Genomic DNA, 144,179 nt, shown 5'->3' with positions numbered 1-144,179 from the left:
AACTGAGTAAGGGCAGAAGGGTTTTTTTTCAGGTTAGTTAGGGTTTGATGATCAGGACAGGCTTGAATATTCATAGGGCCAGTAGTGAGAAATTCTTCTAGGTGGCCTGATTAATTTAAAGACTTAATCTTGTCATGAAACATTTCATTTCACAAAGGCAAAAAAAAATTCAATAAAATTCTTCAATTAAACTAATTTTTATAAAACATTGAGATGTTTTAATCTAAACCATTAAAAATTAGAAATATTCAGACAAACATGCAATTAGGACGAGACACATATCTTTTGGCTGAAAGGAAGATCTATAAGGCATTCTCAAAAGTCCTCAGATTTCATGCCAGGAGCTGAATGGTTAACCTTTTTATTATCAGATTATTCAGCCCAATCGTAATTAACAACATTTTCATTAATTCTCTGTTCTGTCAATCTAAGTATAGCATGTCATAGAAACCCTACAGTGCAGAAAGAGGCCATTCGGTCCATTGAGTCTGCACAATCCCACCCAGGCTCTATCCCCATAACCCTACATATTTACCCACTAATCCCTCCAACCTAAACATCCCTGGACACTAAGGGGCAATTTTAGCATGGCCAATCAACCTAACCCGCACATCTTTGGACTGTGGGAGGAAACCGGAGCACCCGGAGGAAACCGACGCAGACATAGGGGGAATGTGCAAACTCCACACAGACAGTGATCCGAGCTGGGATTCGAAGCCAAGTCCCTGGAGTTGTGAAGCAGCAGTGCTAACCACTGTGGTACCGCGCCGCCCCGTTTGATATTGTCAAATATTGATCTGCCATCCGTCTGTTTTTTTTTCTGGAAGTGCCCACCCCCCCCCCCCCCCAAAAAAAATGGCTTCTTATGATTCCACATTTCTTTAACCAGTTTAAACCGGTACTAGTAGCAAATAAAGGTGCCTTTACCTTCTGGAATTATCCCCCGAATCGGATATGCATGGGTAATTTGTTCCATAATTTCTGTCTGATTGTTGCTGGTGTCTTTCATGAATACGTCTTTCATTTCCTGGCATGTCACAAATTAATTTCTTAGATACGTTATTAATATGCTACTTTAATCTTTTGTACTATTCTCAAACCATATATTTAAACACCAACTGCTAATTATCCTCATGTTGGGTATTTAGAATTAATCAGAATTCTCAACTGCAGATCCTGTTCCTGTGGTCTGATTCTCTTTGTTCTTTGTATTTAGCATTATTGGTGATTAAAGTTGGGGGGATGGACATTGCATTGCACAGAATCTAAACACTAGAGCCCAATCATGGATGGATTCAGATGCTGGGTTTATTACATAATTGTATCATCTTAATCCTATTAATCATCATCTTAATAGGATACTTTACCGCACTCTGGAATTGATTTCTGAATCTGGATTGTGTAACGCCATAAATAAATGTGTTTGTGCAGCAACTTAAGTTAATGAGTATATATCCAACTTGTTGAAGCGTGTATTCAGAATGACTGTAGTCTCTATGATCTGTTCCTGTAATGTTGTAGTACACAAATTCTACTACATATGTCAGCCACAGGAGTAGGAAGCTACCAGATATAGTAAATAATAAGATTGCAGACTTCCTTCTGCTCTCCATCTCTGGGTCACCCTCACATTCTCCCTTATTCTGACCTCTCAGTCTCTTCCGGACTCGACTGGCCACGAAAATGTGTCTGACTGTCAGAATGTTGAGTAGTAAAATTAGAACGAATGGCAGTAGTGGAGTGAAAGCTGTAACAAACCAATCAAATACCATCCATCCTATCTCTGTGTAATAATTTTGCTTCTCTATACAAAATGTCGGGACATCGTTGATTATAACTCCTGGCTCAACGGCAAAGTAGTGCGGGATATTTTTTATACAGACAAAAATGCATGTTGTTGCTAGGACCACAGATGCAGTTTTCTCGGTGCAATATTTTGTTCTCAACTTCTGACAAGAAATGGCCACAAAACGATCAAAGGTGAAAGTGACGGTGAACCAAACAGAACCTTCTATTGCTATACGACTCAGGACAAGATTGACACCACAGGATGCGGGGAAAATGAGGAAATGTCCTGGAAAATAATAATAACTGATCCGCCAAATAATGACATATGTGACAATGACAAGGAGATCCGCTATCGCCATGGCCAGCAAGTAGCGAGTGGTGCAAATGGAGAGTCCGCACTTTCCTCGGGACAAGATCGCAATCGCCACTAAATTCACTGTAAGAGAGGGGACGAGAAAGAGTGTGTCAATTTATCATCTAAAGCTATGTGCTTACGAGTCCGGCCTGAAAATTGAAGATTTAAGAAAGCAAGACAGAATGTTTGTTGACTGGTCAGATGTTTATCATTTAAAACATCTCCCATACCCGCTTCCTGTTATACTGCGGCAGGCTGTTGACAAATGTTGTGTCACATTCACACGGTGACAAATGGACAAATACGGTGTTGACAAATGTTGTGTCACCTTCACACAGCTCCCAGGATGTTGATTGATATGTTAAATGTTGTGGAGTATTTAATCCTATGATTTCTATAGTTTCACATTTTCAGAATGGCCATCCCACTTTTCAAAAGCATCTAACAGCCGACAGGAGACATTGACAGTTTGTGGGTGAGTGGAATACATTTACAGAACTGCCTGTGGAGAAAGGAAAGATGATTTTATCTACTGCACTGTACAATCTGACACCGGTTAGGTTATCAGTCACCTCCAAGCAAAATCTGCCACATCTTGGTTTTAGGCACATTGATTAAGAACATTACACCGAGGCTAATTGACAGAACCAATCAGTATCCCTTCCAAAACAGTCAATCCAGCAACACAACACAATTCATGGAGAAACAGAAACACCGACTTTCTGGGAAAATAAGCAATCACTCAAACTGCGGTGTCGGAACGAAAAATAAATCTGTTGGAATTGTGATAAAATAGGAAAATGCTAAAAGATGGTGGAATATCTCCCAGCCAGTCCGCCACTGAAGTTATAGCGGGCGGTTTGCAGAGAATGTGAAACGCCATTGACTGTCGGGTGGGGATTTTCGGCTTTTAGACTCGGGCGGCCAGAGAAGTCCACCCATCATCTTACAAGATACAGCGTGCCTGGCATTGAAACTCAGCTACCGTGAAGTACTCTGGCCTCTCCCCAGAGCTTCAATATTTTTAATACTCATGTCAATGCTAAATCCAAGGAACAGTGAGATCCTGGTTTAAATAAAAACCAGGATAAATGCATGTGAAGATGGGAATGCGTAGGGGGCATTGAATAACAAACTGGATGAGGTTGCAGGAAGGGCACAACCAAATGCAAAGGACAGGAATCAGTGCTCTTGGTTAAGGTGACAGTAGAATATCAAATTGAGAAGGAAGTCTGGTTATCTGTAATAGAGTGTGATGATGGAGAATTGTGGGTACATCCCTCCAGTGTGACCCAGAATTTCAGCCGTTCCCCATTTGGGTTCTCCTCCCGTGAATACCAGTGAACATCTCGTGTGTGACATGCTGACCCAATGATTAGCACTGCTGTCTCACAGCGACAGGGACCCAAATTCAATTTAAGGTGTAGGTGACTGTGTGTGTGTGTGGAGTCTGGACATTCTCCAGGTGTCTGCATGGGCTTCCTCCGGATGCTGCTTTTCCCTCACACAGTGCCAGGGTCTGCAGTGCAGGTGGATTGGCCATGCTGAAATATTGCCGCAAAATGTCTCATGATGTGTGAGTTAGCGGGGTAAATGCAGGGACATTATGGGAGTAGTGTGTAGACTGGGCCTGGGTGGGATGCTCTGCGCAGATTCGATCGGTAGCTTGGGCCCCTTCTGCACTGTTGCCTATGGTCAATATCGCCTTGTTCCTACTTGACATACAAATGGTGGTTGAGGGGTCAGAACAGATTGCATAAATATCTCAAATGACATTTTATCCATTTCAAACAGCCTATTTCAAATTAAAGGAAAAATAGTTCCAAATCAATTGTCTGCATCTGTTGCTCCCCACATCCCCTCCCCACCCCACTTATTCAAGAGACTCCATGGTAAACAGTGAGTAAAGTTATTGTATTGGGAGGTGGAGAAACTCAACACTGAGGCTCTTCCAACGATCAACTGGGGATACCTACTTTTGGGGGGGATGTAAGTAACAGAGAGTATTTAAAATCTCCTGTACTTTCAGTGTAGGAAGTCTGACTGTGTTTACCCCAGTCCAACGCCGGCATCCCCACATCATGACTTTCAGTGCGGTGTCAGCGGACTTTCAGTTTAATTGGTATCTGTCATGATCGCTGGCAGCGAAAATCATTAGAAAGGCAGGTTTTAAGGCGGTTTCCGGGATGTAGAATCACAGGATCCCTACAGTGCAGAAGGAGGCCGTTCGGCCCATGGAGTCTGCACTCACAACAATCCCATCCAAAACATATCCTCAGAACCGCACGGACTTCTGCTGCTGGTCACCCTGACATGAACAGAAACTTTTGCATGTTCAAATCACCTAACCTGCACACCTTTGGAATGTGGGAGGAACCCGGAGTACCTGCAGGAAATCCACGCAGACACGGGAAGGATGTACAAACTCTACACAGATAATCGCCCGAGGCCGGAATTGAACCCGGCTCCCTGGCGCTGTGAAGCAGCAGTGTTAAATACTGCATCACCATGGCGCGCAAATGAGGAGTTCAGTTTGGCGGCGGGATGGTTGATGGTGAAGGCAAGGTGATCATTATGACAATGTCACATTTGTCGACTCTGGAAATGAAATGGATCTCAAAATACAATCTTAGCACGGACGTGGTACCCTCTGTGGAAGGGAACCTTCTGCTGAGATGGCAATATTATTGTTTAAGAGCGTGTACATTGACAATTAGAACACAGCTGGAAAACTCAAAAAGTGGGCAGTGCCTTTCCGTCACTGAACTGGATGTTGGATCAAATGTCTCCCGGCAATCGGGCGGCTGAGGAAATCTATGGTGAGCAGCCAATCCCTGGAATAGAGGCAAATAAGTGGTTGGAAGCGTCAATGAGAGATCTTTATAAGACCCTTGTCAGGCCTCATTTGGAGTACTGTGCGCAGTTCTGGTCGCCTCACTATAGGAAAGACGTAGAAGCTATTGAAAGGGTACAGAGGAGATTTACAAGGATGTTGCCTGGATTGGGAGGCATGCCTTATGAAGTTAGGTTGAGGGAGCTGGGACTCTTCTCCCTGGAGAGACGAAGGTTGAGAGGCGACCTGATAGAAGTTTACAAAATGTTGAGAGGAATAGATAGGGTGGATTCTCAGAGGCTATTTCCCCGGGTTGAAATGGTTGCTACGAGAGGACACAGATTTAAGGTGCGGGGAGGAAAGTACAGAAGTGATGTTAGGGGTAAGTTTTTCACTCAGAGGGTGGTGAGTGAATGGAATCGGCTGCCATCAGTGGTGGTGGAGGTGAACTCGCTGGGGTCTTTTAAAAGACTTCTGGATGAGTATATGGGGTTTAATGGGATTGGGGGTTATAGATAGGTCTGTAGGTTGGTAGGTGTAGATGTGATCGGCGCAACTCGTGGGCCGAAGGGCCTGTTTGTGCTGTAGTGTTCTATATTCTATCTGGTGAAGGGGAAGGAAGGGCGAAACCTGGAACAAAAATGACAAAATACTCCAGTTCACGGAGAAAACAGACACATCACTGACACATCATCATAATATAGTGTAACAGCTATGAACAGCTCCCAAACGGGTGAGAGCCAATAATTATATAAATATCCGACTCAACGGCCGCACAACTCATGCACGGAATGTCTCCCTTGATTACAGAACCATAGCCCTGAATTTCAATGTTTACAGTGGATTGTGAATGTATATTCTATAGGTCAGCATCTGCGCGCAAACAAAATAAGCACAAGGCACTGTTGTCAATCCAAGGGTCTATTATAAAAAAAAACTCGAGCTACAGCGGGAGTAATGTGACATTTCCTGATCCACCCTCAGTAAGTTTCTACCGTTATTGAATCTACTGTTAAGCATTACAACTAGAATGAGATATTCCCCTCCAATATAGTGACTCACCCTCATTGCAATACCGCAGTGATTGGGATAGGCAGAAATATCGGGTTGCTGCAGGTAGGTGTACCACACTGGTTCAGATCTCATCCCATCAGTTATTCGTTGTCTGATATCTACAGTAATACATTGTTACTGGGATTAGACACTGCACGGTTATTACCGTGGGTCTCAGTATTTCATTGTCCTGGGGTCTATTGCTCTGCATTCCGGGTCCTGGGCAGCTCTCTCACCATAAAGCAGTGACAGTTACTCAAGGTCTAAATTTCTACAGCAGACACCAGCCCTGCGTTATGTTCAATCTTCCAGACGTCGCAATAACGTTGATCATAAAACTTGGTGATGCAATTCATATTCAACTAAGGATAGGACAATTTGTAAATGGCAGCGTTCGTTATTTTAACATATATACCGGCTGAGATACCTGCAGGAAAATGATCAGCATATAAATCTGCCAGTAACATATTAGGAACAGATCCCATGTCACCTGCACAACTTCCAGAGTTATTATCACTTACCGGGAACACCAATGATAGCCATAATCGTGAAACATATTTTCATGATACTGTCCACAATGTCATGCATTTTCTTTGTTGCAGTGAGCGCTGTCGCTTGTCCTGTTCACAATCTTTCCGAACTCCGATCTCTATCACTGTATTCAGAGAGACTTTGATTTATAATCAGTGGGGGCAGCTCGGGAGAGAGAAGAGGTTGTCACGTCATTCTATTTGTTTTTTGTTTGTTTTAGATAATGAGCATGTTTCAGAAAGAGTGTCAAATCCCTCGAGTGAAATCCCATAACTAGCAGTGGGACTTCTCACTTTGTGTTAAGTAAATTGTGTTAAAGATTAACTTTATTTTTTGTGCCCTTCATTGAAATATTGTCAACCCCGATTCTGAGATTTTGTATTTATTTTTATATTGGTCATCACACAAAAAATACACATCGTACCAATCCTCTATATTCGAAATGTTAACGTGACTCTCGGTGGTGTTTCTGTTCCACTTCTCGATGTGACTGCCTTTTATAGCAGTGGGCATTCAATTCAGTAACGAGAGGGGACTATTTGTGATAGATGATTCAATAACGTCACATCAGGTTCTCCTCTGCTACACGTTGCATCGCTCTCCTCTCTCGATGGTTTGTGTGGACTCAGCAAGAATGTGACTGGTCTATAAAGCACCTGCTGAACCAAGTGAACGCTATCTGCAGCGTTAAGCCCCAAACTCGACAGTGAGTTTGGAGTATTCCAGTTTCGAGGCACACAAACTACTGAATGAGCCGCAAGGTGTAACAAAAGCCTCAATAACATATCAGAAAGAAAAATTTTAAAAAGTCAGAAAAGGACAGAGCATTTCAACTTAGCATTTCAATTGAAAATAATACATGCAATAGACAGTTCAAGTTTAAAAGAACACCCGTCCAACTGATTAAGAACGGAGAACATTTTGAAAACCTCAAAACAGTACAGGGCCTCCAACCGATAAAAATCCGCCAGATGAAGGGAATATTGCTTCCACTGGCTTCAGCCGCCCTTAAACAATACAGATCTGTTCACAACGCCTAGCATTTCATGATAAAATCCCTATTATCTATAAAGATTGCATTATCTGTGGAAAGGACAATTGTTACAACTACTGCAACCCGTGTAGGATATTCGAGAAGTACAAGACCCTGTTATTGCTCCCCACTGTCTGATCGATACAGCACTTTTAACACAGTACACAGCTCTGAGTGATACATACCATGGCAGACCCTGCAACGAAGTTCGGACTGAGACAGTTCGCTGAGGTTTAAGGCCAACGGGTATTTTCCCCAAATTCACAGGGTCTACCTGTGGAATACTACTTGTAATGTCTGACTCATCACTGAATCAAGGATCATCCTGTTCGCTGGAGGTGAAGGATTGGCCGAATATTAGATGCACATACATTTGTGTTAATAATGTCTGGAGTTTAGGAGTTTGAACGACGAATGGAATGAAAACTGAATAACTCTGAACGTGTTATACAATTAGGGCCGAAAAGCAATTTCTGTTGGTTGCTGAATGTAAAACCGTCTTAGTATAAGGAGATGCTCATTCCAAACGGAAATAGAAAACAAGATACTAATTTGCTTGATTTTAATCATTGTATTTCTCAACCCAGATGAATATGAATGATGAATTAGTCTGGTGCATTGAAGGTTGTGCTCCCCGTTCCCACTCCCCCTCCCACCGCCCCGACGTCATTTTGTTTTCTTCCTCAATGTTTGCTCCCTCCAACTATCAGACTGTGTCCTACAAGAATTCTACTGTTCGTACTGCTGATTTCTTCTTTTTGCCATTCAAGAGCTATAATGAACGGATCTGTTGAGTCCTCTCAACAATGTTCCAATGGCTTCCGAAAACCTCCTGCTCTCTATCATATTGTCTAAACATTTCACCAGTTTGTCTCTGTCCTTCCAAATCCTGCAGCCATGGTAATGAATGTTACAATATTTGACCTATCCATCATTATCTGCTGTTATTCTCACTCTTTGTACATCTCAACAATTGCCCACGTCTCCCAGAACCTGTTTCTATTCGTATATGTAACTTAACGATGCCTGTCTGCCTGCGTGCTGGCAAATGCTGTAGAAAACATCCTCACTTTTCGAACAATTCACCATCCATTTCTTGTCCACGCAGATCCTATTGTTAACCTCACTCTACCGTGTTTCATAATTTAACATGTGCCACACCAATCCAGGTTTTACTTTCACTGTTTGCTTTACTTCACAAATTTTGTATGTCTCCTCCAAATTATTGTTGTTCCCCTCACTGCCTCCTGCAAAATATTATTTTCACTGTCTACAACATTTCACTAATCTCCCTGTTCCCACGTTAAAGCTGCTGAAAAATTGCCCACATTTGACTCAATTTTTGACCTCACATCAACTGCCAGTTTCTTCATTGTTTTTTCTCCAAGGCCTCCTGCTGTCCGTACTCCATATACAATTTCACCAATATCTCTGTGTCCCACCAGAGACATACTTGCTGTCATTACATTTTCCAAAGTATCTGTATCTTTCCAATTAATGCTGCAATCTTCACTCTATAAATTTCACTTATCTGCCTTCCACCTACAAAATACGACTGGTTTCCCTATTACTCACGAAATTTCAGAATGCTTTCTATGGAACAGTAAATCCATGTAGCGTCATACATTTGTAGCGACCTGGAAGTACTGTGAAATAATCAGTGTCTGTATTGTTGGGTGCTAGAAAGACGATTTTTTAAGTGTGTTTAATTTAGAATTAAGGAGTGTAAGAAAGAATAAAATTCTATGTGGACTCAATTTGAACACAATGTTAGGTAGTTAGAATGAGAAAGAATTGATAAATTTGAAACAAACTGAAGACATTTCACAGCGCAAGACTTTGCAGTTGCAGCTTCGGCTAGTACAAAGATGAAAGCTGCACCCTCTACGCACAGTGGCCTTTCTGCAGTCAAGTAACCTAACGTTAGGCCACTTCCCGTGTGACAATAGTTTTCTACCCGAGGAATCTAGCAGATGTGCAGAAAGCAGAATAAAAGGTTTGTGTTCCATCCCACCAGCTCTGAGCTGAGCTCTCTCCTAGAGTAACGTTGTGCAGAAAGCGGAAGAAAGCTCTGTGTGTTAGACCCCGACATTTCTACTCTCATTTAAAAGAACACGTTTCCAGAAAAGGTCGCAGTTCCTTTATGGAGACTCCTTCCTAGATTTGGCATCTAAGAAGACCTCAAGATCGTTATTTAGGACAACGTGTACTCTTGGAATTTGAGAAAGTGGATGTCTGTTTCCACAAATACTGCTACCCTGCTGTTTATTATATTTGACCAGTGCCTCTCTGTGTTAACAAATCAGCTATGGCTTGTCTATTTTATTGCACTCCACCAATCATCCTCTGACCTATGATTCGGGTTTTCCACTCCCCACTCTTTAACGAATTTCAGGGAACAGTCTATGTTTTGCCCTTTCCTGCACTGATCCTCAATGTTTGCTATATTTGAAACATCTGCCTTTGTCTTCTCCAAAACTCTCCTCATTTCAACCATGTGATGTATTTCACAAATTAAGTAGCGTCATCATGAATGCTGCTGTTGTGTAAACTGATGACTCCAATTCAACTCGCTGCCATTGCCTTCTCAACCTCACTAGATGTTATCTTTTGCCAACTCACCAATTACTATTTTTCAGTAACCTGTTGATGTCCTCACAAATCTTGCATTACAGAACCATAGGATCCCAACAGCATAGGGGGGAGGACATTCTAACCATGGAGTCTACACTGACTCTGGGAACCTTGCTGTTTGTGATTTTTATAAATGACCTGGATGAGGAAGTGGAGGGATGGGTTAGTAAGTTCGCTGACGATACGAAGGTTGGTGGTGTTGTGGATAGTCTGGAGGGATGTCAGAAGTTGCAGCGAGACATAGATAGGATGCAAGACTGGGCGGAGAAGTGGCAGATGGACTTCAATGCGGATAAATGTTTGGTGGTTCATTTTGGCAGGTCCAATGGGATGAAGGAATACTAAGGGTCAGACTCTTAGCAGTGTGGAAGAGCAGAAGGATCGTGGGGTCTGTGTTCATAGGACTCTCAAATCGGCTTCGCAGGTAGAGGATGTGGTCAAGAAGGTGTGTGGTGTACTGGCCCTCATTAATCGAGGGATTGAGTTTAGGAGTCGGGAGGTAATGCTGCAACTTTATAAGACCCTTGTCAGACCCCACTTGGAGTACTGTGCGCAGTTCTGGTCGCCTCACTACAGGAAGGACGGAGAAGCTATTGAGAGGGTGCAGAGGAGATTTACAAGGATGTTGCCTGGATTGGGAGGCATGCCTTATGAAGATAGGTTGAGGGAGCTCAGTTTTTTCTCCTTGGAGAGACGAAGGATGAGAGGGGGCCTGATAGAGGCGTATAAGATGTTCAGAGGTATAGATAGGGTGGATTCTCGGAGGGTATTTCCCAGGGCTGAAATGGCTGCCACAAGAGGACACAGGTTTAAGGTGCTGGGAAGTAGATACAGAGGAGATGTCAGGGGTAAGATTTTCACTCAGAGGGTGGTGGGTGAGTGGAATCGGATGCCGTCGGTGGTGGTGGAGGGTCTTTTAAGAGACTTCTGGATGAGTACATGGAACTTAATAGGATTGAGGATTATAGGGTAAACATAATAGCTACAGATATGATCGGTGCAACTTGTGGGCCAAAGGGCCTGTTTGTGTTCTAGTTTTTCTATGTTCTATGAATCTCTGAAAGAGCATCTTACTGGCCCATTTGCCACCCCGCCACTCCCCCCCCCCCACACCTTTTCCCGTGACCACACACATTGACCATGGCTAATCCACCCGATATGCACATAGTTGGGCTAATATGCAATGGGCAATCCACCAAAGCTACTCATCTTTAGATCCTCACAAACTATTGCATTTCAACAATCTGTTTGTTCCCAAATCCTGCCGTTTTCCACCTCACATTTTTAGTCAATAATGCGTTGGGTAGGCAGTGTTGCAGCGATATTTTTAGTGGAATAATAACCCAGAGACCCCGGGAATGACTTGAGCTTCCAGGTTCAAAGTCAATAAAAAATTGGCATCAGTGGTTTAATGGTAACCATATAAAAACGTCCATTCTCGCTGAAACCCATCTGTTTCACTAAAGTCCTTCTGGGAAGAAAGAATCCTTACCGTGCCGAGGGAGGCCATTCGATCCATCGAGTGTTCACCAACCACAATCCAATTCACGCCCTATTCCGGTAAACACACTTATTTGCCCTGTTCATCGCCCTAACAATGAAGTCAATTTAGCATGGCCAATCAATCTTACCCACTCCACTTTGAACAATAGCCGGAAACAGGAACACCGGGAGGGAGCCCATGCAGACCTGGAAAGGACGTGCACACTCCACACAGACAGTGACCCAAGCAGGGAATCGAACCCAGGCCCCTGTTGCTGCAATGCAGGAGTGCTAATCATTGTGTATTGTGCCTACCACGTCTGTGGTACTTACAAGGTTTCGGCTACGTGGGAATCCAAAATCACTGCGACCTAATGAATAAAAGAAAATGCGTGTATCAAAAAAAATCATGTTGTTATACTCACTGTTCGCTACTTTCCCCCAAACTGTCGGTGCTCTGATACATCCCACTGTTCTGTTCATTGTATACAGTGCTACAACAACCTGTGTTTGCTACCAAATTTTGCACCTCTCCTCCTCACAATTTACACTCTTCCTTGAATATTACTCTGTTCTTCCAAATTATGTTGTCAGCTCACGTTTTATGAAATCAGAAAAGAAAGAGTTCAGCACCATTCGTGATTCTTCTGATGATGAAGCAACCCATAAAATAATATAGAAGTGCCAAAACATATAGAGACTTGGACTGGCAAGTTAACAGAGACAGTTGTGCCACACACGCCACATGCAACACACGTATAAAATTCGATCATCCAACCAGATCCTTTGATATTTAGTTCTGTTAGCAGCGATGAACCACTGGTTTCAACATCCGAGCAGTTGCTATTGACCAATGAATAAACTGGACTGGCCATACAAAGGTTTTGGATGCAGCAGCAGATGAAGAGCTGGTAATCCGAGTCATGGCGAGTAAATAATCTCCTGCACACAGGAAACTTGCACATCATTTATCAGGCACGCTGCATGGGACTGATCAAAATGTATCCCTTTGATTGGAAAACTATTAATGAACAATATTACAGGAGGTTAAAATGGCCAACGAGACATCAACCTAGACTCTTCCTGTATCTGCATGAGTTTCCTCCTGTTTCTCTGGCTTCATCCAACAGTCATACAGCTATGGGAGTCAGGAGGAGTAACTTCGAACATTCGTTGGTCAATGTGGATTGGGTGGGAGTGTGAAAGGGCAGACACGATGGAGCAAGCACCTCCTTCTGCCCTCATGGGATTCTATGAAAGAATTTGCTCTGTTGCGATCGATGTGGATGATGGTCCATATGTGCTCTGATGTAGCATCTCAAAGCTTTGATGAAATGGCACAGGAGAGTTCAATGATGGAAAGTTTACCAGGATGAAAGTTAGTGATTTTTGCAGATTAAGGAGGAGAATGCATGCGTCTGATGGGCGCTACTGAAATGAAACAATACTGTGCCGACAGAGGGAACTTCATTGAACGAACAAACAGCCAGGATGGCACAGGAACAGGCAGTTACATTTGGCTAACATGGAGATGCAACCTATGAGCTTGAGGGTTATTAGCTCCACGCTCTAACCATCTGAGCAAACAGGCCATCAGAATTCCAATCCTTAAGGTGAACCAGCACTCTCATATTCAATGCAGCATTAAGTGGATATTTCTACATTTTTGTTCGCTGACTGTTCCATTACTTCCAATCTCTGGGATTTACAAATTCAATGCTTCAGCTTTTTAGCCAGCTGTGAGAACAAATTACCAACAGAGCTGTCTAGTTGTTTACGTCTTCAGAAACCTGCTCAGCAACAGCTGTCTTTTCTTTTAGAGAACAGAAGGCCAGAAGACACAGGAGCAGAATTAGGCCAACTCAGCCCATCAAGTCTTCCCCGCCATTCAATAATGGCTGATATTGCTCTCATCCCCACTCTTCTGCCTTTTCCCCATAACCACTGATCCCCTTATTAATCAAGAACCCATCTATCTCTGTCTCCATGATGCTCAATGACTTGGCATCCAGAACAAAGAACAAAGAACAACACAGCACGGGAAACAGGCCCTTCGGCCCAACGAGCCCGCGCCGCCGTCCCATTGTCTCAGTGACCTATTCATGATTTTGGTCTACGACTAATGTGCGAGGATCAGGAAGGTCCAATATAGGGACAATTTGTTACCCAATCAATCAGCCTAAAAGCACATTTTTGGGATGTGGGAGGAAACCGGAGCACCCGGAGGAAACCCACGCAATCACAGGGAGAACGCGCAAACTCCCACAGACACAGGCCCAAATCCATGTGTCCGCACAGCAACAGAGATAGTCTCTGAGCTGTCATGTTGCCCTCGAGATGGTCCAGTGTAAGCACTCTAACGACATGAAGCAATAGGCAACTCCCGAAGCAACATCCAAGAGCAGCCCACTACAACCTGCCGCATGCATGCCCCTTGCTGGTCAACAAGGTGGACCTAAATCCCTGTGGAAACAAAAATTTCATTATTATACAGGCAAAGACTGTAACATCCCTAAGGTAATAAAAGAATCCCAAGCCTACAATGCTTAGTAAGGCCTGCTATATCCCCCTATATGTAGACCACTCATGTGGCTGTCTAAGCGACTCTTAAACAACCCTAGCGTGCCTGCTTCTACCACCTTACTCGGCAGTGCATTCCACACCCCCACTACCCTTTGCGTGAAAAACTGCCCTCTAATATTTGTCTTATACCTAGCCCCCCTCACCCTGAGCCCGTTTACAACGTGGAGTTGGGTGGGTTTTCTTTGTAACAATCAAAACAAACTAATTAGAACCTTCTGTGACAAAGAGTTCCACAGATTCACCACTCTCTGGCTGAAGAAATGCCACCTCATCTCTGTTTAAAAAGATCGTCCTTTTAGCCTGAGGTTGTGTCGTCTGGTTCTATTTTTCCCCCTACTAGTGGAAGCATTCTCTCCTCTGCCACAAAGTTGAAAAAGCAATCTCAAACTGCTAGATTTCTCATCATCGAAAATCTGAGGCAATCACCTTTAAAATACATTTCATGGGATTTGGGTAGATTTCATCTGAACTGTATGATTTGCTCACCCACAATTCTGTTGAAAATATTTTTCAGCTAAAAAAAGCAAGATTTGTCCAGACATTTCAGGCACAATATTTTAAAATGTCTCTGTTTCCCAGGATTGATGTTTTCAAGCTTGTGGGACACGTTCGCAATTTGGAAATCAGGTGCTCAGTATTCAAAATTCATGGTCAGTGTTTCAACACAAAATTACCCAGAGACTGCTGAATATTAAATTTGGGACTTTTTCTGTGAACTGAAATTTATTCTCAAGTTCTGTCAATCTGCATCGTTTAACGGTTAGATCAGGTCATAAAGTACTGAAAGGCAGAGCAAATTACAGTTGAACTCCCCTCTATGCTGATGCATTATTTCTCTGTGACGATCATATAGTAGCTCCATTTCAAAGGCCGCGGTAATACAATGGCCATCTCACTGGCATATTAGCTTGTGTTTACTCTTTGGGTGAGAGTCTTCAAAACAAGATCGTCTCTGATTTGAAATTCGGTAAGGTTTTCAGTGAACACATTGTCTTCGTATGTTGCCTCCCAGTAGCTGTTCCTTCCGGAGCTTTGTTTCCTTTGTAGCCAAACAGGCCATCTAAAATGGCATTTTGTAAAGCACTCTGGGACAACTGGGCAAGAGACTAAACCAACAGGCTGCAGTTTAAAGACAGACAAACAGGCTGCAACCCTGATGAGTGAATACACAGGATATGGGCCATCTCCAGGATGAAAGAGACTTTCTGATCACACTGGGTTGTGTGCCAGACGTAAAGGCACCGTGAATCCTTATTTAGGAGGAAGGTATGTGACCTATGTGCCTACAACACCTACAGACATGGCCGCTGGGGACACACCCAGAGATCGGTGTTGTAGCACCTGATTGGACTCTTATCGATCAGGGTGATCAAGTCCTGATTGATTATTGGCAATGGCCAAAAAGGGGCTTGAAACCAAACGGGGTATAAAGAGTCTTGCACAACCAGGAATCGCTCTCTCTCTCGGACCCCCACGAGCGAGCTACAACGACGGAGAGCCACCACACCTGAGAAGGGAGGAAAGAAAGAAGATCAGAGCCAGGGTACCACACCAGACTAAACTTCTGATTCTCTTTCCAATTTCATTACAAGAATGTCGTATGACTCCCCCCCCCCCAACTTTTTCCAAAAAAAACCAAAGAAATAAGTAAATGAATAATAAAGGCCCAATAGTGTCATACGAAGGGTTGGTTGGCAATCAGTGTTTAATGGGGTTGAGTGGGGTGAGGAATTTGCAGAACGTGAAAATAAAATGTCAATTGGGTGATGCGTGGAGTGGACAGATAAAGCTATTTACAATCTGGACTGTGATGTCCTGATTCTTCCTTAGTGAAGAGAACTTATGTGGGCAGGCTTTGGCTGCCAGGTACCATCCCTGGTAGTGAGCGCTGGGTCAAACGGTTCTGGGAGTCCTGGTACCAGGGGTGCCGTAGGGGGTAAGGTTTGCGGGTTCCCCATCCTCTTCGTCGGGGTGCCCGGGCCATGGTTTTATTCCTGAAGCTCTGTAAATTGGAGCGGGGACCGTGGGTGTATCTGTTGGTCCTGGGGATACTGGGTGGGGGTTGTAGCTGCTTGTCGGGCCGGTCCTGCGAGGGACATGGGTTGGGGTCCATCGTCAGAACCTCTGAGATGGTGGTGTGGGGTAGTTGGGTGGTGCCCTACAGTCCCGGGCAAAATGGTTGGGTTGCCCACAGGTGTAACACTGTACTTGTGGGCGTGGGCCTCTGGGCTCAGCTCTATATCGTTCTCGGTGTCGGGGGTTGGGCCTATGTTCTGTGTGGCCTTGTGGTCCCCTGTGTCGGCGATCAGCAGGGTTGTATGGGTGTGCAGGGTTTGCTGGTCCTCTGAAATTTGGTGCCCTACAATCTCGGGCAAAGTGTCCCGACTGTCCACAATTAAAACATGTCCCTCTATCTCTCCCTGGGGCTGCTGTGTAAGGTAGACGTGTACCTCTCTGGTATTGGTGATTCCCTCTACCTTTGTTTCTCCATACTGGACCCTGACTAGCCCTCATCGGAAGCATTTTTGCCTCCTTTTCTGACCGTGACGTTGGGGCTCCCAGAACTTCCTGTTCCCAGATTCGAGCTAAGCGTCGGAGAACCCACGCTTCATTGTGTGTGGTTTCTGCAGGGTCAAAATTAGCACAGGCTTTCTTGCCTTCCTCTGTAGCATGCGACACTAATGTCCTAGCCCATTTGGATGAATCAGCTTCATTTAATCTCGTCCGATCTAATTCCCCATATACTCCTGTGAAGTGGATCCACAAACGACTGGCAAAGGCAGTCGGATGTTCCCCTTTCCTCTGTCTGCATTTATTTAACCCATCGACAGGATCCCCTTTATTAAATCCTATCGCAGTCAATATCGCTTCCTTAATTTCGTTTAATGTTCCTTCCCCAACATTTTGAGGGGCTGGCAGGGCAGACCGTACAGACTTGCTTAAGCACATGACTATCAGCTTCACCTCCTCTCTCTCATCCAGCCCATGCATTATCTTTTGCTGCATAACATCCTCAAAGAAACTGTACGGGTCAGCCGATGGCTCAAAAGTTGTGATTTTATTTGCAATCTCAGCCAATTGTGCCACTGTAAATGGAGTCGTGTATGTAACAGCTGGGTCCTGACCCCCTCCTGTCCGACGTTCAGTCGTCACAGGGTACATCGGTACTGGAGGTAAATCTGGGGGTGCAGTGGGTATGACCTCCCCTGGGAAAGATGGTGGTGGACCCCAACCCTCGGTTTGCATAACATAAAGTCTAGCATTCTCCTTTAACTCTCCCCAGTCTGCACTCTCTATCCCCTTTTCCTCTTCTGTCCCGAAGGCACACATAAATCCATTTTGAACTGATAATAGGGATTCCAGCCTTGAGATTTCTCGTTGGCATTTGGAGTGGTCAGCAGTTGCCTGTCTCTGTTCTTTACTGGCTTGATGTAGAGCTTTTATAGCAGCCTGCAGATCAGTGCACTGAGCTTCCAATCGTGCTACCGCCTGCTCAGCTTCGTCTCTGGCCAAGACAGCACGCTGGGCGTCTTGGTAGGCTCTCTCATACTGGGTTTGGAAATTGCCCAGATGTAATAAGTTTGCCTGGTTAGTTCGCCTTAATTCATCTATCTGTCTGTCCTTTTCGGCTTTTATCAGTTCTATCCTCTCCTGCTGCTGTTCCTTTAGTCTCTTGATCTCCTCCTCCTTTTCCACCTGTGCCTGTTTTGGTTCCTCCAGTGCCTTACGTATCTCTCTGTCCTTTTCGGCTTTTATCTCCTCCAATTCCTTACGAACTGTGTTTAACTCCTTTTCTGTACCTAGCAGCTGTCCGAAGCAGCTCACAATAGCAATCTGTTTCTCATATTTGCTTGCCTGTTTTCCCTGAACTTTCCTTAGATCATCCCAATACTTCTGCCCTAGGGATCCCGGTCCCATCTCAGTATTGGCACAAGATTCTGCCCATAGGGGCCACCCTTTCTTCTTAATATATTCCCTGATTTTTTTTTCCCATATGGGACACTTCTCTGCCATTCTATATTTAATGACAAGGGGTAGGGAGGCGATCGGACTGCGGGTACGGCTTTATGCTATGTTCCGGTCCTAATCCCTCTGGGTTCTAATACAAACCTACAGAGTTTACCCTATCCTCCTTGTTAGTAACAATACATGCACAATAAACAATTTCCCGAAAGCAGTTATTTGTCCAATAAGGAGTTCACACCTGTTGGCTCCGAGTTTTAAATAACATTCAATATAAAGTCTGCGGGGTTCGATATCGAAGTAACAAAGTTACTTCTTATTGATGCCCACCCAGGGACGCCAAATGTTGTAAAAATCAAAATCAGCCTGTTTTAACCCTTATACGGTGGACAAATAACTTTGAGTAGACGTCTTATTAGTACAAACAATATTTAATTAAACCCACACAATCAATAATCACCCACCCGACCAACAATAAATTATCTTACAGAAATGCTACAATTCAAGTACAATACAAGACCTTGACTTAACTTTGTGTGAATGACAAATACCCAAACAGATACTGGCCTTTATCTGTGTACTGGTCTTGGTAGTTGTCTGTGTAGTTTGGTCCTTTGCTCTGGTCTGGCATTCTGGCTGTAGTCTTTCTTCCTTCCTTCTCGGGTGTGGTGGCTCTCCTCTTGCTGGCGATGTTCACCATTGTTGTAGCTCGTTCGTGGGATCAGAGAGAGAGAGCGATTCCTGGTTGTGCAAGACTCTTTATACCCCGTTTGGTTTCAAGCCCCTTTTTGGCCATTGCCAATAATCAATCAGGACTTGATCACCCTGATCGATAAGAGTCCAATCAGGTGCTACAACACCGATCTCTGGGTGTGTCCCCAGCAGCCATGTCTGTAGGTGTTGTAGGCACATAGGTCACATACCTTCCTCCTAAATAAGGATTCACGGTGCCTTTACGTCTGGCACACAACCCAGTGTGATCAGAAAGTCTCTTTCATCCTGGAGATGGCCCATATCCTGTGTATTCACTCATCAGGGTTGCAGCCTGTTTGTCTGTCTTTAAACTGCAGCCTGTTGGTTTAGTCTCTTGCCCAGTTGTCCCAGAGTGCTTTACAAAATGCCATTTTAGATGGCCTGTTTGGCTACACCTTCCAGATGTGTTTCACTACTTGGTTGTCTAATAGGAGGCAGAGATTTGGTATCAATGTGTGCTATTCTGATTGGCGGTTGGTGACTAGTGGAGTGTCCCAGGGATCGGTGCTGGGGCCTCAGCTATTTACCATTTATATAGATGATCTGGAGGAGAGGACTGAGTGTAGGGTGATGAAATTTGCTGATGACACAAAGATGAGTGGAAAAGCAAATTGTGCGGAGGGTGTGGAAAGTCTGCAGAGGGATTTGGAGAGGCTGAGCGAATGGGCGAGGACCTGGCAGATGGAGCACAATGTTAGCAAGTGTGAGGTTATCCACTTTGGCAGAAATAATAGTAGGAGAGGTTACTATTTAAAGGGTGAAAAGCTGCAGCTTGCTACGGTGCAGAGGGACGTGGGGGTCCTTGTGCATGAGTCGCAAAAACCCAGTCTGCAGGTGCAGCAGGTGATCAAGAAGGCGAATGGGATGCTGGCCTTTATAGCGAGGGGGATAGAATATATAAATAGATAGAATATATAGAAGATAGAATATATAAATATACAGGTCTTGCTGCAACTGTACAGGGCATTGGTGAGGCCGCAGCTGGAGTACTGTGTGCAGTTTTGGTCGCCACACTTGTGCAAGGATATTTTGGCCTTGGAGGGAGTGCAGAGGAGGTTCACTAGGCTGATAGCAAAGATGAGGGGGTTAGCCTGTGAGGAGAGATTAAATAGACTGGGTCTGTACTCATTGGAGTTTAGAAGGATGGGAGGGATCTTATAGAGTCATATAAGATAATGAAAGGGATGGATAGGGTAGAGGTAGAGAGGTTCTTCCTGCTCAGAAAGGACAGCAGGACTAGAGGGCACAGCCTCAAGATAAGGGGGGGCAGTTTAGATTGGAGTTGAGGAGGAACTTCTTCACTCAAAGGGTGGTGAATCTCTGGAATTCTCTGCCCGTTGAAGTGGTGGAAGCTACCTCGCTAAATATATTTAAGTCACGAGTAGATAGGTTTTTGACAGACAAGGGAATTAAGGGTTATGGGGAGAAAGTGGAAAGTGGAACTGTTCCACTTCAGATCAGCCATGATCTTATGGAATGGTGGGGCAGGCTCGAAGGGCTAGATGGCCTACTCCTGCTCCTATTTCTTATGTTCTTATCTTCACCGTCACCCACATTTTAGCGAGCAGTAGAGCCCGCTGGAGACTACAGCTCACAGCCATGTGAAGGATCAGAAGGACACACAGATGGAGAATGGAAGTAAATCATTATATTACTATTTGCTCTATCAGGGAATTTCATTCTGTTATGGGCAGTGATATTATTCCATATGCAAGCGTATACATTATTTTGAGAAGCAAATCCAAAGATTAGATATATGTCGTTAAAATTGGGATCCACACTGTAGCTCCTGATTTGCTGTACAAACACATGCATTTATACAGTGACACAAAGTTCAGTGAACAGTGGAAACAGCTCCTTTGCGGCAGATCCCTTCTGTAAAATTCTGGAATTCGTTCAACAATCAGTAGAGCAAGTAAACGTGAATTGCTAAAAATTCCCTAACGATTTTCAATTTTAAATTGGGACAGGACATTTTGAAATGGGGTTAGAGAATGGACCAGAGTACTTGGCAACTGTAGCATTGCTGGGACAGGACTGCTGTGGTTTGGGATTACAACGTGGAGTGGGTGGGTTTTCTTTGTAACAATCAAAACAAACTAATTAGCTGTCACTGTGGCGCCATACCACAGGTAGGGCCAAACGGAATTTTGATTGTGTCAATTTGCTGCCAAATGTAGTTATGTAGTTATAATGGAAGGATTTCTGGAACTGTGGCAGAGTTGTGCTGTAAAAATAAACAGGTTGGTGGCATTAGTGAATCAGATGTTTTTTTTCCGGCAATGGTTTCATGGTTAGTAGTAGATTCTTGTTTCCAGATTGTTTTCTACTGCATTCAAATTCCCAAGAAAATTAGCTGAGTTTCAGGCTGGACAGTGTAGCATCTTGACCATTGGGCTATTGCCTCCCTCTGTTCAGATGCTTTGGTATATTTCATCGCTGCTCTGTATATCCACTTACACACGAAAGTGCTTTGTTGTACAACCAGTCGAATTTTCAATTTAATGATTACATTTGTCCCAGGAGTTTTTGTGCTTTCCACAACAAAGGAGAATGTGAAGTTTCAAGAAATTATATCCAAACTAAAGGAGGGATTGAGAGCAATGCAATGTCTTGAACATGCAATGAAATAACTGTCTACAAATTTCATTTTTATGCAGCATGTCCCCAGTTTCTCAGAGCGGTGCTGCTTCCAGCTGTGGGGAGTTGGATTTTCAAAAGCTGGAATGTGTGCTACAACCAATCTCTTCTTCCTGGAATGTGGATTCCAGTTGGCTGCTTTGTGCGTGGTATTTTTTCTCCCTTATCATTACGCAATGAGCTTGCTAATTAAGAAGCAAAAATTGAACTTCTTTCTTTGTATAATTATTGCTTGGATTTTGTCTCCACCTGATTTAACTTCTTCCCAATCTGATAGGGACTATTATAACTTGCTTTGAAGGGATGTCCTACCACTGGCAATAACACAAATACTTCATCCACACGGGCAAACGCCCAAGTTTTATACTTGTTATCACTTGTTTTTTTCATTAGGTGCTGGGCCACCTTCAAATGTTGTGTAGCTGATTCACCCACTCTGTTTAATATTTCTCTTACTGCAGATGTATAATCCAACTGTGTCGCTGACGTCAGACCTGCCAGCTTTTCCTTCATTAATTGCAAAGTATCTCTTACTTCATGTCTGAATATCAACTCAAATGGAGTAAACTGAGTCGATGCATTTTGCAGCATCTCCAATAGCAAATAGAATAAAGAGGATACCTTTATCCCAATCATTTTGGTCATCAGGGCAATAAATCCTCAACATGGTCTTTAAGATCTGATGCTACATTTCAAACTGGGATTCAGGATGGTACACACATGTGGTAGAGTGTCTGATGCCGAACCTATCCATGACCTCCTTAAATAATTTGGCAATAAAATTGGACCCATGGTCTAACTAAATCTGGTAATCCATAACGGATAAATAAAGCAAGCAACTCCTCCACAGTCCTTTGTGCCTTAATATTCTGGAAAGAAATTGCCTCTGAAAACCTTGTGAACACAGCCCTTATTGTTAGCAAATACTGGCTACCACTTTTGGTTTTAGGGAGGGACCTACACAATCAATTATCAACCGAGGGATCTGGCATCAAGGGCATCGCTTGTGTCACTACCTGGGGCTTTGCTACCATCTGACATGAATCAGAACCACATCTTTATGTAATCCAGGCCAATAACAGTGCTTCTGTACCTTAGCCTGAGTCTTCCTAGATGATCTCCTTCAGGTAATTTGTATGCTACCCACAATATTTCCTGTCCATATTCTACAGTCAACACAATCTTGTGAACTTCCTCCTGGTTCTCATCTGCAGTAACCTTCCAAGTTGTCCATTTCCCCCTTTGTATTTTATCCTTAAGGTAACAGCATTCTGGAATGCACTCTAATTCCTTTTCCCTATGGGCTTCATGATATAAATCATTTACGGCCTCATCTTTCTGCTGCACCTCCACTAATCATAAAGAACTAAACACCTTTGTCTGATCCTCTACCTGCTTAGGTTTTTCCTTTACCATCTCATCAAACAGACTGTCAGCTACCTGGGCCTCAACTCCTTCATATTTCTCTCTCGCTCTCCCTTCCCGTTTTAACTAATGGCTTTGGGATCTTGTCACGACAGAATCTGAACAAATTCCAGGGTATATTTCTTTTAACTCATTTCCCTGGTTTTACTCTGGTTTTTCCACTCCCACCTGTGATCCATCTATATCGTTTCCAGGAATAAACTGTATTGTGTAACTAAGTTTTCCATCAGTCCCACTGTCCCTTCACCGGCTTTGATTGGACTTTCTAATCTTATCTTACACAGGGGGACACTACTCCTCTCACCATTTATTCCACACATTACCACACTCTCGGTCAATGTTTCAGAAGGAGCGCAAATATTTTCTCTTACTATTAAAGACATACTAACACCCTTATCTCAATATTTGAACTTCTTTTTTGAACCCTTGCTCGACCCACGTAATATTTACCCACACAGGTGAAATCTTTGAAAAGATCGGGCGCTCCCTTATTCTGCAGCCCAAGCCTAGGTTTGCACTGCTTTTCAGCTCCTCAGCTTTTCTCAAGGCTATCTTCACTATTTTTTTCTCTAAAAATATACTTTATTCATAAAAATCTCAAATAAACTATTGCAAATCTACATGGCTTTGAGTAGCAAACAATGCAGAATCAAAACATTTTTACACATTTATACAAATTACAATCATTACATTTCAATACTTAAAACTACACTTGATCTTAGCCAAAAGGCCGAGAAGCAATAGCCTGTAAACTTCCACCTGGCACCCCGCACCCCCCCCCCCCCCCCCCCCGCCTTCCTCAGCCACTGGCTTTCACGTGCTTCTTGCTGGGCGCAGAAAACCAGTCTGTCTGAGTGCTGCAGTTGCAGTGCAGGGCAGTGTGTGTGTGCCCTGACTCTGTCGTTGACACCTGCTGAGCCAGTGGGCACGTGCTGCCACATGTTCTGTTTCTGATGCTCTTCTTAGTTAGTGCACCGTTCCTGGAGGGAGTGCAAGACCAGGTCGATGAGTGGCATGGGAGGAGCAAGCCCCTTTTCCCACCGCCCTGGGAAATATCAGGTTAATATTTGGCCCCCAGATAGAGGACCTATCAGATATTAAACTGATAGGAACAGATTTTTTTTTTCCAAAAGTATACTTTATTCAGAAAAAAAAATTTCAAATGAACTGTTGCAAATTTACAGGGCTTTGAATTGCAAACAAAACAGAATCAAAACACCTTTACACTTTTGTACAAATTATACCCATTTCATTTCAATACCTAAAACTTTCTACATGCCTCAATAAATTACTGTGTGCCGTTAGTGCTCAGATTGGCACACAGCTCCACAGGTCGAGGGTATTCTGCAGTTCCCGGGCCCTCGGTCTGCCTCCGTTAAAAGGCCTTACAGTGTGGCCTTTCCCCACTGTGCCTTTGTGGCGGCTGCCCCGAGCTTCAGCCCATCCCTCAGCACGTAGTCCTGGACCTTGGAATGTGCCAGTGTGCAACACTCGGTCGAGGACAGTTCTTTCAGCTGGAAGGTCAGCAAGATTCGGGCGGACCAAAGTGCGTCCTTCACCGAGTTGATGACCTTCCAGCAGCAGTTGATATTTGTCTCGGTGTGTGTCCCCGGAAGCAGCCCGTAGAGCACAGAGTCCTGCGTCACCGAGCTGTTCGGGACGAACCTCGACAAACACCACTGCATCTCACTCCAGACCTTCTTTGCAAAGGCACATTCCATAACGAGGTCTGCGACCGTCTCATCAGCCCCGCAGCCGCTTCGAGGGCAGCGTGCAGTGCTGTTGAGACCTCGAGCGTGCATAAAGGATCTGACGGGGAGTGCCCTTCTCACCACCAGCCAAGCCAGATCTTGGTGCTTGTTTGTTAGTTCTGGTGATGAGGCGTTCTGCCAGATGACACTGACAGTCCGCTCAGGGAACCATCCGACAGGATCCGCCATCTCCTTTTCTCTCAGGGCCCCAAGGACCTTACGCGCTGACCACTGCTTGATCGCCGTGTGGTCAAGGGTGTGTTTGCGGAAAAATTTCTCGACGAAGGACAGGTGCTGCGGTATGGTCCAACTACTCGGAGCGTTCCGTGGCAGTGTGGCCAGACCCATCCTCCGCAACACTCGGGACAGGTAGAACCTCAAAAAATAGTGGCACTTGCTGTTGGTGTACCGAGGATCTACGCACAGCTTGATGCAGCCGCTCACAAAGGTGGCCATCAGGATGAGGGCGGCGTTGGGAACGTCTTTCCCTCCGTTCTCTGGAGATTTGTGCATCGCCTTCCTCCGGACGCGATCCATCTTTGATCTCCAGATAAACTTGAAGATGGCCCGCGTCACTGCTGCAGCGCAGGATTTGGGGATAGGCCACACCTGCGCCACGTACAACAACACAGACAGCACCTCGCACCGGATCACCAGGTTTTTCCCTGTTATGGAGAGCGAGCGTTGCTCCCACATGCCGAGTTTCTGCCTGGCTTTGGCGATGCGCTCCTCCCAGTTTTTGGTGCATGCCCCTGCCACTCCGAACCATATCCCCAGCACCTTCAGGTACTCTGCCCTGACGGTGAAGGGGACAAAGGATTTGTCGGCCCAGTTCCCAAAGAACATGGCCTCGCTCTTTCCCTGGTTGACTTTGGCTCCCGAGGCCAGCTCGAATTGCTCGCAGACCTGGAGGAGCCTGCGAACAGACGAGGGGTCCAAGCAGAAGACAGCCACATCATCCATGTACAGGGAGGCTTTGACCTGCGTGCCTCCGCTGCCTGGGATTGTCACCCCTTTGATGCCCGGGTCGCTTCTGAGGGCCTCGGCAAAGGGTTCAATGCAACACACAAAAAGGACGGAGGAGAGAGGGCAGCCCTGTCTGACTCCAGACCTGATTTGGAAGCTATCTGTTTCCCACCCATTGACTGAGACTGCGCTACTGATGTCTGTGTAGAGCAGCCGGATCCAATTGCGGATTCCCCCCCCCAAAACCCATTTTGGAGAGCACATCCATCATGTAGCTGTGCGATATTCTGTCAAATGCCTTCTCCTGGTCGAGGCTGATGAGGCAGGTATCCACCTGCCTGTCCTGCACGTAGGCGATCGTATCCCTGAGTAGCGCGAGGCTGTCAGAGATCTTCCTGCCGGGTACAGCACAGGTTTGATCAGGATGGATTACTGACCCCAGAGCAGACTGGACCCGGTTGGCGATGACTTTGGCCAGAATTTTATAATCCACGTTCAATAATGAAATGGGTCGCCAATTCCGAATTTCTTCCCTCTCCCCCTTCTGCTTGTAGATGAGGGTAATGATGCCTTTCCTCATGGATTCTGACATCCTGCCTTCCAGAAGCATACTCTCGTATATTTCCAGGAGGTCCGGGCCCGTCAAGTCCCACAACGCCGAGTAAAACTCAGCCAGTAAGCCGTCGCTTCCGGGAGTTTTACCCTTCTGCAAGGACTCGACGGCCTTGGTCAGCTCGTCCAGAGATACCGGTCTGTCCAGGCTGTCCCGCTCGCTGTCGTCTAAGACCTGCGTGATAGGCAACAGGAAAGACTGGGAGGCGGTGCTGTCTGTCGGCTTCAGGTCATACAGTCCGGCATAGAAGGATTTGCAGATCCTCAGAATGTCAAAGTAGCACTTGCTGTTAGTGTGCATTGAGCCCAAGGCCGCCAATTGAAGCCGGGGCCTCCCTGACGCTGTGAGAGCGCAGCACCAACCACTGAGCCCCCACCGTGCCGCCTCACAGTGTAACTGACCATCCCCCCGGCTCTGTTAATATTATACAGAGACACGCTGTATTTACACAGTAAATCATCATTTTAATCCTGAAGCTGAATGTTGAAGTTGAACCTTTTTCTCGGCCGTTAATTCCTTACCATTATTCACAAATCCCCGCACTGACAAACACGCACCCTCCTGGAGTGAACTCTGCGCAGGCGCCACTCGGGGTGGCGGCCGCTGCTTCCCTGCTCGCCGATTGGTCAGCTCCCGGTCACGTGCTGTGAGCGGGCCGTCGACCTTAGACCAACGCCCCCTCCCTCTCCAGAGCCGCGCGCAGAAACCGTTTAACGGCCGCGCCACCTGACCGCGAGCCGGTTTCGTTGAGTGGGCGGGACCTCACTGCAGCCTCACTCTGCATTGGTGCATTCTGCTGTCTGTCAAATGAGGACAGCCAATAGGAAGCTGCTCCAGCAGAGTGATTGACAGGCAGTGTGGGTGGAGCCGAGCAGACTGATGTGGATTCGCTGCCATTGGGGAAAATCCCAGACAGCGGGAGGCAGCTCCGTTACAGTTGAGTTTTTTTCCTTCTTGTTTGACTTATTATCGTTATTCAAAAATTCTGTCTCCCTGCCACTGGGAAATTGAGGGCATTGAGCTGCTTGTTCAACATTTTCGGGTGTTTTCCATTCACAGGGCGATATAATTTCACAGGCAGATGATGGTTTTTGCCACTTTCACGCCAATTTCACTGTCTCCTTGGGTTTGACAACAGCTCAGCTCCTCAATTACATCCTATAACCTTGTGTTCAAATTCTCTTCAGTATATTTCTTCATATCGGTATATTCTCTTCAGTATATTTCTTAATGCTCCAAAGAGCAGAACGTGGAATCGTTGTGGGTGGAGATAAGCAACAGTAAGGGGAGGAAGACGCTGGTGGCTGTGGTCTATAGGCCCCCAAATAATAACTTGGCTATAAACAAGCAAATAAATGATGCGTGCAGAAACGGAGCGGCGATAATTACAGGGGATTCCAATCTACATATTGATTGGTTGACCCAAGTCGGACGCGGTGGGCTTGAGGAAGAGTTCTTGGAATGATGTCGGGATAGTTTCCTTGAACAGTGTGTGACGGAGCCGACGAGGGAGCGAGCTATCTTGGACCTGGTGTTGTGTAACGAGGCAGGAAGAATTAGGGATCTTGTTGTGAGGGATCCTCTTGGGACGAGCGGTCATTGTATGTTTGAGTTTTTGATGCAGATGGAGAATGAGAAAGCAGCGTCCCGGACCTGTGTCCTCTGTTTGAACAGAGGGGAGTACGATAGGATGAGAGAGGAATTGGCGAATGTAGATTGGGGGCGCAGATTGGTCGGTAGGACGGCTGAGGAACAGTGGAGGATCTTTAAGGAGATCTTTTTCGGTGCTCAGCAGAAATATATTCTGATGGTAAAGAAGGATCGTAGGAGAAGGGATAACCAGCTGTGGTTAGCAAAGGAAATAAAAGAGAGTATTAAATTAAAAGCTGATGCGTTTAGAGTGGCTAAAAGTAATGGGTGAGTAGAAGATTGGGAGAGGTTTAAAAATCAACAAAGAATGACTAAGAAGTTGATAAAGAAAGGACAGACGATGAAGCTAAACTAGCACTAAATATAAAAAAGGACAGCAAGAGTTTTTATAAATATATAAAAAAGAGGAGGCTGGCTAGAATGAATGTTGGACCCTTAGAGGATGAGAGGGGGGATTTAGTGGTGGGGGATGAGGAAATGGCTGAGGCTTTAAATAAGTTTTTTGCCTCGGTCTTCACGGAGGAGGACGCGAATAGTTTGCCGAATATTAAAGATAGAAGGATGGTAGGAGTTGAGGGCCTGAATGCGATTACTGTCACTAGAGAGGTAGTGCTTGATCGACTAGCGGGACTGATGGTGGACAAGTCCCCAGGACCGGATGGAATGCATCCCAGGGTTCTGAAGGAAATGGCAGAGGTGATAGTAGATGCCTTAGTGATTATTTACCAAACTTCGCTGGATTCCGGGGAACTGCCGGAAGATTGGAAAATGGCTAATGTTACACCGCTGTTTAAAAAAGGTAGCAGGCAAAAGGCAGGGAGTTATAGGCCGGTTAGTTTAACGTCTGTTGTTGGAAAAATGCTCGAATCCGTTAGCAAAGAAGAAATAGTGAGGCACCTAGAAAAGAATGGTTTGATCGAGCAGACGCAGCACAGATTCATTAAGGGGAAGTCGTGTTTGACGAATTTATTGGATTTCTATGAGGATGTGACTAGTGCGGTGGACAGAGGGGAACCGGTGGATGTAGTGTTTCTAGATTTTCAAAAGGTGTTTGATAAGGTGCCTCACAAAAGGTTGCTTCAGAAGTAAAGGTGCATGGAGTTGGGGGTAAGGTGTTAGCGTGGATAGAGGATTGGTTGTCTAATAGGAGGCAGAGAGTGGGGGTCAATGGGTGCTATTCTGATTGGCAGTCGGTGACTCGTGGAGTGCCGCAGGGATTGGTGCTGGGGCCTCAGCTATTTACCATTTATATAGATGATCTGGAGGAGGGGGATGAGTGTAGGGTGACAAAATTTGCTGATGACACGAAGATGAGTGGAAAAGCAAATTGTGCGGAGGGTGTGGAAAGTCTGCAGAGGGATCTAGATAGGCTGAGCAATTGGGCGAGGACCTGGCAGATGGAGTATAATGTTAGCAAGTGTGAGGTTATCCACTTTGGCAGAAAAAATAGTAGGAGGGGTTACTATTTAAAGGGCGAAAAGCTGCAGCATGCTACGGTGCAGAGGGACCTGGGGTTCCTTGTGCATGAGTCGCAAAAACCCAGTCTGCGGGTGCAGCAGGTGATCAAGAAGGCAAATGGTATGCTGGCCTTTATAGCGAGGGGGACAGAATATAAAAGCAGGGAGGTCTTGCTGGCACTGGTGAGGCTGCAGCTGGAGTACTGTGTGCAGTTTTGGTTGCCACACTTGCGCAAGGATATTTTGGCCTTGGAGGGAGTGCAGAGGAGGTTTACTAGGCTGATACCGGAGATGAGAGGATTGGACTATGAAGAGAGACTAAATAGATTGGGTCTGTACTCGTTGGAGTTTAGAAGGATGAGGGGGGACCTTATAGAGACGTATAAGATAATGAAAGGGATGGAAAGGGTAGAGGTAAAGAGATTCTTCCCGATTAGAAAGGATAGCATGACTAGAGGGCACAGCCTCAAAATAAGGCGGGGGGGGGGCAGTTTAGATCAGAGTTGAGGAGGAACTTCTTCACTCAAAGGGTCGTGAATCTCTGGAATTCTCTGTCCGTTGAAGTGGTGGAGGCTACCTCGCTAAATATATTTAAGTCACGGGTAGATAGGTTTCTGATAGACAAGGGAATTAAGGGTTATGGGGAGAAAGCAGGAAAGTGGAACTGAGCCACGACAGATCAGCCATGATCTTATTGAATGGCGGGGCAGGCTCGAAGGGCTAGATGGCCTACTCCTGCTCCTATTTCTTATGTTTTTATACCACGTCGAAACTGCAGTTACAGAAACATGATTTCAGTACATAGCACATTCGTGTCAAAATAATGGATACACCACAAGTCACTCGACAAAAGAGGAAATTGAGACAATGATAGAGCCAGATCCTGTATTCAATCCAGTCTGACTCTGAGACTTCTGAAGCTGGATTGATTCATGTTTGGGTCGGTAGTGAATGTGCACTCAGATTGAATCGACTTTCCATCAACTTGTTTAAATTTCCCTGACTCTAGAGTAGTTACAGTAAGTTCAATGTACAAGTTCTCTCAATATGTGGGCTATGGTCCTGATCCACTTTGACCCAGACCGCAATTAGTACATTGTTCCATTTAATGCAATAAGGCGGAGCTGCTTTCCAAACCATCTAACTCAGGGTAGAACATTTCAAAGGCCTGTTTACATCTGTGGCCAGGTTGTGGCACCAGATGTTAAGAGGATTCAAAGGTCTGGTTTACAGCTGGACTCCCGTATTTAATTAACAACTTGAACTCATCTCGTGCACAACTGTGTTGCTGGTAGTTGGTGCTGTTTTGATAACATTTTTGGGTGTTGTGTCTGCGAGTGTGCACTGTATTGGAGAGCTGTCAATTATAGATGGTGAACTATTCTTTAAGGTAATAAATCAGTCCAACTTCGGTACAGATTAGCAATGGCATTTCATTCATTAAGGCAGATGAACTGATTTTACAATAGATTAATCCACACGTTGAAGGGAATTTCAGCTACAAAAGACCAAGTAGTATTTCTAATCCACCCCAATGTAGAAAGGTGTATTGAATGAAAAAGACAGCTATGTTTCCTAGTCAAGGGATTTGCTTGATTTAAGTTCCAATGTGGAAGTTTGATAGATTCCCAGTGTTCTTCACTGGATGTTCTCCGCAGCTAATTATCATTAGTTTGGAGTGGGAACAATTGTAACAACCTCAGACCTGCAGTCAGTTATTAGGCTGATAAAACGCTACAATAATTGAGGTAATTGGATATTTTATAGCCTTTTTAAGCTGCTCTCTGAACTTGGATTGTGTCACCACATATATAAATGTGTTTGTGCAGCAACTTAAATTCAACAACAGGTAGCCAGATTGGATGAAGATATGTAACGAATCTTCATCACTGAAGAATGAATCAATGTCAAATAAACAATTAATAGTATATAAAAGCCACAGAGCAAGGAAGCTACTGGATATGCTGAAGAGTAATATTACAGACTTTCTTCTGCTCTCCATCTCAGGGTCACTTTGATTATTTCTCTTGCTATGCCCCCGTAACATCTTATGGACTTGACTCACCGTGAATATATGCCTGACCGTTAAGACATTGAGAAACATGATTATTAGAAATGACAAAAATGGTGTTAAAACTGTATCAAACCAGTTAAACGCCACCCAACCAGGCTCTGTAAAAAGCTTTGATGATACAGAGCAGAACCATTGCACATTGTCGGTGATTTCATCAGGTTCCCGGGTAAAGTACCAGGGAAGGTTTTTTAAACAGAGGAGAATGCCAGTTGATGTTAGAACCACTGCTGCAGTTTGTTCAGTGCAATATCTTGTTTTCAGCTTCTGGCAACAAATGGCCACAAATCAATCAAAAGTGAAGGTGACTGTAAACCAAACAGAACAATCTCTGGATGCAAAACGCAACACATGACATGCACTACAGACTGGGGTGAGGTCCAGAAAACAGAGTGGGAAATAATAATAATTGATCTGGTACAGTATGACCTCAGTGATAATGATGAGTAGATCTGCCGTTGCCATGGCCACAAGGTAGCGGGTGGTCCAGAGAGAGAGGCCACATTTTCCCTGGCACAGGATGACAATCGCTACAAAGTTAACTGTAAGAAAGAGAGAGAGAGAGGAGACCAGGCTCATCATTTCCACTTAAAGTTACACACAATTAGGGTGCCTTGGATTTCACCAAGGCATTGTGAGGAGAACTGAATAGATTTAGGGAAAGTTACAAAAAAAAGCACACACTGGGTTAGTGTCGATACTCCAGAGAGCCTCACATTCCCTCAATGACCTGAGATCAACTTAAAAACTCGAGCAAAGACTTTGTTGTTCCTGCTTCCAGAGGGGACCACATATGATGGAAATCAGTGCGAGCAAGGGGAGGACCAAGGAAATGTCCATTGACCTGGGAGGGCATTTTGTGGATTCGGGATGAATGAGGCTGTAAACTGGTATAGGAAGATATATCCTGCCCAACTAAGAGAGGATAATATTTCTTCGGGTGAAAGTTTTATTAATAACCAAATGTATACAAGAATGGAAATTAAGCAGAGTTCTCTGCATCTCAGAAGCAGTGTATGAATACAGTTGTAGTACCTGTCACAATAGAACATAGAACACTACAGCACAAACAGGCCCTTCGGCCCACTAGTTGCGCCGATCATTTCTATACCTACTAATCCATAGACCTATCTATAACCCCCAATCCCATTAGATCCCATATGCTCACATAAGAACATAAGAAATAGGAGCAGGAGTAGGCCATCTAGCCCCTCGAGCCTGCCCCGCCATTCAGTAAGATCATGGCTGATCTGTCGTGTCTCAGTTCCACATTCCCGCCCTCTCCCCATAACCCTTAATCCCCTTGCCTATCAAAAACCTATCAACCCGCGTCTTAAACATTTTTAGCGAGGCAGCCTCCACCACTTCAACGGGCAGAGAATTCCAGAGATTCACCACCCTTTGAAGAAGTTCCTCCTCAACTCCGTTCTAAACCGCTCCCCCCCCCCCCCTTTATCTTGAGGCTGTGCCCTCTAGTCCTACTGTCTTTTCTGAGCGGGAAAAGCCTCTCCACCTCTATCCTATCCATCCCTTTCATCATCTTATATGTCTCAATGAGATCTCCCCTCATTCTTCTAAACTCTAGCGAGTACAAGCCTAGTTTATTCAGCCTCTCCTCATAGTTCAACCCCCTCAACTCCGGTATCAGCCTAGTAAACCTCCTCTGCACTCCCTCCAAGGCCAAAATATCCTTGCGTAAGTGCGGTGACCAAAACTGCACACACTACTCCAGCTGCGGCCTCACCAGTGCCCTATACAGTTGCAGCAAGACCTCCCTACTTTTATATTCAATCCCCCTCGCTATGAAGGCCAGCATCCCATTAGCCTTCCTGACCACCTGCTGCACCTGTAGGCTGGGTTTTTGCGACTCATGCACAAGGACCCCGAGGTCCCTCTGCACCGTCACACGCTTGCCATGTAAGTAATAGTCCTTCCTACCATTATTCCTACCAAAGTGGACAACTTCACATTTGCCAACATTAAATTCCATATGCCAGTTCCTGGCCCATTCGCCCAGCCTATCTAGATCCTTCTGCGGACTCTCCACACCCTCAGCACAATTTGCCGTTCCACCAATCTTGGTGTCATCAGCAAATTTCGACACCATACACTCGGTTCCCTCCTCCAGATCATCTATATAAATGGTAAATAGCTGAGGCCCCAGCACCGACCCCTGGGGCACTCCACTAGTCACCAACCGCCAATCCGAATAGCACCCATTGACCCCCACTCTCTGCCTCCTATTTGACAACCAATCCCCTACCCACGCTAACACCCGACCCCCAACTCCATGCCCCCTGACCTTCTGTAATAACCTCTTGTAATAACCTCACCCAGAAGTCTTTTAAAAGACCCCAGCGAGTTTGCCTCCACCACCACCGACGGCAGCCAATTCCATTCACTCACCACCCTCTGAGTGAAAAACTTACCCCTAACATCCCCTCTGTACTTGCTTCCCAGCACCTTAAATCTGCGTCCTCTCATAGCGACCATTTCAGCCCTGGGAAATAACCTCTGAGAATCCACCCTATCTATTCCTCTCAACATCTTATAAACCTCTATCAGGTCGCCTCTCAACCTTCGTCTCTCCAGGGAGAAGAGTCCCAGCTCCCTCAACCTATCTTCATAGGGCATGCCTCCCAATCCAGGCAACATCCTTGTAAATCTCCTCTGCACCCTCTCAATAGCTTCCACATCCTTCCTGTAGTGAAGCGACCAGAACTGCGCACAGTACTCCAAGCGGGGTCTGACGAGGGTCTTATAAAGTTGCAGCATTACCTCCCGACTCCTAAACTCAATCCCTCGATTAATGAAGGCCAGTACACCATACGCCATCTTGACCACATCCTCCACCTGCGAGGCCGATTTAAGAGTCCTATGACCCGGACCCCAAGATCCCTCTGCTCTTCAACACAGCTAAGACTCCTACCATTGATATTGTATTCCTTCATCCCGTTGGTCCTGCCAAAATGGACCTCTACACATTTATCCGCGTTGAAGTCCATCTGCCACTTCTCCGCCCAGTCTTGCATCCTATCTATGTCCCGCTGCAACTTCTGACATCCTTCCAGACCATCCACAACACCACCAACCTTCGTATTATCTGCGAACTTACTAACCCATCCCTCCATTTCCTCATCCAGGTCATTGATGAAAATGACAAACAGCAAGGGTCCCAGAACAGATCCCTGGGGCACTCCACTGGTGACCGACCTCCATGCAGAAAAAGACCCATCCACAACCACTCTCTGCCTCCTGCAGGCAAGCCAGTTCTGGATCCACAAGGCCAAAGCCCCCTGGATCCCATGCTCTCTCACCTTCTCAAGAAGTCTAGCATGGGGGACCTTATCAAACGCCTTGCTGAAGTCCATGTAAACCACGTCTACCGCTTTTCCTTCGTCAATGTGCTCAGTCACATTCTCAAAGAACTCAACTAGGCTCGTAAGGCACGACCTGCCCTTGACAAAACCATGTTGACTATTTCTGATCATTGTAAACTTCTCCAAATGCTCATAAATCTTGTCCCTCAGAAACCTCTCCATCAACTTACCAACCACTGAGGTCACACGCGCTGGTCGGTAATTTCCTGGGCTATCCCTGTTCCCTTTCTTGAAAATAGGAACCACATCCGCAATACTCCAATCTTCCGGAACCTCTCCCGTCTCCATTGATGACGCAAAGATCATCGCCAGGGGCTCTGCAATCACTTCTCTCACCTCCCACAGTAACCTGGGGTACATCCCACCCGGTCCCGGTGACTTATCTATCTTGATACAGTTTAAAAGTTCTAACACATTCCCTCCCTTAACATCCACATACTCAATCTTTTCAGACTGCCGCAAACCTGTAGTACAACCTCCCAGATCACTTTCCACCATGAATACCGAGGCAAAGTACTCATTAAGCACCTCTGCCATTTCTTCCGGTTCCACACAGACTTTTCCCCCTTCACCTTTTATAGGTCCTATCCCTTCTCTTCTCATCCTTTTACTTTTCACATATTTGTAGAAGGCCTTGGGATTCTCCTTAATCTTACCTGCCAAGGCCTTCTCATGACCCCTTCTGGCTCTCCTAATTTCCTTTTTAAGCTCCTTTCTACAAGCCTTATACTCCTCTAGATGTGAATGCATTATTACAATATGCTCCCTTCATGTGAGCTATATCTGAATACCCCATGTTAACATGTATCTGACACTAATGTGATTAGTTTGTATTAGTCCACTTGGATTTTGGTGTAGTTGACAGGATAAAATAGTTGGAATTCAAAAATTCCTCTGCAAACGTGGCAAGGCATAGTGTCATACAGGCTTACAACATGGAAACAGGCCCTTCAGCCCAACATGAGCATGCTCCCCAATTTTTTTTATCTCTAATCTGGTTCCAATTGATCAATACCCATCTTACACATGTAACTGTACCGCCTCTACGACTGCACCTGTCAGCTCGTCCCAGACACTGTGTGACACATTGCCCCTCTGAACACTTTTGTATCTCCACTCTCGCTTTAAACTATGCCCCCTACTATTAGACTCCCCTACTTCTGGAAAATATGAAGACAATTTACCTCATCTATCCCCCGTGTTATAAGTAACATACAACACATTGTTCGTACAGAGAACCTGCCCATGGGCAGTCCTTTCCAAGAGGAAACTAAGTTGAAGATATAATTGACAAACTGGACTTGAAGGTACGGCCCCAACCAGCACCATCCCCCTACTCCCACTCGGGTATAATGATGGCAATGTTGTATGGATAGGCAGAGCCTCACTGGCGGGCTACAATCAGTGAAAACAGTATTCAAAGCACCGTGGAATGATTTTAATATTGAGTAATTTTGTTGTGTTTAAGGAGGCTTTAAAAAAAAAAATGAACAGTAACACAATTTCCTGTGAAGTGTCCTCCATCCACCCCTCACTCCAACAGAACTGGCAGCAGAGTTAAAGATTTGTGCTGACAACGTTTCGTTTCAAAATAATCACACACACAAAAGCTGTGCATGTTGGAATCTGAAAGAGAAAAAGCTGGAAAATCTCAGAGGTCTGGCAGCATCTGTAAGGAAAGAAAGGAGCTGACGTTTCGAATCCCGAAGACCCTTTTCCAAAGCTAACAGGCGTTGAAAGTGGAAGATATTTACACTGCAGGGGGATGGAATGAAAGATGTGTCATAGCCATAGAAACCGGGGGATAAAGACTGCTAATAGCTGTCCGTACAGGGAATGAAGGGCGAGACTTACCAAATGGCAGAGAAGCTGTAGGCTGTGACAGATAGAGATGTTGACAGAGAGGGGAGTGGAAATGGGTTAGAGATAAATGTAGAAAAGGGTAAAGGGGAGAGAAAAGAGAAGGGGAATGATGTAGGGGGAAGGAAAGATTGTGGGAAGATGGAAGAGAAGGGAAGGAAAGTGAAGAAAGACGACAAAGAAATGGAGGGTGGAGAGAAGTAAGAAAATAAACTAAACAGAATGAAAACAAAGAGGGCCGAGGTGAGGTAGAACAAATAATCTGAAATCACAGAAGCATCGGTTTGATGATGTGCACTGGATATTATTGATTAAGTTTTCTAAATTTACAGACACATTGGAAGTAACGACATACGTGAGTCTTGTATTGAGTGAAAAAAATACTTTGAGTTTTTAACATGTTATGGTATATTCCACAGTGAAACCACAGTTTTAAGGATAGAAACAAAAAAAATTACATGACTATACATTTCAGAAATGGAATTTATCCAAAGATTTAAAAATGATTTTCAACTGAGTTAAAAAGCCCAACTTGAGCTTGGAACTGATAGACACGTTCACATGAATGGCTACTTCAAGCAAGAGATGGACCCTATCTGTAGAGGGATGTTTACGCATGTAAAAGTTGGAAGCCTGGATTCAAACAGGATTGTTTAATCTGTGTTTCAATAACGGTCCAAAAATATCTTATTCAGCAGTACTGATTCTGCAGAATTCAGGAATGTATTATCAAAGTAATATTGCGTTTAGTTCAATAGAATTTCTAAATTAAAGCACTGATAAACAATATGGTGAAAGGAAGTTACAAATGAAATGAATCAGATATCAGGTTTTTCTTGGAGATATATGTGCCTTTGCCAATGGGGTTTGCAAATAGGAATTAATTTTTTAAGTTTCTGACCACATCTGAGATTTACACTGGGAAGTAGGTAAACATTTTCAGAGGGAAGAGCCCCTTTGGAACCTGGAATAATTATTCAATGGTCCATCACTTATCGGACTGTGGAATCCAGGATGATGATACTGATATGGAAAAATACACAACGCAATTCCTATGGACTTGACAAACCTTGCACAAATGCTCCCCTCCCCCTCAAAAAAATTGATTGTTGAGGGTAAGCAGAGAGATGCAATGTAAATAAAAATAACACTGCTTAAATGGAAAGGTTGGTTAAAAGGAAAAGAAAAGTAGATTACACTGACAGATAGGAAGTTGTGTGAAGATAAGTTGCAAACATGCGTTTCCAACAAATATAACAAACAATTATAGAAACAATTGGAACAGCCATAAGTGGATGAATAAAGAATATACAAGAGCAGACATGTGGGGCTACATCATACAGCTGCGCTGAAGAATGAGTCCTGTTCAGCTACTTGGCAAAGAACATGACATAAAATAGTTAGCATGGGATGAAGAGAAATAAAACATCTACAAATCAGTGATGCACTGACAAGCACTCCATAGTGAAACTTATTTTAAGCAACTAATTTCATTCCCTTGGTGCATTAAGATCATAGAGTCACATTACATTAAAAATAAGAGTAATATTCTACTGCCACAAATGAAGTCTAGAGAGAAATAGTACTTGTTTAGAATTAGTTACAATACAGGCATGTCACAGTGACACAATGGTTAGCACCACTGCCTCACAGCGCCAGGGACTTGGTTCAATTCCAACCTCGGGTGACTTTGTGTGGAGTTTGAACATTCTCCCCGTGTCTGCGTGGGTTTCCTTTGGGTGCTCCAGTTTCCTCCCACACGCCAAAGGTGTGCGGGCTCGGTTGATTGGACATGCTAAATTGACCCTTAGAGGCAGGGAGACTAATGGGATAAATAGATGGAGTTGCAGGGATAGCGCCTGGGTGGGATTGTTGTCGGAGCAGGCTCAATTGGCAGAATGTCCTCTTTCTGCATCGTAGGGATTCTATGATTCTATCTGTGCAGCGAAAGGAGATACAGGGAATCATTTGTATGCTTGTATTATCAAATATTCAATTGTTTGTTATCTAAAAAGTAGTTGTGATGAACTGAGTGTAAAGAAACAGGGCAGTACCAAGGATATTGGCTAATCTGGATTAGGCCAAAGGCCAAAATGGGGACTCTCAAGCAAATAAATAGATGTGAGTAAAATGCTTCTCAAATGACACAGTCACCTCCACAGCATCAAGGGGTGTGGATCAGCAAGAACCATCCGGAAAGTCAACTGTTCTTTCCTGTGAAAAGGCCAGACATTGAGTCAGAGCGAATAGGAAGAGAGAGGTAGTGGCTAAGAGGCGATAACACTTCTTTGCTGGAAAGTTGAAGATATAAATTTATATGAACACAAAATTGGAAATTAAACCATGCTCTGCAAATGTGATTATCAGAGTATACACAGAGTACGCATTTCTGATTGTTGGTGAATGCTGTATTCGAGTTTTCATCCTGCATGCATCCTATCCTTGAATAAATGACCTGAACTTGCAACTGAATGTCCTGGATTTTAGAAGCCTACCAGTACATTAGAGAGAATGAATTGGTGGTGGTAGAGAGAGTAAATGATTTCCAATAAGTTGCAAAAAAAAACATAGTGTCTTCCCATCTAAAGTACGCAGAACAGGAGGCGTCATGGAAACTCATTATATTTGAATGAATATGGGTTAAATTGTTTTCTAATATGAATGCGGTTAATCAGATTCAGTCTTCACAAAACACGACCCGGTATCGATGCTAGGAAGAGGCAAAACTGCACAGCATTTGAAGGAGATGGAAATCAAAATTCTCATCTTTTGCATCACCCAGTCCTTTATGTATTTGCGTAATCTAATTTTTTAATGATATGTCATCTAAAACTTAGTTGTGACTGATAGGAAACAGGGCAGTACCAAGGATTTTTGCTCATTTGGATTAGGCCAGGGACCCAAATGGGGACTCTCACAGAAAGGAATAGCTTTTGTAGACGCTAACCAGTTTATTTACCAAACCAGAGAAACTGATGCTACTTAAAGTGTCCTCATGTTCAGAACATCATGTTCCACTTTCCTACTTCACAGATCATTCTTAATTCGGCTCTATTGTCCACAAGCTAAATGATATTGACAGACGTCTTGAGATTCCATTGCTAAGATCAGAGACGGACTGTGGATCTAAAACTCTAAAGTGTACCGTGAAGCACAGATATCCAGATTTACTCCTGAAATATCCGTGCCTTACCGAGAGAACCGACATTTCTTTATGTTCAGCATAAAAGTACATGCAGAAACATGAAGGGAATCACAGCAATTGTGAAGAGAATTGACAGAAAATGTTGGGAAAAGGAAGCCAAACAAATCAAAAGTCTGAAGAGAGAAACGGAGTTAAAATTGGAAGGAAATAGACTTCATTTCAAAACGGAGATTAAAAGCCTCATGGTGAAAAGCATCATTGTGTCAGAGAACAGAAAATTATAGTGCTCAGAAAGAACCAAAGTGAAGACCTTAAACTGGCAATAAGCAGATTGATATGCCTTATTATTGCTGAGGAGGGGAATGGTAACACAGAAAATTACAATAATTTAAATGGATACTTATTTGAAAACCAATGAGAAAGACAAAATCTTAGAATGCATAGAACGTTTTACAACACATGCGACAATTAATAGCAGAGGACAATTAAGCTGGAATATTTGAAAGCCCCCATGTTTTTTTTTCCAGCAGAACCCGAGGATGTTGAGAACAGGTTTGATCTGGGTGATGTGAAACCTAAAGTGGTGATTAGCAAATCCACATCGTTCAGCTGAAAGACATGTAATTCTTTCCCTTTGTAATGCTTGTAACGGTGATCTTTAAATTTTGGAGTACTTCAGATGACAAAAGGAAACAAATGTACATTTACACAAATAAACAAAGTTGATTATTGTCACATTAAAACACACTCCCAACGTTAAGACAGAGAGGCGCGATTTGAAATTGATCAGCAGCACAATACGTTGAATCTAAGATGCCCGTCTTCTCTGTACTTTATGTACAATTGCATACCTGGGAATTCAGCAGGAGTGTGTCTGCACTGCAGACATTGAGGACCAGATTAAGGTTCTGGGAATGACGTGCTAATATTCACATAAGAAGGCATTTAAGTCCATTGTAGTCGACTTCAGACAAAACTAATAATTATCACACACGCACATATTTCTACGCATCTTGGAGTGGCGGAGATTCTTCTGTTGCATAGAAACATAGAAATATCGGAACAAGAGGCAGGAGTAGGCAATTCGGCGCTTCAACCCTGGTCCACCATTCATCTTGATCATTACTGATCATCGAATTAAAAATCCTGAATCCCACTTCCCCCCCATATCCCTTCTTCCCTTTAGCCCAAGGGCTATACCTAATTTCTTCTTGAAATCAGACAAAGTCGTGGACTCATTGACATTCTGTGGTCGTGACTCCCACTCATTCCCTACCCTCTGGGTGAAGAAGTTTCTCCTCACCTCAGTTCTAAAAGGTTTACCTCTTATCCTCAAACTATGACTCCGAGTTCTACAATCCCAGTCATAGAAATCTACTATGCAATTCAGACTGTGGATGTACTCAAAGCACATGGATTGTAATGATTTAAGTCTCTTCAGCATTGCATTCTCACTGGCAGCTGAGTTTTTTCCTTCAGTGTACCCGAACAGTGGCCAGAGCATGATGACTCAGGGATTTTCACAGTACGTTCATTGCAGTGTGTATTTAAGTTTACATGTGACACTAATAAATAAACCTGGCCATGCTAAGTTTGAGCAAAAGGTAAGTTATAGTGCTAACAACAGATATTACGTAAGATAGAATTCTCATTAAATATGCTGCAGTTTTCTGTTATTGGAGAAATACATAACTAGAAGGCTCAGTTGTTTATGTTTGCAACTGAAATCAGAGACAGTAAGTAACAGTTTATATAAGAGGGAGAGATAGAGTATTTTCTATCGACGTTATTAAGAACATATAACACCCTCTTGTTGCTGGGCCAGTGCTCAACAGGCATTTAGTCATGCTTACACAGAGATAAGATAGTAAGCAAAAAACAAAGTTTAGGTCCACGTACATGTGCAACAGAGCTTTCCAGATGTAAAGAAGAATTCCTTCAATATAACTTCATCATGGGCAAAACCGGTATCAATTTACTGAGCAAAATATTCTTCACACAAAACAGGGAAAGGTTTCACAGGAAACAGAATTACCAAAATAATCTCAACAGGTGCTGTGCAAAATAAATCAATCAACAGCAAAACAAATGCAATGTTGAAATTAAACTGATATTGCATATGAAGAATTCAACTAAATTTTTGGAAGGAGTTGTACTTTTATTCTGCTGTCACCCTGTGAGTAAATATTGTCGCCTGTTTGTATTTAAAAATACTACACTTAATTACAATCACTTTCAATCAAGATGAACATTTTGATATTTTGCTATCAACACACCGATGAAATTGGAAGATATTTACAAGTTTGTTTTTTTTCCCAAATCCAAAACAGCAATATAGAAAAGTAAATAAACTGGAAGGAGGCGTTCTTAGGGAAAAGTACCGAAGGAAGGTGGCAGATATTCAAGGAATGTGTGTCTGGAGCTCTGAATGACAATGTTCCGATGAGACAAGGGGGTTTTGGTAGGTCCGTGGTGAACCTAGTCAGGAGGAAAAGGAAGGTGTACAAGAGGTTCAGGGAATTAGGAGATGTTAAAGATCTTGAGGAGTAGAAGGACTGTAGGAGGGAACTTAAAAGGGAAATTAGGAGAACCAGAAGGGGTCATGAGAAGACCTTGGCGGGTAAGATTAAGGAGAATCCCAAGGCCTTCTATAAATATGTGAAAGTTAAAAGGATAAGAAGAGAAGGGATAGGACCTATAAAAGGTGAGGGGGGAAAGGTTTGTGTGGAACCAGAAGAAATGGCGGAGGTGCTTAACGAGTACTTCGCCTCAGTATTCACAGTGGAAGCCGATCTGGGAGATTTTGTTATGGATTTGCAGCAGATGGAAAAGATTGAGTACGTGAATATTAAGGAGGAGGATGTGTTGGAACTTTTGAATTCTATCAAGGTAGATAAGTCACCGGGACCAGATGGGATGTACCCCAGGATACTGTGGGAGGCGAGGGAAGAGATTGCAGAGCCCCTGGCGATGATCTTTGCGTCGTCAATGGAGACGGGAGAGGTTCCGGAGGATTGGAGGATTGCGGATGTAGTTCCTATTTTCAAGAAAGGGAACAGAGATAGCCCGGGAAATTACCGACCGGTGAGTCTGACCTCAGTGGTTGGTAAGCTGATGGAGAGGCTTCTGAGGGACAAGATTTACGAACATTTGGAGAGGTTTGACATGATCAGGAATAGTCAGCATGGATTTGTCAAGGGCAGGTCGTGCCTTACAAGCCTAGTTGAGTTCTTCGATAATGTGACTGAACACATTGACGAAGGAAGTGCCGTGGACGTAGTGTACATGGACTTCAGCAAGGCGTTTGATAAGGTCCCCCATGCAAGACTTCTTGAGAAGGTGAGAGGGCATGGGATCCAAGGGCCTTTGGCCTTGTGGATCCAGAACTGGCTTGCCTGCAGAAGGCAGAGAGTGGTTGTGGATGGGGCTTTTTCTGAATGGAGGTCAGTCACCAGCGGAGTGCCCCAGGGATCTGTTCTGGGACCCTTGTTGTTTGTCATTTTCATAAATGACCTGGATGAGGAAGTGGAGGGATGGGTAAGTAAGTTCGCTGATGACACGAAGGTCGGTGGTGTTGTGGATGGTCTGGAAGGATGGCAAAAGTTGCAGCAGGACATAGATAGGATGCAGGACTGGGCGGAGAAGTGGCAGATGGACTTCAACGCGGATAAATGTGTAGTCGTCCATTTTGGCAGAACCAACGGGATGAACGAGTACACTATCAAGGGCAGAAGTCTGAGTAGTGTTGAGGAGCAGAAGGATCTTGGGGTCCGGGTCCACAGGACTCTTAAATCGGTCTCGCAGGTGGAGGAGGTGGTCAAGAAGGCGTATGGTGTACTGGCCTTCATTAATCGAGGGATTGAGTTTAAGAGTCGGGAGGTAATGCTGCAACTTTATAAGACCCTTGTCAGGCCTCATTTAGAGTATTGTGCGCAGTTCTGGTCGCCTCACTATAGGAAAGATGTAGAAGCTATTGAAAGGGTACAGAGGAGATTTACAAGGATGTTGCCTGGACTGGGAGGCATGCCTTATGAAGTTAGGTTGAGGGAGCTGGGACTCTTTTCCCTGGAGAGACGAAGGTTGAGAGGCGACCTGATAGAAGTTTACAAAATGTTGAGAGGAATAGATAGGGTGGACTCTCAGAGGCTATTTCCCCGGGTTGAAATGGTTGCTACGAGAGGACACAGATTTAAGGTGCAGGGAGGGAAGTTCAGAAGTGATGTTAGGGGTAAGTTTTTCACTCAGAGGGTGGTGAGTGAATGGAATCGGCTGCCGTCAGTGGTGGTGGAGGCGAACTCGCTGGGGTCTTTTAAAAGACTTCTGGATGAGTATATGGGGTTTAATGAGATTGAGGGTTATAGATAGGTCTGTAGGTTGGTAGGTGATGATGTGATCGGCGCAACTTGTGGGCCGAAGGGCCTGTTTGTGTTGTAATGTTCTATGTTCTTAAATGTTTCAGCATTTAAACAAAATCACTTTAAATATTGTACTTGGAATCAATTGAACAAAATCGCCTTTCTGGGGAAATAAATGACTGGGGACTTCAGTTCTGTGAGTTGCACAGCCTGCAGCATTGTGGGGATCTTAGACCCGCTGTGTGGTCTGGATGACCACATTTGCAGGAGATGCCACATTTTCTCAGCTGGGTTCGGGAGCTTGTGTTTCAGCTGGAGGCACAGGTTTGAAACTGCAGCGTTTAGAGGTTCATGAACAGCAGGATTTTAGATTTCATACCCTGCAATATATGAAATTGCAGTCAGTCAGAGAGGGAATGACTCTGACTACGTGGGAAACTAAGGATTCTCATGTTTATGGATGACAAACTGATTGGCCGAGTGGTTAAAAGTGAAATTGAGTGTCTTCGGCCGCGGGATGATATCGACAGGGGGGTCAAGTAGGCGGATAACTGGCAGATGGAACCTAACCCTGATAATCGTGACGTTATACAGTTTTGAAAATGTAATTTTACAAGGAAGCCTTCAATGAGAAACATGACACTAAGTAGTTCAGAGGAACAGAGCAAATTGTTCTGATTGTCCATAAATGTTAGGAAGCAGAAGTGCATGTTGATGTTGTGGTGAAAAAGACATATGGGACACTTGTTTTTATCAATCCTGGAATAGGTTAAAACTTTAGGGAGATCACGTTGGAATTCTACATAATTTTGGTGAGGTTTGAAAATTTTGTGTCGTTCTTGTCGGCACATTACAGGAAGGATGTAATTGTACTGGATGGGGATGGGGTGGGGTTGTGGAGCAAATTCACCAGGATGCTGCCTGGGTTGGAACATAAAAAATATAAATAACATTTCGATAGCCTTGGGTTATTTTCCTTGCAGCAGAACGGACCGAGTAGCGACCAATTTAGATGTACAAATTTAAGCTGGACATTGAGCAGAGTGAATAGGGAGCAGCTGTTCTTCTTCGCTGGAAAGCCAGTAATGAGGTGACAACTTTTATGATGACAGGTAAGAGATTTATGGGGTGTGGATAAAACATTTTTTAACCCAAAGGTCGTGATGGTCCGAATTACACACACTGGGAGAGGCGAATTATCTCACATATTTAAAAAGTTACTCGATGAGCCTTTTGCGCATCATACATTTCAGGGCCAAGTGCTGGTAAAAGGGATTAGCGAGTTATATCAGGTCTTCACAACTTGTCAGTGCAAACACGATGGTGAATGGCCTCTTTTGTGATTCTTCGATATTCGGATTCCCTGAATGGGTGATCCCCCCGGTCAGAGGAAGTGTGTAAGTGGCAGGGTTGCAGTTGTAGGCAGGTGGGAAGGAATATCCCTGAGTGTTTATCACTCAATAATCATTTTTCCGTGTTGCAAAATGGTGTGAATGAGGGGTCCTCTGGGGAAAGTATCCCATGCCTAATTCACAGCACTGGAGTTGGCTCAGCTGCGAAATGATCATCAAGAATGCATTTGAACTTTTTTTTTCGTTCATATAAAACAGGGCAAATAGAACCCCGCCATATGCCGTCCCATCAGTCTGTTCTCCAGTACCAGACATGTGAGGATTGGGCCTGTGCCATGCAATCGAGTAGCACTTAATCAACGCAGACCTACTCACTGAAGTTCCCTGTGAATATTGCCAAACCCATAACTGCATACTGTTTCTCTGTAGCTGTCAACAGGCACACAAAATTTGTTTAATTTGTTCAGTGAATTATCAGAATAATTTAATATAAATGAGAATATGAGTGATTCAGACCCATCACTAAATTAGGAAAACATGTGATGAGGAACTGTACTAAGCAGACTAAAGTTCAGGTTTATGACTCTCTCTGTGATAACCATGATCAAATTTTAACAAAGCGACATTACAAAATTTTTGACTTTCTGCTGCAGTTGTTATATATTCCTTGCGATTTGAAATCCTTAGTGAATTTGGATGAAGTTTCTGAATCCTGTCACCAACTGTAACAGATCCACTGTAGTTAATGCTCAAAATGTCCGTTAATTTGAACATCAGTTAAATTCAGTGATTGAAAGTAAGTGTGTTTCAAAACAAGACTTTATTGTTTCCTATCATCTGCTGTCTGAGCCCAATAAATGAACATTGTTATTTGAACCTTGTTCTCTCTCGAGTTGCCTCATTAAATAATAGATAAGTTAGATAGTGGGTAATAGCATCTAACGACTGCTGACTATTTATGTGTGGGTCTTAAAGAGCCTGTGGAAAAAATACTTTCTGTTATCAGACACACAGAATGAATGTTTTCCTTTAAATTGATTACGGATTTATTGAAAGAATTCAGTAAAATTGTTTAATTCAGACCCAGCTGGCATTTAAAGAAAGGTGTGGTGAGGAGTTGCACTGATCAGACTGAAGATCATATTTATGACTGTGTGTAACTGATCTTTACCCAAGGTTGAATCCACTGTACTAATTTGTTCAGACTTTCTGGAACCAGGAGCGGGAACGGCTGTTCAAGGTAAGAGCCCAGAATATCCTCACCACCTTTACATTGTTTTAATGTAGGGAATCTGAACAGTCTCGAGTTTTGGTGCAGTAGTTCCAAAGATCCATAGGTTAGAATGTTAAAGGAGGTCAGTGTGTCTGTGTTAGCTCTCCATGAGAACAATCCAGACAGTCCCTCTTTCTCAGAGGAGGTGCAGAGGAGGTTTACCAGGATGTTGCCTGGTATGGAGGGGAGGTCCTATGAGGAGAGACTGAGGGATTTGGGGTTGTTTTTGCTAGAAAGAAGGCGGCTAAAAGGGGATCTTATTGAAACATATAAGATGATTAGAGGTTTAGATAGGGTGGATAGTGATAGCCTTTTTCCTCGGATGGAAAAAGCTAGCACGAGGGGGCATGGCTTTAAATTAAGGGGGGGTAGTTATAGGACGGATGTCAGGGGTAGGTTCTTTACCCAGCGGGTGGTGAGGGATTGGAATGCCCTGCCTGCTGCAGTTGTAAATGCGCCTAGTTTGGGGGCGTTTAAGAGATCTGTGGATAGGTTTATGGACGAAAAGGGATTGGTATAGGCTAGTGGGTCACTGTTTTTGTAACTGGTCGGCGCAACATCGTGGGCCGAAGGGCCTGTTCTGCGCTGTTATGTTCTATGTTCTCCTATTTGTCCATGCAACCCCTCATCCTTTCCTTCAATACTTCTTTGTTTCTGTTTAAACAAGGTGAAATGGGATATAAATGCTCCCCAATCCTTCTAGCAATGATAACGGTTTATCTGCATTTAATATTAAACTGTTCAGTGTTTGTAATATCACATGTAACCTTCTATCGACCTCCCCTTCTACATGTGCTGACAGTAATCATACAACTGAGTTCCTTCATCCATGTACGATTCTCCTATGTTTTCCTTTATTCCCCGTGAACCTTACAGCTTCACTCAAGTGTGTGTCTTTTATTTGAGACAATATTCCTTCTTCAAACAGAAACAAAGTTTCATCATAAACTCCTAGGTCTGAGCAAGTCAAGTCTGACATGCAGTGTGGAGGCGGGGACATCCTAACTGTGAGGTATCCAAAGATGTCCCTACAACAGGCCAGAGGTCCTTTAGTCAGGGTTGCATGACATTTCCGAGAAGTTCAATTCTGAGTGTTCCCACCACCTCTCCTGTGATAATACTGCCACTCCCTCTGGTAGATCTGTTCTCTTATGTGACAGACATTGAGTGATTCCATTCCAAAAAATGAAACCAGCAGACAAAGCCAATTACCAAATATTGAGGCTAATTAGCTTCTATATTTCTGATCACATCTCAGGCTGTGAGCAAAAAAAAGCGCAGATAACCAACTAGAGACTAGTCTGAGACATTCTCCTCATTAATCTACTGTTGCTGGGAGGATAATCGATGATGGAAAATGTACAAGTTCAGGGCAGTAGAATATGATAGAAGCCTGAGTACCAAGATTAATGGATCAACAATATCAATAAATTACATTTACCCGGATAAAATTGTAGCAAATTGGAGTGAAAATCTAGCGGTTGAAAGCAAATATATTTCAACGGTAAAGCTCACTATTTCCTATCCTCTTGTGTCTGATCCCAATAAAGCAATAATGTTTGAATTTTGAACTTTGTTCTCTTTGAAAGTATATAGTCCAATAATAAATGCATTAAACAGTGGGTCATAAAAAGAGGAAAAAAAAAGAATCCCGCAACCAACAAATGTAGACTGTTTCTGTGTGTGTCTAAAAGAGCAGGGGGAAATGTAATCACTATCAACAGGCACAACATCCTTGTCAAAATGTATCAGTGACTAATCAGAATAATTCAATTAAAATGATACACCATTTAATTCAGATCCAGCTCTAAATAAAAGTACAATGTGTTAATGGTTTGTGCTGATCAGGGTCATAACAACTATTACAGTGATTTAAGAAAGGAAACATGAGCCTTTGTAGCATTTTACAGAGTGGTCCAGTAGATCAATTGAATGGTTAACAGCACTGAAGAACGTCAGCGAGTCTGATCAATCTTGCCCAGAAACCTTCTATCCCAAATATCCTGCCTTGCTTGTCGCCCTATTTTCTTTGGAAGACATCGGCGAAATTGAGACAAAGATTTTCATTTTCCCAACAACAGTTACAGGTTCTCTATACTTCAACTACACCGCTCAGTACTTGTCTGCCACCTACAGAAAGTGTAGGCAGCAGACAAGAATAATAACATGATATTGAAGTTAACTAGTTGTAATATTACTGTTCAGAGATAAGGCTTAAAAACAGAAAATTCGCATGTAACTAAATAGGGACCATCTCTAGGACATTCAGTCGTTACTCTACTGTTATTTCGTTAAAAAAGACATGGAGGAAGCTTCACATAGTCAAGGTTGTATAAATGAGGTAACATGATAGAAACCTGACACCGAGATAAATCGAACCAAGTTGCAAATACATTCCATTCACTGAGATAAAATTGTAACAAATTAAAATTAAAGATCTAATGGTTGAAAACAAAGTTTTTTTATTAACACACATTTTAACACATTTCCTTACATCATCATGTAGGAAATGTGCTGATCAGGCTGTAGGTTTTGTTTATGACCCTGATATGTAGTTATTCTTTACCCAGGGTGTGTTCGATAATCTGCTCTAATCTAATCTAATTTATCAGGACTCTCTGGAACCAGAATCAAGAACCACAGAACAAGGTAAGAACCAAGAATATACTAACAACTCTCAACAGGCACACAAAATGACTGACTTTGTTTAACTTGATCAGTGAATTATCGGTGTAAGTTAATAGACTTGAGAATATGAGTGATTCAGACCCAGCACTAAATTAAGAAAACATGTGATGAAGATTTGTACTGAGCAGGCTGAAGTTCATGTTTATGACTCTGCTGTGTGACAACAATTATCAAGTTCTAAAGTTGCAAAATTGTGAAATATTGACTTTTTGGTGCAGTTGTTATCTATCTATCTATCTGTTTATCTATTTATCTGTCTGTCTATAGCACATAGAACACTACAGCACAAACAGGCCCTTCGGCCCACAAGTTGCGCCGATCACATCTATACCTACCAAGCCATAGAACTATCTGTAACTTCAAATGCCATTAGATCCCATATAGAACATAGAACATTACAGCGCAGAACAGGCCCTTCGGCCCACGATGTTGTGCCGACCAGTTAAAAAACAATGACCCACTAACCTAAACCAATCCCTTTTCGTCCATAAACCTATCCACGGATCTCTTAAACGCCCCCAAACTAGGCGCATTTACAACCGCAGCAGGCAGGGCATTCCAATCTCTCACCACCCTCTGGGTAAAGAACCTACCCCTGACATCCGTCCTATAACTTCCCCCCCCCCTTAATTTAAAGCCATGCCCCCTCGTGCTAGCTTTCTCCATCCGAGGAAAAAGGCTATCACTGTCCACCCTATCTAAACCTCTAATCATCTTATATGTTTCAATAAGATCCCCTCTTAGCCGCCTTCTTTCCAGCAAAAACAACCCCAAATCCCTCAGTCTCTCCTCATAGGACCTCCCCTCCATACCAGGCAACATCCTGGTAAACCTCCTCTGCACCCTCTCCAAAGCCTCCACATCCTTCCTGTAATGTGGGGACCAGAACTGCACACAGTACTCCAAGTGCGGCCGCACCAGAGTTGTGTACAGTTGCAACATGACGCTGCGACTCCTAAATTCAATCCCCCTACCAATAAACGCCAAGACACCGTATGCCTTCTTAACAACCCCATCTACTTGATTCCCAACTTTCAGGGATCTATGTACACATACACCTAGATCCCTCTGTTCCTCCACACTATTCAAAGTCCTCCCGTTAGCCCTATACTCAACACATCTGTTATTCCTACCAAAGTGAATTACCTCACACTTCTCCGCATTAAACTCCATCCGCCACCTCTCGGCCCAGCTCTGCAACCTGTCCAAGTCTTCCTGCAAACTATGACACCCTTCCTCACAATCTACCACACCTCCGACTTTGGTGTCATCAGCAAATTTACTAATCCACCCAACTATACCCTCATCCAGATCATTAATAAAGATTACAAACAGCAGTGGCCCCAAAACAGATCCCTGAGGCACACCACTCGTAACCGAACTCCATGACGAATATTTACCATCAACCACCACCCTCTGTCTCCTATCTGCTAGCCAATTCCTGATCCAATTTCCTAGATTACCCTCAATCCCATACATCTGCATTTTCTGCAGAAGCCTACCGTGGTGAACCTTATCAAACGCCTTACTAAAATCCATATATACCACGTCAACTGCCTTACCCCCATCCACCTCTTTGGTCACCTTCTCAAAAAACTCAATAAGGTTAGTAAGGCACGACCTACCTGCTACAAAACCATGCTGACTATCTCCAATCAATATACTCATCCAGAAGTCTTTTAAAAGACCCCAGCGAGTTTGCCTCTACCACCACCGACAGCAGCCGATTCCACTCACTCACCACCCTCTGAGTGAAAAACTTACCCCTAACATCTCCTCTGTACTTGCTTCCCAGCACCTTAAACCTGTGTCCTCTCGTAGCGACCATTTCAGCCCTGGGAAATAGCCTCCAAGAATCCACCCTATCTATTCCTCTCAACGTTTTATAAACCTCTATCAGGTCGTCTCTCAACCTTCGTCTCTCCAGGGAGAAGAGACCGAGCTCCCTCAACCTATCCTCATAAGGCATGCCTCCCAATCCAGGCAACATCCTTGTAAATCTCCTCTGCACCCTTTCAATAGCTTCCACATCCTTCCTGTTAGGTGACCAGAACTGCGCACAGTACACCAAGTGGGGTCTGACAAGGGTCTTATAAAGTTGCAGCATTACCTCCTGACTCCTAATCTCAATCCCTCGATTTAATGAAGGCCAGTACACCATACACCTTCTTGACCACATCCTCCACCTGCGAGGATGATTTACGAGTCCTTTGGACCTGGACCCCAAGATCCTTCTGTTCTTCAACCCAGCTAAGACCCTTGATATTGTACTCCTGCATCCTGTTGGTCCTGCCAAAATGGACCACTACACATTTATCCGCGTTGTATCTATCTATCTATCTATCTCACACACGCATATAAGTCCTCTGTGAAATTGGATAAGAAGTTTCTGAATACTGCCACGCCCTCTGGTAGATCTGTCCTCTCATGTGACAGACATTGAGTGATTCCATTCCAAAAAATGGAACGAGCAGACAAAGCCAATTATCAAATAGAGGCTAATTAGCTTCTATATTTCTGATCACATCTCAGGCTGTAAACAAAAAAACGCAGATAACCAACTAGAGACCATTCTGAGACATTCTCCTCATTAACCTACAGTTGCTGGGAGGATAATCGATGATGGAAAATGTACAAGTTCAGGGCAGTAGAATATGATAGAAGCCTGGGTACCGAGATTAATGGATCAACAATATCAATAAATTGCATTTACACGGATAGAATTGTGGCAAAATTGAGTGAAAATCTAGCGATTGAAAATGAAGGTATTTTAACGGTAAATCTCAGTGTTTCCTATCCTTTGGTGTCTGAACCCAATCAACCGACAATGTTTGAGTTTTGAACTTTGCTCTCTTTGAAAGTTGATAGTCCAATAATAAATACAATACACAGTAGGTAATAAAAAGAGAAAAAAAATCACAGCCAGTAAATGTAGACTGTTTCTGTGTGTGTCTAAAAGTCATGATGTGGGTATGCCGGCGTTGGACTGGCGTAAACACAGTAAAAAGTCTGACAACACCAGGTTTTAGTCCAACTGATTTATTTGATAATAGACTCAGAAGCTTTCGGGGTTAGTCCCTTCGTCAGGTGAATGGAGAGTTCTGGCCTCAGACAGAGCATATAAAGCACAGACAGTTTAGAGATTACTGATTAGAATGCAAATCCTAATTGCATTCTAATCAGTAATCTCTAAACTGACTGTGCTTTATATGCTCTGTCTGAGGCCAGAACTCTCCATTCACCTGACGAAGAGGGAAACCTCGAAAGCTTGTGAGTCTATTATCAAATAAATCGGTTGGACTAAAACCTGGTGTTGTCAGACTTTTTACTGTGTCTAAAAGAGCAGGGGGAAATGTAATCACTATCAACAGGCACACAAAAAGAACACCCTTGTCAAAGTTGATTAGTGAATAATCAGAATTATTCAATTAAAATGATATGCAGTTTAATTCAGATCCAGCTCTAAATAAAAGTACAATGTGTTAATGGTTTGTGCTGATCAGGCTGAAGGTTTTGTTTATGACCCTGATGTGTAGTTATTCTTTACCCAGGGTGTGTTCGATAAACTACTGTAAATGCTACACTAATTTATCAGGACTCTCTGGAACCAGAATCAAGAACCACAGCACAAGGTAAGAACCAAGAATATACTAACAACTATTACAGTGATTTAAAAAGCATGAGCCTTTGTAGTATTTTACAGAGTGGTCCAGTAGATTTACTGAATGGTTAACAGCACTGAAGAACGTCAGCGAGATTGTGCCGGACAGTGCAAGATCAATCCATCGAGCCCAAATATCCCGTCTCCCTTATCACCCTGTTTCCTTCAAATCGGTTTGTTTTGTTTGGAAGAGACCGGTGAAAGTGAGATATGTTCAATTCTTCCAGCAATAGTTACAGTTTCTCTGTACTTCGTCTAAACCACTCAGAATTTTAAACATCTATTAAAAATACTTCTCAATGCTGTCCTCCATCTTGCTAATGTAACTGAATGTTACCAATGTAACTGAAGATTGTCATTTCTGGCACCATTTTTATCATGATGTGGGAATGCTGGTGTTGGACTGGCGTAAACACAGTAAAAAATCTGACAACACCAGGTTTTAGTCCAACCTATTTATTTGATAATAGACTCACAAGCTTTCGAGGGCACTGCCTCTTCGTCAGGTGAATGGAGAGTTTTGGCCTCAGACAGAGCATATAAAGCACAGACAGTTTAGAGATTACTGATTAAAATGCGAATCAGTAATCTCTAAACTGTCTGTGCTTTATATGCTCTGTCTGAGGCCAAAACTCCCCATTCACTTGACGAAGAGGCAGTGCCCTCGAAAGCTTGTGAGTATTATCAAATAAATCGGTTGGACTAAAACCTGGTGGTGTCAGATTTTTTATCATTTTTATCAACATTTTCTTCACCTCTCTGAACAGGTTATGTCCTTTCTTAAGAACATGTCCAATGTTCAACTCATTATTCCTGCTTAAGGTTGAACTAATGTTTTAGGTTATCTTCATTCAATTTGGACTCATACTTTTCACACTCTGAGACATCCTAATTGGGCATACCCAAAAAAGATGCTGGGGACACCACGGCCACGCCCCAGAATTCCCTGGTAAATCTTGTGTGAGAATTGCCCGAGAAGTTTAATCTTTAACTGAGCCATTGCCCTGTAATGGAACCACCAGATATTGTGATGTAAATTACGAACTTCTGATTGTTCAGACTGCCTTACAATAGTCATCACTTAGGCAAATTTAGAAGAATTAAATCCACTTCAAACTTAGATCTCACTAGATTACTGAGGCATCTATCGATAACATGGTGATCGATAGATCCACAGACCACCCACCAGTGGCTAATAATCCAATAGGAACAACAGACTGCCTTCTTGAAACATCCACCCTCCTATCTGACTACCCATTGATAACACATGGCATCCTGTCTTCCCACCACAGCACTCCATGTTATTCCACATCTAACTTCCTAACATCCTGACCGTCCCCTCAATCCCCTCTGGCCAAATCCATAGAACATCAGTTGTCCTCCCCGTGTCCCGACTTCACCATCTCCACATTCCTCTGGATCCCACGGAAAACCATCTGATCTACAGAGGTCTTTTGACTGTGTCTTCCACCTGACTCCACCAGACCACACCTGCCCACCCAGACACTACCACATGAGCTATTATGAGCCTCTTGACAAAACCCCACCTCCCTTCCTCACGACTACAAATTTAATTACCCCCCCGCCAGTCAACTCGTCGCTGACTAAATGCCATTGAGCACCATACACTACTGACCACTATACCCACTGATCATCCAGACCATCTGAACATCCCCCTGCAGCCCACCTCCCCACTGACCACCATCCAAAGACTTGACCATTCTAATGGCTGACCCGGCTGACAATCTGACCAATCTCCACCAAGTAACGAAGTCATTGAAAATATGACACCCCAGAGCAACTTCATTCACCGTCTGACAACACCGCACTGAACACGTCCTATCCAAGCCTTCCACTGACCATCCCCTGGCCACCTGTCCCTCTGGCAACTTCCTTGACAATCCAAAGGCCTAACATTCCCCATAGGTCCCACGCTACACCCCAATCCCAATCCCAATCCCACTACGTGACCTGCCTACTACCCTCCCAGAGATCCATGGGACAAACGTTCTATGTTCTATGTTCTAAAAACAATTTCCCTCTGCCACAAGATTAGCCCCTCCATCCTCAATAGGGCAACATAACTGTCCCCCCACCAGCTGATGAATACAACACCACCTCACTTGCAGCTCAGTGCACCCATCGAGAACCACCCAACATAGCACAGAATTCCAGCCCATCTTCCACAGCCAGGCCAACACCCCACTGACTAATCTGATAATGATTTTCCAATCATCACTAGATATAGAGGAGCTAACTGAGGGCTGCAGAAAGGCAAACTTTTTTCAATTGTTTTAAAAAAAGGTGTCAAGGGAAATGCCAAACAATTATAGACTAGTTAGCCTTAAATTGGTGGTAGGCAAATTAATGGAAATAATCCTGAGCGAGCGGATTAATTGTCAAGTAGAAAGGCACAGATTTATGAGGAATGGTCAATGTGTATTTGTTAAAGGAAGATCTTGCCTCACAAATTTGATTGAATTCTTTGAGGATGTGATAAGAAAGGATGCTGGAGGTAGTGCTGTGTATGTTGTGTACATGGAACTTAGCCAAGCATTTGGCAAGGTCCCATATGGCAGATAGGTGAAAAGTGTAAAAACCCATGGGGCAGAGTGTAATGTGGCAAACTGGATAAAATGTTCCACAGTGCTCGCTTTTGCGGCTCCTTACACTTTGTGTTACAGATTAACAATGTGGAAATGAATGGGGCAGCACGATTTGGAAATTACAGAGTCATAGCCATAGAGGTTTACAGCATGGAAACAGGCCCTTCGGCCCAACTTGTCCATGCTGCCCTTATTTTTTTTAAATCCCTAAGCTAATCCCAATTGCCCGCATTTGGCCCTTATCCCTTTATACCCATCCTACCCACGTAACTATCTAAATGTTTTTCTAAAAGATAAAATTGTACCCGCCTCTACTGCTACCTCTGGCAGCTTGTTCCAGACACTCACCATCCTCTGGGTGAAAAAAGATGCCCCTCTGGACACTTTTGTATCTTGCCCCTCTCACCTTAAACCTCCAGTTTTAGACTCATCTACCTTTGGGTAGGGGAGTCTAAAATTCGCAGATGGAAGAACATTGGCCCAGTAGTGAACAGTGTAGAGGGTAGCTATAATTTTGAAATAATATAAATGGGTTGGTGGAGTAGGTGGTGAAGAGGCAGACGCATTTTAACACAGAGTGTGAAGTCATGCCATTAGGAAGGTAAAGCAGCTGTAGAGATTACGCAATAAATGGAAATATATTAAGAGGAGTAGATGAAGTGAATGATCATGGTGTACAAGTGCACTGGTGCCCAAATGCAGCAGTTCAAGTAGATAAGGTTGTAATGAAGACATAGGGAATGTTCTCCTTCACTGCCAGAGGCATAGAATACAAAACTAGGGATGTAATATTGGAATTGGACAAAATACTGATGAGGCCACAACTGAAATATAGTGTGCAGCTCTTGTCTCTATATCACAGTAAGAACAGAGTTGCTCTGGAATGAATGTAGAGGAGGTTTACAAGAATGGTGCCAGGGCTAGAATACTGTTGCTATGAGGAGAGATTAAATAGATTGTGGTTATTTTCCTGGGAAAATAGTTAACTTAACCCAAAAATTACCTGAGCCTGGGCACACTATTGGAATTTGGAGCTTTTTCCTTCCCAAGTGATGAACGCTGCACTATGATTTTGTGACCTAGATATTCCACACTTTGTGCCTAGAAAATGCACTTGGTACAATTCTGATGCAATGCTGCCTGTGCAGACTCTAACACTTAATTCAGGGTTGCTGAGGTGCTCCTCCTCAGTTTTCCCTATAATTAGATGTCATAAAAATGAACTGCTACATGAGGAAAACCTTGTCACAGATTATCCATTGTTCCCAGCATGGTTTGAAAACAGAAACTCCAGGCCTCCAGGTAATCACGTGTACGCACAGTATCATCATTTTTAACAACAGGGATATTTGATGCTCCCCAACTGAATGGATTCAGCGAGTGGCTGCAAAGACTGGAATCAAACTCCTCCTCCTCCACTTTACCTTTCATGGTGAAGGGCACTGTCCAGCGCTTGAAAAAGCGAGAAGGATAGTCTGTGGATCAACAAACAACTTCATTATGGTGCCACGCAATGTGCCCAGTTCATCTGAATATTTCTGTTTGGAATCCTCTGTCACCTTTGTGTGCTTTATTTCATCCCAGTTCTGCAGAACTTCACTGAGCCAGCCATGCCCTATGGATAAGGCTCCTTCCCTTTTACCACAAGGACATGTGTTCATATTTTCTGTTGTGTTCAATGTCCATTTCTAACTCTGGAAGCATTGGGATGGGCTCTTTGGTGTACACCTGAAGTTTGATCCCTGTCTGAGTAAGGGCTGGTGCCTGGTGAGAGTCCCAAGTTGTCTTGTTGGTCTTTTCATTGATTACAGAGGGAGAGGCTCCCGTGTCCACTACCACCTTGGTTTGTTTTCCACCTACCTCCACTATTGCATAGGTAGGTTTCACATGTCCCTCACTCACATTAAACATGTTGTAAGAATCCTCCTAGAGCAAAGAAAAATACAACACAAGAACACGCCCTTCAGCCCTCAATTAACTGAATTAAAAAGGCCTTCTGTCCTTACTTGGTCTGTATCCCTCTATTCCTTCCTTATCTATATACCCATCCAGATGCCATCTAGGGGTAGCACAGTGGGTTAGCACTGCTGCTTCACAGCTCCAGGGACCTGGGTTTGATTCCCGGCTCGGGTCACTGTCTGTGTGGAGTTTGCACATTCTCCTCTTGTCTGTGTGGGTTTCCTCCGGGTGCTCCGGTTTCCTCCCACAGTCCACAGATGAGCGGGTTAGTTGATTGGCCGTGCTAAAATTGCCCCTTAGTGTTCTGAGATGTGTAGGTTAGAGGGATTAGCGGGTAAATATGAAGGGTTGTGAGGGTAGGGAATGGGTGGATTTGTGGTCACTGCAGACTTGATGGGCCAAATGGCCTCTTTCTGCACATTAGAGTTTCTATGATTCTATGATGCCCTTAAATGTTGCATCAACCACCTCCTCTGGCAGCATGTTCTAGGCATCATCCGTTCTCTGTGTGAAAAACTTCTCCTGCACATCTGTCTCAAACTTGCCCTCTCTCACCTTGAACCCTTTTATTGACACTTGCACCCTGGGGAAAAAGCTTCTGAATTTGCACCATGTCTATGCATCTCATAAGTTTCTAAATCTCTAGCAGGTCTCCACTCAGCTTCTGGCTGTCTGGTGATAACAATCCTCGTTTATTCAACCTCTTACCATAGCCAACAGCCTTTGACCAGGCAACATCCTGGTGAACTTTATTTGTGCTCTGCAAAGCTTCCACATCCTTCTGGTAGTATGGTGACCAGAACTGCATGCAGCACTCCAAATGCTGCAGAACCAAGGTTTTATATAGCTACAACATTATTTGCCAACGCTTGTACTCAGTGCCTTGGCCATATGTCTTCTCAATAACTATGGCCATTTGTGTTGCCACTTTTAGGGAACTGTGGACCCGCATGCCCAGGTTCCTCTGTATCTTAGTGTTCCAAAGGGTTCTTCCATTTAGGGTACAATTCACACATAAACTTGATCCTCCAAAATGCAGCACCTTGGATTTATCCAGATTAAATTAAATTTCATTTGCCATTTCTGTGCCCAAGTCTCCAATCTATCTATATCCTGTTGCAAACTCAGCACTATTACCTTCTCCTCCAATCTTCATGTCACCTGCAAACTTACTAATCAGACCACCCACGTTTTCCTCCAAACAAAATCGGTCCCAGCACTGATCTCTGCAGAACACTACCAGCTATAGGTCACCATTCTGAAAAAAAACCATTCTGGGGCGAATTTTCCTGTTCCACCCACCATGGGAATCGGAAAGCCGTGGGGTGGATTTCATGGTTTTGGGAGGAGTGAAGCCGTAACATCCTGCCCTCTGTCTTCTATCACCGAGCCAGTTCTGTTTCCATCTAGCCAGCCCACCCGATTCCTTGTGATTTCAGTTGTTGTACCAGTCTGCCATGTGTCAAACGCTTTACTACAGTCCATATAAACTACATCCACAGCCCTTCACTCATCAATTATCTTCGTCACTTCACCAAAGACCTCAGTCAAGTTGGTGAGACATGACTCCCCCCTATAAAACCACGCTGCCTGATACAAGCTCATCAATTTCTTCCAAATGTGCACATATCCTCACCAAAAGCTTCTCCACCACAGACATTAGGCTCACCAACCCTTGATTTCCTGTATTATGCCTACTTTCTTTTTTTTATACAAATATAATTTCTGTCCTGTCTGAGAAATAGAAATGTTGATGAGAAATGGAAGAGGGCCAATGATAGCAATAATGGTGTGAGGGAGAAAGCAATGTCATTGATTCTCTGGGTGTAAAGTAATCGATAAGAATTGAACCAAGTGCCTTTGATGCATTTCCACTCAGCTGCACAAAAGGCAGGAGTTGAAGGATGACATGGTCAGCACATTAAAGGTTACAGACGGGTGAATGAAGATACTTCATTGACTTTTGTCAGAGTCGGATAGGATAGTATTTGTGATTTTTAACAGCAGTGGCAGTGTACAAACTTGACTGTATGGAGCTTCTGCAAAAATAGTCCTGGATTTGGGAGGTAACAACATGTTCAGTGACTTTGGAGAGGGAAGTGGAAACTGGGAATGGGACAGGATCGCAAGGGTGAAGGATGGATTTTTCAAGGGGCCTGATGAGGGTGACTGGTATTTTGTGAAACAGCTGCCACTAATATCGCAGTAACATTTGTAATTGTAATATTCTGAAATATATCTTACATCACAGTGAAGATCTTAACGCTCTGCTTCTGATTTTCATATTTACATCTGACCCTGACATTGATATTATCCTTATTACAGAGTCTCAGAATCAGGGAACGTCTGTCAGTATCATGGCTGAAGGTTCAAACAGGGGAGAATGTTCAACATCTCCAAAAGGAATGAGATTGGACACAGGTAGGATCACAAAAAAATACAGATATAATTTCTGTCTTGTCTGCTGCTCACACAGGAAGAGGGAACAGGACAGGGACTGAGTAGAAAGTGGGAGTGAGGCACCATCTAGAGCAGGTTTATCCAAAGTTCAGCCCAGGGGCCGGGTGTGATTTGTGAATCTCCTCTATGTGTCCCCGGAGGCAGTTTTCAAATTGTTGTCAAACAGCTGAGTTTGAATGAGAGATTGTGCTTGGAGCTGCTCCTCTAATCAGAGGCTGTTTCTCTCTGCCGTTGCTGCTGATTGACTGACTAGTGAGTGTGAATGGGAGAAACTATCCATGATTGGTGACACAGTGAACAGCGTGCTGAAGGCTGGTGTGAAAAAGAAGCAAAGGTATCTCTGGGTGGGGAAACTGCAGTGAGGCTGGAGCCTGGTGGGAGGGAACAGGTGTGGCAGGACCAGGGTGGGTGGAGTGTCAGTACGGTAAAATCAAATCGGGGACAAAGACAGAATGTTTGTCATTCTCATGAGACCATGGGTGTAACAGTGACTAAAGGGATGTGTGAATGAATGACAGTGTGTGGGAAGGGGTGTATAGGAGAAAGAGTGACCATATATCTGTGTGGGGTGGTGAGAGAGAGAGAAAATTGAGACTGAGTGTATGTATTCACACTCGTCCCCACTCACTCCACATCATTGTCGAGGACACTTGCTCAGAGGGTAGGAGAGTGTGTGCCATGACTTCCGTGTCTATGTTTGTAAGAGGGAGAAAATCTGTGGTGAGTGTCGGCATCTGTGTCTCATTTGCATTGGGGGGGGGGGGGGGCGCAGTTTGCTCTGTGTCACTGGGGGTGGGGGGCAGCTCTGTCTCTCAGGCAAGGGGTGGTTCTCTGTCTCAGTGTCAGGGAATGGGGCTGCAGTGTCTCAGTGTGGGGAGGGCTCTCTGTGTCTCTGTGGGGTGGGAGTCTGTGGGGTCTTTTTATTTCTTTTGCCATTTTCTTAACATTGGGATGTCAATATTTTGAGAGCTCATTCTCTGGAAGCCAGCTTCCTGTTTTGTTTTGCTAATTGTCAAAAAAAAACGGATATGAACATCCACCAATGCTGCTGGTGGTCTACATCCCAATTTTTCAGTTGAGTTAAAAAAAAAATGACCTTTCACCTGTTATCTCTCCAGGATTCAGCCTCTTGAGTGATTAAAAATGCATATCTGATTCAGAGTGAGATCACATTTACAGGTGGAGGGAGCCCCGACATCCTCAAACTGTCCACTCGACAGCTGGGCATTGTAAGGTTGACAAAGGGTGACTCAAACATTGTGTTCCTGAGTAACTGTGAGACATGGGCCACAGAAATAGGAGTGATAGTGGCTGGAGATTCTGCTGTCAGGGGAATAGACAGATTCTTCTACAGCCCTGGCACATCACAAATGGTAAGTTACCCCCTCGTACCAGAGGAAAGAATATCCTGGAACTGGTGGGATCGTCTTTGAGAAGGAGGAAAGACCAAAAAGATCCATGTTTTGAAGTAGTGACAAGATGGAAAGATGCTCATAGAGGTGCTGTTAAAACTGAAGCACTGGAATGAAAAACAAAGCATGAGTTCGTGATATCGGGATTATTCTGTGCTGGGTCAGGTCAGGAGGGAAATAAGAGGCTGGGTCAATGTGAAACTGTAAGGCTGGAACAGGAGTGGGGTTTCTCATTCTCGGCTTCAGAAGAAAGGGCCCCAGCGTCTGTACCATGAACCCATCAAGGACAATGGAAAGATCAGTGGAAAAGGGAGAACAAACAATTCATACGAACATCTGAAATAGGAGCAGAAGGAGGCCATTCGGCCCCTTCATCACTTCTGCCGTTCAATGGGATTATCACTGATCTATTTGTGTTTTGAAATCAACAGCCCTCCGAAAGAAAAAAAAATCTCATCATCTCTGACCTAAAAAGACAACTTTGTTTTAAATAGTGTCTCTGAGTTCTGGACTTACCCACAAGGGGAAACATCCTTTCCAAGTCCTCAGTGTCAATACCGGATTTTATAGGCTTCAATCAAGTCACTGCTCACTTTTCTGGAATCTGAAGGAAACAAGCCCAGTCTGTCTCACGTTTCCTAAGATAACCCGCTTCTTCTGGGTATCAACCCAGTTAACTTCCTCTCAATAGCATCTAATGCACTAATTGTTAAATAATGAGCTTATTAACTAGGCACAATATTCATAAAGTCATTTAGTCAGAGGTTTACAGCATGGAAACAGGCTCTTCGGCCCAGCTTGTCCATGCCAGCCTTTTTTTTTAAACCAGTAAGCTGGTCCCAGTTGCCTGTGTTTAGTCCATATCCCTCATCGTTGGTCACAGGTATAGTGCCAGAAGATTGGAGGATAGCGAATGTTGTCCCATTGTTTAAGAAGGGGAATAGAGACTTCCCCGGGAATTATAGACCGGTGAGTCTTACTTCTGTTGTGGGCAAGGTTTTAGAAAAAATTATTAGGGATAGGATTTATAGTTATTTGGAGAGTAATGAATTGATTGGAGATAGTCAGCATGGTGGCTACCTCGCTAAATATTTTTAAGACGCGGGTTGATGGGTTTTTGATAAGAGAGGGGATTAAGGGTTATGGGGAGAGGGCAGGAATGTGGAACTGAGTCACGACAGATCAGCCATGATCTTATTGAATGGTGGGGCAGGCTCGAAGGGCTAGTTGGCCTACTCCTGCTCCTATTTCTTATGTTCTTATGTTTTGTAGCGGGTAGGTCGTGCCTTACTAACCTTATGGAGTTTTTTGAGAAAGTGACCAAAGAGGTGGATGGGGGTAAGGCAGTTGACGTGGTATATATGGACTTTAGTAAGGCATTTGATAATGTTCACCATGGAAGGCTTCTGCAGAAAATGCAGATGTATGGGATTGAGGGTGATTTAGTTAATTGGATCAGGAATTGGCTAGCAGATAGGAGACAGAGGGTGGTGGTTGATGGTAAGTATTCGTCATGGAGTTCAGTTACAAGTGGTGTGCTTCAGGGATCTGTTTTGGGCCCACTGCTGTTTGTAATTTTTATAAATGATCTGGATGAGGGTAAAGTTGGGTGGATTAGTAAATTTGCTGATGACACCAAAGTCGGAGGTGTGGTAGATAGTGAGGAAGGGTGTCATAGTTTACAAAGAGACTTGGACAAGTTGCAGAGCTGGGCCGAGAGGTGGCGGATGGAGTTTAATGCGGAAAAGTGTGAGGTAATTCACTTTGGCAGGAATAACAGATATGTAGAGTATAGGGCTAACAGTAAGACTCTGAATAGTGTTGATGAACAGAGGGATCTAGGTGTATGTGTACATAGATCCCTGAAAGTTGGGAATCAGTAGATAAGGTTGTTAGGAAGGCATATGGTGTCTTGGCATTTATTGGTAGGGGGATTGAATTTAGGAGCCGCAGCGTCATGTTGCAACTGTACACAACTCTGGTGCGGCCGCACTTGGAGTATTGTGTGCAGTTCTGGTCCCCACATTATAGGAAGGATGTGGAGGCATTGGAGAGGGTGCAGAGGAGGTTTACCAGGATGTTGTCTGGTATGGAGGGGAGGTCCTATGAGGAGAGACTGAGGGATTTGAGGTTGTTTTCGTTAGAAAGAAGGCAGCTAAGAGGGGATCTTATTGAAACATATAAGATGATTAGAGGTTTAGATAGGGTGGACAGTGATAGCCTTTTTCCTCGGATGGAGAAAGCTAGCACGAGGGGGCATGGCTTTAAATTAAGGGGTGGTTGTTATAGGACGGATGTCAGGGGTAGGTTCTTTACCCAGAGGGTGGTGAGGGATTGGAATGCCCTGCCTGCTGCAGTTGTAAATGCACCTAGTTTGGGGGCGTTTAAGAGGTCCGTGGATAGGTTTATGGATGGAAAGGGATTGGTTTAGGTTAGAGGGTCATTGCTTTTTAATTGGTCGGCACAACATCGTGGGCCGAAGGGCCTGTTCTGCGCTGTAATGTTCTATGTTCTATACCCATCTTTTACATGTAACTTCTAAATGTTTTTTAAAAGACAAAAAATTGTATCTGACTACTACACCTCTGGCAGCTTGTTCCAGACACTCTCCACCCTCTGTGGAAAAAATTGCCCCTCTGGTCCGTTTTGTGTATCTCCCCTCTCACATTAAACTATGCTCTCTAGTTTGAGGCTCCCCTACATTTGGGAAAAATTATTGACTGTCTACCTTACCCATGCCCCTCATTAATTTACAGATCTCTATAAGATGACCCCTAAGTGTCCTCCTCTCCTGGGGAAAAAAGTCCCAGTCTATCCAGTCTCACCTTTTCAATCAAACCATCAAGTCCCAGTTGCATCCTAGTAAATCTTTTCTGCACTCTTTCTAATTCAATAATATCTTTCCAATAATAGGGTGACCAGAACTGTACACAGTATTCCAAGTGTGGCCTCACAAATGTCTTGTACAACTTCAACAAGACGTCCCAACTCCTGTATTCAATGTTCTGACCAGTGTAACCCAACAGGTGGTAAAAGAGATGGAGTAGCGTTGTTAATCAAGGATAGTTTAACGGCTGCTGAAAGGCAGATCAAAGGGGACCTGCCTACTGAGGTAATATGGGCTGAAGTTAGAAATAGGAAAGGAGCTGTCACGTTGTTAGGAGTTTTCTATAGGCCCCCAAATAGTAATAGAGATGTGGAGGAAGAAATTGCAAAGCAGATTATGGATCGGTGTGACGGTCACAGGATAGTTGTCATGGGTGACTTTAACTTTCTGAATATTGATCGGAATCTTTATAGGTCGAATAGATCAGATGGGAAACTTTTTGTACAGTGTGTTCAGGAGGGTTTCCTGACACAATATGTGGATAGGCCGACAAGAGGTGAGGCTACATTGAATTTGGTACTGGGTAATGAACCGGGCCAAGTGTTAGATTTGTTTGTGAGAGAGCACTTTGAAGATAGTGTCTTTGAATAGTGTGGATGAACAGAGGGATCTAGGTGTATGTGTACATAGATCCCTGAAAGTTGGGAATCAAGTAGATAAGGTTGTTAAGAAGGCATACGGTGTCTTGGCGTTTATTGGTAGGGGGATTGAATTTAGGAGTCGCAGCGTCACGTTGCAACTGTACACAACTCTGGTGCGGCCGCACTTGGAGTACTGTGTGCAGTTCTGGTCCCCACATTACAGGAAGGATGTGGAGGCTTTGGAGAGGGTGCAGAGGAGGTTTACCAGGATGTTGCCTGGTATGGAGGGGAGGTCCTATGAGGAGAGACTGAGGGATTTGGGGTTGTTTTCGTTAGAAAGAAGGCGGCTAAGAGGGGATCTTATTGAAACGTATAAGATGATTAGAGGTTTAGATAGGGTGGACAGTGATAGCCTTTTTCCTCAGATGGAGAAAGCTAGCACGAGGGGGCATGGCTTTAAATTAAGGGGGGGTAGTTATAGGAAGGATGTCAGGGGTAGGTTCTTTACCCAGAGGGCGGTGAGGGATTGGAATGCCCTGCCCGCTGCGGTTGTAAATGCGCCTAGTTTGGGGGCGTTTAAGAGATCCGTGGATAGGTTTATGGACGAAAAAGGTTTGGTTTAGGTTAGAGGGTCATTGTTTTTTAACTGGTCGGCGCAACATCGTGGGCCGAAGGGCCTGTTCTGCGCTGTAATGTTCTATGTTCTATGTTGTATGTTCACTATTGTAATGGAGAGGGATTGGGGCCATACGGCAGGGCAAGGTTTATAATTGGGGGAGGGGTAATTATAATGCAATTAGGCAAGAATTAGGGAGCATAAAATGGGAATAGAAACTGTCAGGGAAAGGCACAAATTTAAAGTGGAGCTTGTCCAAGGAACAAATACTGCGTGTCCTTGATAGGTATGTCCCTGTCAGACAGGGAGGAAATGGCCGAGCGAGGAAACCATGGTTCACAAAGGAGGTTGAATGTTTTGTCAAGAAGAGAAAGGAAGCATATGTAAGGGTGGGATAACAAGGTTCAGATGGGTCGCTTGAGGGTTACAAGGTAGCCAGGAATGAGCTTAAAAAAAGGGCTTAGAAGAGCTAGGAGGGGGCATGAGAAGTCCATGGTGGGTTGGATCAAGGAAAACCCCAAGGCTTTTTATTCTTATGTGAGAAATAAAAGAATCACTAGGGTGAGGTTTGGGCCAGTCAAGGACAGTGTTGGGAACTTGTGCATGGAGTCAGAAGAGACAGGAGAGGCAATGAATGAATACTTTTCTTCAGTGTTCACTAAGGAGAGGAGCCATGTTTTTGAGGATGAGAGTGTGATACAGGCTGATGGGATGGAGGAGATCAATGTTCTGAGGGAAGATGTATTAGCAATTTTGAAAAACCTGAGGGTGGATAAGCCCCCTGGGCCAGATGGGATATATCCTAGGATTCTTTGGGAGGCAAGGGAGGAGATTGCAGAGCCTTTGGCTTTGATTTTTTGGGTCCTCACTGTTCATGGGGATAGTGCCAGAAGACTGGAGAGTGGCGAATGTTGTTCCTCTGTTCAAGAAAGGAAATAGGAATGGCTGTGGTAATTATAGACCAGTCAGTATTACTTCAGTGGTCGGTAAGTTAATGGAAAAGGTCCTGAGGGATAGGATTTATGACCATTTGGAAAGATGCAGCTTAATCTGAGATAGTCAACATGGATTCATGAAGGGTAATTCTTGCCTCACAAATTTGATTGAATTCTTTGAGGTAGTAACTAAGTGTGTAGATGAAGATAGAGCAGTTGATGTTGTGTACATGGATTTTAGTAAGGCGTTTGATAAGGTTCCCCATGAAGAAAGTAAGGAGGTGTGGGATAGAGGAAAATTTGGCCAATTGAATAAGTAACAGACTATCTCATAGAAACAAAGGGTGGTGGTGAATGGAAAATTTTCAGACTGGAGACCAGTTACCAGCGGTGCACCACAGGGATCAGTGCTGGGTTCTCTGCTATTTGTGATTTTTATCAGTGACTTGGAGGAGGGGGATGAAGGGTGGATCAGTAAATGTGCTGATGACATCAAGATTGATGGAGTAGTGGATGAGGTGGAGGGCTGTTGAAGGCTGCAAAGAGTCATTGATGGGATGCAGAGCTGGGCTGAAAACTGGCGGATGGAATTTAACCCTGATAAATGCAAGGCAATTCATTTTGGTAGGACAAATTTGAATGCTGATTACAGGTCCCTGGAGCTGTGAAGCAGCAGTGCTAACCACTGTGCTCAGTACCAATCCTTCTCATGATTGCAACTCAAGTTCCTCTCCTACTCGCTGTCCTAGAGCTATTACCGGATGCTTCTGTATCCTCTAGAATGTAGACAGCAACAAATTGTGTTCACTTCATCCGCTAGTTCATTATTATCTGCTAGTCTCTCCCCATTGTCACTCTCCACAGGGCCAGCACCAACCGTACTGACTCTCTTCCTGTTTGAATACTTGTGAAAACTCCTACTATCAACTTTCACCATTTTTTGTACTCTTGCTCTTTATTGCAGTGAACAGTGTCATTCCTCCTCACTATATTCTTTTGGAACAAAGTGTCCGACTGTTTCTGTCTCTGCCTGATGCTGCACAGTGTCTTCAGTTCAGCTTCCAGATCAATAATCCTGATGTGGATTTCCTCCAGCTGCTTATACTTTCTGCAGATGTATTTGGCATGAATAACCTTGGTGTCCAAAAGCTCCCACATTTCCACAGTGTAACACCGCACCAAGGCTGCTATTGGCACTTATGATATTTAGTTAAGTTAAATTGATTGCATATTTCATTAACTCAGAATAATTCCTCTGTATACCACACCTCTCTCCCATGCACTGAAGTCCCACTTGAAGCTAATTTGCTGCTCTCGGTCCCCAACTTACTCCAGCATAGTTATGTGTTCCTCACACCCCTTTTATACAATACAGAATTAATATAGGTACTGTTACCTGGAAAGAACAGTGACGAGTGAAAAATACATATTTCGAGAGCATGGAATGAAACTTGTAAGTGATGTTAAATCAACACAATCTTTTTTTTGGTTACATCTGGGAACAGATGGTGGTCAGTAATAATGTAGACCCTGTGAAAACTGAGAGTGATATTGTCAGTGGAAATATGGAAATGGGGCTATGTCAAATGTCAAATTTGCATCAGAGTTTACAGTAAATTAGAGAACAACATGCCAGACATCTCCAGGGATCTAACGTTGAATCAGAGATAAGGTTCATTCCAGCGTTTTAAACAAAGTAGGTGAGGTATTTTTCTCAGGTTCATTAGAGGTTTGAGCCTTGTGTTGGTAAAACCAGTATTTATTACCCATCTTATCTTCCCTTGAAAGGTGGTGATGAGCTGCCGCTGATTTGAACCTCTGGAGTCCGTGTGGTGCAGTTACACCCACAGTATATTAGGAAGGGAGTCCCGGGATTTTGACAAAAGAAGTGGGATATAATTCCAAGTCAGGATGGGGAGGAGAACTTTCATGTGGTTATGTTCCCATACATATTCCACCCTGCAAGGAGTTAGAGGTCATGGGCTTGGAAGGTGCTTTAGTGGTTGCCAATTAAGCATGCTGTTTTGTCGTTAATAGTGTTGAGCTTATTGCATGTCAATGGAGCTGGTTTCTTCTGGGCAAGAGATGAATATTCCATCACTTTACTGACTTGTGCATTTTAAACAGCGAACAGGCTTTGGGGAATTGGGAAATGAGAAATATCTGCTGCAGAATTCCCAGCCTCTTACCTGCCCTTATAGCCACAGAATTTATATTGTTTGTTAGGTTCAGTTTTGTCTCAATGGTAACCCAGGGAATATGGTCAGCGGAAGATTCAGTGATGGTAATTTTGTTGAATGCCATGGGGAGATGATTGAGCACTGCCAACAGCAGAGAATCTATTGTGTGGCAGTTGTCTGGTGTTAATGTTACCTGCCACTTATCTGCCCATGCCTAGATACAGTCTTGTTCCTGTTGTATAGGGAAAGATAGCCCAACTGAACAGCACCTTACTCCCTTAGCCACCAACGCACAGTGATAGTAATATGCATCATTTACAGGAACTGCAGCAACTCACCAAAGCTCCTTCAACATTTCCCAATCCATGATCTCTGTCACCCTTGAGGGACAAAGGCAGCAGATATATGGGAAGACCACTAACTGCAAGTTTCCCTCCAATGGTAAATTAAAGATAGAAAACAAATTCAGACCTTACCAGCAACACCCACATCCAGTGAACAATTAAAACCATGGTGGTTTTATATTTGGAATTGAGAGCCTCTTAACAATGGATGTTCATGGATTTGGGGCTAAGTTTGTTACAGGGGTAAGGTTAAATATACTTTCACTGAATGTTTCTATGTTCCCAGAAGGTGTTTGATATTACGGTTCACAGGGGGCTTCAGTTGCTTCTTGTAAAGTGAAGTGTAACAACATGGATAGAAACTCATTGACAAGTTTATTTTTCTCCATTTGTGTTCACAGATCCAAACTCCACAATCCCTGAGTTCCTGACAAAATGTGATGAATATCAACTGTTCAAATTGACAAAATTCTACCAGGACAGACTAGAGCAGGCGATGGAAGGAGGAGTGGATGGAGTCAGCTTATCGTTAACATACAAGTGGATTTTCACTGGACAAGAACATCGGGTTAGTGGGAGGAACACAGAATGAATTATTTCAATCAGTGCAAAACTTTCAGGATATATTGATAAATGACGGCAAAAGAACAGGTTCTGTCCAGATAATCTTCTAGCAGACAAGGAATCACAAGCTGCACTGATAATGGAGTTATTGACTAATAATATTACTGTCTGTAAGTCTACACCAGACCCAGGTATGAGGAGAGGGAAACCTCTGAGGTTGGGAACGGGGGCAGCAGCCCGGCCCGCCCTCGCCCGGCCCGGGGGCAGCAGCCCGGCCCGCCCTCGCCCGGCCCGGGGGCAGCAGCCCGGCCCGCCCTCGCCCGGCCCGGGGGCAGCAGCCCGGCCCGCCCTCGCCCCGCTGCTTATTGGGATATTACTGGATGTGCAAACTGGAGATTTGGTCTTAAAATCCAGAAATTTCAGCAAGGCGTTTGATAAGGTCCCCCCTCAAGACTTCTTGAGAAAGTGAGAGGGCATGGGATCCAAGGGCCTTTGGCCTTGTGGATCCAGAACTGGCTAGCCTGCAGAAGGCAGAGAGTGGTTGTGGATGGGTCTTTTTCGGAATGGAGGTCAGTCACCAGTGGAGTGCCTCAGGGATATGTTCTGGGACCCTTGCTGTTTGTCATTTTCATAAATGACCTGGATGAGGAAGTGGAGGGATGGGTAAGTAAGTTCGCCGATGACACGAAGGTCGGTGGTGTTGTGGATGGTCTGGAAGGATGTCAGAAGTTGCAGCAGGACATAGATAGGATGCAGGACTGGGTGGAGAAGTGGCAGATGGACTTCAACGCGGATAAATGTGTAGTCGTCCATTTTAGCAGAACCAACGGGATGAACGAGTACACTATCAAGGGCAGGGGTCTTAGCTGTGTTGAAGAGCAGAAGGATCTTGGGGTCCGGGTCCAGAGGACTCTTAAATCGGCCTCGCAGGTGGAGGAGGTGGTCAAGAAGGCGTATGGTGTACTGGCCTTCATTAATCGAGGGATTGAGTTTAGGAATCGGGAGGTAATGCTGCAACTTTATAAGACCCTTATCAGACCCCACTTGGAGTACTGTGCGCAGTTCTGGTCGCCTCACTATAGGAAAGACGTAGAAGCTATTGAAAGGGTACAGAGGAGATTTACAAGGATGTTGCCTGGATTGGGAGGCATGCCTTATGAAGTTAGGTTGAGGGAGCTGGGACTCTTTTCCCTGGAGAGACGAAGGTTGAGAGGCGACCTGATAGAAGTTTATAAAATGTTGAGAGGAATAGATAGGGTGGATTCTCAGAGGCTATTTCCCCGGGTTGAAATGGTCGCTACGAGAGGATACGGGTTTAAGGTGCTGGGGAGCAAGTACAGAGGAGATGTTAGGGGTAAGTTTTTCACTCAGAGGGTGGTGAGTGAATGGAATCGGCTGCCGTCAGTGGTGGTGGAGGCGAACTCACTGGGGTCTTTTAAAAGACTTCTGGATGAGTATATGGGATTTAATGGGATTGGGGGTTATAGATAGGTCTATGGATTGGTCGGTGTTGATTTGATCGGCGCAACTCGTGGGCCGAAGGGCCTGTTTGTGCTGTAGTGTTCTACGTTCTGTGTTCTAAATTCACTCAGGTGCTTGTGTAAACCAGTGTTAAAGGAGCCTTTGTGAGATCGGAGCTTTAAGACACCATGAAACATGCTTTGATCTCACTGTGGCAGTGTGTACATTAATATTCAATTTTTGTCAAAACCAATTTGTTTCATAAAGACCCTTTTATAGAGTTATAGAAATTTACAGCATGCAAACAGGCCCTTCGGGCCAGCTTGACCATATTGCCCCTTTTTTAAACCTCAAAGCTCGTCACAATTGCCCCTGTTTGTCCCATATCCCTCTATACCCATCTCATGTAACCCCCTGAATGTCTTTTAAAAGACAAAGTTGTTCCCGCCTCTACTGCTACCACCTCTGGCAGCTTGTTCCAGACATGCACCATCCTCTGTGTGAAAAAATTGCCTCTCTGGGCCCTTTTATATCTCTCCCCTCTCACCTTAAACCTATGCATTCTAGTTTAATCTCCTCTACCTTTTGGAAAAAATATTGACTATCTAGCTGATTGGTGCACCTCTATTTTATAGATCTCTATGAGATCACTCCTTAGCCTCCTACGTTCCAGAGAAAAATGTTCCAGTCTATCCAGCCTCTCCTTGCAACTCAAACCATCAAGTCCCGGTAGCATCCTAGTAAATATTTTCTGCACTCTTTCTAGTTTAATAATATATTTTCTATAATTGCGTGACTAAATCTGGACACAGTAATCCAAGTATGGCCTTACTAATGTCTTCTACAACTTGAATACATCCCAACTCCTGTATTCAGTGTTCTAACTAGTGAAACCAAGCATGCTGAATGCCTTCTTCACACTCTGTCCACTTTCAAGGAGCTATGAGCTTGTGCCCCTAGATCTCTTTATTCTGTAACTCTCACCAACGCCCAGGGCTTATTCACTTAATGGTAATTAAGTGAATAAGCCCTGCCCTGGTTCAATCTACCAAAATGCATCGCCTTGTATTTATCTAATTAAACTCTATCTGCCATTCGTCAGCCCATTGGCCCAATTGATCAAGATCCCATTGCAATGCTAGATAACTGTCTTCGCTATCCGTTATGTCACCAATCTTGGTGTCATCTGCAAACTTACTAGCCCTGCCTACTAAATTCTCAACCAAATCATTAATATGAATGACAAATAACTGTAGACACAGCACTGATCCCTGAGGCATACCATTGGTCACAGGCTTCTAGTTTGAAAAACAACCCTATACAACCACCCGCTTTCTTCTGTCATCAAGCCAATTGTGTCTCCATTTAGATACCTCACCCTGGATCCCGTGAGATTTAACCTTATGCAACAACCTACCATGTCAAAGACCTTGCTAAAGTCCATGTAGACAACATCAACTGCACTTCCCTCATCTACCTTCTTGGTTACTCCTTCAAAAAACTCAGTCAAATTCACTCATAAAACCACACTGACTGTCCCCATATCAGTCATTGAGTCTCTTAATGCCTCTAGATCTAGGTCTCTAAATGCCTCAGAATACCTTCCAACAACTTACCTACCATAGATGTGAGGCTCACCGGCCTGTAGTTCCCAGGCTTTTCCCTGCAGCCCTACTTAAACAAAGGCACAACATTTGCCACCTTTCAATCTTCAGGCATCTTACCTGTGAGTTTAGCTGAGGAAACATAAGAACATAAGAAATAGGAGCAGGAGTAGGCCATCCAGCCCTTCGAGCCTGCCCCGCCATTCAATAAGATCATGGCTGATCTGTCGCTGCTAGTTCCACTTTCCCGCCCTCTCCCCATAACCCTTAATCCCCTCTCCTATCAAAAACCCATCAACCCGTGTCTTAAAAATATTTAGCGAGGCAGCCTCCACCACTTCAACGGGCAGAGAATTCCAGAGATTCACCACCCTTTGAGTGAAGAAGTTCCTCCTCAACTCTGTTCTAAACCGCCCCACTTTTATCTTGAGGCTGTGCCCCCTAGTCCTATTGTCTTTTTTGAGCAGGAAGAGTCTTTCCACCTCTATCCTATCCATCCCATTCATCATCTTATACGTCTCAATGAGATCTCCTCTCATTCTTCTAAACTCTAACGAGTACAAGCCCAGTTTATTCAGCCTCTCCTCATAGCTCAACCCCCTCAACTCCGGTATCAGCCTAGTAAACCTCCTCTGCACTCCCTCCAAGGCCAAAATATCTTTGCGCAGGTGCGGCGCCCAAAAATGCACACAGTACTCCAGTTGCGGCCTCACCAATGCCCTATACAGCTGCAGCAAGACCTCCCTACTTTTATATTCAATCCCCTTCGCTATGAAGGCCAGCATCCCATTCGCCTTCCTGACCACCTGCTGCACCTGCAAGCTGGGTTTTTGCGACTCATGCACAAGGACCCCGAGGTCCCTCTGCACCGTCGCCTGCTGCAGTTTTTCGCCTCGTAAGTAATAGTCCTTCCTACCATTTTTCCTACCAAAGTGGACCACCTCACACTTGCCAACATTAAATTCCATTTGCCATTTCCTGGCCCATTCGCCCAGCCTATCTAGATCCTTCTGCAGACTCTCCACACTGTAATAGAAGTAATCAATGTCTGGTCCGCGAAACAATGCCTCCTAAATCACAGAATGTTAACAGGGCACTCAATGCAATCCAAAAACACATTAAAGATTCTTCAACTTACAAAGCCCTATTTGCGTATGTATCAGACTACATACATAAGCAAACAAGGTGATAAAAGCCCTAATTGCGTACATAAACAAAGGTATACGTGCCAAACTGCACAAGCAAGTAAATAAAGGTGATGCACAGTAACTCACGTAATCGCGTGAAGTACTCGGGAACAGCGCGTGAACACTCTCAGGACTGTCATTGATTGGATATCAGAGCAGAGGAATGAGCCTGATCAACTCATTCCTCAGCCTTTAAAAAAGGGATTCCCATTGTCTCGGTGGACGCTCAACCGTGGGGTAAGCGCGCATCGCCCGGTCGTTATCGGGACAACGTGTTGGTCCTTCACCGAGACTGAAACGGGCTCCCCAGTCGTTGGAAGGATGAAGGCACAGTCCTGATGGTAAATATACGTAACTGTTCTTCTGTAAACTGCAATTGTAGCTGTTCTTCTTCTTGAGTGCTGAATACTGTCTGTATACTGCAATTGTAGCTGTTCTTCTTCTTGAGTGCTGAAAACTGTGTGTATAATGTAATTGTATACCATAGATAAATAAGGATAGATAAGTAAAGATAAATAAAGGTACGAAGTGTGAACCTAATCTTGTTGTATACCGAATCATTCTCTCACTCTCTTGAGTCTCCTGCAAAATTATAACTTTCGTACCATAACACACACCCTCCGCACAATTTGCCGTTCCCCCAATCTTGGTGTCATCAGCAAATTTCGACACCCTGCACTCGGTTCCCTCCTCCAGATCATCTATATAAATGGTAAAAAGCTGAGGCCCCAGCACCGACCCCTGGGGCACTCCACTAGTCACCATCCGCCAATCCGAATAGCACCCGTTGACCCCCACTCTCTGCCTCCTATTTGACAACCAATCTTCTATCCACGCTAACACCTTACCCCCAACTCCATGTCCCTCGACCTTCTGCAATAACCTCTTGTGAGGCACTTTGTCAAACGCTTTCTGAAAATCTAGAAAGACCACATCCACCGGCTCTCCTCTATCCACTGCCCTAGACACATCCTCATAGAACTCCAGTAAATTTGTCAGACACGACTTCCCTTTAATGAAACCGTGCTGCGTCTGCTCTATCAAGCAATTCCCTTCAAGATGTCTCGCAATTTCCTCCTTGATGACAGATTCTAACATTTTACCTACCACAGATGTTAAACTAACCGGCCTATAATTCCCCGCCTTTTGCCTGGCACCCTTCTTAAACAACGGCGTAACATTAGTCGTTTTCCAATCATCCGGCACTTCCCCGGAATCCAGCGACGTTTGGAAAATAACCACCAAGGCATCCACTATCACCTCCGCCATTTCTTTCAGAACCCTCGGATGCATTCCATCCGGTCCTGGGGACTTGTCCACAATCAGCCCCTCCAGTCTGTCGAGCACCGCCTTTCTAGTAACAGTAATGTCATTAAGACCCTCCAGTCCTACCACCTTTCTATCGCTAACACCCGGCAAATTATTCACGTCCTCCTCCGTGAAGACAGAAACAAAAAAATTATTCAAGACCTTAGCCATATCCCCATCCCCTACCACTAGGTCCCCTTTCTCATCCTCTAAAGGACCAACATTCACCCTAGCCAGCCTCTTCCTTTTTATATATTTATAAAAACTCTTGCTATCCTTTTTTATATTAAGCGCTAGCCCAGCTTCATAGTTTCTCCTACCCTTCCTTATCAACTTCTTTGTCAATCTTTGTTGACATTTAAACCTCTCCCAATCCTCTTCTCGCCCACTACTCTTAGCTACTCTAAATTCCTCCGCTTTTAGTTTAACACTTTCCTTCACCTCCTTTGTTATCCACGGCTTATTACCTCTCCTCCTACTATCCTTTTTGACCATCGGAATAAATTTCCGTTGAGCACCAAGAAAGATCTCCTTAAAGATCCTCCACTGCTCCTTAACAGACCCTCCCTCCAACGCGCTCTCCCAGTCCACATTCGCCAATTCTTCTCTCATCCTACCGTATTTCCCTCTATTCAAACAAAGGACGCGTGTCCGGGAACCCACTTTCTCCTCCTCCATCTGCACCAGAAACTCCACCATACAATGATCACTCTCCCCAAGAGGATCCTTCACCACAAGGTCCCTAATTCTACCCGCCTCATTACATAGCACCAGATCCAAGATAGCTCGCTCCCTCGTCGGCTCCAACACACACTGTTCGAGGAAACTATCCCGGCAGCATTCCAAGAACTCTTCCTCGAGCCCCCCACGTCCAACATGGGTCGACCAATCAATATGCAGATTGAAATCCCCCATAACTACGGCCGTATCCTGCTGTCCTGACTCAAGCTGGCCTGTATGTGGATCCAGACACACACAAATGTGTTTGACTACTCATTGTCCTCTGAAATGGTCTAGAAAAAGAGGCAAAACAGCTTAATTTCTCCAATCATGGACGTCTTGGCAGCACGATTACTGACTGAACTATCCAGGCTGAACTTGTGGCAGATTCACTTGTTTATGACAGTGTTGGTAAGACTCAGCGCACAGTCTGTGTCGCAGATGAAGTACCTTCTTTAAACTGAGTGAGTGTGGTGTTGCACGATGCTATGTCCTTGTGAAATGTAATAGATTTATCAGGTACAGCATTGCTGATCACCTCAATCTATTCGATAATAACATCACACATCCATCACTCCACCATTATAATCAAACCAGATGCCTAGTCCTGGTTCATTTAGAGAGCTTGCTGGTCTCTGCAAGGCAGATTAGAGCCTGGATATAAAAAGATCAATCTACAGTATTTGATCCTACATGGAAGATTCCAATGGTGACCGTGTGAAGAAATTCTCCATTAAACGACTCTGACATCTTGCCCAGCCCCTCCTTCACACCCCACTTGTAACTGTGTTACTATCTCTCAAATCCTATCTATCTCCCCTCTCCTCTTTACCGAGATTTCAAACCAGTAATTTGAAAATGAAAAATGTTTTGTTTCTGTAATTTGAGTTACTGAGTGGTAAAGATTACATTAGATTTTTCACCATTATCAATGGCTCATTCTCCTGACCTAAATTAGCAGTCGGTATTTGAATTAGTCAGTGCCAATTTGTCAGTCAAATTTCATTTTTAACATTGCTTCCATTTCAATAACTTAAGGATCAGACTCATTATTTCCCTCCGTCTGAGTTCTGATTCGCTGCTGTTTAGTTTACTTACACATGGAGAGTAGGAATCCCTGCAGTCCATAAGGAGACCCATCATTCTGCACCAACTCTTTGAAAGAGCAGCTTACCCAGGCCCATCTTTAGACAGTGGAAACAGGAGCACCTGCAGGAAACCCAGACATGGGAAGAATGTGCAAACTCCACACCACCAGTCACCCAAGGCCGGGATCAAACCTGTGAGACAGCAATGGTAACCACTGTGTGGCTAGGAGTAGGCCATTCAACCCCTCGAGTCTGTCCCGCTCTTTAATAAATATCATGTCTGATTTGATTGTAGCCTCCAATCTGCAGACTGCCTATCCACGATACCCATAACTCCTTGCTTACCAAGACGCCATCCCCCTCTCCATTCCTACCACCATTTCAGGAAGAGGGGTTTGGAAAAAAAAACATAGCCACATCTCATCTGGATTTAAGTGTGTGGAAAAAGTAGATCATGTTGTCAATCAGTAATCAAATGACATAGAATCATAGAAACCCTACAGTGCAGAAAGAGGCCATTCTGCCCATCAAGTCTGCACCGACCACAATCCCACCCTGGCCCTACCCCCCATCCCTACACATTTAACCGCTAATCCTTCTAACCAACGCATCTCAGGACACTAAGGAGCAATTTTAGCGTGGCCAATCAAGCTAACCTGCACATCTTTGGACTGTGGGAGGAAACCGGAACATCTGGAGGAAACCCACACAGACATGAGGAGAATGTGCAAACTCCACACAGACAGTGACCTAAGCCAGGAATCGAATACAGGTCCCTGGAGCTGTGAAGCAGCAGCGCTAACCACTGTCCCATCGCGTTGGACACTGAAGGACAGACAACTAATCACATGATTTCTAGTTTAGTTTATTCACATTTGTTTATTGTTAATGATTGGAATGAGATTTCAAGAGAATTTTCAGTCCGTGTTTATTACGGATCAGGACCCAGCCCAGTGACTGATTTCTGAGCTGAAAACAACTGGGAAATCCCATCACTGAGCAGATCCTTTCCTTCTCATTCTCAGTGTTTATCTTTCATTCTGTGTCTCATTATTCTTCATTATTATTCTTCATAGAAAGTCACTGATCTCGTGGATAAGGGAAACCGGGCGGATAGTTCCAAACTTCTCCTCAGTCTGGTGATGGAAAAAGGATCTCGGGCTCGAAGGGTGATGTGGGAATCCTTTGTGAGAATGTGTCACGGAGTTCCAAAGCTGAATAAAATACTGAAAGAAATACAGGAGCTTGGTACGGTAAAATCACAGTGAATTCAATTTCACATTTAAACACTGTCGATATCACTGTAATGTTACATAGAGCTGATTTCATGGAAGTTCATTTATTTAAACAGGTGCTGATTCATTTGATTATATGAACATCGCACATGGTTTATCTGAATTATCCAGTAACCTGAAAGGTAAGAGAGGAAATGGAGATTATAAACTATTTCACTTCTGAGAATCTGAATGATTGGAGCCTTTTTTAAAGAGATTGTGAAAATCTGGGATATTGAAAATTAAAGACTGTGGAAATTGGGACTGTGGAAATTCCAACGCCGGCATACCCACATCGAAATTGGGTAGAGCATGATTCGGTTTTGTCATTAATACTCAACCATACATAGCTTCAAATTACAATTCATATCATCTGTCATTTTTTTTCCAAAAATGTGTGTCCATTGCATCTTTTCACTTAATCCGGCTGTTAATTGCTATTAATTCTTAAGTCTTGTACACACCTGGCTGAAACCCGGTACTGTGTGAATCTCAGTACAGAGCTCCTGTGTGCCTGGGTGTTCTAACTAACAGAAAGCGAAGAGTGGGGGTAAATGGGTGTTTTTTTCTGGTTGGCGATCAATGACTAGTGTGCCTCAGGAGTCAGTGTTGGGACTGCAATTGTTTATGATTTACATTGATGATTTTGAGTTGGGGACCAAGTGTAGTATGTATGTCAAAATTCGCAAGTGAGTAGGGTGAGTAGCAGAGAAAAGTGTGCAGAGGCTGCTGAAAGTCTACAATGTAATATAGATAGTATAAGTGAGTAGGCGAGGCTCTGGCAAATGGAATACAATATTGATAAATGTGAGGTCACCCATTTTGGTAGGAATAACAGTAAAATTGATTATTATATAAATGGTTAAAAATTGCAGCATGCTGCTGTGCAGAGGGACCCGGGTGTCGTTGTGCAAGAATCTAAACGAGTTTGCAGGTTCAGCAGGGAATTGGGAACTCAAATGTAATTTTGTCCTTCATTGATAGACGGATGGAGTTTAAAAACAGCGAGGCTACGTTGCAGCTGCACCAGGTGCTGGTAGGTTCACACCAGGAGTACTGTGTACAGATTTGGTTTCCTTACTAGAGAAAGATATACTGACACGAGAGGGGGTGCTGTCAGCTCTGTGCCAGAGATCGGCGTGGAGCTGTATAAATTATTACAATGCGCATTTGAATTTGCTTAAAAGTCATTAGCGAGCCCAGCACTGAAATTTCCAGGCCCGTTAGCCTCTCGCCCTGTCACCCCCTCACGTCAGGAGTTGTTCACTCCAACGGGGTTTTGTATAACTTCCCATTTGCAGGGAGCTGGCGAACAGACCCCACTGGAGTGAAGGGGATGACATCGAAGCCCCTAGGAGGTTGGAGGTGGCTGGGATATCCTGGGCATTGTCAGCGTGGGCCCCTGGCACTGCCAAAGGGGCAAAATGCTTATGTCCAGGACATCTTGGCACTGCCTACTGGGTGCCAAGCAGTCCCAAGGGTTCAGGGCCTAATGGGGTTCGGGCCCGTGGGAGTGAGGGCGGGGAGTCCTGCTTCCACTCTGCATTCAGGCTGCGTGACGGAGAGAGGGAGAACAGTGATTGGGGCTGGTCATCAGGGTGGGGAGAGGGGATCAGCCTGCTGGGGGGTGTGAAGCCTATGTCGGGGTGGGGGGATGGGTCGGGACTGTGTGGGGGTGGGGGGTAATGATGGCCTGGGTGTGCTCACGGGGCTAACGACCAGGGCGCCGGCATTGTGGGGTCACAACGCATGTGCCGATCTTTGTGCTGACAGACCGCGTGCACAGTGGCCGCTCAGCGCAATGCTGCCGGTCTCTCCAGCTGGAATAGGCTCCATCCACTGATTTTCAACCTGATTCACGCTCGTGCACTCTGCTGTGCACAGATTGTGGGAGATTCATTTTGAAACTCCCGCTGAAAAGTCCAGAATGATTTACTCCAGTTCTTATAGAAATTTGACATTTAGATTCCTGTTTGGGAGAATCGCCCCCAAACATGTTATAGAAATTTTGGAATTAAGTGACGATCTGAAACTTTAAGTGGAAATTAATCATTGTCAAATGAGGTTTTCCATAACTCAATTTTATATCCTACTCAAACCTTGACTGACGGTGTAAAATAAATCCCTCAAATCAGCAAAGACAGTGTCTTAATGCAACTCACATTTTCTCTCTATTCTGATTGAAGATCTCCAACAGAAACACAAGGAGACACTCCGGGTACAAACTGAAACTCTGAGAGTGAACACTATCCTCATAAAGGAGAAGGTTAAGATTTTCCAGCTGGTTGATCGATACGCTGAGCTAACAGTTATTTCCAATGTTCGAGATCGGACACTTGTCGAACATGAACTGCTGGCAAGAGGCCGAGACCATGAAGAATGGAGAGAGAAACATCTCTGGAGAGAACTGGAAAAAATCCGAACTGATCAATTGTTCCAGAGCAGCTTTTCCCAGAGAAAATCCAAATCTGGGAATTCAGCAGCGATGAGTGGAGTCCCGGGAATTGGAAAAACAACAATGGTGCAAAAGATTGTTTATGACTGGGCCACTGGGAAAATATACCCACACTTTCAATTTGTCTTCAGTTTTAAATTCCGGGATTTGAACGCTATTAACTGCAGAATAAACCTGAGGAATTTGATACTCTTTTTCTATCCTTACTTTGGGAATTTTCTGGGAGAGCTGTGGAAGAAGCCAGAGGGATTGCTGTTTATATTCGATGGTTTGGATGAATTCAAGGACAGGACTGATTTTGCCGACGATCGGAGAAATACAGAACCTCAGTCCATGTGCACAGATCCTGAATGCTGGTGTGAAGTGTCTGACATTGTGTACAGTTTAATACAGCACAAGCTGCTCCCAGGATGTTCAGTGCTAGTGACCAGCCGCCCCACTGCATTACATTTATTAGAAAAGGCTAAGATCAGTGTCTGGACTGAAATCCTGGGATTTGTTGGTGATGAACGGAAGAAATATTTCAACAAGATTTTTGAAGATCAGACGGTGGCAGCGGCTGTTTTCAAACACGTGGAGGAGAACGAGATCCTGTACACCATGTGTTACAACCCTTCCTACTGCTGGATCCTCGCTCTGTCACTGGGTCCCTTCTTTACACAAAGAGACAGGAAACAGCAGCAAGTTCCCAAGACCATCACCCAACTATATTCCTACTATATTTACAACATTCTGAAAAACCATGGCCGAGAGATTGAAAACCCCCGTGATGTGTTACTGAAGCTTGGCGAGATGGCCTACACAGGAGTCTCCAAGAAGAAGATTGTGTTTAGAAATGGAGATTTGATTGAGTACAATCTACAACCTTCCCAGTTCCTGTCTGGGTTCCTGATGGAACTTTTGGAGAGAGATGATTCTGCCCAGAGTGTGGTTTATACATTCCCACATCTCACCATCCAAGAGTTTGTAGCTGCACTCACACAATTCCTGACTCCAGATCCCGGGGAGATTGGGAAACTCCTCAGTGAAGCCCACAGTGAGGAAGATGGGCGATTTGAGATATTTCTCCGTTTTGTTGCTGGTCTCTCCTCCTCACAGTCAGCTCGACCCCTGGAGGAGTTTCTGGGTAAATTTCTTCATCAAACAACCTGCCAAGTGATTGACTGGGTGAAGGAGAAGGTTGAAGGGCAGATTGGAGACACAGAGACTGAAACTGGGAAACGGAAGCTCCTGAACACATTCCACTACCTGTTTGAGTCTCAGAATAAAGCACTGGCTGAGAACACAGTGGGATCTGTGGAAACACTTTCATTTAGTGGATTGGGACTGACCCCGATTGACTGTGCAGTCCTGTCTCATGTCATTGGACTCTGTGATACAATAAAACACCTCAATCTAAAGTATTGCTACATTCAGTGTGAAGGGCTCCAGCGGCTGGGACCCGTTCTGCACAAGTGTCAGGGGTTGAGGTAACTGTTTGTTTGGTCTCATAGTGAATATTTTCATTGTTGAGAAGCCATTTCCTTTGTTCTAATAAAACAGAGACATGTTCATTCGAGGAAGTCAAGAGAGAAACAATGTCCAATGGTCACAGAGAAAGTGTGGGAGAATGGCACAAAGTAATAATGTTCATTTCAGAGCAGCTACAGATATGATGGGCCGATTGGCCTCATTCTGAACCTGTAATAAATCTATGATTCTCTGATAAAACTACATCATTTCAAGAAGGTAGATTCTCGTAGGCGAATAGCCATGGGCAATAAATGTTGGCAACACCGGCGATGCCCACGTTCCTTGAATGAATAAAAACAATATTGGGATGAATTTTAAAATAATTAGAGCTGTAAAGGCCTCCCTCCAAAATCTGAAAAAGGATCTTTCCCTCTCCCAACAGAAACCATTTGATTATGTACGATGCTGTCCAGAAATTAGTTTCTCTTGTTCAGTACAGCTTACAGTTTGTGTTTAATTATTATCAGGATTATTTTACTGAGCTCTACCTCTGTTATGTATTACAGTAGGTGTGTGTTATATTGGGACAATGTCCTTTATAAGACACGTGATCACTGGTGACATCCTCAGTTAGGGTTACTTTCTGAATCCCTGCATTGCCCTGCCTCTACTGGCAGCCTCTGTGAACACCGTCTTGCTTCTTGGGTTAACTGAAACTCAGTGCTTCTATCATTCATTGTGGGCCTCTGAATATAAACAACCACTTTTTTAACCTCTATAACTCTTACAATGTCGTAAATCTTAATTTAAAATGCAGGGACAGTTTAAAGTGAAACCAGGCAGGCAGCTTTGTTAACATGAAGTGAAATTAAAGTTTGGCCCTTTCTGAGCTCACAAGCACAGTAACACAAATTAAACTTAAACTCAGGGATTATTATCTGATGCCCACAAATATGAACTATTTCATAACAGTAAAGCCCAAGATACTGTATTCTTTATTAACTGCTACCTACACTTACCCTGCTAACACCAATGATCGATGTACATATACGTCCAGTCCCCTCTGATCCTGCAATCCGTTAACAATTCTACCGATTATTTTATATTGCTTCCTCATGTACATGTTTCCTGAAAGTCTCACCTCACACGTCTCTGCATTGAACTTAATCTGCCACCTATCTGTACACTCCACCATGGTCTGTTTTTCAGTCTCAAGCTCCCCTCCTCACAGTTTCCGATGCCTCAAAATTTTCTGTGATCAACAAACTTTGAAATTTTCCTCTATACTGCAAACACCGAGATCATTCATAAATATCAGGGAAAAGCAAGGATCCCAATACTGACTGCGAGGGTTCTCCACTACAGACATTCTCCAGCCTGGAAAATATCCATTACTTTTTATTCATCCAATTTTGTATCCACATTAATACTTTCCCATTTATTTAAGGAGCTTATGCCACAAGTCTGTGTTACTGCATCAGATAATTTTTGAATATCCGTGTACACCACACCAACAGCAGAACTGTCATTGACCCTTTCAGTTGCTTCCTCCAATTCACAACAATATAACGCCAGTAGCAAACAACATTTTGTCTTTTTGTTAACCAACCAATGAATTTAGTTTTCCTCTATGTCACTATTAGATTCACCATTTCCCTTTTGAACTCAGCGTGGGCTGCCTCAGAGTAGTTAAATGATCAACTGACCCTCCAACCCTCAGCTAAGTTTAACACTACTGCTCCAGGCTCAAGCACATTATGAAGTCTCACAACACCAGGTTAAAATCCAACCAGTTTATTTGATAGTAAACCCACAAGCTTTCGGCATTTGTCCCTTTGTCAGGTGAGTGTCTGTGTCGATATGCACAATCTCCTTGGAGATCCTCTCCACTTGGATCTGGCAGTTTGTGGTGTCGATGGTAGCCATGATGTGGAGATGCCGGCATTGGACTGGGGTCCGACAGTAAGAAATCTCACAACAACAGGTTAAAGTCCAACCAGTTTATTTGATAGTAAACGCACAGTCTTTTAGCGTTTGCCCCTTCGTCACTGGAATTGCATTTCGGGACTTTTGAGGTGTAGGTGCACCCACAGTGTTGTAATAAAGAGTGTCCCAGGATTTTGAACCAGTGACTGTGAAGGAACGATGATATATTTCCAAGTCAGGATGGTGCATATCTTGGAAGGGAATGGCCAGGTGGTGATGTTTCCATTAATCTGTTGCCCTGGTCCTTCCAGGGATAGAAATCACCAGTTTGGAAGGTGCTGTGTAAGGGGCCATGGTGAGTTGTTGCACTGCATCTTGTAGATGGCCCAATAACCACAACTAACTTTGTGCTGTGTTACTCCAACCGGCAGAGAGGTTTTTCTCTCATTTCCATTGATTTCAGTTTTTCTCTGGCTCCTCTTTGCTACATGTGGTCATATGTGAAGGGCAGACACTCTCATCTCACATCCTGAGTTCAGCTGTGTTATCCGTGTTTGCATCAAGGCTGTAATGAGGTAGGGGGCTGAGTGACCCTGAATAAGCACAAGCTCAGAGTCAGCGAGCAGGTCATTGCTAATTCAATGCCATTTGATAGTCTCGATGATGCCTTCCATTACTGTGCATTACTGATGGGATGGTAAATGGACAGATTGGATTTGTTCTCTCTTGTTTTTTGTGTACGGTCATACCTAGAAAAACTTTCACTGTTTTGGGTAAATGTCAGTGTTGTAGCTGTACAGGAACTGCTTGGCTTGGAACAGAGCAACTGCTGGAGCAGAAATCTTCAGCACAATTACTGGAATATTGGCAAGACCCGTGATCTTTGCAGTATCCTGTGCCCTCAGCTATTTCTTGACACCATTTGGAGTGAATTGTATTAGTTGAAGACATATCTGTGATGCTGGGGACCTCTGGATGGATCCGCACTGAAGTTAGTTACTAATATTTGAACTGATGTGAGGATGGGATATTTTTGGAGCCTCCTCCTTCTGCTGTTTCATCGTCCACTACCATTCACAGTTAAATGTGGCAGAACTGCAGAGCTTAGATCTGAGCTGAGGGAATTCCCTGAATGAGGAAACCTGCTGCTGGAAAATCCCCAGTCAAACTGTCAGTGATATGAAACAGGGTTTTCAGATAACCCTTTTCCTATGTGAGGATCTCCTGGGAAGAGGGAACTCCCGGAAATAGAACACTAGCCATACTTGCAGAAAATGTGGAGCCTGTTTAATGTGGAATAAAGTGGGAGACACTCCTTTTCCCCCATCAACTGTTCAAGCAGAAATATTCCAGCTTTCTAATGGGGAATAATCTTTCCTTATTGTATAAAATCCAGGGGATGGATCTTCCAGCAAAAGTTAACACAGCTTCACAATTTAACTCACCCTGAGATATTATACAGATTAATCTAATGTCAAGAGTTAAGAAGTACAGGGAATCACAGCTTTATCATTTAACTCTCAGTAAATTGTACAATTTCCATAAAATCCTGGATTTATGTAACAGCAGAAATGATTTGAATTTCTGGAAACTTGGCAGGGTCAGTGAGATTCAGGAGGGTAATTCTGATGATCAGGAAATGTGACCAGAATGAGGGATGTGTTTAAAAATTACTTGCTTGTTCTCAGGATGTGGACATTGCTGGCTAGTCTGGCATTCATTGCCCATCCCTGATTACCCTCACATCCTCTAGGAGACATTAGCAGTGGGCAACAAATGCTGGTTTAACCATTGACACCCATATCCAAGAACAATTGAACAAAAATTTATATGTTGAGAGGTGTAAAAATGGTTTTCACCAGTAGGCAAACCAGTGATAGTGATTTTATTTATCATTTTCCACTGCTGATCATTTTCTTTTCCATTCAGCTGAAATGACAATGACCTCAGCATCGTACCTTGAATCAGTTCCCCACTGGTGCTAAGTTTCTGACACAAAAATAAGCCCAGTTTCTTTCTCTAGTGAAAATTCAGCTGATTTTAATGTGTTTTTCACTCTATCTGTTCAGTCTGGATGTCAATAGCATGGGAGATTCAGGAATGAAGATACTGTCTGCGACACTGAAGAATCCAGACTGCAAAATACAGGCACTGAGGTAAGTGCCAGACTTTGTGAGATTGTTTATAATAATTGGGTGTCTGACAGTGTAAATTATTATCAGTGTCAGTAATAGTGTCATTACTAATCACTACACATCATTCCTGTCAGTATTAGTGTTATTGTTAAACACCATGGATTTACTCTGCTTCCTGTAATCTTTCCCTCTCTGATCTCCAGGTTGGAGTGTAACAGCCACAGATATTCTCACCTCCACACTCAGTACAAACCAGTCAGTGATGTGTCTGAACCTGAGTTACAATAAACTGCGGGATTCAGGAGTGAAAGCTTCAATTATTCATTTATAATTAGAACATAGAACACTACAGCACAAACAGGCCCTTCGGCCCACAAGTTGTGCCGATCACATCATCACCTACCAACCTACAGACCTATCTATAACCCTCAATCTCATTAAACCCCATATACTCATCCAGAAGTCTTTTAAAAGACCCCAGCGAGTTCGCCTCCACCACCACTGACGGCAGCCGATTCCATTCACTCACCACCCTCTGAGTGAAAAACTTACCCCTAACATCACTTCTGAACTTCCCTCCCCGCACCTTAAATCTGTGTCCTCTCGTAGCAACCATTTCAACCCGGGGAAATAGCCTCTGAGAGTCCACCCTATCTATTCCTCTCAACATTTTGTAAACTTCTATCAGGTCGCCTCTCAACCTTCGTCTCTCCAGGGAAAAGAGTCCCAGCTCCCTCAACCTAACTTCATAAGGCATGCCTCCCAGTCCAGGCAACATCCTTGTAAATCTCCTCTGTACCCTTTCAATAGCTTCTACATCTTTCCTATAGTGAGGCGACCAGAACTGCGCACAATACTCTAAATGAGGCCTGACAAGGGTCAATGATTATTCTCAAATCATTCATTAGAATAAAAAGATAAACAAAACAATTAAATGCTTGTAGAAATACACAGATGGGAGGTCACATGTTCAAACTAGTGAATTTGTCATTCAGATTATAGATGTTGAAGTCTGTAAGCTTCTCAGTTTGATTAAAAGTATACAAGTGTTGTATATCGACAAGTTAACAAATGACATTGAAATCTGATGAGTTGGACGGCATGGTAGCACAGTGGTGCTTCACAGCTCCAGGGACCTGGGTTCTATTGCCGGCTTGGGTCACGGTCTGTGTGGAATTTGCACATTCTCCTTGTGTCTGCGTGGGTTTCCTCCGGGTGCTCTGGTTTCCTCCCACAGATGTGCAGGTTAGGTTGATTGGCCTTGCTAAAATTGCCCTTTAGTGTCCTAAGAACATAAGAAATAGGAGCAGGAGTGGGCCATCTAGCCCTTCGAGCCTGCCCCGCCATTCAACAAGATCATGACTGATCTGAAGTGGATCAGTTCCACTTTCCCGCTTTCTCCGCATAACTCTTAATTCCCTTGTCTATCAGAAACCTATCTACCCATGACTTAAATATATTTAGCGAGGTCGCCTCCACCACTTCAACGGGCAGAGAATTCCAGAGATTCACCACCCTTTGAGTGAAGAAGTTCCGCCTCAACTCTGTTCTAAACTGCTCCCCCCCCACCTTATCTTGAGGCTGTGCCCTCTAGTCCTGCTGTCCTTTCTGAGCAGGAAGAATCTCTCCACCTCTACCCTATCCATCCCTTTCATTATCTTATACATCTCTATAAGAGCCCCCTTCATCCTTCTAAATTCCAACGAGTACAGACCCAGTCTATTTAGTCTCTCTTCATAGTCCAACCCCCTCATCTCCGGTATCAGCCTAGTGAACCTCCTCTGCACTCCCTCCAAGGCCAAAATATCCTTCCGCAAGTGCGGCAACCAAAACTGCACACAGTACTCCAGCTGCAGCCTCACTAGTGCCCTGTACAGTTGCAGCAAGACCTCCCTGCTTTTATATTCAATCCCCCTCGCTATAAAGGCCAGCATCCCATTCGCCTTCTTGATCACCTGCTGCACCCGCAGACTAGGTTTTTGTGAGGGGAATTGCTTGATAGAGCAGACGCAGCACGGTTTCGTTAAGGGGAAGTCGTGTCTGACAAATTTATTGGAGTTCTATGAGGATGTGTCTAGGGCGGTGGATAGAGGAGAGCCGGTGGATGTGGTCTTACTTGATTTTCAGAAGGCGTTTGACAAGGTACTTCACAAGAGGTTATTGCAGAAGGTAAGGGGGAATGGAGTTGGGGGTAGGGTGTTAGCGTGGATAGAGGATTGGCTGTCAAATAGGAGGCAGAGAGTGGGGGTCAATGGGTGCTATTCGGATTGGCGGTTGGTGACTAGTGGAGTGCCCCAGGGGTCGGTGCTGGGGCCTCAGCTATTTACCATTTATATCGATGATCTGGAGGAGGGAACCGAGTGTATGGTGTCAAAATTTGCTGATGACACCAAGATTGGTGGAACGGCAAATTGTGCTGAGGGTGTGGAGAGTCTGCAGAAGGATCTAGATAGGCTGGGTGAATGGGCCAGGAAATGGCAAATGAAATTTAATGTTGGCAAGTGCGAGGTGGTCCACTTTGGTAGGAATAATGGTAGGAAGGACTATTATTTGCATGGCGAAAAACTGCAGCAGGCGACGGTGCAGAGGGACCTCAGGGTCCTTGAGCATGAGTCGCAAAAACCCAGCCTGCAGGTGCAGCAGGTGGTCAGGAAGGCTAATGGGATGCTGGCCTTCATAGCGAGGGGGATTGAATATAGAAGTAGGGAGGTCTTGCTGCGGCTGTATAGGGCATTGGTGAGGCCGCAACTCGAGTACTGTGTGCAGTTTTGGTCGCCGCACTTGTGCAAGGATATTTTGGCCTTGGAGGGAGTGCAGAGGAGGTTTACTAGGCTGATGCCGGAGTTGAGGGGGTTGAGCTATGAGGAGAGGCTGAATAAACTAGGCTTGTACTCGTTAGAGTTTAGAAGAATGAGGGGAGATCTCATTGAGACATATAAGATGATGAATGGGATGGATAGGATAGAGGTGGAGAGACTCTTCCCGCTCAGAAAGGACAGTAGGACTAGGGGGCACAGCCTCAAGATAAAGGGGGGGGCGGTTTAGAACGGAGTTGAGGAGGAACTTCTTCACTCAAAGGGTGGTGAATCTCTGGAATTCTCTGCCCGTTGAAGTGGTGGAGGCTGCCTCGCTAAATATTTTTAAGACGCGGGTTGATGGGTTTTTGATAAGCGAGGGGATTAAGGGTTATGGGGAGAGGGCGGGAAAGTGGAACTGAGCCACGACAGATCAGCCATGATCTTATTGCATGGCGGGGCAGGCTCGAAGGGCTAGATGGCCTACTCCTGCTCCTATTTCTTATGTTCTTATGTAAGGACCCCCAGGTCCCTCTGCACCGTAGCATGCCGCAGCTTTTCGCCCTTTAAAGAGTAATCCCTCCTACTATTTTTTCTGCCAAAGTAGATAACCTCACACTTGCTAACATTGTACTCCATCTGCCAGGTCCTCGCCCACTCGCTCAGCCTCTCCAGATCCCTCTGCAGACTTTCCACACCCTCCGCACAATTTGCTTTTCCGCTCATCTTTGTGTCATCAGCAACTTTCGTCACCCTACACTCAGCCCCTTCCTCCAGATTCTCTATGTAAATGGTAAATAGCTGAGGCCCCAGCACCAATCCCTGTGGCACTCCACTAGTCACCAACCGCCAACTAGAATAGCACCCATTGATACCAACTCTCTGCCTCCTATTAGACAACCAATCCTCTATCCACGCTAACACCTTACCCCCAACTCCATGCCCCTTAACCTTCTGAAGCAACCTTTTGTGAGGCACCTTATCAAACGCCTTTTGAAAATCGAGAAACACCACATCCACCGGTTCCCCTCTGTCTACATCCTCACAGAAATCCAATAAATTTGTCAAACATTCGTTCTGAGATGCACAGGTAGGAGGGATTAGCAGGAAAATATGTACGGATATGGGGGTAAGCCTGGGTGTGATTGTGGTCAGTGCAGACTCGATGGGTCGAATGGCGTCTTTCTGTACTGTAAGGTTTCAATGATTTCTATGAGTTGTATCCCGAGGGATCCACTCTCAAATGTGTGTTAAACGGAGCTGAAGGATCATTTTAAAAGTTAAGGTAAAGATTGAGGTGGAGAGTATTAGGAAGAGATCTCCAGTGTTTACAAGCCAGGAACTCTTACACCCCAGGAGGCGGGACAGTAAATTGCAATGCAGAAATACGAATGGATATAGATAGGTTAGGAGAGTGGACCAAAATGATGGACTTTAATGTCGATAAGGGTGAGGTGGTGCATTTTGGTTGGAAAAATGGCAAGATGACTTATTATCTTAATGGGTGGAGACTTTAGGGTGGAACGGTGCAGAAGAATCTGGTTGTCCCCTTTCATGAGTCCCATAAAACTAGCATGTAGCTACAGCAGATAATAAAAAAATGTTGGCATTTATAGCTAAAGGAATAGAATACAGAAGTAAAACAAAAGTATTGTTGCAGCTATACAAGGTGAGGCCGCACCTGGAGTATTGTGCACAGTTTTGGTCCCCTTATTTGAGGAAAGATGTAGTGGAATTGGAGGCTGTTCAGAGGACGTTCATTAGATTGATTCCAGAGGTGAGGGGTTTGTCGTATGAAGAGAGATTGAACAGTTTAGGCTCAGACTCTGTGGGATTTCGAAGAATGAGGGGAGATCAAATTGAAATATGGAAGATAGTAAAAGGTATGGATAAAGTAACTTCCACTGGTGGGACATTCTAGGATGAGAAATCCTCATCTTAGGATAAGGAGCAGCAAATTTAAAACAGAGTTGAGGAGAAACTACTTCTCCCAAAGGGTCCTGAATCTGTGGAATTCACTACCCCAAAGTGCGGTGGATGCTGGGACAGTGAGTAAATTTACAAAGGATTTGGACAGATTTTTAATCGGTAATGGGTTGAAGGGTTATGGGGGAGATGGCAGGAAAATGGGGATGAGGAACATATCAGCCATGATCGAATGGCGGAGCAGACCCGATGGGCTGAATGGCCTAATTCTGTTCCTGTATCTTATGAACTCGTGAATTAATGAGCTCAAGGCTCAGCTCAGCTGCCAGTGGTAATAATCAGAGTACAGAATGGTCAGAATTATATCAATATTAATAATGCCACAAATGCTGGACATGTCGCTAACATTAGGTGACACGGTGGCACAGTGGTCAGCACTGTTACCTCACAGCGCCAGGGACCATGGTTCAATTCCAGCCTTGAGTGACTTTATGTAAAGAGTTTGCACATTCTCCCCGTGTCTGTGTGGGTTTCCTCCGGGTGCTCCGGTTTCCTTCTACAATCCAAAGATGTGCAGGTTCGGTTGATTGGCTATGCTAAGTTGTCCCTAGCACTCTCAGGATGTGTAAGTTAGGGGGATCAGTGGGCCATATATGTGGAGTTTTAGAGACAGGGCCTGGGTAAGATATTCTTTCAAAAAAATTGGTGCAGACTCGATGGGCCCAATGGCCTCCTGCATTCTGGGAATTCCAAGATTCCAGAAACAAGCCACAAGAATCCCATCGTTACTGATGAGGGAACCCAGAGCATCAGTACAAACGACGAGGCTGAAACATTAGCAGCCATCTTCAGCCAGAAGTGACGAGTAGGAAGATTAATCTCGGTCTCCTCCTGAGGTCCCCAGCATTACAGATATCAATCTGATTCACTGTATGTGAGGTAAAGAAATGACTGAAGGCACTGCGTACTGCAAAATCTGTCAGCCTGGCAGTACCCCAGCAATGGTACTGAAGAATTGTGCTCCATAACTAGTCATTCCCCGAGCCAAACTGTTCCAGTAGAGCTACAACACTGGATCTATCCCACAATGTGGAACAAAGCAGAACAAATCCAACCCGGTGAATTACTACTCCATCAGCCTTCTCTTGATCATCAGAAAAGTGTCATCCTTCCAGTGCCTCATGATCATCACTGCAGGGGTTCCTCAGGGTGATGTCTGAAGCCCAACCACCTTCAATTGCTTTATCAATGTCCTTCCTTCCATTATAAGGTCAGAGTGAGGATGCTCACTAATGATTGTACAATGCTCAGTACTGTTCACAATTCCTCACAGACTGAAGCAGTTCATGTCCATAAACAGCAAGACCTGAACAAAACAGAAAATGCTGGAAAATCCCAGCATGTCTGACAGCTTCTGTGGAGAGAGAACAGCGAACCCTTCGAATCTGGATGGCTTTTCATCGGAGCTCGGGGCTGAAGAACGTTCAGGCTTAACCTGATAAATGGCAAGTAATGTTTCACGACATAAATGCCAGGGAAAGACCACCTCCAAAAGAAGGGAATCAAAACCATATTCCCTTTACATTGAATGGCAGCACCATCACTGAGTGGTGGGGGCACACTGGGACTATTGAACAGACACTGAACTGTAAACACTGTGGCTCCAAGGCCTGGGAATTCAGCGATGAGCAACTCACCTCCTGTCTCACAAATGCTTGTTCTCTGTCAACAAGGCACAAGTCAGCAGTGTGATGGGATTTTCTCATCTTGCTGGAATTAGTGCAGCTTCAGAAATATTCAAGAAGCTGATCTGTGTCAGAGGAGCTGAATGGATCAGCAGGCCATCCACCAAATTAAACATTGACTCTCTCCATCACTGACACACAGTGCCAGCAGTGTGTATCACATACAAGGTGGATTGTAGCAACTCACCAAATTTCCTGAGACAGCACATGTTTGGAACATGCTATCTATCACCTGGATGGACAAGGATATCAGAAGACTGGAACACCAACCAGCTTCAGATTCCTTTCCAATCCACACAACATCCTGCCTTTGGAAAATATTGCTTTGCCATCATTACTATGGGATCATAATCCTGGATGTCCCTTCCTACCAGCATTGTACCGGATGGCTGCAGAATTTAAGAAGATGGCTCACCACCCCCTTCCCAAGGGCAATTGGGGATTTGCTGGATGTGTTGACATTGCCCATGACACCATCAACCTAATGAAGAATTAATAAATTTATTACCCACTGAAAGAATGGGTAATTGTGCCTGTGTGTAACCCAAAGACAGTTACAGAGGAGAGATACAACAGCTGCTACAGGGCAGCATGAGTGACCATTGAGCAGGCCAGAGGGCTTCTAAAGATGGATCTGGTGGAACTATTCAATATACCCAGCAAGAGTCTCAAATATCCTGGTGTTGTGCTGTGCTCTATACAACCTGGAGTTAGAGTGGAGAAGCTTTGAACAAAGTGTGATTTTGAACAAGTGCGATATTGACCAGATGCTTCATGATGAGGAACCCCGTGGACCACAGGCCAGGGACCATGGGATATGTATCAGGGAGGATGGAGATTAATTATTACAGATATGGTTTGCATGAGTCTTACTCACACGGCCATTCAATGTAATAAATCTTCCACATCTTCCACCTTGTACTCCCCGTTGCTGTTTCTGTGAATGTTCTACCATTTCTCTGGAGCCATCATCACATGAGACAAAGACATTGGAAATGTATTCACCTCATTCAATGTGATATTTCTCATCTCTCATTCCCAGGGACCGTGGAAGACCCATTAATGTGGTGAAGGATTGTTTTAGTAGTGCGCCATCTCTGAATTTATTAAAAACACATGCATAACAAGGTGACCAACAAACAACAAAGTACAACCCTGTGAAACCCAAGGAGGCAACCCTACCATGACAATCACAGCCATCCCCACACTTCCCACTGAGCTACAGGCAGGACCTTTACCTCTCTCCTCTGGGAATTTCGACGACTGTGGTCTTTGTCCTTGGATTTTGAGTCCTGGAAGGATCTGACCGACTGCGGGTCACCTGCACAGATACTGGAATTGTCCTTGTTATCATAGCTCATGAGGTGCTTGTGTCATGGTCAGAGCAGAAGAGGACCCACTGCCCACACCAGGGCCATCCTGAGAGGAGCCCCCAGATGCTGCAGGCAGTTAATGCTATATCCATTCAGGGCAAACTGGACCCTCCCTGTTCAGCTGAGGAGTGAGGGTCCTGACAGTGACTCCAGACGCATTTTCTCCTCTCGTCCAGCCACTGTTTCACAGAGCTCATGGAGGTGGTGATAACAAGCCGGTCTCTGTGTGTCTCCAGTGGGTGATAGGCTGGATGTGACTCTCCATGAAGGTCACCAATCTCTCTGTGGAGGATGTTATTTGTGCTCATACCTGAGACATGGTAACACTGCTGGTCTGGATTGACTCCTCCATCCTTTGTGTATGGATACACAGAACCTTTGGAAACTCCACCGGATGTTAAAATACCTTACACTGCAGCTCCAGTATCTGCTGCATTGTTAAAGACTCCAGTCACATTTCACCTTCCACAAGCTGGTAATGTCCTCACCCCTCGAAGTGTGAGTGAACTCAGCTATTGCTGCCTCCATCAGCTGCTCGGGTTTGTGTGTGCTGTCCTGTGCTGCCAGATTGTAACCCCTTTGCTAATCGTGTGAGGCAGTATGTTCTCTGGTGGAGGTTATGGGGAATAGTGTGACAGAGCACCCTGTGTGAACCCTCCTCTTCTTCCGAGGTAGACACTTGTTTCCCTCTCGCAGCAGGTGATGTTTGGTGTGAGAGAGTGAAGAATGTTAGAGGGTAATGCACATTCCAACATGTCCTGGAGACTGTTCCTAACCCAGAGCTCCATGTGACCAATGGTGAACACACAAGCACCAGGTTTTGGACTCAGCAGCAGAGTCTCTCCTGTGCCCGTCACTCACTCACTCTCTCTCTGGATCCACAACCCATCTCACCATCAGCGATTGCCCACCCAGCCTCCAGGTCTCCCAGTTCCAGCATTTCATCTTCCATTGGCATAAGGATGACACAATCCAGACACTCTCACTCTTGACTCCTTCTCTGACGCTCTGTGCCCTCTTCTACAAGCACATAAATTTCCATTGTTACTCACCCATCAAAGACACACACAAGCCTATGGTGCTGCCAGACTGCCCATCATGGGACCACCAGGATGGTCACTCAGTGTGGGCAGTACAGCAGTCATCTCTGACTGACCGGAACCCTTCACAGAGAGGCTGACATGTTCCTGAAGATTGATGCTGCTGTTTGGACATTGCCAGTGTCTGGGTGGAGATGTTCTTTCCACAATTTCTCTTCCATCCTTATTCACATATCAGCCTGTAAGTTTAACGCTCACCTTGTCAGAACATAGCAGGTTATTGATCCTTTTGCCTCACTGCAGCCACGTGCTGCCTGCTCTGGCCCTCGGCAGTTTCTATCCAGACTTGTATAGGTTAGAACATAGAACGTATAGCAGTACAGGACATTGGGTCCTTGATGTTGTGCCGAACTTTGTCTAAAACCAAGATCAAGCTATCACATTCCCTTTAATTCAGATGTCCTCCAGGTGCCTATCCAATAACAGCTTGAAAGTTCCTAAAGTGTCCGACTCCACTATCACAGCGGGCAGTCCATTCCACACCCCAACCACTCTGAGTAAAGAACCTTCCTTGAACATCCCTCCTATATCTCCCACTATGAATATTATAGTTCTGCTCACCAGTCACAGCTACATCCACCCGAGGAAATAGTGTCTGAACATATGCTCTATCTAGTCACCTCATCATCTTATAAACCTCTATTGAGTTGCCTCTCATCCTTCTCCACCCTAAAGAGAAAAGCCCCAGCTCCCTCAACTTTTTCTCATAAGACCTACCCTCCAAACAAGGCACCATCTGATAAATCTCTTCTGCACTCTCTCCAATGCTTCCACATCCTTCTTATAGTGAGGTAACTAGAACTGCACACAATGTTCCAAATGTGGTCTTACCAACGTCCAGTGTAGTTGCAGCATAACCCCACAGCTCTTAAACTCAAACCCCCTGTTAATAAACGCTAACACACTATAGGCCTTCTTCACGGCTCTATCCACTTGAGATCTGTGGATATGAACCCTAAGATCTCTCTGTTCCTCCACGTTCCTCAGAACCCTGCCGTTGACCTTGTAGTCTGCATTCAAATTTATCCTACCAAAATGAATCCCCTCACACTTATTAGTCTTAAACTCCATCTGCCATTTTTCCATCCAGCTTTGCATCCTATCAATGTCTCTTTGCAGCCTGCAAGAGCCCTCCACCTCATCCACTACTCCACCATTCATCAGGACATTTACTGACCCACCCTTCAGCCTCCTCCTCCATGTCATTGATAAAAATCACAAATAGTAGAAGACCCAGCACTGATCCCTGTGGTACACTGCTGATGACTGGTCTCCACTCTGAAAATTTTCCATCCACCACCACCCTCTGTCTTCAATGAGTAGCCAGTTACTTATCCAATTGGCCAAATTTTCCTCTAGCCCACACCTCCCAGCTTTCTTCATGAGTTGACCAAACGCCTTACTAAATTCCATGTATAAAACATCAACTGTTCTACCTTCATCTACACACTTAGTTACCTCCTCAAAGGATTCAATCAGATTTGTGAGGCTATCTCGGATTAAGCTGCATCTTTCCAAATAGTCATAAATCCTATCCCCCAGGACATTTTCAATTAACTTACCGACCTCAGAAGTAAGACTAACCGGCCTATAATTACCAGGGTCAATTTATTTCCTCTCTTGAACAGAGGAGCAACATTCGTCACTCTGCAGTCCTCTGGCACAATCCCCATGGACAGTGAGAACACAAAGATCAAAGCCAAATGCTCTGCAATCTCATCCATTGCCTCGCAAAGTATCCTAGGAAATATTCTATCTGGCCTAGGGGACTTATCGATACTCAAGTTTTTCAAAATTGCTAATATAGAACATCTACCTCCTCCAGCCTATCAGCCTGTGTCACAATCTCATCCTCAAAAAAATGGCCCCTCTCCTTAATGAACACTGAAGAAAAGTATTCATTCATCGTCTCTCCTATCTCTTCTCGCTCCATGCACAAGTTCCCACTACTATCCTTGACCAGCCCTAACCTCACCCTGGTCACTCTTTTAGCTCTCACATTATTGTAAAAAACCTTGGGGTTTTTGTTGATCCGACCCGCCAATGACTTCTCATACTCCATCCTAGCTCTCCTAAGCCTTTTTTGTTTAGCTCATTCCTTGCTACCTTGTAACCCTCAAGTGACACAACTGAACCTTGTTTTCTCATCCTTACATACGCTTCCTTTTTCAACCTCTTTTGTGAACCATGGTTCCCTCTCTCGGCCATTTCCTCTCTACCTGACAGGGACATACCGATCAAGGACACACAGTATTTGTTCCTTGGATAAACACCACTTTTCATTTGTGCCTTTCCCTGAGAGTATCTGTTCCCATCGTATTCTCGCTAATTCTTGCCTTATCGCATGACAATTACCCCTGTCCCAATTATAAACCTTGCCCTACCGTATGGTCCTATTCCTCGTTATTGCAATAATGAAAGACACAAAATTGTGGTCACTCTCTCCAAAGTGCTCTGTCACAAACAAATCTAACACTTTGATGTGACAGGTCTCCTCCAGTCCTGAGGGAACAGAACTTCCCTCCAAACCAATATACTCTTGAACATTTCCAGCGTAGTGTCAGTGAATTGGGTTTAATCTGCCTTCTGCCTTTGTTCATTAACCAGGGCTCCCTCACTGCTCCCTTCAGAGCCTTTAAAAGTGCTGCTGGCTGCCTTTAAATTTGGTGCCAGCTTTGCCTGAATGGGATCTTCCCCTGCAGCCAGTGGTTAAACTCTGGAATACACAAGGTTTTGGGGGAAGGTGAGGAAATGACACTTAGTGAGTTGCTCATTTGGAGAGTCAGTGCAGACACAATGGGCCGAATGGCCTCCTTCTGCTCTGTAACAATTCTGTGATTCTGCCTGTGCTGCCTGAGTGGACGGATTCCCCTAACCTGTCAGATATTAATGTGTCCGTTCTGGTTCTGTGTGGAGTTGGTTAGTTCAGTTGGTTTGGTGTCTGGAATGTGATGTGGAATGATGCTAATGTTGAGGGTTTGGTCCTCGTACCGGCTGTGGGGTTCATGGAGTCCCATCTCCTCCCAGTGCCCCGTTCTTACGAAGTTGTACCTCTGAATCTACATGTAACAAATTGTCTCTCTCTATTGGAGAGAAATATTAACATTTCATTGAGGCCAATGGCTACTAACACTGTCCACACGGCAACACCACCAACTCCCAGTTGAAATATCGATACATTTCCAACCATTATCTTCACAGAATTGTTACGGTGCACAATGAGGCCATTTGGCCCATCGTGTCTGTACTAGCTCACCAAATTAGCATTAGGAATTTGTGTCATTCTCCAGCCTTTTTCTCGTATCCTCGCTCAATGTTTCTGTTCAAATAATCATCTAATTCCTTTTTGACTGTTTCGATCCAGCCTCCCTCCATCACACTTCCCAGCTGTAATTCCAGACCCGAACCACTGGCAGTGTGAAAAAGGTTTCTCTCTCATCATCTTCAACTCCTTATCACCCGCCCATCCCCAGCTCCCTGTCACTTTAAACAATTTAATTCACTGCTATGGGCAAGGTTTTAGAAAAAATTATTAGGGATAGGATTTATAGTTATTTGGAGTGTAATGAATTGATTAGAAATAGTCAGCATGGTTTTGTAGCAGGTAGGTCGTGCCTTACTAACCTTATTGAGTTTTTTGAGAAGGTGACCAAAGAGGTGGATGGGGGTAAGGCAGTTGACGTGGTATACATGGATTTTAGTAAGGCGTTCGATAAGGTTCACCATGGTAGGCTTCTGCAGAAAATGCAGATGTATGGGATTGTGGGTAATCTAGGAAGTTGGATCAGGAATTGGCTATCAGATAGGAGACAGAGGGTGGTGGTGGATGGTAAATATTCATCATGGAGTGCAGTTACGAGTGGTGTGCCTCAGGGATCTGTTTTGGGGCCACTGTTGTTTGTAATTTTTATTAATGATCTGGATGAGGGTATAGTTGGGTGGATTAGTAAATTTGCTGATGACACCAAGGTTGGAGGTGTGGTAGATTGTGAGGAAGGGTGTCATAGTCTGCAGGGAGACTTAGATAGGTTGCAGAGCTGGGCCGAGAGGTGGCGGATGGAATTTAATGCGGAGAAGTGTGAGGTAATTCACTTTGGTAGGAGCAACAGATGTGTCGAGTATAGGGCTAACGGGAGGACTTTGAATAGTGTGGATGAACAGAGGGATCTAGGTGTGTGTGTACATAGATCCCTGAAAGTTGGGAATCAAGTAGATAAGGTTGTCAAGAAGGCGTACGGTGTCTTGGCGTTTATTGGTAGGGGGATTGAATTTAGGAGTCGCAGTGTAATGTTGCAACTGTACACTACTCTAGTGCGGCCGCACTTGGAGTACTGTGTGCAGTTCTGGTCCCCGCATTACAAGAAGGATGTGGAGGCGTTGGAGAGGGTGCAGAGGAGGTTTACTAGGATGTTGCCTGGTATGGTGGGGAGGTCCTATGAGGAGAGACTGAGGGATCTAGGGTTGTTTTCGTTGGGAAGAAGGCGGCTAAGAGGGGATCTTATTGAAACATATAAGATGATTAGAGGTTTAGATAGGGTGGATAGTGATAGCCTTTTTCCTCGGATGGAGAAAGCTAGCACGAGGGGGCATGACTTTAAATTAAGGGGGGGTAGCTACAGGATGGATGTCAGGGGTAGGTTCTTTACCCAGCGGGTGGTGAGGGATTGGAATGCCCTGCCTGCTGCAGTTGTAGATGCGTCTAGTTTGGGGGCGTTTAAGAGATCTCTGGATAGGTTTATGGACGAAAAGGGATTGGTATAGGCTAGTGGGTCATTGTTTTTGTAACTGGTCGGCGCAACATCGTGGGCCGAAGGGCCTGTTCTGCGCTGTAATGTTCTATGTTCTATGTTCTATTTCCAAGTTCGAAGTTTTGCTAATTGAACTGAAACTAAATCTGTTTCTCTCTTCACAGATATTGCCTGACCTGATGCGAGTTTCCAACATATTTATTCATTTTTCAGATTTACAGCATTAATATAATTTTGCCTTCTGTATCAACTGAAGTTGTGTTTCTTGAATGTCCCGTGCTGTACGTTATTATTGTTAATGATCTTATTCTTAAAAACACTGTGGATTTACCCTGATTCCTGTTATTTTTCTCTCTCTGATCTCCAGTCTGAAAAGTAATAATCTCACCAATTCTTGTGCCGAGGACCTGGCCTCTGCTCTCAGTACAAACCGCTCACTGATAGATCTGAATCTGGGTGACAATAAACTGGGAGATTCAGGAGTGAAACGGCTGTCTGTGGCTCTGAGGAATCCGGAGTGTAAAATACAGAAACTGCAGTAAGTAGCAGACTGTGTGAGATTGTGTTTATAATAACTGAATATTCAACAATATAATTTCACCGCTGGTATTTGTATTTAAAAAAAAATACTGCCCATTAGTATTGGCCATGATGTGGAGATGCCGGTGTTGGACTGGGGCAAACACAGTAAGAAGTCTTACAACACCAGGTTAAAGTCTAACAAGTTTATTTGATAGTAAACCCACAAGCTTTCGGAACACTGTTCCTTTGTCAGGTGAGTGGTAAGTTCTGATGGATCTTTCCACATACCTGACGAAGGAACAGCGTTCTGAAAGCTTGTGGGTTTACTCTCAAATAAATTTGCTGGAATTTAACCTGGTGTTGTGAGACTTCTTACTGCATTATGATTGGCGTCAGTTATGAATGAGGAAAACTGCTTTTCCTCTAACTCCCCTTGCTTCTCTCTTACTGCTAAGCAATTTTCCCACAAATCCTTATGTCGAGGATGTGGGGGGATAAAGTTACAGTACACACTCTGAGGTCCTCCTCCTCTTCAGATGTGCACAGCTCTCCACGAACACAGCATCCACTGATTTGTGAAACGTGGAGAGTGAATAGATGACAGTAAATGGAGGACAGGACATGGTGGTGGAGTCTCACTGTTAGTAACAGATGAAGGTAAGTAGAGAGAGATCAACTTAGTTCAAATAATCAAGGTGCAGAATCAGCTTGGGTACAGATAAGAATTAACAAAGTTAAAAGATCATTTGTGGGAATCATTTATAGGCCCCTAACAATATTCAGAATATCCTCCGATGCAGTACAAAGGAGAAATAATTGGGTCTTGCAAAAAAAAAATCCTTCAATAATCACAGGTGATTTTTAACATTCATGTACAAAGAAGAACAAAGAGCCAGACAGCACAGTAACAGGCCCTTCGGCCCACCAAGCCTGTGGTGGTGACTCATTCTTATTCAGACCCAGTACTTGTTGCTCATTACCTGTTTCTGTTCCTCTGTTCATCTCCCGTTCATGTTCCTATCAAGATAAACCTTGAACATTGGGAACGTGCCTGCTTCTGTCAACTTCTCTGGCTGCACATTCGAGGCACCCACCACCCTCTGTGAAAACTTTCCCTGCACATCTCCTCTAAACTTTCCCCCTCTTGCCTTCAAACTGTCCCGTCCTGTAGTTGACCTTTTCACCCTGGGGAAAAGAGACTCCAACTATCAACCATATATTTGCCTCTATCAGGTCACCCCTCAGCCTCTGTCTTTCCAGTGAAAACAATCCGAGTTTATCCAACTTCTCTTCATACCTTAACCAGACCAGGCAACATCCTTGTAAACCTTCTTTGCACCTTCTCCAAAGCATCCACATCCTTCTGGTTGTCTGGCGATCAGCACTGCACACAATATTCCATATTGGGCCTAACTAAAGTTTAATACAGCTGAAACATAACTTGCCAACTTCTACATTCGATGCCGTCACCAATGAAGCGAGCATGCTGCGTGCCTTGTTGACCAAGTTATTCACCTGTGTTGCCACTTTCAGGGATCAGTGGACAAGTACACACAGATCCCTCTGTATGTCAATGCTCCTGGTGTTTTACTCAGAGAAAGCTGGGGGACAACCATGTGGAGTTCTATCAAATTATAGAAAGAAATCTTTCTCTTTTGTTTTAGGGGTGAATAGCCAGTTGTATTGATTTAAGGCATTGAACAGGAGTTTGAGAGGAGAATTGAAGTTGGCTCAGTGTTTAGCATTGCTGCCTCTCAACATCAGGGACCTTTGTTTAATTCTGGCCTCTGGTGACTGCCTGTGGAGTTTGCACGTTCTCCCCGTGTGTGCGGGTTTCTGTCAGGTACTCTGGTTTCCTCCCACAGTCCAAAGATGTGTAGGTTAGGTGGATCGACCATGTTAAATTATCCCTTAGTGTCCTAAGATGTGTAGTTTTGGTGGATTTGCCATGGTAAATGTCCAGTGATAAGCAGTTGTGTGGGCCTGGTTAAGATGCATCTTCGGAGAGTCAGTGTAGAGTGGATGGGACGATTGGGAGCCTTCTGCACAGTGGGGATTCTCTGGTTCTGTGGAAATGTTTTTTCACCCAGAGGGTAGCGGGAATCTGGATCTCACTGTCTGAAAGGGTGGTGGAGTCAGGAACACTCTCAACATTTAAGAAGCATTCAGACAAGCACTTGAAATGCCGCAGCGTACAAGACTATGGAGCAAGTGTTGGTAATGGATTAGAATAGATTGGTGCTTGATGGCTGACACAGACACGGTGGGCCGAAGGGCCTCTTTCTGTGCTGAAAACCTCTATAAAGGCCCAGGGATTGGAAGTTATGAATCAGAACCTGAATTTTCACTAACCTCTGTTATTTCTCTCTCTCAGATCCCAATGCAATGGAATGTCAGTCACATTGATTTTTGTGCCCTGGGTGTAGGGGAATAATGTGACGGTGACTCTGAGGACCCATTCACATGCTTTCAGGGGGACAGATGTCACCCAGTCTCACAATCCTTGATTTGTGAGGAAGAGGAAAGACTGAATGGAGGCAATTGTTAAGACGCAGGCCAGAAACTCCAAGGTGTTTTGTAAAGTTAGCCTGGACCTTTGGTGTTACATTTGATTTTGGCATTGATGAGCTTGAGGTGTTTCACTCCAGGTATGAATCAAGTGACCCACTAGGATGCTTTTGTCAAATACAATTTATTTAAGAACGCAGTTAGAATCTAACAACAAAAATTAGCATAACTTTCCCAATTGCAAGGCTTAAATATGACACAGTATAACTCTTAACAGCCAGCTATCTCTGTTGTTCCAATGTAAAGCAATACCCACAGACATACACCCTTCTCCAACATTAGTTAGCACAAAAACAAGTATGTTCACGTGTTGCTGATTTCCAGCTTTTTAACACTTCCAGACAGCCAACCGACAATTGTTTTCAGAGAAGGATTTAGCCTCTGAGCAGCCCAATCGCAGAGAGGTAACCCCAGTCTCTGACAGCTTCCAACACAGCAACACTTCAACAGCAAAAACTCCAACTTCAGAGAGGGAAACAGCACTGCTGTTTGTCTTAACTTCAAGCAGCTTCTGAAAGCAGAATAAAAACTAGAATGCTCTGTGAAAAATAGCTGTCCCTCAGTCACATGACATAACCTGTCAATCACCCGCAATCAAGCTCTACTCTGCCATCCCAGGGGAACACTGAAACAACAGAACACTGCATTACTTCAGATTAAAATCAACATGATGCTAATTATACTGTTTCAGTAACAATAAAGGAAACTGGCTACAGATAGCATGGTGCGGACAACATAACCTGCATAGAAACATGATTAAAATAGAAACTAGAAGCAGGAGTCGGCCATTCGGCCCTTCGAGCCTGCTCCTCCATTCATTTTGTTCATGGCTGATCATCAAATTCAATATCCTTCAGTCCTCAATATATTTCTTAAAGCAATAGTTATAATTCAGTGTACATTCCAACAAGTACTTCAGCTGGTTCCATGTGACTGGCGATAGAACATAGAACGTTACAGCGCAGTACAGGCCCTTTGGCCCTCGATGTTGCGCCGACCAGTGGAACCAATCTAATGACCCTCTAACCTAAACTATTCCAATATTATCCATATGTCTATCCACTGACCATTTGAACACCCTTAAAGTTGACGAGTCCACAACTGCTACAGGCAGGGCACTCCATACCCTTACTACCCTCTGAGTAAAGAACCTACCCCTGACATCTGTCCTATAACTACCACCCCTTAATTTAAAGCTATGTCCCCTCGTGTTAGCCATCACCATCTGAGGAAAAAGGCTCTCACTGTCCACGCTATCTAACCCTCTGATCATCTTGTATGCCTCAATTAGGTCACCTCTTAATCTTCTTCTCTCCAACGAAAATAACCTCAAGTCCCTCAGCCTTTCCTCTTAAGGCCTTCCCACCATACCAGGCAACATCCTGGTAAACCTCCTCTGCACCCTTTCCAATGCTTCCATATCTTTCTTATAATGTGGCGACCAGAACTGTACACCAAGTGCGGCCACACCAGAGTTGTATACAGTTGTAACATGGCCTCACGGCTCCAAAATTCAATCCCTCTACCAATAAAAGCTAACACACCGTACGCCTTCTTAACAACCCTATCAACCTGGGTGCCAACTTTCAGGGAGCAATGCACATGTACCTCGAGATCTTTCTGCTCATCCACACTACTAAGAGTCCTTCCATTAGCTCTATATTCTGTACTCCTGTTACTCTTACCAAAGTGAATCACCTCACACTTTTCCGTATTAAACTCCATCTGCCGCCTCTCGGCCCAGCTCTGCAGCTTATCTAAGTCCCTCTGCAAACTGTAACATCCATTCTCACTGTCTACAACTCCTCCGACTTTGGTGTTGTCAGCAAATTTACTAACCCATCCTTCTACACCCTCGTTGAGGTAATTTATAAAAATGACAAACAGCAGTGGCCCCAAAACAGGTGGGCACACTCACTCTGTGTTGCGGGTACAAGAGAATCTCCTGCACCCATCATTCGACCACTTCCGTCAGCTCCACAACAAATATCCTAAACAGTGACTTTCCACCCTGTCAGCTGTTCCCCCAGCTCCAGCACTTCTAATTCTAGGTGTAAGGATTACAAGATCTGGACGCTGTCACCATTTTCAGTTCATTTTTCTGGCGTTTTGTGCTCTCTTCTACAGACACATAAAGTTCCATTGTTACTCTTCCATCAAAGACACAAGCCTCTGCTGGCGACAACCTGACTGACCAACATGTCTACACAGGGAAAGCCTCTTGCCTGTGACCATTCCATTCTCACAGTGCAAGAGTTATCTAACCAGAGCTCTGAAGATAGATGGTGATTTGTCTCTGACAGTTGATGCTGCTGTCTAGACATTGCCAGTGTCTGTGTGGGGATGGTCTTTCTACAGTTTCACTTTCATTCTCATTCAACCACGTATGCCTCAGTTTACATGCTGTGAGATGCTTCACCACCTTGTCAGAACAAAGCAAGTTATTCATCCTTTTGCCTCACTGCAACCATATAACCCACGCCTGCTCAGGTCTCCGGCAATCTCCATCCCGATATACTTGGATTGATGTGGCAGATACTCTCCAGTCCTGAGAGAACAGAAATTTGCTCCAAACTCACGCAGCCTTGGGGAACACGAGTGTTGCCAAGTACATCATTGAATTGAGTTTAATCTTCCTCCTCCTATTTCAGCCCTGTGTTCAGTAACCAGGCCTTCCTCACTGCTCTCTCCAGAGCTGCTGCCTATGAAATTGCTGCTGGTGCCAGCATTGCCTGAACCGGGACTTCTCCTGCAGCGAGTGGTTAACGGCTGGAATTCACTGTCTGAGAGTGTGGTGGAGACACGTTCAGTTGAAAATTTCCAAAAGGAATTGGATTATTATCTGAAAAGGAAGAATGTGCAGGGTTACGGGGAGAATTTGGGGGAATGACACTTAGTAAGTTGCTGATTCAGAGAGTCAGTGCAGACAGTGTGGGCCGAATGGCCTCCTTCTGCTCTTTAACAATTCTGTGATTCTACCTGAGAGAGATACCAATGGCCCTTAGTGGACACTGGCTAAATTATCTAACCCTGTTAACACTGCAACATCACCAGCTTCCAGTTAAAATATCGATACATTTCCAACCATTATCTTCACAGAATTATTGCAGAGCACCACGAGGTGAAATGTGTCTGCACCGGATCACCAAACAATTATTAGGAATTTGTCTCATTCTTCTGCCTTCTCCTTGTGTCTTTGTGGTGTTGTGGATAGTCTGGAAGGATGTCAGAAGTTGCAGCGGGACATAGATAGGATGGAAGACTGGGTGGAGAAGTGGCAGATGGACTTCAACGCAGATAAATGTGTAGTGGTCCATTTTGGCAGGACCAACGGGATGAAGGAATACAATATCAATGGTAGGAGTCTTAGCTGTGTTGAAGAGCAGAGGGATCTTGGGGTCCGGGTCCACCGGACTCTTAAATCGGCCTTGCAAGTGGAGGATGTGGTCAAGAAGGCGTATGGTGTACTGGCCTTCATTAATCGAGGGATTGAGTTTAGGAGTTGGGAGGTAATGCTGCAACTTTATAGGACCCTTGTCAGACCCCACTTGGAGTACTGTGCGCAGTTCTGGTCACCTCACTATAGGAAGGATGTGGAAGCTATTGAAAGGGTGCAGAGGAGATTTACAAGGACGTTGCCTGGATTGGGAGGCATGCCTTATGAGGATAGGTTGAGGGAGCTGGGACTCTTCTCCCTGGAGAGACGAAGGTTGAGAGGCGACCTGATAGAGGTTTATAAAATGTTGAGAGGAATAGATAGGGTGGATTCTCAGAGGCTATTTCCCAGGGCTGAAATGGTCGCTACGAGAGGACACAGGTTTAAGGTGCTGGGAAGCAAGTACAGAGGAGATGTTAGGGGTAAGTTTTTCACTCAGAGGGTGGTGAGTGAGTGGAATCGGCTGCCGTCGGTGGTGGTGGAGGCGAACTCGCTGGGGTCTTTTTAAAAGACTTCTGGATGAGTATATGGGATCTAATGGGATTGGGAGTTACAGATAGTTCTATGGCTTGGTAGGTATAGAAGTGATCGGCGCAACTAGTGGGCCGAAGGGCCTGTTTGTGCTGTAGTGTTCTATGTTCTATGAATGTTCATCGACTGCCCTCTGTGATGCCTTGAATCAGCCTCCCTCCACCACACTTCCAGGCTGTACATTCCAGGCCCGAACCACTGGCAGTGTGAAAAAGGTTTCTCTCTCATCATCTTCAACCCCACCACACACTCCATTCCTGAGCCACTGACCATCCCATGTCCCTCCCTGTGACTCAGGGTAAGGACATGGGAATCCTGTGCTCTTCCCTTTCACCATCATCCTTTTTGTCATTTAATCACTCCGGCACTTCCATTTTGTTCTTTCCTTGTCACCCGCCCATCCCCAGCTCCCTGTCACTTAAAACAATTTAATTCACTGCTACTTCCAAGTTCTAATTTTAGCTAATTGAACTGAAACTAAATCTGTTTCTCTCTTCACAGATATTATCTGTCCTGATGAGAGTTTCCAACATATTTATTCATATTTCAGATTTACAGCATTAATATAATTTAGCCATCTGTGTGAACTGAAATTGTGTTTCTTGAATGTCCCGCGCTGTACATTATTATTGTTAATGATCTTATTCTTAAAAACACTGTGGATTTACCCTGATTCCTGTTATTTTTCTCTCTCTGATCTCCAGTCTGTCTCAGAATGATCTCACCGATTCTTGTGCCGAGGACCTGGCCTCTGCTCTCAGTACAAACCGCTCACTGATAGATCTGAATCTGGGTTACAATAAACTGGGAGATTCAGGAGTGAAACTTCTGTCTGTGGCTCTGAGGAATCTGGACTGTAAAATACAGAAACTGCAGTAAGTAGCAGACTGTGTGAGATTGTGTTTATAATAACTGAATATTCAACAATATAATTTCACCACTGGTCTTTCTATAAAAAACACTGCCCATTACTATTGGTGTCAGTGATGAAGAAGGAAAACTGCTTTTCCTCTGACTCCTGTTGCTTCTCTCTCTGATCCCTGAGCAATGGGATGTCAGTCCCACAGATCCTTATGTTGAGGGTGTGGGGGAATAATGTTATGGTACACCCTCTGAGGTTCTCTCCTCCTCCTCAGATGTGCACAGCTCTCCCCGGACACAGCATCCATTGATTTGTGAAAGGGGGGGAGAGTGAATAGATGACAGTAAATGGAGGACAGGACATGGTGGTGGAGTCTCGCTGTTAGTAACAGATGACAGTACAGCAGCGAGAGGTGAACTTAGTTCCAATGATCAAGATGCAGAATCAGTTTGGGTAGAGATAAGAATTAACAAAGTTCAAAAGATCACTTGTGGGAATCATTTAACTGCCCCTAACAATATTTAGAATCTCTGACACAGTTTACAGGAAAAATAACGGGGTCTTGTAAAAACATACTGCAATAATCATGGGTGATTTAATCTTCATATACAAAGAAGAGCAAAGAACCATTTGTCACAGTAACAGGCCCTTTGGCCCACCAAGCCTGTGACGACTCCTAATCCTTATTCAGACTCAGTACTTACTGCCTATTCGCGGATTCTATTCCTCTGTTTGTCTTTTGTTCACGTGTCTATAAAGATGTATGTTGGACGTTGGTAATATGCCTGCTTCCACCACCTGCATTGGCAGTGCATTCCAGGCACTCACCACCCTGTGAAAACCTTCCCCACACATCTCCCCTAAACTTTGCCCCTCTCACCTTCATCCTGTGCCCTCTTGTAGCTGACCATCCCACCCTGGAGAAAAGTTTCTAACTATCCACCATATTGATGCCTCTCATAATTGTGTATACCTCCATCAGGTCACCCCTCAGCCTCCCTTTTTGTAGTGAAAACAATCCGCGTTTATCCAACCTCTCCTCAAAACTCAATCCTCCTTGATCAGGCTACTTTCTGGCGAACCTTCTTTACACCCTCTCCAAAGCATCCACATCCTTCTGGTAGTGTGGCAAACAGAACTGCAACCAATATTCAAATGTGACCAACTAAAGTTTCATACAGCTGTGATATAACTTGTTAACTTTTATACTCGATGCTGTGGTCGATGAAGACAAGCATGCTATCTGCCTTCTTGACCACCTCATCGATCTGTGTTACCATTTTATGGATCTGTAGATTTGTACACACAGATCCCTCTGTAGGTCAATGCTCCTGTGGGTTCTTCCATTTACTGTATAAATCGCTCAGATTGTCAAAAGTTGAATAGAAGATTAGTTCACGGAATGTATTCAAGTAATTTCCTGGAGAAGCACATTCCAGTGCCAATCACAAAACAAGCTGTTTTAGACATGGTGATGTGTAAATGTGTGGCATTTCCAACAAAAATGCATTCCTTTCATTTGAAAAACAGCAGCAGAAGTGTTCCAGCCGTTACTAATTCAAGGAGTGTATTAGATTAAGTGAAGATGTGGCACCGGGGTTGGCACTGCTGCCTCACAGCGTCAGGGACCCAGATTCATTCCAGCCTCGGACTACTTTCTGTGGAGTTTTCATGTTCTCCCCGTGTCTGTGTGGGTTTCCTCCGGCTGCTCCTGTTCCCTCCCACAGTCCAAAAAATGTGCAGGTTAGGTGGATTGGCCATGCTAAATTGCCTGTTAGTGTCACACATGTGTAGGTTAGGAGGATTAGCAGTGTAAATATGTGAGGTTACAGGAAACCGGGCAACTGCAGATCTATTAGTCTGACAGTGAGAGTATGGAAGATCCTATAATAATCTATAATAAAGGAAGTGAGAACAGAACACTTCAAAATTAATGGCAGGATTAGACAGAGCCGACATGGATTTATGAAAAGCTGGCACGGTGACACAGTGGTTAGCATTGTTGCACCACCGCCAGGGTCCCGGGTTCAATTTCAGCCTTGGGTGACTGTGTGGAGTTTCTACATTCTCCCTGTGTCGGTGTGTGTTTCCACTGGTTTCCTTCCACGCTCCAAAGATACGCATGATAAATGGATTGGCCATGGTAAAATTGCCCTTAGTGTCCCAAGATATGTAGGTTAGGTGGATTAGCCCCAGTTAATTTGTCATGTTGTGGACAGAGCATCTTGATAAGATACTCCGTCAGAGTGTCTCGATGGGCCGAATGACCTCCTCCTACACTAGGGATTCTATAGTTGGATGATTCACACACAAGAGGTTATTAAAGAAAATTGGAGCACGTGGGATTGGGTGAAATATACCAGCATGGATTGAGAACTGGTTAGTGGACAGAAACAAGGAGTTGGAATAAATGGGTTATTTTTGGGTTGACAGCCTCTAACTAGTGGAGTACGGCAGGGATCAGTGTTTGGGTCTCAGCTATTCAGAATCGATATCAATGATATCGATGTGGGGATCAAATATAATATTTCCAAATATGCAAACAACAGAAAACTAGGTGGAAATCTGAATTGTGAGGAGGGTGCAAAGATGTTTCAAGGAGATGTGGAGAGGCTCAGGGAGCGGCCAAAGGTTTACCAGCTAGACTACAAGGTGGAAAAATGTGAGGTTATTGAATTTTCTGGAAATTAAAGTAACTCCAAAGATATTTTGATGTCCTTGTTCATGAGCACTGATGGCTAAGATGCAAACAGTTAAGATAACAAGTGGTATGTTAGCTATTATTCTAAGAGGATTTGAGTTGATGTCCTCCTGTAATTATATGCAGCCTTGCTGAGACCAGCCTGGAGTATTGTGGACAGTTTTGGTCTCCTGACTGAAGCAAAGATGTAGAACATAGAACACTACAGCACAAACAGGCCCTTCGGCCCATGAGTTGCGCCGATCACATCAACACCTACCAATCCATAGACCTATCTATAACCCCCAATCCCATTAAATACCATATACTCATCCAGACGTCTTTTAAAAGACCCCAGTGAGTTCGCCTCCACCACCGCTGACGGCAGCCGATTCCACTCACTCCCCACCCTCTGAGTGAAAAACTTACCCCTAACATCACTTCTGTACTTTCCTCCCCGCACCTTAAATCTGTGTCCTCTCGTAGCGACCATTTCAACCCGGGGAAATAGCCTCTGAGAATCCACCCTATCTATTCCTCTCAGCATTTTATAAACTTCTATCAGGTCGCCTCTCAACCTTCGTCTCTCCAGGGAAAAGAGTCCCAGCTCCCTCAACCTAACTTCATAAGGCATGCCTCCCAGTCCAGGCAACATCCTTGTAAATCTCCTCTGCACCCTTTCAATAGCTTCTACGTCCTTCCTATAGTGAGGCGACCAGAACTGCGCACAGTACTCCAAGTGAGGCCTGACAAGGGTCTTATAAAGTTGCAGCATTACCTCCCGATTCCTAAACTCAATCCCTCGATTAATGAAGGCCAGTACACCATACGCCTTCTTGACCACATCCTCCACCTGCGAGGCCGATTTAAGAGTCCTCTGGACCCGGACCCCAAGATCCTTCTGCTCTTCAACACTACTAAGACTCCTGCCCTTGATAGTGTACTCGTTCATCCCATTGGTCCTGCCAAAATGGACGACTACACATTTATCTGCGTTGAAGTCCATCTGCCACTTCTCTGCCCATTCCTGCATCCTATTTATGTCCCGCTGCAACTTTTGACATCCTTCCAGACCATCCACAACACCACCGACCTTTGTGTCATCAGTGAACTTACTTACCCATCCCTCCACTTCCTCATCCAGGTCATTTATGAAAATGACAAACAGCAAGGGTCCTAGAACAGATCCCTGGGGCACTCCACTGGTGACTGACCTCCATTCAGAAAAAGACCCATCCACAACCACTCTCTGCCTTCTGCAGGCAAGCCAGTTCTGGATCCACAAGGCCAAAGGCCCTTGGATCCCATGCCCTCTCACCTTCTCAAGAAGTCTTGCATGGGGGACCATATCAAATGCCTTGCTGAAGTCCACGTAAACCACGTCCACTGCACTTCCTTCGTCAATGTGTTCAGTCACATTTTTGAAGAACGCAACTAGGCTCGTAAGGCACGACCTGCCCTTGACAAAACCATGCTGACTATTTCTGATCATGTCAACCCTCTCCAAATGCTCGTAAATCTTGTCCCTCAGAAGCTTCTCCATCAGCTTACCAACCACTGAGGTCAGACTCACCGGTCGGTAATTTCCCGGGCTATCTCTGTTCCCTTTCTTGAAAATAGGAACCACATCCGCAATCCTCCAATCCTCCTGAACCTCTCCCGTCTCCATTGACGACGCAAAGATCATCGCCAGGGGCTCTTTAATCACTTCCCTCGCCTCCCACAGTATCCTGGGGTACATCCCATCTGATCCCGGCGACTTATCTATCTTGATAAAATTCAAAAGTTCTAACACATCCTCCTCCTTAATATCCACATACTCAATCTTTTCCATCTGCTGCAAATCCGTAGCAAAATCTCCCAGATCAGCTTCCACTGTGAATACTGAGGCAAAGTACTCATTAAGCACCTCTGCCATTTCTTCTGGTTCCATACAGCCCTTTCCCCCTTCACCTTTTATAGGTCCTATCCCTTCTCTTCTCATCCTTCTACTTTTCACATATTTATAGAAGGCCTTGGGATTCTCTTTAATCTTACCCGCCAAGGTCTTCTCATGACCCCTTCTGGCTCTCCTAATTTCCCTTTTAACCTCCTTTCTACAGTCCTTATACTCCTCAAGATCCTTAACATCTCCTAGTTCCCTGAACCTTTTGTACACCTTCCTTTTCCTCCTGACTAGGTTCACCACAGCCTTCGTGCACCACGGTTCCCGCGACCTACCAAAACCCCCTTGTCTCATCGGAACGTTGTCATGCAGAGCTCCAGACAAACATTCCTTGAATATCCGCCACCTTCCTTCGGTACTTTTCCCTAAGAACGCCTCCTTCCAGTTTATTTGTCTAAGTAACTTCCTGACTTCTTCGTATTTCCCCTTACTCCAGACAAACACCTTCCTAGCCTGCCTGATCCTATCTCGTTCCAATGCAATTGTGAAGGAGATAGAATTATGATCACCATTCCCAAGATGCTCTCCTACCGAGAGATCCATCACCTGTCCTGGTTCATTCGCCAGCACCAGGTCAAGTACAGCCTCTCCTCTCGTAGGCTTATCCACATACTGTGTCAGGAAACCTTCCTGAACATGTACTTGGCATGTAAAGAAGGTTCACTAAAATAGGTCCAGGGACAGATGGGTTGTCCTCTGAGGAACAAAAACACTTTATTCTCAGGCCTTTAGAAGAATGATAGCTAAACTTATTCAAACCTACACTATTTTACAGAGTTCAGTAGGCCAGATGCAGAAAGGATGTTTCCCTTTGCTGTGGAGGGTCTGAAACCTGGCACACAGTCTGAGAATAAGGGGCAGTTATTTAGGCTGAGATGAGGGGTATTTGTTTCCCATTAGAATGCTGGTGAATCAAGGAATGCAGGGATAATGTTGGAAATGGTGTTGAAGCAGAGGATCAGCCATGGTCACATTGAATGATGGAGTGGATTTGAAGGATAGAATGGATGATTCCTGCTCCTGTTTCTTAACGTTGTTATTGCAATAGGAATGGAACATAATTGTAAGAAGTTTTGCTGCAGTTTTACACGACCTTCTTTAGAACACAACTAGAGTAATGTGTATAGAACATAAAACATTACAGCGCAGAACAGGCCCTTCGGCCCACGATGTTTACCTAAAAGGATAGAATTGTATTAGAGCCAGTTCAGAGCAAGTTTACATGGCTGATTCCTGGGATGGAGAGGTTTATTTTACGAGGAAAATTTGAGCAGATTGGAGAAAAGTTCAGAAGATTAAAAGATTGAGGGAATTGAGGGAACGAGACAGGGTGATTGCTGAAAGGGTGAGATGGAGCGAGTTTCCAGAATCTCAGTCACACAGTTCAGTTTGAATGGAAGAATCTGTATGGAGCTACTCCTCCAATCACATGCCGTTTCTTTCCCATGTTTGCTGCTGATGGGTTTTTGAGCCAAACTGCAGCAAATGTGGGAGAGAAACAATTTGTGATTGATGAGGATTAAACTCTAATCATCATCTTTATTTATTCCTCATTATTGTGCTCAGCAAGTTGTTTCTTTTCATATCTCAGTTTAGTTTTTAATTGAAATTTCTGCTGTGCCAAACTTGATCATTCTGAAATTTACTCATCGGCCCCTTGAGTGAGAAAAACATTGCCATGTGTTTGCCCAGTGAATATGTTGGTGAACCCTGCTCTAGCCTATGCTGGTCCCAGCCTAACGGACATGTCTCTGACAGTCAATGCTGCTGCCTTTGCATTGCCAGTGTCTGGGTGGAGATGTTCTTTCTACAATTTCACTCATCCTTATTCACATATCAGGCTGTGCTGCACTCACCGTGTCAGAACACATCAGGACATTGATCCTTTTCCACACTGTAACCACGTGTCTGAAACCTGCTCACCTCCCAGCAATCTCCATCCAGACTGGCTTGTAATGATGGGATAACCTCCTCCCATCCTGAGGGAACAGGACCTCCCTCCGAGCCTGAGCAGCCGGGAGGAGCCCCTCCAGGGAGGAATTAGTGATTGGGGGGCAACCCTTGCTCTGCTTTCTGTCATTTCAGCCCCTCATTCAGTAAGCAGAGCTCCCTCGCTGCTCCCTCCAGAGCTGCTGTGTTTGAAAGTCCTGCTGGCTGCCTTTGGAGATGGTGCCAGCATTGCCTGAAATAAATGGGGCAGAGTGCGAACACAGTCCCCCCCCCCACCACAAATTCTGCAGTCAGATATCCAGCATTGGGACATGGCAGTAGTCAGCACACCCAGAGTATAATGCAATAGCCTTATCCTGGGAGATCAGCCTGTCTGATCATTGACTCTCCCTGCCAGGAGAGCATGAAACCTTATGCTTTAGTTATTATGTGCGTAAGGTTTGTGAAAATAAACCTCCGTTAAGTTATAGCAAGTTTTTATTCACCATGGTTCTGATTGCAGCCTCGTAAAATCACCTCCTCCTCAATTCCAGACCTGAACCAGACACTGTGTAAAACAAATAGGCTTTTCTCACATCATGTTTGCTTCTTTTACAAATCACTTTAAAGCTTGTTCTTGATCCTTATCCTTTCTACTTGTTCTGTCCAGCACTGTTATTGTCTTGAACATTTCTATCAAATCTCCTCTTAGCATTCTTCCCTCCAAGAAGAACAGTCAAAACCTCTCCAATTGAACCTCGTGGCTGAAATTTCACCTCCTTGTAACCAATATTGTAAACCTCTTCAGTCTTCTCCAATGTGTTCTAGACCTTCCTAAAGTATGACGCCCTGAAGTGAGATCTAACTGATGTCTTGTACAGGTTCAGCACAGCCTCCTTGCTCTTGTACTCTATGCCCCTATTGACAATGTTATGATCCCAGCTGACTGCTGACAGTTAGGTCTAAGAGCAGAACACCAGCTCAGTAAATCATAACTCATTTTTTAATACTTAGAAATGTAGACGAACAGAATAACAAGGTAGTTAATTAACTCTTAACAATAGCCTAAAATCTTTGCTAAACAATAAACATATGCACCACTCCTTCACCCCATCTAACTTCACAGATGTTTGCAGATCTGTAAGGATGACACAAGTTACAAATTAGATCTTATGCTCTAATGTTCCCAGTAAGTACACAGTCAATGTAAACCAACAAGCCACCTGTGGTCAGCTATCCCATCTCTGGAACCAAGTGACAGATGCCACCCAAAGTAACTTAGTGGATTCTTCTTCAAATCCCCCCAAATGTTTGTCACACTACGTAAAAACTAGTCTCACTGGGATTCTTGCTTCCACATGAGTGTCTCTGAGTCCACTCTAGAAAAAAGAGCAGCCTTTGGAATCTTTTCACAAACAACACTTTTTCTTAGATGTCTTCACCAAGGGTCCCCCTCCAGTATTTCAATGTTCTCTTTCATTATTCCTTCATATGCAGCCAGGCCAACAGACACCAGTGCCTCTTAGTCTGTATGAAGGTGTCACCAACTTTCGGATGATATCAGATGTCTGGATTCTCGTGAGCAAACTTTACCATGTCCGCACCTAGCAGCTCTGTCTGTAACTGGGAGCTTCGCTCTGCTCCTCTCTTGAAATTCAGGAAGTAGTAGCTTGTTCAGATTCAGTTTTTTGGCTGTTCCTTTGTCTTCTGTCTTCCTGGCACTCCTGTGTTCATTTTTGGTTTCTGGCAACAATTTATTTTTTGAGTTAACATAAGAACATAAGAAATAGGAGCAGGAGTAGGCCATCTGGCCCTTTGAGCCTGCCCCGCCATTCAATAAGATCATGGCTGATCTGTCGTGGCTCAGTTCCATATTCCCGCCCTCTCCCCATAACCCTTAATCCCCTCTCTTATCAAAAACCCGCGTCTTAAAAATATTTAGCGAGGCAGCCTCCACTACTTCATCGGGCAGAGATTCACCACCCTTTGAGTGAAGAAGTTCTTCCTCAACTCCATTCTAAACCGCCCCCCCTTTATCTTGAGGCTGTGCCCCCTAGTCCTACTGTCCTTTCTGAGCGGGAAGAGTCTCTCCACCTCTATCCTATCCATCCCATTCATCATCTTGTATGTCTCAATGAGATCTCCCCTCATTCTTTCTGAATTCCCCTCATTCTGCTTTCTGAGTCCCTGCATTGCCCTGCCTCTACTGGCAGCCTCTGTGAACACCGTCTTGCTTCTTGGGTTAACTGGTTGCAACTGAAACTCAGTGTTTCTATCATTCATTGTGGGCCTCTGAATATAAGCAACCATTTTCTTAACCTCTATAACTCTTACAATATCGTAACCCTTAAATTAAAATGCAGGGACAGTTTAAAGTGAAACCAGGCAGGCAGCTTTGTTTAACATGAAGTGAAATTAAAGTTTTGGCCCTTTCTGAGCTCACAAGCACAGAAAGACAAATTAAACTTAAACTCATGAATTATTATCTGATGCCCACAAACATAAACTATTTCATAACAGTAAAGCCCAAGATGCTGTATTCTTTATTAACTGTTACCTACACTTACCCTGCTAATGGCAATGATCGATGTACATATACGTCCAGTCCCTCTGATCCTGCAATCCGTCAACAGTTCTACCGATTATTTTATATTGCTTGCTCATGTACGTGTTTCCTGAAAGTCTCACCTCACACGTCTCTGCATTGAACTTAATCTGCCATCTATCTGTACACTCCACCATGGTCTGTTTTTCAGTCCCAACCTCTCCTCACAGTTTCCGATGCCTCAAAAGATTTCTGTGACCAACAAACTTTGAAATTTTCCTCTATACTGTAAACACCGAGATCATTCATAAATATCAGGGAAAAGCAGGAATACCAATACTGATCACTAGGGTTCTCCACTACCGACATCCTCCAGCCTGGAAAATATCCATTACTTTTTATTCATCCAATTTTGTATCCACATTGCGCCTTTCCCATTTATTTAATGAGCTTATGCCACGAGTCTGTTGTGTCACTGCATCAGATGATTTTTGAATATCCGTGTACACCACATCAACAGCAGAACCGTCATTGACCCTTTCAGTTGCTTCCTCCAATTCACAGCAATATAAAGCCAGTCACAAATGGCAATTCTTTTTTACCAACCAATGAATTTAGCTTTCCTCTGTGTCACTATTAGATTCATCATTTTCCTTTTGAAAAAAACATGGGCCGTTTCAGAGCAACTGAATGAGCAACTGACACTCCAACCTTCAGCTAAGTTTAACACCACTGCTCCAGGCTCGAGCCGCAGACTTGACTAAATTAAATTCTGTTTTGGCTACTGCCTCCTGGTCTTTTCTTCATCCAGTCCAACAAACTGAAATAGTTGGGAATTGAACCTGTATTAACTGCTTGGAAAGCAACTATGCTCATTATTATATTTACAAGGAGATTTACAAGGATGTTGCCTGGATTGGGAGGCATGCCTTATGAAGATAGGTTGAAGAAGCTCGGTCTCTTCTCCCTGGAGAGACGAATGTTGAGAGACGACCTGATAGAGGTTTATAAAATGTTGAGAGGAATAGATAGGGTGGATTCTCAGAGGCTATTTCCCAGGGCTGAAATGGTCGCTACGAGAGGACACAGGTTTAAGGTGCTGGGAAGCAAGTACAGAGGAGATGTTAGGGGTAAGTTTTTCACTCAGAGGGTGGTGAGTGAGTGGAATCGGCTGCCATCGGTGGTGGTAGAGGCAAACTCGCTGGGGTCTTTTAAGAGACTTCTGGATGAGTACATGGGATTTAATATTGAGGGTTATAGATAGGACTGATAGGTATGGGTATGATCGGTGCAACTTGTGTACCGAAGGGCCTGTTTGTGCTGTAGTGTTCTATGTTCTATATCACCATCATTGCACTTAGGCACTCGTTGCGTTGGTGCGCACTGTGCTGTGAGAAAGCGATTCCTAGGACATTTGACCCAGTCACTGTGAAGGCACAGCAATATATTTCCAAGTCAGGGTGATGTGTATCTTGGAAGGGAACTTCCAGGTGGTTATGTTTCCATTCATCTGCTGCCCTTGTCCTTCCAGGGATAGAAATCACCAGTTTGGACAGTGCTGTGTAAGGGGCCATGGTGAGTTGTTGCACTGCATCTTGTAGATGGCCCAATAACCACAACTATCTTCCTTCGGGCTGTGGTTACTCCAACCAGCAGAGAGGTTTTTTCTTCTCTCATTTCCATTGACTTCAGTTTTTCTCTGGCTCCTTTTTGCTACATGTGGTCATATTCTGCTTGATGTCAAGGGCAGACACTCTCCCCTCTCGTCCTGAGTTCAGCTCTGTTGTCCTTTTTTGCATCAAGGCTGTAATGAGATAGGGGGATGAGTGAACCTGAGTAAATACAAGCTCAGAGTCAGCGAGCAAATCATTGCTAATTAAGTGTCACTTGTTAGTCTTCAATTACTGTGCTGATGATCGAGATTAGACTGATGGGGTGGTAAATGGACAGATTGGATTGTTCTCTACTTTTTGTTTACGGTCATACCCAGGCAATTTCCCGCTATTTTGGGTAAACATCAGTGTTGTAACTCTACTGGAACAGCTTGGCTAGGAACCGAGCAACTTCTGGAGCGATAATCTTCAGTACTGGAATATTGTCAGGATCTGTGGCCTTTACAGTATCCATTACCTTTAGCTATTCCTTGACACCATGTGGAGTGAATCAAATTAGCTGAAGACATATCTGTGGTGCTGGGGACCTCTGGATGGTGCAGCCACTGAAGTTAGTTACTAATATTTGAGCCATATCTTTTGCACTGATGTGTTAGTCTCCTCCGTCATGAGGGTGGGATATTTGTGGAACCTCCTCCTTCTGTTGTTTCATCATCCACTACCATTCACAGTTAAATGTGGCAGGACTGCAGAGCTTAGATCTGAGCGAGGAAACCAGAATTTCCTGAATGAGGAAACCTGCTGGAAAATCTCCAGTCAAACTGTCAGTGATATGAAACCGGGTTTTCGGATAATCCTTTTCCTACGTGAGGATCTACCGGGAAGAGGGAAATCCCGGTATTTCCCAGAGATCGAACACGAGCCATAGCTACAGAAAATGTGAGCTTGTTTATGTGGATTGTAGCGGGAGACACCCCTCCCCTATAAACTAATCAAACAGAAATATTTCAACTTTCTAATGGGAGAATAATCTTTCCTTGTTGTATAAAATCTAGGGGATGGAGCTTAAAGCACAGTTTAGTACAGTTTCACAATTTAACCCACCCAGAGGTCTTACACAGATACAATGTCAATAGTTAAGAAGCACAGGGAATCCCGAGGGATCCACTCTCACAGATTTATCATTTAAGAACATAAGAAATAGGAGCAGGAGTAGGCCATCTAGCCCTTCGAGCCTGCCCCGCCATTCAATAAGATCATGGCTGATCTGAAGTGGATCAGTTCCACTTTCCCGCTTTCTCCCCATAACCCTTAATTCCCCTGTCTATCAGAAACCTATCTACCCATGACTTAAATTTAACTCGCAGTAAAATGTACAATTCTCATAAAATCCTGGATTTATAGAATGGCAGAAATGATTTGAATTTCCAGAAAATTAGCAGGGTCAGTGAGATTCAAGAGGGTAATTCTGATGATCAGGAAATGAGACCAGAATGTGGGACATGTTTAAAAATTACTTGCAGTTTGGAGAGTAACAGCCTCAGATATTCTCACCTCTGCTCTCAGTACAAACAAGTCAGTGATGTGTCTGAACCTGAGTTATAATAAACTGCGAGATTCAGGAGTGAAAGATTTAAATATTCATTCATAATTATTCTCAAAACCATTCATGAGAATAAAAAAGATGGACAAAACAATTAAATGTTTATAGAATTACCAGATATGACTGATCACATGTTTAATTTGTCATTCAGATTATAGATGTTTCTGTCTGTCAGCTTCTCGGTTTGATTAAACATAGAAAACTGCTGTATATTGGTCAGGCAGATTACAAACTACATGGAATTCTGATGAAGTTTATCCCGAGGGATCCACTCTCAAATTTATATTAAACGGAGCATCTTAAAAGAGAGATGGAGGTGGGGAGGGTTATGAAGAGAATTCCAGAGCTTACAGCCCAGCAGTTCAAGGCACAGCTCAGCTGGCAATGGCAATAGTCACAATGCAGAATAGTCTGAATCATGTCCCTATTAATAATAAAGAACAAAGAACAACACAGCCCTTCGGCCCAACGAGCCCGCACTGCCTTTTTAACATTGAGTCCCTTCTCCACCAATGACCCTTGTCTATGCTTATGGCATTCCACATTGAGGGAAGACTAATTTAGAAACAGTTTGTTACACCAATCAGCCTAAGAGCACATCTTTGGGGTGTGGGAGGAAACCGGAGCACCCGGAGGAAACCCATGCAAGCATGGGGAGAATGGACATTGTTTTTAAGGACACAAATAATTTACTAAATATACCATTGCTACCAGTATTCCTGTTATCAAAAACACTACCCGCTATTAGTCGACACATAATAAGCTTGGGAGCAAAGTTGGAGACCCTGAAATAAAAGAGACAAAGGCAGCCTGGATATGAAGTTATCTGAGTGACAGGAAACAGGCAGGAGAGGTGAACTGTACCTTTTAGTTTATAGGAAGCTGACAGTGGCTTTCCCCAGCAACCAGTACTGTGTTACTACGATTAATTTTCTTTACATACACTAAGAAATTAGACTTATGTTTATCTAAAAATGAGATGTGAACCTGGTGAAGCTCCAGCACACGGCCACCAGACCACAGAGCGGAAGCAGCATATGATAGACCGAGCTCCATCATACCAAAACCAATGGATCAGATCAGAGATCTGCAGTCTTGCCATATCCACTCATAAATAGTGTCAGACATGTCAGAAATGTTGGACAAGCTGGTTACGTGAGGCAACCTGGTGGCACAGTGAGCAGCACTGCTGCCTCACAGTGCCAGAGACTAGGGTTCAATTCCAGCCTTGGGTGACGTTATGTGTAGAGTTTACATGTTCTCCCAGTGTCTGTGTGGGTTTCCTCTGAGTACTCCAATTTTCTCCCACAGTCCAGGTTCAATTGATCGGCTATGCCAAGCTGTTCCTACGTGTCTCAGGTTGTGTAGGTTAGGGGGATAAGTGGACCATATATGTGGAGTTTTAGAGACAGGGCCTGGGTAAGATATTCTTTCAAAAAATTGGTGCAGACTCGATGGGCCCAATGGCCTCCTTCTGCACTCTGGGAATTCTATGATTCCAGAAACAAGCCACAAGAATCCCATCGTTACTGATGAGGGAACCCAGACCATCAGTACAAACGACGAGGCTGAAACATTAGCAGCCATCTTCAGCCAGAAGTGACGAGTGGGAAGATTAATCTCAGCCTCCTCCTGAGGTCCCAGCATTACAGATATCAATTTGATTCACTGCATGTGAGGTAAACAAATGACTGAGCCCTGAGGCACACTACTGGTGACAGACCTCCAGTTAGAAAAGGACCCTTCCACTACTAATCTCTGTCTCCTGTTGCCTAGCCAGTTTTCAATCCATCTAGATACCTGTCCCTGTATCCCATGTGCCTTATCCTTTTCTACCAACCTACCATGAGGGACTTTGTCAAACGCCTTACTGAAATCCATATAGACGACATCAACGGCTCGTCCTTCGTCAACTGCTTTTGTCACCTCCTCAAAAAATTCTACCAGATTCTTAAGGCAAGACCTCCCCTTAACAAAGCCATGCTGCGTATCCCTAATCAGATCATAACGCTCCAAATGCATATCCATCCTACCCCTAAGAATTTTTTCCAACAACTTTCCTACCACTGATGTCAAACTCACCAGCCTATAATTACCAGGGTTATTCCTACTGCCCTTTTTAAACAGCGGTACCACATTAGCTATCCTCCAGTCCTCTGGGACCTCACCTGTGTCCAAAGAAGAGACAAATATTTGCGTCAGAGGCCCAGCAATTTCATCTCTCACCTCCCTAAGCAGCCTGGGATAAATGCCATCAGGCCCCGGTTTTTATCAGTTTTTATGCTGTCTAAAAACCCTAACACTTCCTCCCTCGTAATGGATATTTCCTTCAACTGGTCTACAGCTCCCTCCAAGACATTGCAAGACACCAAACCCCTCTCCTTTGTCAATACTGACGCAAAGTATTCATTCAGGATCTCCCCCATTCCCTCAGACTCTACGCACAGTTCCCCTCCTTTGTCCCTAAGAGGACCGATTTTCCCTCTAACCACCCTTTTGTTCCTAATATAAGAGTAAAATGCCCTTGGATTTTCCTTAATCCTATCCACCAAAGCCATTTCATGCCCCTTTTTCGTCCTTCTAACTCCCCTTTTGAGCTCCCTCCTACTCTCTCTATATTCCCCCAGTGCTCTCTCCGTTCGCAGTTGCTTAGACCTAACATATGCCTCTCTCTTCTTCCTGACCAAGTCCTCAATATCCCCTGTAATCCACGGCTCTCTAATCCTGCCTTTCCCATCCTTCCTATTTACCGGCACATGTCTTTCCTGCAACCTTTTCAGTTTTCCCTTGAAAGCCTCCCACTTGCCGACCGTGGACTTGCCCGCTAACAACCTCTCCCAATCAGTGTCCTTCAGCTCCCTCCTAATCCGGCTATAGCTCGCCTTCCCCCAGTTCAGCACCCTCCCCTTCTGACAGCACTCATCTTCAGTACACAGTACACAGGAAAAAATGGTGTCTTGTAAAAACATACTGCAATAATAGGGGGCATGGTAGCAGAGTGGTTAGCACTGCTGCTTCATAGCTCCAGGGACCTGGGTTCGATTCCTGGCTTGGGTCACTGTCTGTGTGGAGTTCGCACATTCTCCTCATGTCTGTGTGGGTTTTCTCCGGGTACTCCGGTTTCCTCCCACAGTCCAAAGATGTACGGGTTACTTTGATTGACCATGCTAAAAATTGCCCCTTAGTGTCCTAAGATATGAAGGTTATAGGATTAGTGGCTAAATGTGTAGGGATAAGGGGATAGGGCCTGGGTGGGATTGTGATCAGTGCAGTCTCGATGGGCCAAATGGTCTCTTTCTGCACTGCAGGGTTTCTATAATTCCATAATCGCAGGTGATTTTAACATTCAGGTACAAAGAAGAAGAAAGAGCAGCACAGTAACAGGCCCTTCGGCCAACCAAGATTGCGACAGCAACTCATTTTCATTCTTATCCAGACACAGGACTAATTGTTCATACACGATTTCTATTCCTCTGTTCGTCTCCCGTTCATGTTTCTATCGAGATAAACCTTGAACATTGCGAACGTGCCTGCTTCTGTCAACTTCACTGGCTGTGCATTCGAGGCACCCACCACCCTCTCTGTGAAAACTTTCCCCGCACATCTCCTCTAAACTTTCCTCCTCTTGCCTTCAAACTGTTCCGTCCTGTAGTTGACCTTTTCACCCTGGGGGAAACAGACTCCAACTATCAACCATATATATGCCTCTATCAGGTCACCCCTCAGCCTCTGTCTTTCCAGTGAAAACAATCCGAGTTTATTCAACTTCTCTTCATACCTTAACCAGACCAGGCAACATCCTTGTAAACCTTCTTTGCACCTTCTCCAAAGCATCCACATCCTTCTGGTTGTCTGGCGATCAGCACTGCATGCAATATTCCATATTGGGCCTAACTAAAGTTTAATACAGCTGTAACATAACTTGCCAACTTTTATACTCAATGTCCCGGCCAATGAAGCAAGCATGCAGCATGCCTTGTTGACCAAGTTATCCACCTGTGTTACCACTTTCAGGGATCAGTGGACAATAACGCACAGATCCCTCTGTATGTCAATGCTCCTGGTGTTTTACTCAGACAGGGAAGGCTGGGGGACAACCATGTGGAATTGTATCAAATTATAGAAAGAAACCATTCCCCTTTGTTTGAGGAGTCAATAACAAGGGGTATTGATTTAAGGCACTGAGCAGGAGTTTGAGAGGAGAATTGAAGATGGCTCAGTGTTTAGCATTGCTGCCTCTCAACATCAGGGACCTTTGTTTAATTCTGGCCTCTGGTGACTGCCTGTGTAGAACTTGCATGTCCACGACCACCCCACCCTCCCCCGCATGTGTGCAGGTTTCTGTCAGATACTCTGGCTTCTCCCACAGTCCAAAGATGTGTAGGTTAGGTGGATCGACCATGCTAAATTATCCCTTAGTGTCCTACCTTAGTTTCGGTGGATTTGCCATGATAAATGTCCAGTGATAAGCAGTTGTGTGGGCCTGGTTAAGATGCATCTTCGGAGAGTCAGTGTAGAGTGGATGGGACGATTGGGCCCCTTCTGCACAGTGGGGATTCTCTGGTTCTGTGGAAATGTTTTTTCACCCAGAGGGTAGCGGGAATCTGGATCTCACTGTCTGAAAGGGTGGTGGAGTCAGGAACACTCTCAACATTTAAGAAGCATTCAGACAAGCACTTGAAATGCCGCAGCGTACAAGGCTATGGAGCAAGTGCTGGTAATGGATTAGAATAGATTGGTGCTTGATGGCTGACACAGACATGGTGGGCCGAAGGGCCTCTTTCTGTGCTGAAAACCTCTATAAAGGCCCAGTGGTTGGAAGTTATGAATCAGAACCTGAATTTTCACTAATCCCTGTTACTTCTCTCTCTAAGATCCCAATGAAATGGGATCTCGGTCATGTTGATTTTTGTGCCCTGGGTGTAGGGGAATAATGTGACGGTGACTCTGAGGACCCATTCACATGCTTTCAGGGGGACAGGTGTCACCCAGTCTCACAATCCTTGATTTGTGAGGAAGAGGAAAGACTGAATGGAGGCAATTGGTTTTACATTTGATTTTGGTATTGATGAGTGTTTCACTCCAGGTATGAATCCAGTGACCCACTAGGATTTTTTTATCAAACGCAATTTATTTAAGAATGCTGTTAGAATCTAACAAGAAGAATTAGCATAACTTTCCCAATTGCAAGACTTAAATATGACACAGTGTAACTCTTAACAGCTAGCTATCTCTGTTGTTCCAATATGAAGCAATACCCACAGACATACACCCTTCTCCAACATTAGTTAGCACAAAAACAAGTATGCTCACGTGTTGCCGATTTCCAACTTTTTAACACTTCCAGACAGCCAATCGACAATTGTTTTCAGAGAAGGATTTAGCCTCTGAACAGACCAATCGCAGAGTGGTAACCCCAGTCTCTGACAGCTTCCAACACAGCAACACTTCAACAGCATAAACTCCAACTTCAGAGAGGGAAACAGCACTGCTGTATGCCTTAACTTCAAGCAGCTTCTGAAAGCAGAATAAAAACTAGAATGCTCTGTGAAAAATAGCTGTCCCTCAGTCACATGACATAACCTGTCAATCACCTGCAATCAAGCTCTACTCTGCCATCCCAGGGGAACACTGAAACAACAGAACACTGCATTAGTTCAGATTAAAATCAACATGATGTCAATTATACTGCTTCAGTAACAATATAGGAAACCGGCTACAGATAGCACGGTGCGGACAAGATAACCTGCACAGAAATGTGATTAAAATAGAAACTAGAAGCAGAAGTCAGCCATTCGGCCCTTCGAACCATTCATTTTATTCATGGCTGGTCATCGAATTCAATATCCTTCGATAGTCAATATATTCAAGGCATAATTTGTAACAATATGTACATTCCAACAAATCCTTCAACCGGTTCAAAGTGATTGGTGATGGGCAAACAAGCTCTGTGTTGCGGGTACCAGAGAGTCTCCTGTACCCATTCATTCGACTGCACACACTCAGCTCCAGAACCAATATCACAATCAGTGATTTCCCACCCTGTCTGCAATTCTCCCAGCTGCAGCGCTGCTAAGTTTAGATCTAAGGATTACATGATCTGGATCCTGCCACCATTTTCAATTCATTTCCTGACATTTCGTGCTGTCTTCTACAGACATATAAAGTTCCATTGTTACTCTCCCATCAAAGACACAAGCCTGTGCCAGTGACAACCTGACTGACCATGTCTGCAGAGCAAAGGTCTCCTGCATGTGACCATCTCATTCTCACAGTGCAAGAGTTATCTGACTAACCAGAACCCTGCAGAGAGAGACTGACATGTCTCTGACAGTCGATGCTGCTGTCTGGGCATTTCCTGTGTCTGTGTGGGGATGACCTTTCTACATTTAAACTTTCATTCTCATTCGACCCCATATGCCTCAGATTACATGCTATAAGATGCTTCACCACCTTGTCAGAACTTGCCTCACTGCAACCATATAACCCACGCCTGCTCAGGTTTCCGGCAATCTCCATCCCGTTATACTTGGATTGATGTGGCAGATACTCTCCAGTCCTGAGAGAACAGAAATTTGCTCCAAACTCACGCAGCCTTGGGGAACACGAGTGTTGCCAAGTACATCATTGCTACATACTGTGTTCAGTGAGCAGGTCTTCACTGGTGTCTCTAGAGATGCCGACTATAAAATATTGCCTGAACAGGGACGTTCGCTGCAGAGTGGTTAACGGCTGGAATGTACAGGGTTTTGGGGGAAGATGTGGGAATGATACTTAGTGAATTGCTCATTGGAGAATCAGTGCAGACACCGTCGGCCGAATGGCCTCCTTCTGCTCTGTAACAGTTCTGTGATTTTGCCTGAGTGGATAGATTCCCCGCACCTGTCAGATATTAATGTACTCGTTCTAGCAATAGTGTAGAGTTAATTCATTTGTTTCCGTACCGAGAGCGTGATGTAGAATGATGCTAATGTTGAGGGTTTTGTCCTCCTACCGGCTGTGGGGTTCATGGAGTCCCAGGTCATCCCGTTGCCCCGTTTTTACTAAGCTGTGTCCCTGAAGCTTCATGTAACGAATTGTCTCTCTCTATTGGAGAGAAATATTAATATTTTATTGAGGTCTACGACTACTAACACTGTCCACACGGCAACATCACCAACTCCCAGCTGAAATATCGATACATTTCCAACCATTATCTTCACAGAATTGTTACGGTGCACAATGAGGCCATTTGGCCCATTGTGTCTGTACTAGCTCACCAAGTTAGCATTAGGAATTTGTGTCATTCTCCAGCCTTTTTCTCGTATCCTCGCTCATTATTTATATTCAAATAATCATCTAATTCCTTCTTGACTGCTTCGATACAGCCTCCCTCCATCACACTTCCCGGCTGTAATTCCAGACCCGAACCACTGGCAGTGTGAAAAAGGTTTCTCTCTCATCATCTTCAACCCCACCACACACTCCATTCCTGAGCCACTGACCATCCCATGTCCCTCCCTGTGACTCAGGGTACGGACATGGGAATCCTGTGCTCTTCCCTTTCACCATCATCATTTTTGTCATTTAATCACTCCGGCACTTCCATTTTGTTCTTCCCTTGTCACCCGCCCATCCCCAGCTCCCTGTCAGTTAAAACAATTTAATTCACTGCTACTTCCAAGCTCTAATTTTAGCTAATTGAACTGAAACTAAATCTGTTTCTCTCTTCACAGATATTGCCTGACCTGATGAGAGTTTCCAACATATTTATTCATATTTCAGATTTACAGCATTAATATAATTTTGTCTTCTGTGTGAACTGAAGTTGTGTTTCTTGAATGTCCCGCATTGTACATTATTATTGTTAATGATCTTATTTTTAAACACTGTGGATTTACCCTGATTCCTGTTATTTTTCACTCTTTGATCTCCAGTCTGGATGGTAATGATCTCACCAATTCTTGTGCCGAGGACCTGGCCTCTGCTCTCAGTACAAACCGCTCACTGACAGATCTGAATCTGGGTTACAATAAACTGGGAGATTCAGGAGTGAAACGGCTGTCTGTGGTTCTGGGGAATCCGGACTGTAAAATACAGGAACTGCAGTAAGTAGCAGACTGTGAAAGATTGTGTTTATAATAACTGAATATTCAACAATATAATACTGGTATTTGTATAAAAAACACTCCCATTTCTATTGGCATCAGTTATGAATAAGGAAAATTGCTTTTCCTCTGACTCCTGTTGCTTCTCTCTCTGATCCCTGAGCAATGGGATGTCAGTGCTACAAATATTTTTGTCGAGGGTGTGGAGGAATAATGTTATGGTTCATACTCTGAGATCAACTCCTTCTTCTCATCGCTGCACTGCTCTCTCTGGATACAGCATGCATTTATTTGTGAAAAGGGGAGAGTGAACAGATGACAGTAAATGGAGGACAGGACATGATGGTGGTGTTTTTCTGTTAGTAACAAATGACAGTATAGTAAAGAGAGGTGAACTTTGTTCCAATGATCAAGATGCAGAATCAGTTTGGGTAGAGATAAGAATTCGCAAATTTTAGAGATCGGTTGTGGGAATCATTTATAGTCTCCTAACAATCGTCAGAATCTCTGACACTATACTGAAAAATAATGAGATCTTGGAAAACACAACTATGTTATATTATCCCGTAGTGTCCCGAGATGTGTAGTTTCAGTGGATTTGCCATGGTAACTGTCCAGGTAGGGATTCTATAGCACTGTGAAAATGTTTTTTCACCCAGAGTGTGATGGAAATCTGGATCTCGCTATCTGAAAGGGTGGTGGAATCAGGAACACTCTCAACATTTAAGAAGCATTCAGACAAGCACTTGAAATGCCGCAGTGTACAAGGCTATGGAGCAAGTGTTGGTAATGGATTAGAATAGATTGGTGTTTGATGGCTGACACAGACACGGTGGGCCGAAGGGCCTCTTTCAGTGCTGAAAAGCCCAAAGATTGGAAGTTCTGAATTGGAACCTGAATTTTCACTGACTCCTGTGATTTTTTTTTCCTTGATCCCAATGCAATGGAATGTCAATCACATTGATTTTTGTGCCCTGGGTGGAGGGGAATAATGTGACGGTGACTCTGAGGACCCGTTCACATGCTTTCAGGGGGACAGATGTCACCCAGTCTCACAATCCTTGATTTGTGAGGAAGAGGAAAGACTGAATGGAGGCAGTTGTGAAGACGCAGGCCAGAAAATCCAAGGTGTTTTGTGAAGTTAGCTTGAACCCTTGGTTTTACATTTGATTTTGTCATTGATGAGCATGAGGTGTTTCACTCCAGGTGTGAATCAAGTGACCTACTGGAATGTTCTTCTCAATTTATTTAATAATACAATTAGAATCTAACAACAAGTATTGTCATAGTCTTCACCAATACAAGACTTAAACATGGCACAGTACAACTCTTAACAGCTAGCTATCTCTGTTGTTCCAACAGAAAGCAATATCCCACATTCTACACTCTTGTCCAACATTAGTTAGCACAAAAAAAGTATGCTCACGTGGTACCGATTTCCAGTTTTTTTTAACACTCTCAAACAGCCAACTGACAGTTGTTTTCAGAGAAGGATGTAGCCTCCGAACAGACCAATCGCAGAGTGGTAACCCCAGTCTCTGACAGCATCCAACACAGCAACACTTCAACAGCAAAAACTCCAACTTCAGAGATGGAAACAGCACTGCTGTTGGTCTTAACTTCAAGCAGCTTGTGAAAGCAGAATAAAAACTAGAATGCTCTGTGAAAAATAGCTGTCCCTTAGTCACATGACATAACCTGTCAATCACCCGCAATCAAGCTCTACTCTGCCATCCCAGGGGAACACTGAAACAACAGAACACTGCATTAGTTCAGATTAAAATCAATATGATGTCAATTATACTGCTTCAGTAACAATAAAGAAAACCGGCTACAGATAGCACAGTGCGGACAGTATAACCTGCATAGAAACATGATTAAAATAGAAACTAGAAGCAGGAGTCGGCCATTCGGCCCTTCGAGCCTGCTCCACCATTCATTTTGTTCATGGCTGGTCATTGAATTCAATATCCTTCAAGATTCAGTATATTTCTTCAAGGCATAATTTGTAATAAAATGTACATTCGAACACATCCTTCAGCCGGTTCCATGTGACCAGCGATGGGTAAACAAGCTCTGTGTTGCGGGTACCAGAGTGTCTCCTGTACCTATTATTCGACCGCACACTCTCAGCTCCACAGCAAATATCACAATCAGTGATTTCCCGCCCTGTCCGTCGTTCTCCCAGCTCCAGAACTGCTAATTCTAGGTGTAAGGATGGCAAGATCTGGATGCTGTCACCATTTTTAGTTCATTTCTTGACATTTCGTGCTCTCTTCTACAGGCATATAAAGTTCCATTGTTACTCTCCCATCAAAGACACTAGCACAGGCAACCTGACTGACCATGTCTGCAGAGCAAAGGTCTCCTGCATGTGACCATCTCATTCTCACAGTGCAAGAGTTATCTGACTAACCAGAACCCTGCAGAGAGAGACTGACATGCCTCTGACAGTTGATGCTGCTGCCTGAGCATTGCCAGTGTCTGTGTGGAGATGACCTTTCCACAATTTCACTTTCATTCTCATTTGACCCCATATGCTTCAGTTTACATCCTATAAGATGCTTCACCACCTTGTCAGAACGTAGCAGGTTATTCATCCTTTTGCCTCACTGCAACCATATAACCCACACCTGCTCAGGTCTCCGGCAATCTCCATCCCGTTATACTTGGATTGATGTGGCAGATACTCTCCAGTCCTGAGAGAACAGAAATTTGCTCCAAACTCACGTAGCCTTGGGGAACACGACCAAGTGTTGCCAAGTACATCATTGAATTGAGTTTAATCTTCCTCCTCCTATTTCAGCCCTGTGTTCAGTGACCAGGCCTTCCTCACTGCTCTCTCCAGAGCTGCTGCCTATGAAATTGCTGCTGGTGCCAGCATTGCCTGAACCGGGACATCCCCTGCAGCGAGTGGTTAACGGCTGGAATTCACTGTCTGAGAGTGTGGTGGAGACACGTTCAGTTGAAAATTTCCAAAAGGGAATTGGATTATTATCTGAAAAGGAAGAATGTGCAGGGTTACGGGGAAAATTTGGGGGAATGACACTGAGTAAATTGCTGATTCAGAGAGTCAGTGCAGACAGTGTGGGCCGAATGGTCTCCTTCTGCTCTGTAACAATTCTGTGATTCTACCTGAGAGAGATACCAATGGCCCTTAGTGGACGCTGGCTAAATTATCTAACCCTGTTAACACTGCAACATCACCAGCTTCCAGTTAAAATATCGATACATTTCCAACCATTATCTTCACAGAATTATTGCAGAGCACCACGAGGTGAAATGTGTCTTCATCAGCTCACCAAACTATTATTAGGAATTTGTCTGATTCTACTGCTTTCTCCTCGTATCTTATCGTATCGTAGAAGGAGGATTGGAATAAGGCACTCACTGAGTGTTAAAATGGGTGGCGCAGGCTTGTAGGGCCGAAGGGCCTGTTTCCTGTGCTGTGCTGTTCTTTGTTCTTTGCATATTGTTTCATTCGAATGTTCATCGATTTCCCTCTGTCAGTCTGCCTCCATCACACTTCCAGGCTGTACCTTCCAGACCCACACAGTTTGCAGTGTGAAAAAGGTTTCCTTCACATTATCTTCAATTCCACCACAAAAATCATTCCTGAGCCACTGACTATCCCATGTCCCCCCTTCCACCATTATCCTTTTTGTCATTTAATCACTCCGGCACTTCCATTTTGTTCTTTCCTTGTCACCCGCCCATCCCCAGCTCCCTGTCACATAAAACAGGAGGGGGCTGAGTGTAGGGTGACGAAATTTGCTGATGACACAAAGATGAGTGGAAAAGCAAATTGTGTGGAGGGTGTGGAAAGTCTGCAGAGGGATCTAGATAGGCTGAGCGAGTGGGCGAGGACCTGTCAGACGGAGTATAATGTTAGCAAATATGAGGTTATCCACTTTGGTAGAAATAATAGTAGGAGGGATTATTATTTAAAAGGCGAAAAGCTGCAGCATGCTACGGTGCAGAGGGACCTGGGGGTCCTTGTGCATGAGTCGCAAAAACCCAGTCTGCAGGTGCAGCAGGTGATCAAGAAGGCGAATGGGATGCTGGCCTTTATAGCGAGGGGGATAGAATATAAAAGCAGGAAGGTCTTGCTGCAACTGTACAGGGCACTGGTGAGGCCGCAACTGGAGTACTGTGTGCAGTTTTGGTCGCCGCACTTGCGAAAGGATATATTGGCCTTGGAGGGAGTGCAGAGAAGGTTCACCAGGCTGATACCAGAGGTGAGGGGGTTACCCTATGAGGAGAGATTGAATAGACTGGGTCTATACTCGTTGGAGTTCAGAAGGCTGAAGGGGGATCTTATAGAGACGTATAAGATAATGAAGGGGATGGATAGGGTAGAGGTAGAGAGATTCTTCCTGCTTAGAAAGGATAGCAGAACTAGAGGGCACAGCCTCAAGATAAGGGGGGGGTGGGTGGGTGCAGTTTAGAACAGAGTTGAGGAGGAACTTCTTCACTCAAAGGATGGTGAATCTCTGGAATTCTCTGCCCGTTGAAATGGTGGAGGCGACCTCGCGGAATATATTTAAGTCACGAGTAGATAGGTTTCTGATAGACAGGGGGATTAAGGGTTATGGGGAGAAAGCGGGAATGTGGAACTGATCCACTATCAGATCAGCCATGATCTTATTGAATGGCGGGGCAGGCTCGAAGGGCTAGATGGCCTACTCCTGCTCCTATTTCTTATGTTCTTATGTAAAACAATTTAATTCACTGCTGTTTTCATTTTCTAATTTTATCTAATTGAACTGAAACTAAACCTGTTTCTCTCTTCACACATATTGCCTGACCTGCTGAGAATCTCCAGCATATTTTGTTCATATTTCAGATTTACCGCATCGATAGAATGTTGCCTTCTGTATCAACTGAAGTTGTGTTTCTTGAATGTCCCATGCTGTACATTATTATTGTTAATCTTATTCTTAAACAACTGGCGATTTCCACTGAATATTGTTTCTCTCTCTGTCTCCAGTCTCTATGATAGCGCTCTCACCGATTCTTGTGCCAAGGACCTGGTCTCTGCTCTCAGTACAAACCGCTCACTGATAGATCTGGATCTGGGTAACAATGAACTTGGAGATTCAGGAGTGAAACAGCTGTCTGTGGCTCTGAGGAATCCAGACTGTAAAATACAGAAACTGCAGTAAGTAGCAGACTGTGTGAGATTGTGTTTATAATAACTGAATATTCAACAATATAATTTCACCGCTGGTATTTTTATAAAAAACCATTACTATTGGTGTCAGTTATGAATAAGGAAAATTGCTTTTCCTCTGACTCCTGTTGCTTCTCTCTCTGATCCCTGAGCAATGGGATGTCAGTCCCACAGATCCTTATGTTGAGGGTGTGGGGGAATAATGTTATGGTTCACCCTCTGAGGTTCTCTCCTCCTCCTCAGATGCTCACAGCACTCCCCTCCTATGGGTTCTTCCATTTACTGTATAAATCGCTCAGATTGTCAAAAGTTGAATAGAAGATTAGTTCACGGAATGTATTCGAGTAATTTCTTGGAGAAGCACATTCCAGTGCCAATCACAAAACAAGATGTGTTTTAGACATGGTGATGTGCAAATGTGTGGCGTTTCCAACAAAAAATCGATTCCTTCCATTTGAAAAACAGCAGCAAAAGTGTTCCAACCGTTGCCAACTCAATCTAATTGTATTAGATCAAGTGAAGATGTGGCACTGGGGTTAGCACATTAAAACAAATCCAAACACATTTTGATATCCTTGTTCATGAGGCACTGAAAGCGAAGATGAGAGCAGTTAAGATGACAAATGGTATGTTAGCCATTATTCTAAGAGGATTTGAGTTGAGGAAAAAGATGTCTTCCTGTAATTATACACAGCCTTGCTGAGACCAACCTGGAGTATTGTGGACAGTTTTGGTCCCCTGACTGAAGCAAAGATGTACTTGGCATGTAAAGAAGGTTCACTGAAATAGGTCCAGGGACAGACGGGTTGTCCTCTGAGGAACAAAAACACTTTATTCTCAGGCCTTTAGAAGATTGACAGCTGAACTTATTCAAACCTACACTATTTTACGGAGTTCAATTGGCCAGATGCAGAAAGGATGTTTCCCCTTGCTGGAGGGTCTGAAACCTGGGACACAGTCTGAGAATAAGGGGCAGTTATTTAGGCTGAGATGAGGGGTATTTGTTTTCCATTAGAATGCTGGTGAATCAAGGAATGCAGGGATAATGTTGGAAATGGTGTTGAAGCAGAGGATCAGCCATGGTCACATTGAATGATGGAGTGGATTTGAAGGATAGAATGGATGATTCCTGCTCCTGTTTCTTAACATTCTTATCGCAATAGGAATGGAAGGTAAGAGTAGGAAGGTTTTGCTGCAGTTTCATTAGAACACAATTGAAGTAATGTGTATATTGTTGAGCTTTTAAAAAAGATAGAATTGCATAGAACCAGTTCAGAGAACGTTCAGTTGGCTTATTCTTAGGATGGAGAGGTTTATTTTACAAGGAAAAATCACAGCCATTATCTTCACCCTCACCACAAACTGCATTCCCAAACCACTGACCATCCCATGTCCCTCCCGAGCCAGTCCGAGTAAGGACATGGGGATCCTGTGATTATGGTCCTGTCCCATCATCACTTTTACCATTTAATCACTCCTGTAATTCCAGTTTGTCCTTTCTTTGTTTCATCCCCAGCCACCCACCGCTGTCCCTTCAAACCTGTCAATTCACTGCCAGTTCCCAGTTCCAATGGAAGCTCAAACTTTACCCCTGTTTCTCTCTTCACAAATATTTCCCTAACCTGCTGAACATTTCCAGTTTATTTATATTTCATTTTCAGCATTGAGTATTTCCTCATTCTACAGAAATGCAAGTTGTGTTTTTGGAATGTCTCCTACAATACATTATTATTGTTATTAACAGTATTATATAAAACACTGGGGATTGAGCCTGATTCCTGTTATTTCTCTCTGTGGTCTCCAGTCTGTATAACAACGCTCTCTCTGATTCTTGTGCTGAGGATCTCACCTCCGCTCTCTGTACAAACCAGTCACTGAGGGTGCTGTACCTGGGATCAAACTCCTTCACAGATCAATCTGTCCCTGATTTCCACTGCCTCATACTGACCTGCAGGAGTCTGGAGAGGATAGAGTGAGTGTTTGTGTTAATTTTTAGTGTAATAATTAAAGTATAAATGGATTTAAAATGTAAATGGGCCTGAATCTTCCAAGCAGCAGCAATGGTAAGCAGATTGCTGGTATGTGTGAAAATTCCCCCAACCTGAAACTGCTGCATATTTCTCCCAGAATCTTCAGCACTGCGACAGCGGGAGCTCCATCAGAGCAGAGTCGGGGAAGAGAGAGCACACACCCTATTTACAGCACAGTGACCCCGGGGAGCTCCATCAGAGCAGAGTCGGGGAAGAGAGAGCACACACCCTATTTACAGCACAGTGACCCCGGGGAGCTCCGTCAGAGCAGAGTCGGGGAAGAGAGAGCACACACCCTATTTACAGCACAGTGACCCCGGGGAGCTCCGTCAGAGCAGAGTCGGGGAAGAGAGAGCACACACCCTATTTACAGCACAGTGACCCCGGGGAGCTCCGTCAGAGCAGAGTCGGGGAAGAGAGAGCACACACCCTATTTACAGCACAGTGACCCCGGGGAGCTCCGTCAGAGCAGAGTCGGGGAAGAGACAGCACACACCCTATTTACAGCACAGTGACCCCGGGGAGCTCCGTCAGAGCAGAGTCGGGGAAGAGAGAGCACACACCCTATTTACAGCACAGTGACCCCGGGGAGCTCTGTCAGAGCAGAGTCGGGGAAGAGAGAGCACACACCCTATTTACAGCACAGTGACCCCGGGGAGCTCCGTCAGAGCAGAGTCGGGGAAGAGAGAGCACACACCCTATTTACAGCACAGTGACCCCGGGGAGCTCCGTCAGAGCAGAGTCGGGGAAGAGAGAGCACACACCCTATTTACAGCACAGTGACCCCGGGGAGCTCCGTCAGAGCAGAGTCGGGGAAGAGAGAGCACACACCCTATTTACAGCACAGTGACCCCGGGGAGCTCCGTCAGAGCAGAGTCGGGGAAGAGAGAGCACACACCCTATTTACAGCACAGTGACCCCGGGGAGCTCCGTCAGAGCAGAGTCGGGGAAGAGAGAGCACACACCCTATTTACAGCACAGTGACCCCGGGGAGCTCCGTCAGAGCAGAGTCGGGGAAGAGAGAGCACACACCCTATTTACAGCACAGCGACCCCGGGGAGCTCCGTCAGAGCAGAGTCGGGGAAGAGAGAGCACACACCCTATTTACAGCACAGCGACCCCGGGGAGCTCCGTCAGAGCAGAGTCGGGGAAGAGAGAGCACACACCCTATTTACAGCACAGCGACCCCGGGGAGCTCCGTCAGAGCAGAGTCGGGGAAGAGAGAGCACACACCCTATTTACAGCACAGTGACCCCGGGGAGCTCCGTCAGAGCAGAGTCGGGGAAGAGAGAGCACACACCCTATTTACAGCACAGTGACCCCGGGGAGCTCCGTCAGAGCAGAGTCGGGGAAGAGAGAGCACACACCCTATTTACAGCACAGTGACCCCGGGGAGCTCCGTCAGAGCAGAGTCGGGGAAGAGAGAGCACACACCCTATTTACAGCACAGTGACCCCGGGGAGCTCCGTCAGAGCAGAGTCGGGGAAGAGACAGCACACACCCTATTTACAGCACAGTGACCCCGGGGAGCTCCGTCAGAGCAGAGTCGGGGAAGAGAGAGCACACACCCTATTTACAGCACAGCGACCCCGGGGAGCTCCGTCAGAGCAGAGTCGGGGAAGAGAGAGCACACACCCTATTTACAGCACAGTGACCCCGGGGAGCTCCGTCAGAGCAGAGTCAGGGAAGAGAGAGCACACACCCTATTTACAGCACAGTGACCCCGGGGAGCTCCGTCAGAGCAGAGTCGGGGAAGAGAGAGCACACACCCTATTTACAGCACAGTGACCCCGGGGAGCTCCGTCAGAGCAGAGTCGGGGAAGAGAGAGCACACACCCTATTTACAGCACAGTGACCCCGGGGAGCTCTGTCAGAGCAGAGTCGGGGAAGAGAGAGCACACACCCTATTTACAGCACAGTGACCCCGGGGAGATCCATCAGTGTTAGTTGATTGGGAGAGTGAATGGTAGCTGGGTGAATGGTTAGTCAGGGAGCTGGGGAGAGGTTGGAGGATTAGTTCTAGGTGTCGGGGGATGGACGAGTTGTATTGTGTTGGGTTGGAGGGTTAATCGGGAGTTTGGATGGTGGCTGGGAGTTGGTCATGTTGTTGGGGTCTAAACAGATGTGGTTGTGTGGTGGGGGGTTGGGGTTGGTTAATAGCTTTGAAGAGGGTAGTGGGGTGGGGTTGGTTCTGGGGGAATGAGTTTAATTCAGAGATTTAGACAAGAATGTATTCAGGAGGCAGCTGGATAGAGCACTTGGGGTGAACGGGATCAAAGGTTATGGGGAGAAAGCAGGATGAGGCTATTGAGTTGGACGATCAGACATGATGGTGATGGATGGTGGAGCAGGTTCGAAGGGCCAAATGGCCTCCTCCTGCTCCAATCTTCTTTGTTTCTATGTCAGGTGAGGAGAGGTTGGCTCAGGATGAGGCCAAGTTGGGAGGGTTAGTCCGATTAGTTTAAGGGCTCATGGGAGGTGGCCAGGCTGGAGGGGAGGTAGGGATGAGTGGGTCTAGTCAGATTGTGGGAGGTGTAGTATGGGGGATCAGTGGGAAGTGATTGGGGGACTCGGTTGTGCTATTCAGCTATTAGCCCAGGTGGTGAGCTGTCTAACATTACCTGAGTAACTATCCAGGTAAATTTTGTGGATCTGTCCCAAGTCTCTGACTCTAACTGCAGCAGGGGAATTCCCCAATAGTAGTTACTACCTCTGGGACAATTCCCAGGTAGATCAGTGTGTCAGGACATCCACAGGGTCCCGATGCTCATCTTCAGTTGTGTGTCTGAGTCTCTGGTGATCCAGAGACCAGAAGATTTGTCCCATTAACTCCAGTCTCCTGTTATTTCCCCTGTTGTTCAATCTGTTTATTTCCTGTTTCATCTTTAATCTGTTTCAGGCTGGAGAGGAATTGGTTCAGTCCAAATGGAAAGAGACAGCTGGAGTCTCTGAGGGGATCCAGATCGGGACTGGCAGTGTTAGTGTGAACATTTCAATCTCTGAACATTGCTGCTCCACCGGTTACAGTGAAATCCTGAATTGTGAAGATCTTCGACAGCTCCTTCCAAACCCTTCATTCCTGCCCCTCTCCCTCCCTATTCCATCAGCCCCTCCAGCCTGGCAGTGATTTCCCTGCTTACCTGGTTTCCCAGCTGGAAAACTGTTGTAGTTTTAGTCTCCACATTGAAGGAAAGATTGCTGCAAACCATTGTTTAAGCAGCAATGTGTTGTCAGTGTTCTCAGCAACAGAGTCTTCACCCTCCTTTCAAAATGGAGCAGCAGAGATCATTCTCCAGAGAGAGGGAACAGTGTGTGTGATTCTGACAGTACCCAGCAGAGGACAGATTGGTCAATCTTGTCAGAGTTTCCTCTCTGTCTCTGTGAATGAATTAAAGGCTCCACCAGCCTCTCCTCAAAACCTCTTTCACTATCTGGGGATTAAAGTCACACAATGCCACCATCTGCTGGCGGCTCACACCTACTGCAGGTGCTGCTCTTTGTGAGCCTCAGACAAGTTCAGTCAGTCCCATGTCTGCATCTGGGACCCGGTTACTGCAGTGTGAATATTGAACAATATTGACAGGGATTGGAGTTTCCAGCAGGAACCTCGGCTGGCGCATTAACCCTTTTATCACCAGACACTGTCCATGAACTCTGTTCCTTCATTCCCTATGGGAGATATTGTCTGGAGATTGTAGTTAGGGATGATCTCAGACTGTAATGTGAACATTTGGTGCTGTTATTAGACACTAATCCCATTCAGAATGGGAGTGGGTAAACTGTGCTGCACTCTGTAATTCCTGTTTCCAAGATAACATATCTGCAGCTATTTCCAGACACACAGGTCCAAACTGACACCCACACACTCACAAACACACATACTCTCAGGCACAGAGAAACACACTCTCACAAACACATCCAGACACTTGCTTATTCTTACCCTTGTACTGACACACAGAGAGACTTAGAAAGAGAGAAACACAGAATCTCTCTTTAATACACACAACACACAGCCATACACCCACAGAAACACACATCACAAACCCACGTGGTTAATGATTTCTCAGCACCCCATAAGCAAATTAAATTTAATTTGGACAAAAGTGATAACATTTCCTCTGAAACAGACATTCCTAGAACGAAAGCAACAAAGGAACACTGGGGCAGGATTACACTGGATCGGAGCCTCAGAAATGCAGTTTCCTCTTTCCTTGTTCCTTATATCTCACTGAGCAGATGCAGAGCTATAGCACAGAAAGCTAGAATTCACAATTTCACTCTGTCCCTGCACACTCACCTCAGCTTTATTTAATTTCTGAATGTATGATTTATTTTGGATTATCCCAAAGATCTCAGGACAGATGCATGATGTCAGATATTACCATTATTTATCAAACTGTTTATTTTACCATGACAGATGGGGTTTGTCAGATTGTTGTTTTTCATCCATCTGCAGTTTCAGATGTCAGCGTTGAAAAGTGGAGAGATATTCTATACCTTTAAAAACATCACATTGAATCAGGGAAATTCTTCAAAGCCTATGAATTAATCACTTTCAAATTAGTATCATTTCTTCAGAACAAACTATTCATATCATCTATTATTGCAATTTAAACTAACTTTGTTGTGTTGTCTGGTCTGTGCTAGTTTTAACTGAACACTGCTCAGTATGTGACATGATCTGTGTTATTGAGTTTTGAAAGAGAAAGGGTTAATGCTGCTGCTCTGTAATTGTAATGGATATTCCTAATTTTATCATCTGTATCACTGTAGGTATTTGAAATCAAATGCTAGTTGGTTAATTTGTCAAATTCTAATTGGGGAACATTGGAATGCTGAAACTAATACGTACACAAGCTAATAAAGAGCAGGGAACTAGTATAAATACTGTAACTAACAGTGAATGTGAAACTAAAAAGACCATAAGATACAGGAGCAAAATTTCAGGTATTCTGCTCATTGAGTCTTCTCCACCATTTAATCATGGCTGATAAGTTTCCAACCCCGTTCTCCTGTCTTTTCCCCAAAATATTTGATCCCCTTACCAATCAAGAACCTATCTATCTCTGTCTTAAATACACTCAATGAACTGGCCATGCACAGCCTTCTATGGCAATGAATTCCACAGATTCACCACCCTCTGGCTGAAGAAAGTCCTCATCTCGGTGCAAAACTGTTGTCCTTTTATTCTGAGGCTGTGCCCTTGGATCATAGTCTCTCTTACAAATGGAAGCATCTTCCTCATGTCCACTCTATCCAGGCCTTTCAGTATTCTGTAAGTCTCAATGAGGACTCCCTCATCTTTCTAAACTCCAAGTACAGACCCAGAGCCCTCAAACGCACCTCCAATCTCCAGCTTTTCATTCCCAGGATTATTCTTGTGAATCTCTTCTGGACCTTCTCCAGGACCAGCACATTCTTTCTTTAATACAGGCCCAAATTTGCTCACAATACTCCAAAGGTAGTTTGACCAGAGCCTTATAAAGCTTCAGCAGTACATCCCTGGTTTTGGTGGCACAAATTATTTTAATTTCTAAATGTGGCAAAGACCTTGAAGTTAACAATAAAGCGCAGCTGATAAAGTCATTTATTACATGTCAATGTCCCAGATTGGTCTGTCATGGTTAACCTAACAACAGGAGATTCAGATACAGCTTCCAGTCGCTTTCTCATCTACTGGGATTTTAGTTGTTAATTTATCTTTTGATTTGATTTATTTGTCACGTTATTAACATAATGTAAAGTATAGTTTCTTGTGTGCTAGACAGGCAGAGCATACTGTTCATAGGGAAAGGAGAGAGTGCAAAATGTAGTGTGACATTCACAGCTCGGGTGCAGCAATGCACTACGGTGAACTATCGCAAGGTAGGTTCATTCAAAACTCTGATGGCAGCTGGGAAGAAGCTGTTCTTGAATCGTGACCTCAGACATAGAGCAGGATCCATACCAAACTGAGAGACAAACAGAAAGAAGGCAGAGCATAACATTCATAGAGAAGGAAAGGAGAGAGTACAAAATGTGTTACAGTCACAGCTCGGGTGTAGTAATGCACTACAGTGAACAAATGCAAGATAGGTTCATTTAAACGTCTGACAGCAGCTGGGAAGAAGCTGTTCTTGAGTCGGTTGGAACGGACTTCAGACGTAGAGCAGGATCCGTACCAAAATGTGAGACAACCAGAATGAATGCTTTCCATGGTGCATTTGTCAAAGTCGCTGAGAGCTGTAGTGGGCATGCCAAATTTCCTTAGTCTGTGTGTGATCGCCTTGGACAGATATTAAACTGGAGAGCTGATAATGTTTGAATTGTAATATCTAACGGTGTAAAGTATCTGGGAGCAGAGTGGATTTGATAAAAGGCTGGAATACAGACTGGGGGAATGAGCGGGAAGATGGTGTGCTCAATGAATGGTTCTTGTTGTAGGAGAGGGATGGATGGAGAGAGGGAAGGAGGGTGAGATGGATGGATGGAGAATTTGAGAAGCTGCAGTTGACATTTGAAGAGGTTCCCAGTACCTCTGAGCAGCTGAACTGGGGAAGCCTTTGGGCAGAGACGGTGCTGCTGCTGTTTCCCCTCCCGGCCATCACACTGCAGCTGCTCCTCCCAGTGTCACCTCCTGTCGTCTCTACCCATCCGCTGCTCATTGGCGGAACATCCGGGTCCTGTGGAGGGGCGGGGCCTCCGCCATGTTGCCGTGACGTCACGGTGAGGCCCCTCCCCCTCCCCCGCTGCTGTTTGTTTTTAAATAAAAAGGAAGAAGTGAGTGTTGAGCAATGGGGAAAGTGAGAGAAATTCCGAGCCGGAAACCCCGCCAGGAACCGAATCAAAATCAAATCAAATCCATATTTATATCCAGAGGCCGGGGCGGGACCGCGCCTGCGCGCTGTGTTCTCCCAGACTGCACCGCGCGGATCAGGATTAAAAAAAATTAAAAAACAAGAAGCGACCTTCCCGAATCGAGCAGGAACAGAAATTCTGCCGGGAGCGGATTAGGAATAAAAACCATCAACATTTAAAAGAAGATTAACATCTACCTGCCGGTGCGCATGTGCGGGAGGGGGATTCTCCCAGAGGGCTGCGCGCCGCCGCCGCATTGAAACCCCTGGCAACGGCAAGATGGCGGTGATGCGGAGATGCTGGCGTTGGACTGGGGTGAAACAGAAAGAAATTCCACAACATCCGCTTAAAGTCCAAACAAATTTGTAGCAAAAGCTGCAAGCTTTTGGGACAGCCTTTCCCTTCATCAGGTGGCTGGGAATCCTGTTCACAAACAGGGCACAAAGACACAAACTCAATTGAGATGAATAATGATTGGAATGTGAGTCTTTACAGTGAATCAACAGTGAGAATGGAGAGAGAGTTAAGCACAGGTTAAAGAGATGTGTATCGTCTCCAGACAGCACAGTGAGTAAGAGTTTGCAAACCCAGGCGAATCACGGGGGTTACAGATAGTGTGACATGAACCCAGGATCCCTGTTGAGACCGTCCTCATGTGTGTGGAACTTGGCTATCAGTCTCTGCTCAGCGACTCTGCGCTGTCATGTGTGGTGAAGGCCGCCTTGGAGAATGCTTACCCGAAGGTCAGAGGAAAGTAAAGACACTTTTAACGGGTTTACATTTGCACTGAAATACTGTATTTTGAGTAATATTATTAATGTAATATTTTTGTGTCTGGAGAAGAAAAAAATACGTAGTTCTAATGAAGTTGGACAATGTTTTTTGTTTATGTTTTGGGCTAGACCAAATTCTACTGTGCTCCCGTTGTGCTTAGAGAGGGTTGCAGCTTTAGGAAGACTGATAGACGGGTAGCCTAGCAACTGAAGGTCCTGGAAAGAATAAAAGAGCTTTTGAGTTTTAGCTTTAGAAGGATATATTGTAGTTGGAAATAGGACAGACTATAGTGAACATCTCTAAATACTGTCAAGAGAAGCTGGATAGGCTATGTGAGGCCAACAAAGTGTAAGTTTTCTAAAGAACATATTACATTCAAAGTAACTGGGGAGCCACAACAGAAAGAAGCTTTTAAATGACTCAAGTTAACCGAAAAAGCCTAAAAATATGGTTCAGAATAATTCAATGAGAAGTTAGCAATGTTTTATGGAAGAAGGGGATACTTGTAGTCACCAGATTCAAACTGAAACGACAAACCTCAGAGGTAACTCAAAAGTGTGATGCTATTTTAGTATATTCTGAATGGAGAGTTAATAAAATTATGATCAGTTTGTGAAGAATCAATAAAAAAAAGCATAACAGTTTGGTTGTAAATCCTGGATTGAACTGATTGTTAAAAGTGGAGCCTGTGCTTTTTAAAGTGTCCTTTGGAAAGCTGGGATGGCCTTTTCCCTGCAAAAGGGTAATTGGAAAGTATTAAAACCGGGGAAGATAACCATGATCTTGGGAATGGATTTCGGAAAAGCTCAGGTGACAATCATTTGGGAGGGATTGGCGGGGGGATGGTGGGGTGGGGGGCAGGTTCTGAGGAGAAGTCCACATAGGTCTGGAGAGTAATACATATACTT

At 44.4% G+C, this 144,179-nt stretch overlaps 1 protein-coding gene and 2 non-coding genes across 3 annotated transcripts; 1 reads left to right on the top strand and 2 right to left on the bottom strand.

Annotated features, from left to right (window-relative positions):
• Nucleotides 1-24,037: 24,037 nt before the first annotated feature.
• On the bottom strand, nt 24,038-24,230 carry LOC145337659 (U2 spliceosomal RNA). Its single transcript, XR_013885383.1, has one exon. It is a non-coding gene; the product is annotated as a U2 spliceosomal RNA (small nuclear RNA).
• A 28,974-nt stretch (nt 24,231-53,204) lies between these two features.
• LOC145337654 (NACHT, LRR and PYD domains-containing protein 3-like) lies at nt 53,205-139,249 on the top strand. Its single transcript, XM_080182470.1, has 13 exons — nt 53,205-53,266; nt 60,186-60,281; nt 69,677-69,843; nt 78,284-78,455; nt 78,559-78,624; nt 80,668-82,405; nt 86,384-86,470; nt 100,504-100,674; nt 107,898-108,068; nt 128,287-128,457; nt 133,448-133,618; nt 135,435-135,602; nt 138,560-139,249. The coding sequence occupies exons 2-13, from the start codon at nt 60,218-60,220 to the stop codon at nt 138,645-138,647; spliced, it is 3,234 nt and encodes a 1,077-aa protein (XP_080038596.1). The 5' UTR covers nt 53,205-53,266; nt 60,186-60,217; the 3' UTR covers nt 138,648-139,249.
• On the bottom strand, nt 114,872-115,035 carry LOC145337656 (U1 spliceosomal RNA). Its single transcript, XR_013885381.1, has one exon. It is a non-coding gene; the product is annotated as a U1 spliceosomal RNA (small nuclear RNA).
• Nucleotides 139,250-144,179: the final 4,930 nt, after the last annotated feature.

Source organism: Carcharhinus amblyrhynchos, unplaced genomic scaffold, assembly GCF_965287045.1.
Source record: "Carcharhinus amblyrhynchos unplaced genomic scaffold, sCarAmb.v2.hapA scaffold_55, whole genome shotgun sequence".
Classification (NCBI taxonomy): Eukaryota; Metazoa; Chordata; class Chondrichthyes; order Carcharhiniformes; family Carcharhinidae; genus Carcharhinus; species Carcharhinus amblyrhynchos.
Note: the sequence above shows the minus strand (reverse complement) of the source record. Positions and strands in the feature narration are given on the sequence as shown.

What these genes read in the sequence shown, in the direction of transcription:
- LOC145337654 (XM_080182470.1), top strand. Translation starts at nt 60,218, where the DNA reads ATGGCTGAAGGTTCAAACAGGGGAGAATGTTCAACATCTCCAAAAGGA. An exon ending in GAAAGAAATACAGGAGCTTG is followed by an intron (nt 78,456 to 78,558) that starts GTACGGTAAAAT and finishes TTATTTAAACAG; the next exon opens with GTGCTGATTCATTTGATTAT. An exon ending in CACAAGTGTCAGGGGTTGAG is followed by an intron (nt 82,406 to 86,383) that starts GTAACTGTTTGT and finishes CTATCTGTTCAG; the next exon opens with TCTGGATGTCAATAGCATGG.